The sequence below is a fragment of the Malus domestica genome, chromosome 02 (genome assembly GCF_042453785.1).
Source record: "Malus domestica chromosome 02, GDT2T_hap1".
Taxonomy (NCBI): domain Eukaryota; kingdom Viridiplantae; phylum Streptophyta; class Magnoliopsida; order Rosales; family Rosaceae; genus Malus; species Malus domestica.
In genome coordinates, this window is record NC_091662.1 from 17199557 (window position 1) to 17343735 (window position 144179).

Below are 144179 nucleotides of genomic sequence, written 5' to 3' on the forward strand. Positions count from 1 at the left end.
TAGGCGACGATGCTCTCTAATGGTGGTGAGGGAGTCCCTTTTATAGAATAAGGGCTCTCTTCTCAATATATAAGTGATGGGTTATGAGTGATGCTCGTGGTGAGGCGGTTGCTCAGCTGGCGGCGTTACTCTCTAATGAAGGTGAGGGAGTCTCTTTTATAAAATAAGGGCTTGCTCCTCAGTACATGAATAATTGGTGCTCTTTAATGAAAGTGAGGGAGTTCCTTTTATAAAATAAGGGCTCGCTCCTTAATACATAAATAATGGGCTAAGTCCCCCGAGTATTTTTCATGAGGCCAGTTAAGGCCCAATATATGGTACATAATGTAGTCCCCCAAGTCTTCGGTCAATAGAGTATGTTGGCTGGAGACTTCAAATTGAATCCATGTATGGGCTGAAGTGGCGGTTTGTTCGGAGGTGGTATTTGTATACCTTGCACTGAAGCTTTGTAGGTGAAGCTTTGCAAGTGAAGCTTTGAAGCTGGAGTTTTGTAAATGAAGCTTTTGAAGCTAGAGCTCTGTAAATGAAGCTTTTGAAGCTGATTGACATGAGTGATGCTCATGAATGTTTATGTTGATTGACATGAGTAATGCTCATGGATGTTGTCATGAGTGATGTTCATGAATGTTAACATGAGTGGTGCTCATGAATGTTGACATGAATGATGGTCATGAATGTTTATGTATGATTGTCATGAGCGATGCTCATGAATGTTTATGTATGAATGACATGAGTATTGCTCATGTATAATTTGGAGTACTGGGCGTACTTTTGATCACCTAGTTGGTGGTATGAAGTAGAGTACGGGTTGTACATTTCCTCACCTGGTTGGTGGCATGAATGGCTAGTTGCCAAATGATATTTTAGAGTACGGGTTGTACATTTCATCACCTGGTTGGTGGCATGAATGGCTAGTTGCCAAATGATATTAGAGTATGAGTTGTACATTTCATCACCTGGTTAGTGGTAATAGCTGCAGGTTGCCGAATAATTTTGGAGTACTGGGCGTACTTTTGATCACTTGGTTGGTGGTAATAGCGGCAGGTTGTCGAATAATTTTGGAGTACTAGGCGAACTTTTGGTCACCTGGTTGGTGATAATAGAGGCAGATTGCCGAATAATTTTGAAGTACTGGGCGTACTTTTGGTCACCTGGTTGATGCTATTTTGGGCTCATGGGCCTTCGCCCTCCACAACATGCCAACCGATTTATTTTGGGCTTTGCCCTTTTTTTTTATTTTTTATTTTTTATTTTTTTATTTTTACCCTTTGATGGGGTTTATACATATTACCCTCTGATGGGGTTTATACAGATATCTCCAAAAGATAAAAATAAATTACATCATAAAAACAATAAAAGCAAATCACATCATTCTTTGCTTTTGCTTTCTGCTTTGGTTTGCTTTTGTTTTGTTTCTTCTTTTCCATTTCCTGCATGTTCTTCTGTAAAACGTAACATGACAGCCTTGATACCACCCACTTTCTTTCTTGGACAGCCTGGTCGTGCCCATCACTCCTCATTTTTCTTTTTCTTTTCTACTTTTCTTTTGCTTTTGCTTTGTAGAGTGCAAATGGTACTCAAGTTCTCTGTTTCTTTTCCTGTAGCTTTACTGGTGGTCTTCCCACTCCTTGCTTTTTTACTTTTCAGCTAGAAAGCTGAGGACCCAAGACCATCTTTGCTTTCTCACTCTTATCCCAGGGATTGCCTCGCCACGGGATCAACGAACTGCTCGGCCCTGTCCTCCATCTCGCTCGCCTTCCCAGCCAGTTTGTGACCAGCCGAGTCCAGTTGGTCCGCGCCAGGTGGCTGCTTCCCAGTCGCGTATCTGTAGATCCTATGTCACCACCATCACCGAAGCCACACCAGACCCACCGGATGTTAAGAACCCCATTATTATGAGGGAAATGGCGATCACGGCCGGGATAAGAACTAGGCTGAATATGACCAGCAGGGGGTGGCTATGGTCAAAGCTATGACCGTGCCAGCTAGACCAACCCAGAGAGCACTAAAAGAGAACCACTGACGGTCACAGTGGTGGCTCGGCTTGGCAACTTGGTAAGAGGTGCTGATGCTGCATGCCTTGTTGACTGCCCTGGAAATTATGGAATTGTTGGTATGGGGTCATTGACTCCGAACTGCCTCCCCTGCTCCTTCTGAAACGTCTCGATTTATACGGTGCGCCTTCATGGTCTCGGTCAGGTTCGGGTGCGACCACGGCCGGATCCGGATCCTATGCCGCCCAACGATGACCCGGCTGCTGGAGCTGGCGGTGGTGGTGCTTCTGTTGAGATGCCTCTCCAGCTGCTCATCCAAGCTCTTAAGATCAATTCGATCTGCCCTCAAAAACCCATCTGAGAGGAGTAGGGTTTCGGCGAGGGTTTGGGGATTGGTCATGCTGCTGTTGTTGCTGAGTCATTTGCTTGTTGACGATGCAATTCCTAAAAGGCTCCCATAAACAAGACTAACCAACACAGTAGGATCCTCAGGCCTATGCGACTGCCAAAAAGCTCTCAAGGTCTCATAAACTGAAAAACTGATAGTTATACTGGGCCCAACACCCAAGAGGGTTGCTCCGAGTCCCTTATAATTCGCAATGTGTGCCAAATTCCTTCGTAATACATCACATTTGTCTGAGCTGCAAGGCGTGTCCTTACAAGCTTGTTTGGGAGAAAATTTAAAGCGTCGCAATTGAAAGAAGAAAGAAGAAAATGGTGCTGGACTCGGGTCTTTCTTTGTCTCCGCCATGCCGGTCTTGTTTTACGGCTGGTTGTTTCTAGCCAAGAGTTTGCACTTCGTGCACTCTTCTTCTAGTCCTCATTGGCTTTCTCAGGTCCCTCATGGCCTGGATCTCCAGGCAGCTGGCAAAGCGTTGAAAAAAGAAGGATTCCCTTTGAGGGATATTTCTGGGTTGAGAGATAGAGAGATAAAGAGAGTAATTAAAAAGAGAAGGTGATCTATAGAGAGAGAGGGAGTTTGAAATTTGAGGATTTCTTTTTGTTTTGATTTGTGTGCGATTGACTGAGAGAGGAGGTGGCTCCGTGGGTTTTCTGGGAAAGCTTTGGGTTTTTTGGGTTTTTGCAGATTCACGGTGGAGGTGAAAAATGTTGGAAGTATGCCCACAAAGCCACTCATTTGATGTAATAGCTTTTGGAATACTTATTGTATTAAACTATTATATGTATAATAAAGGGCAAAGCTTATTGTTAATCACTATTTATTGTATCATGTGTTTAAGCAATAAGGGAATCCAAGGAATGTATTTGATCTAAGAGATAAGTGATTTAAGTAAGTTAGATTAACGAGACCTTTCTCTTATGTTCATTCTTAAAACGTTCCTAGCCATAATATTGCCAATTGGGCATTGACAATCCGCTAAGGTTAGTATGTGTTATGTTAACTCAAGCGTGAGTATGACTAGTTTCAAGTCATTTAGTGTTGGATACTAAGACAAACACATAGGTGCTCGAAAGAGTAATCGAGTACATTGAACAACGATCAAAAGAGAGTTCGAACATACATGTCATGTAAGAACTCGTTAGTTGCAATATGCAAAGTAGTCCTTTGACCTGAGGCATCATAGATGTCTAATGGTTAGGTCTTTGATCTTTGATCATGTCACAGGCATTCCATCGAGAGTGTCCACGGCATTGTTGGGGTCAAGCTATCTAGTCATGTAGGCATATGAATGCACAACAAGGGATCTCTAACCTTCCATGGTGGAAGGAGAATACTCTAAGATATGATTCGGGAGTCTTTGGCCAAAACATACGAATATGACTTAGGAAGTATGTTCCAAATCATAGTCAATTAAATTATATCAAGAAGTATCACATTGGATAGTAAACATGAAACAAACTATCACTCAAACAATGTGATTAAGAGTATTGTATTAGAGAAGGACCGTATTGCATTGTAATTGTAACTGGATAGGTTCTCCAACCACTTCTACTTAGCTTGGGTAACCATGACATACTGCTAGGTGTCACTCATGGTTTGTGGAAGCCCTGAAGATTAGCAAACACTAATCTTCAACAAAGGGAGAATTGAAATGTTGTTTCAATTCACAATCGATCGTTAAGAGTAACAATTGCCCACTGCCTCGCTAATTGGAACCTAATGGATCGTACACCGAGTAAGGATGAAAGTGAAGAAATATAAATGAGATGGATAAGCAATTAAATGGTTTAATTGAGAATGGTCAAGATTAATTAATTAGGTAATTAATTTTACGAAAGGTTCGTATTGGGCTTTTAAGTTAGTTTTGGGGTTCAGGGTCCAAAAGGGTTTGGTCCACTAGGTCCATTATGTTTAAGTTGTATGACAACTAAAACAAATATGGGCAAATAGCCCAATCACTTAAGATGGCCGGCCATAGTGAGGGAAGTGGGAAGTTTTGCTTAATTGCAAGTTTGCCACTCACCTAAGAAAAGAGATATAAAAGCATCTTTATAGCTTTTACCTCATTAGGGTTTTCTTGAGACAAAGATGAGAAACACTTTCTCTATTTTTCTCTAAAGAGGAAATTGTAGAAATAGTCCCTTAACTTTAATCCAATTGGAGCAATGGTCCCTTAATTTTATTTCCATGACCATTGGTCCTTCAACTCGTAAAAATGTGTAGCTATGGTCATTTTCCTTAACACCGTCAATAATTCTGTTAAATTCAGTCATGTGCGTGGCACATGACACTGACTGTAAGGATAATTTAGGAAACAATTTTTTTCCCAGATAAAAGCATCCTCATCCCCAGGTTGCAGTCGATGCCCATCCCCAGGTTGAATTCAATACCCATCCCCAGGTTGAAGTTGATACCCATAGCTAATTTCAAGGATAGTTTAGTCGATGACGATGGAGTTGTCAGATGTCATGAGGTGGACCGGAGATCCTTCGAAATATTGTAAGGTTTTCCGGAAAACTTGAACCTTTTTATACTTTGTTATTCGATATGGGTGTTTTCAAGGAGAAGATGTACCTTTTATTAGCTGATTTCTGCATCTTTGTCATGCTTTCTTTTGAGATTCTTATGTCTACAAATTTTGTTGATATTATAGTGTTTGTGGTCCTACATTGGGGTCCCAATTTTGTCGGTTTGTCATCACTTTTTTTCGCATTTGTTTGGAACTTGTATTGTCTATGTTGCCATTGAGGCAGATGCTCATAATTACTAAGCCTATTTAGGCAGGTGTGCACATTTACTCTACTTGTTGCTTCTTGCCTTTACTCACTCAATCTTGTTTTTTATTTTTTATATTTTTTTTATGCAGCTAACCCTGAAAAGTGTACTCTTGCACTGAATCATGGTGGTTACTTGATGGATGGTGCTTATATTGGTGGCCAAGTGTGCTATTTGGACCATGTGACAGCTGATTATCTGTCATTGTTAAAGTTTAGAAAATTTGGGAAGTATGTAGGTTATGATGAGAATGATCTTTTCTCAGGGAAAGTTCAAATACACTACAGGGTGCCAGGGACATTTGAAGAGATTGTGGCTGACAGTACAATTGTCACCCTTATTGGTAAAATACCACCAAATAGGTTTGTTGAGATCTTCTATGTGGGTCCTGATGCAAGCAAGGAGTTTGGTAGTCAATTTTTTTTTGAGTGGCCTATCTTGGATGATGATGAGTTTAACTTGGATGGTTTTGGCGAGATTGGTATTAATCAAGAAACTGAGACTGACAAAGGTGAGCAAAATGAAGAAAATGATGACGACTTTGTTGATAGTGAGTACAAGTATAGTGAAGATGATGATAAATTGTATGAGATAAATGTTGAAGAAGGGCTAGAGAATTTTGAGGCAGAGCCGCTTTTTGAACATACTGGAAATATATCATCGGATGAAGCAAACTCTGAGGATTTTGACAGCCTTGATGAAGGTGAAGATAATATTGAAGAAATTGAGTTAAATAAGAGAGGAAGAAACGAAAGTCGAAGTTTAAAACATGGAAGAGGCAAGTGGACCTTAAAAATCCTCAATTTAGAATTGGCATGATGTTTGCCAACAAAAAAGAAGTTAAGGAGGCTATGGAGCATCATTCTATGAGGACTGGTAGAGCTATTAGATTAAAAAAAAATGACAAGACGAGACTGAGGGCTATATGTGAAGGGTCAGAAACTTGCCCATTTGTGATTTTAGCCACGAGGAAGAATCCAAGGTCTGATACCTTTGTTATAAAAACCCTGCAGTTAGAGCACCAATGTGGGAGGGTAGACAAAGTTTTATATGCAGATTCAAGGTGGCTTTCAGAGCACTATATAGACAGACTTAGAAAAAACCCAAATTGGGATGTCAATGACATCATGGCTGAGGTTAGAAGAGAGTTCAACTTGGTGGTTACTAGAAACCAAGTTTTCAGAGCTAAAAGGCTTGCTAGAGAAGTGATTGAAGGCAGTTATATGGAGCAATATGCACGATTATGGGACTGTGGAAGAGCTTAAGAAGGCCAACGAAGGTAGCACAATCAAGGTGAAGACTCAAATGGACGGTGATGATATTCTTTTTCAAAGGATTTATGGGTGTTTGGCAGGGTGCAAACAAGGCTTTTTGGAAGGTTGTAGGCCTGTCATAGGAGTTGACGGTTGTTTTATTAAAGGCCCTCATTCTGGACAGATTTTGACGACTATTGGGATTGACGGCAACAATGGTCTATTCCCTATAGCTTATGCAATTGTTGAGATAGAAAACAAAAACACTTGGGTTTGGTTTTTGGAGCTTTTGATTGCTGATTTGAAAATTGAGAATGGCCTAGCATGGGCTTTTGTAAGTGACAAGCAAAAGGGTTTGGAATTAGCAATAAAAAAATTGCTCCCAACTGCTGAGTGGTGGAAGGAAGAGATGGAAAAGATGAAAAATCTACATGAAAAAGCATGGGAATGGCTTAATGATAGGCTTGCTAATAATTGGAGTAGATCTCGCTTTAATACTCACTATAAGTGTGATGTTCTACTTAACAACTTATGTGAGAGTTTTAATTCTGCTATTGTTGTGGCAAGGAATAAGCCTATCTTGGGACTTCTAGATAACATCAACATGTATATCATGCTTAGGATGACCAATAGGAGAGCTGCTGGGAGGAATTGGAAGCATCCAGTTGGTCCAAGGATTTTCAAGATAATTGAGAAAAGCAAAGTGGAAAGTACTTATTGTATTCCTAAGATGGCTGGTGAGAATGAGTACCTAGTACAACACTTAAGTGGTAGACAATTTGTAGTGAAGTTAAAGGAGTCTACTTGCTCATGTAGGAGATGGGATTTATGTGGGATCCCATGCTCACATGCAATTGCTTGTATATTGGCTAGAGATGAGAGTGTTTACACCTATGTCTATGACTGCTACAAGAAGGAAGCTTACTTGAACTCCTATGATCCTATGATCCACCCCGTTCCTGGAATGGACTTGTGGGATAGGACAGATTTAACTCTATTGAAACCTCCAATATGCAAGAAGCAACCTGGCAGGCCAAAAAAGAAAGAGAATTGTGTCTGTAGATGAAGTTGAGCCACAAGCACACTATCCTCCACCACCAACTAATCTATTGGGTGAGCACAATGACACACCGCAACCTCAGAGACTTAGAAAATGGTTTGTAGAGATAGCTTGCGGTAAATGCGGAAAGTTGGGGCACAATAAAGTAGGATGTGGAAAATCACAACACACGAATGCAACAAATAAGAATCAGGTACATATTTATGCTTTAGTAAATCCTAAAAAACCAAACTAGCAAGTGAATTGCAGTTTAATTCATTCTTGGGTTAATACAGGAGATTCAACAAGTAAACACTCAAGCAACAACTCAAAATGCCCAAGCAAACTCTCAAACTTCAGGGACACAAATGTCTCAAGGGAACACCGAAACACGAGCTCCAATTAACTCTCAAGGAAAGAAAAAACAACATGTCAGTTCTCAAGCAGGGCAACAAGGAAAGGGAAAACAACATGTAAGTTTATCTTTGATTATTTTCTCATACATTATATGCCAATTGGATTTGATTTACTGAATCAATTCTTTGATTTAGGTGAGAAGGGGTGGATACAAAGGGATGGGGAACCAAGAAAGACCATGGAGGCTTTGAAATAGATAATAGTGCTGCTTGTTTTTTGATGTTCATGGACTAAGGAGGCCTCGATTAGTTGATGTTACCACTTGTTTTCTGATGGAGGATGTGAAGACCATGGTGGTTTTGAAATAGATGATGTTGATGCTTGTTTTTTGATGTGGATAGACCATGGAGGCCTGGAATAGATGATGTAATATGTATATTGGCTATAAATATATGCAACCCAAGTCTTTCTGGGTATGCAAAGTTGACGTGAAACAACCTTCTTGTCGAATATACAGAACCTGCAGTTCTTAAGTTTGTATACGGTACACAGAGCTTTTTGAGTCCAATGACAACGATCCTTTTTTTACCAATTGTCCACTACCTTCTACCATGTCGTCATAAGTTAACATCAATTATCATGATTAAGACTGGGTAATATTGGAGACAGCTATGGGTATCAACTTCAACCTGGGGATGAATATTGAATTCAACCTGGGGATGGGCATCGAATGCAACCTGGGCATGAGGATGCTTTTATCTGGGAAATAATTTGTTTCCTAAATTAGCCTTATAGTCAGTGTCATGTGCCACGCACATGACTAAATTTAACTGAGTTATTGATGGTGTTAAGAAAAAGGACCATAGCTACATATTTTGACGAGTTGAGGGACCAATGGTCATGGAAATAAAGTTGAGGGACCATTGCTCCAATTGGGTTAAAGTTGAGGGACTGTTTCTACAATTTCCTCTTCTCTAAAAGAGGCCGGCCACTTAGGGAAGAGATAGCTAGCAATCTTTTCTTCGCTAAGTCATCCATTTCATCTTCACACCTCATCCTTGATGTGGAGACTTAGAGACACCAAATCTTTGGTGTTTTTGGAGATCCTTTCCTCAAATCCTTAAGGAGCAAAGGAGCATCAAAAGGAAGAAAATCACAAGGAAGATCCAAGGAGCTAGGAGGTGACTTGAAGGCCCTCCACTTGGGTGAATCCCTTGTGTAAATAAGGATGAGCTTTAAGGGTAATGAATCTCTAAATCCTTCATTCTCTTTAATGTTGTTGAAGAGTCTCATGGTTCACCATTCACTAGGCTTTGAAAGTCATGGGTTTTAGAATTGTTTTTGAATGCATGCCTACTTTAATATGTTAATAGTTTGCCTATGTGTTCAAATATTCTCACGTGTTCTTAGTTAGGACAAAATTTTTCCTTCAAGTGGTATCAAGAGCCTAGGTCTAGTTTATGGTGAATCCTTTTGGGTTTTGTGTTTTTCATGGTTTGTGATTTAAATGTTGTAAATGTTACAAGCTTTGTTCTTGCTTTTGAATATAAATTTTGCTTGAAAATTTAGCATCTCAAATGTTGTAGATGTAGCTCATTTAAGCATGAATATTGGAACTAAAATTTGGTGCCATGTATGTGGGGAGATTCGGCCAAATCCAAATGGTGGATTTTTGGGTTCATGTTTGTCTTGCTAAAAGAGTTTTAAAATGACTTTTGGAATCCAATATTGTTTGACATAATGAGTTGCACTTTATACTTGAACGGTCGTATTATCTCTCATGGTAATATGATAGAAGGACTTTTTCACCTAGAGACAAGTAGTGGGATGCACTGTATTGAAAGCGGGAATACCTCAAAACCCAAATGGGCTAGAGAAGAAGTTAACCAAGAAAAGACGTGGCATCTTAAACTTGGACATGTGAACCTTGATAAGATTCGCAAGATGTCGAAAGACGGATATTTCCGCCCATTAGGTAATGACCAAATGGGTACTTGTGAATGTTGCTTAAAAGGGAAGATGACCAAATCTCCATTCACTAGGAAAGGAGAGCGTGCCACTGAAATTCTAGGGTTAATCCACACTGACGTATGTGGACCTATGTCTACTACGTCGAGAGGAAGCTTCTCCTACTATATCACATTCACCGACGATCACTCTCAGTTTGGCTATGTGTATCTTATGAAGTACAAGTCAGAATCATTTGAAAGGTTCAAAGAATTCAAGAATGAAGTTGAGAAGCAGACTGGGAAACATATAAAGATCCTAAGATCAGATCGAGGGGGAGAGTATCTAAGTAGCGAGTTCCTAGATTATCTCAAAGAGTGTGGAATAATATCACAATGGACTCCACCAGGAACTCCACAACTTAATGGAGTTTCTAAAAGGAGAAATCGAACCTTGATGAACATGGTTCGTTCTATGATGAGTTCCGCCGATCTACCAGTAACATTCTGGGGATACGCTCTATATATTGTAGCTTACTTGCTTAATAGAGTACCTTCTAAGTCAGTTTCACAGACGCCCTATGAGATATGGCATGGAAGAAAGCCAAGTCTTAATCACATTAAGATTTGGGGTTGTGAAGCATATGTCAAGAAGCTTGATGCTACTAAGCTTGAAGCGAGATTAGTTAGGTGCTATTTTGTGGGATATCCTAAAGAAACTATGGGATATGAGTTCGACCATCATGACGACCAAAAAGTCTTTGTCACCAGAACTGCTAAGTTTCTAGAGGACGAATTTGTTCTCAAAGGAACTATAAGTAAAACGATGGAAATTAGTGAGATTAATGATGAACCACAAACAAGCACTCGACAAGTGGACAACCCTGTTCCTGAACCCCTAGCTCCACGGAGATCTGAAAGGGTTAGCAAGCCACCTAAGAGGTATGGCTTAGATAATAACTTTGGGGAATTGCACCTTCTAAGTGACAATGACACAAAGGAGGACCCTAGGGACTACATTGAAGCAATGTCCGACATTGACTCAAAGAGATGGCAAAAGGCCATGAAATCTGAGATGGATTCCATGTATCAAAATCAGGTCTGGACTCTTGTAGACCCTCCAGAAGGTATAGTACCTGTTGGAAACAAATGGGTCTTCAAAAGGAAGCTAGGCGCTGATGGGAACGTGGAGACTTATAAGGCTAGACTAGTAGCCAAGGGTTATAGGCAACGAGAAGGGATTGACTATGAAGAAACCTTCTCTCCTGTAGCCATGATTAAGTCCATTCGGATTTTGCTTGCTATAGCTGCGTACCATGATTATGAGATATGACAAATGGACGTGAAGGCGGCCTTTCTGAACGGCTATCTAGAGGAAGAGCTCTATATGACTCAACCCGAAGGTTTCGTGTCCAAGTTTGAAATGACTAAGGTATGCAAGCTTCAGAGGTCCATTTATGGATTAAGCAAGCCTTCAGGAGCTGGAACATTCGTTTTGATACAGAAATCAAATCGTTTGGTTTTTCTCAAAACGAAGACGACAATTGTGTTTATCAAAAGGTTGTTGGGGATGCAGTTGTTTTTCTAGTGTTATATGTAGATGACATATTACTATTCGGGAATGACACTGCAGTACTTTCTTCTGTAAAAGTGTGGTTGTCCAAAACCTTCCACATGAAAGATTTAGGAGATGCATCTTATGTACTTGGGATAAAGCTCTATCGTGATAGATCCAGAAAATTAATTGGATTATCCCAATCTATGTACATAGATAAGGTGCTAAGTAGGTTCCAGATGGAACAATCTAAGAAAGGTCTTCTTCCTGTGAGACATGGAATTCACCTTTCTAAGTCCATTGGACTTAAGACTCCTGAAGAGATACGGCAGATGAGTGCTATTCCTTATGCTTCCACTATAGGAAGTCTCATGTATGCCATGATATGCACAAGGCCTGATATTGCATACGCTGTGAGCATTACTAATCGATATCAATCTAACCCAGGATCAGAACACTAGGCAGCTGTCAAGACGGTCATTAAGTACTTAAGAAGAACTAAGGACATGTTCCTCGTTTATGGAGGAGTAACAGAGTTGCGAGTGGAAGCCTATACAGACGCAGATTTCCAATCTGACGTTGATGATAGAAGTTCCAACTCCAGATATGTATTCACTCTAAATGGTGGGCCTGTTAGCTGGAAAAGTAAGAAACAAGATGTAATTATTGATTCCACGATGGAGGCAGAATATGTCGCTGCAGCTGAAGCCGGCAAAGAAGCGTTCTGGATGAAGAAGTTCATTACTGAACTTGGAGTGGTTCCAACCATTACATCACCAGTAACTTTGTACTGTGATAATAGTGAGGCGATAGCTCAAGCCAAGGAACCCAGGGCTCATCAAAAGAACAAGCATTTTGACAGGCGCTTTAATATCATTAGAAGATATGCTACCGAGGGGAAAGTCAACATCCTCAAGGTTGCCTCAGCCGATAACGTAGCAGATCCACTGACATAGCCAATGTCTCAAATCCAACTTGACCGCCATATGGAAAGGATGGGTATCAGATACATGGGAAGGTGGTTTTGAGTGCAAGTGGGAGATTGTTGGAAGTATGCCCACAAAGCCACTCATTTGATGTAATAGATTTTGGAATACTTATTGTATTAAACTATTATATGTTTAATAAAGGGCAAAGCTTATTGTTAATCACTATTTATTGTATCATGTGTTTAAGCAATAAGGGAATCCAAGGAATGTATTTGATATAAGAGATAAGTGATTTAAGTAAGTTAGATTAACGAGACCTTTCTCTTATGTTCATTCCTAAAACGTTCCTAGCCATAGGATTGCCAATTGGGCATTGACAATCCGCTAAGGTTAGTATATGTTATGTCAACTCAAGCGTGAGTATGACTAGTCTCAAGTCATTTAGTGTTGGACACTAAGACAAACACATAGGTGCTCGAAAGAGTAATCGAGTACACTGAACAACGATCAAAAGAGAGTTCGAACATACATGTCATGTACGAACTCGTTAGTTGCAATATGCAAACTAGTCCTTTGACCTGAGGCATCATAGATGTCTAATGGTTAGGTTCTTGATCTTTGATCATGTCAAAGGCATTCCATCGAGAGTGTCCACGGCATTGTTGGGGTCAAGCTATCTAGTCATGTAGGCATATGAATGCACAACAAGGGATCTCTAACCTTCCATGGTGGAAGGAGAATACTCTAAGATATGATTCGGGAGTCTTTGGCCAAAGCATACGAATATGACTTAGGAAGTATGTTCCAAATCATATTCAATTGAATTATATAAAGAAGTATCACATTGGATAGTAAACATGAAACACACTATCACTCAAACAATGTGATTAAGAGTATTGTATTAGAGAATGACCGTATTGCATTGTAATTGTAACTGGATAGGTTCTCTAACCACTTCTACTTAGCTTAGGTAGCCATGACATACTGCTAGGTGTCACTCATGGTTTGTGGAAGCCCTGAAGATTAGCAAACACTAATCTTCAACAAAGGGAGAATTGAAATATTGTTTCAATTCACAATCGATCGTTAAGAGTAACAATCGCCCACTGCCTCGCTAATTGGAACCTAATGGATCGTACACCGAGTAAGGATGAAAGTGAAGAAATATAAATGAGATGGATAAGCAATTAAATGGTTTAATTGAGAATGATCAAGATTAATTAATTAGGTAATTAATTTTATGAAAGGTTCGTATTGGGCTTTTAAGTTAGTTTTGGGGTTCGGGGTCCAAAAGGGTTTGGTCCACTAGGTCCATTATGTTTAAGTTGTATGACAACTAAAACAAATATGGGCAAATAGCCCAATCACTTAAGATGGCCGGCCATAGTGAGGGAAGTGGGAAGTTTTGCTGAATTGCAAGTTTGCCACTCACCTAAGAAAAGAGATATAAAAGCATTTTTCTAGCTTTTACCTCATTAGGATTTTCTTGAGACAAAGATGAGAAACACTTTCTCTCATTTTCTCTAAAAGAGGCCGGCCACTTAGGGAATAGATAGTGATAGGAGCATATTTATGCAACTTAGTTAGCTTGTTTCTTGGCATTTACTTAGTTTAATTCTAGTTATTTTAGTACTTTAAGCTATTTTCATGTGTTTGTAGGTTCAAATAACAAAGTTGGCAACAAAGTGCTATTTGGAGCATTTTGGAGCATTTTTGGGCCAAGGTTGGATAGTGCAAGCATGGAGACATGAGGATGTACGCTTTTGAAGATTAGAAGGCTAGAAATCAACATGTGTGCGTGCAAGTGTGTTGACCTACAACTACAAACATCCATCCACTACACCCATTACATCCACTCATTACCAAACACTCATCCACTACACCTATTACATCGACTCATTACCAAACATCCATCCACTATATCCATTACATCCACTCATTACCAAACATCCATCCACTACACCCATTACATCCACTCACTCATTACCAAACACTCATCCACTACACCCATTACATCCACTCATTACCAAACATCCACCCACTACACCCATTACATCCACTCATTACCACACCACTCACCCACTACACCCATTATATTCACTCATTACCACAACATACATCACTACCACCTTAATTAGATGGTGGTCCTCTCCCAAGCCTATAAATACATCCACCCTTCACCATAACAAGTGGAGAAAAAATCCATCCAAAGACACTACATTCACATCTTACAACTCCATACATTTAGTTAGATCATTCACTCCTATTTCAACACAACCTTCATCCAAACACATCCATTCATCTTCACATCCATTCCTCCATACAGACAAACCTTCAAACACTCACCAACACCTTATGCCGTAGCAAAGGAAGGGAAGGAAAGTGTTTTGACGTGCTTGCTGTCCAACTTGGATCGTTGGAGCGTTTATGTGTTTTCTTTCTTTTGTTTCTAATGTTTAAATTCATTTCCTTTCGTTTTATTGTAAATATGAGTGGCTAAACCCCTCTTGGCTAGGGGTGATTTCAAAGCCATGATTATGTGTGCAATATAATTTGATAAATTCCAGTTATGAACTCTTGAATCGTGAATGCAATTGGCTTAACTATTTGATTGATAACTTATTTGTATTTGTTAATTAAGGGTCGACACTTAATTGGCATGCATAAATCCGTTGCTAGAATGTAAGGAAGTTTCACATAATCGTTACAAACTTATATTCACATGTAGTGAAGGTCGCTTATAAACGATCGCGTTAAGTTCAATTCTAGCATGAGTGACATGATGTCATAGTTGTAAGTGCTTTGTCAATGCTTATGATTTTCATTAAACGTAATGATCTTTTATTGTATCTCTATTATGATGTCATGTAGGGAACTTTAGAAGAATGTTTTGGGTTGTCGAATGATGTCATCCAATCCAATAAAATAAGGAAAATCTGAGAGTTAACTAGTGATGTCACGGTTAATTTGAAGCATTGTCGTTCATAATTCAATGAAGTAGTAACTGGAAATCGAATTATTTGCATACATGTCATGTGTGGAGAAAAAGCCTCTAGCTATCCCATCCATCATCTTATTTCTCAAATTTGTTTTACAATCTGTCTAATTTTTCATACTTGTTTGTTTGTTTCAACTTCGTCCAAAACTCAATCCCCCTTTACTTTATTGTGTCTAATTAGTTAGAATCTGTTTTAATTTGTGTTTTTAAATGTTTTGATTCAAGTAAAAGTCAATTTTCGTCCAAAGTCATTCCTAGTGTCTAGTTTAAGTTTATTTAGTTGTTTTAAGCTGTTTTGAGTATTTTAAGTTTGCTTTGAGTCTTGTGAGTCTTGTTAAGTATTTTTAAGTTTAGTTTTATGTTTTTGAGTCAATTTAGAGGTTATTAGCAAGCCCTCCTAATCCTTGGTCCAGAACGATCCCTACTTATACTTATACTACAGTTGTCAAAAGATGGTTAAATTTGTGTGTTAAGATAAATTTCGCATCAGATAGCTAGCAATCTTTTCTTCTCTAAGTCATCCATTTCATCTTCACACCTCATCCTTGGTGTGGAGACTTAGAGACACCAAATCTTTGGTGTTTTTGGAGATCATTTCCTCACATCCTCAAGGAGCAAAGGAGCATCAAAAGGAAGAAAATCACAAGGAAGATCCAAGGAGCTAGGAGGTGACTTGAAGGCCCTCCACTTGGGTGAATCCCTTGTGTAAACAAGGATGAGCTTCAAGGGTAATGAATCTCTAAATCCTTCATTCTCTTTAATGTTGTTGAAGAGTCTCATGGTTCACTATTCACTAGGCTTTGAAAGTCATGGGTTTTAGAATTATTTTTGAATGCATGCCTACTTTAATATGTTAATAGTTTGCCTATGTGTTCAAATATTCTCACATGTTCTTAGCTAGGACAAATTTTTTCCTTCAAAAAAATGAACGAGAACCGACACAACTTTTAGTATCGATTCCCACAGACGGCGCCAAATGTTGATGGATAAAACCGAAGGTCTTAGAACAACGTAAATCCGGCCGTGAATCTGCATGAAATGTAAATAACACAAGATGTATCGTGGTTTGCTCTAGATGTAAATCTGAGAGTGAGAGCGTTGAGAGGGGGTGAGAGGCTTTGCTCTAGATAGGAGAGACTTAGGGTTTGTGAGGGTGAGGAGACCCTTTTATAGAATAAGGGCTCCTCCCCTAATTACATATTTACCTCTTACTTTATTACATAATTACATTTAAGTCCCCCGAGTATTTATACGATGTCTAAATACGGAGGCCCTAAGTATGGTATAAACACATTCGATGAAAAACGCCAGAAGAATGTCAGAGCTCTTCGGTATCCAACTCGGCACCGTCATGGTCACCGGATTCATCATCGCCACTATGTTCTGTAACCTCGACGACTCCCTGAAAGGCGTACAAGAACACCTTAGATTTGCAGTGGTCCTCTTCCCACGACAATGATGCTTGGATATGCAGTGGTCCTCTTCCCAACCTAATTGGGTTGCAATGAAGAAGACATAATGATCAGTAAGATAGAGCACATGGGTGAGACTGCAAAAGCAAGGAATAAAGAAAGCAGACCATAATTTCATCAAAAAGAGAAAAAGAGAGAAGGTTTTCTAAAAAAGAAAATCTGACTCCTATTAGTTAAAGTGGCGGTGAGTCATTCATAGTAACGTGGCCTGGGCCATTGGCACGAGTTTTGTTTCTTTTGATGCATTAGTGCAAAAGATCAACACAGAAGTCCTTGTTTTATAGGGTTCTGGATGGGTGGGGCTTGCTTTAGACAAAAAGTTGAAGGAACTCGTGGTCGAAACCACTGCAAATTAGATGAGGGGAAGCGCATGTTTTGCCCATTTTCTGAATAAGCCAGGGGAAAAGCGGAGATAAGATTCTTTCCTTATAATAATTCTATTATTATCTCTGGTATTGTCTGCCATTTGCCAAAAAATAAAAAAATAAAAAAATAAAAAAGGCAAAATGTCGGCAAGCCCAAAAAAGTGGGCTGGAATGTTATGTGGAGGGTGAAAGCCCATATGCCCAAAAGAGCCAGGCCCTATGGCTTCAAACTCTAACTTCCATCCCTCAATTTAAGGTTCATCCTCTATTATCACCAACCAGGTGATCAAAAGTACGTCCAGTACACCAAAATTATTCTGCAGCCTGCTGCTATTATCATCAACTAGGTGATCAAAAGTGCATCCAGTACTCCAAAATTATTCAGTAGCCTGTCGTTATTATCACCAACCAGGTGATCAAATGTACAACTCGTCCTCCAAAAAATCATACATGAGCATCACTCATGATAATCACCATCATACATGAGCATCACTCATATCAATCATACATAAACATTCATGAGCATCATGTCAATCATACATAAACATTCATGAGCATCACTCATGTCAACATTCATGAGCATCACTCATGTCAACATCCATGAGCATCACTCATGTCAACATCCATGAGCATCACTCATGTCAATCAGCTTCGAAAGCTTCATTTACAGAGCTCCAGCTTCGAAAGCTTCATTTACAAAAGCTCCAGCTTCGAAAACTTCATTTACAAAAGCTTCGACTTTAAAGCTTCATTTACAAAAGCTCCAGCTTCAAAGCTTCACTTTCAAAGCCTCACCTATAAAACTTCACTTTCAAAGCTTCACCTACAAAACTTTAGTGCATGGTATACAAAGACTGCCTCCAAACATTCGCCACTTCGGCCCATACATGAATTGAATTTGAAGTCTCCAGCCAACAGACTATTGACTGAAGACTTGATGGACTACATTATGTACCATATATTGGGCTTTTACAACTAGGCCTCATGAAAAATACTTGGGGGACTTAGCCCATTATTTATATACTGAGGAGCGAACCCTTATTCTATAAAAGGGACTCCCTCGCTTTCATTAAAGAGCACCCATTATTCATGTATTGAGGAGCGAATCCTTATTTTATAAAAATGACTCCGTTACCTTCATTAAAGAGTGACTCTTAGCCCATCACTTATGTGTTGAGGAGCGAACCCTTATTCTATAAAAGGGACTCCCTCACCTTCATTAGAGAGCATCGCCGCCAGCTGAGAAACCGCCTCGCCGCCAGCATCACTCCTAACTCATCACTTATGTATTGAGGAACGATCCTTTATTCTATAAAAGGGACTCCCTCACCATCATTAGAGAGCATCGCCGCCTGTTGAGCAACCGCATCGCCGCGAACATCGATTCTTAGCCCATCACTTATGTATTGAAGAGCGAACACTTATTCTATAAAAGGGACTCCCTCACCTTCATTAGAGAGCATCGCCGTCAGCTGAGCAACTACCTCGCCGCGAGCATCACTCATAACCCATCACTTATGTATTGAGCAGCGAGCCCTTATTCTATAAAAGGGACTCCTTCACCATCACTAGAGAGCATCGCCGCCTGCTGAGCAACCGCCTCGCCACGAGCATCAACTCTAACCCATCATTTATGTATTGAGGAGCGAGCCCTTATTCTATAAAAGGGACTCCCTCACCTTCAACGCCACAAGCCGAGCAGCCTCGGAACATGTGCTACTTCTAGTTGAGCATCATTTCACATTGAGCACCGCCTCATATCGAGTATCAGTTCTAGATGACATCTAGTTACTTCGGCCCACACATGGACTGAATTTCAAGTCTCCAGCCAAAAGACTCTATTGACTGAAGACTTGGGGGACTACTTTTTGTACCATATTTAGGGCCTCTGTATTTAGACCTCGTATAAATACTCGAGGGACTCAAATATAATTATATAATAAATGAAGGGGCAAATATGTAATAAGTGAGGAGCCCTTATTCTATAAAATGACTCCTCACTTTCCTCATTAAGGGAGGTCAATGTTTAGGCCATGGGAAGAGAGAAAACATCTCAGAGAGGGCAAACATAGAAAATAGGCTAGAGAGCACACTGCCTCTAGCCTTCTTGTATATTCATCATTCAAAGTGAAACAATATCAACATCAGTGTGGACGTAGCCCAAACATTGGGTGAACCACGATACATCTTGTGTTCTTTACTTTCTTGCAGATTCACGATCGGATTTATGTTGTTCCAAGACATATCCGGTTTTGTGCATCAACACTTTTTATTTTATTTATTGCGTCCAACGTTGACTAGAAAGAAAAAGAGAGAGAATAAGTGAAAAGAGAAGCGCATAAATTACTCTCAAAATATTTGTAGTTGCAACTTTAATCCATGTTTCATGGCCACTTAGTACTACGTAGGGTCTAGTGATATTCGTCTTTATTTGTAAGTGAGAGGTCTTAGGTTCCATTATCGTCAAATGCGAATTTAAATCACATTATTACTAGCTCATTGTGAGGCTAAGTCATTCCATCTCTTTTAATATAAATAATATCGTTGATTCAAAAAATCCATGCTTCGTGATCGGGAGGGCCGGTGGGTTGGACCATACTTGATTCTTCTGCAACGTCAATAATCACAATTCTCTATATTGTAAACAATAATTAAACATTATTTACGCAAAAAAGAAAATGACCAGTTTAATTATCTATCATATTACATTGCATAAATAGAAGATTTTCAATGTTTTTTTTGGGTCCTGCTACAATGGTTCGCATCACTCAGTAATAATTTTTTTTATGCAAGTTCTAACTATTACAAAGATCTATTGAATCTTTATATTTAAAATCTAATCATGATTTTTTGGACCACTTACTGATACACGTACCATGAAAGAAAAATCACTACTTCTTAGCCCAAATGGAATATGTGGAGCTTCAACATATTTTGTTGACAAACGATAGCGTTAGTGAATTAAGTTATTAATTATTAGGAAGGAAGAGAATCAATGAGGATCGAGTTTGCACCAGAGTTTGCAGGAGCCAATGTGTATATGAGCAAATTATAGGGTATTAGTTTACCTTTAGGAATAATTTTTGGTGAGTTGGTAAAAGTTAATAATCTTCTAAATGATGGCAATTGGCAAAGACATGGGTACGAAGGGCAATGCGCGGTTACTAATTTTTTTATTTTTTATTTTGACAAAATGGGCCGAGCACTTGAAACTTCTGAACGCTTGAATTTGGCCCACATAGCCCATCTCTCAATTTCTACAAAAACGAATTAAAACCAAAGAAAAAAATGCCCTTCTTTTATTTACTTTTCTTTTTGCTCGCTCCAAAACCAAAACCCTAAACCCCCTGAGAGCTCGAGCTCAAAGACTACAGACTCCCATGGCTGAAACCACAGAAAAGCCGCCCAAGGAAATTGAAAGCGAAGAAGAAGAGGACCAGACCTTCGAAACCCTCGGGCTTGATGGTCGCCTTATCCGTGCCCTAAACAAGAAGAAAATTCATAAGCCCACGCCCATTCAGCAAGTCGCTATCCCTCTCATCCTTGTAAGTTTTCTTTCCCCAAATTAGTTTGATTTTATTCTCTGTTTGGATTCCTAGAAAATTTCAGGAAATGGAAATTGAATTCGAGGTTGAAACCGTTGTTAATTTTACTGTTTTTGTTGTATTTGGAAATGTGTTTCAGCAAGGTAAGGATGTGGTTGCTAGGGCAAAGACTGGTTCTGGGAAAACATTTGCGTATCTGCTTCCGTTGCTTCAGAAGCTGTTTGCTTCTGAATCAAAGAAGAAACTTGCTCCCAGTGCAATCGTTCTCGTGCCTACTCGGGAACTCTCTCAGCAGGTTTGTGGATTTTGCTTAATTACCCGGTTCCAATTGATTATGCCCTTTTGTATTTCTCTGTGTGTTTGATTATTGAATGCCAATGTTTGTGGCTCATATGCAGGTTTATACAGAAGTTTCATCATTGATTGAATTCTGTAGAGTTCCATTGAAAGTTGTACAGTTGACAAGCAGCATGCCTGCTCCTGATTGGGTGTGTTCACCTTTTACCAATTATATGAAACGAACACGTGCGGGTGATTCTAAAACCATTTTGCTGACTCTCTACAATTGTTCTTGCAGAAGACGGCTTTAGCTGCACTACCTGAGATTCTGGTTACTACACCAGCTTGCATAAAGAAATGCTTGTCAGATGGTGTTCTTCAACCAGCTTCCATTGATGATTCACTAGAAATTCTCGTTCTCGATGAGGTGAGGGAACAGTTATTGTCACAGATGCACAAACATATTTGTCAGTTGTACTTTAGTGATGGAATTCATATTCATTGCTTGCTGCCCCAATAATTTTGTTCACCTTCAAAGACTATTTGCTCCTACACTGATTCTGTACCTGATAGCTTATGCCGTATGCGTTATTGACAAATATTGTATTAGTCCTTGTATAGAGTAGTAATTGTTACTTGAAAACTCTGCTGCATTGTTGTTTTACATGGTTTTAGAATTTATAGGTGCATTGAATTTATAATTTTAGCACTAATGTATGGCTGGTAGGTACTATTACGATATTCACTTTTTCCCATTGCCAAGTTTTGAAGATTGTTTACTTAGTATTATCCTATTGACCAATCACTAAACTGTGTTTTGTTTCAGGCAGATCTTCTGTTGTCATATGGTTATGAGGCAGATATAAAAGCATTTACACCTCACATCCCTAAGCGTTGTCAATGTCTTCTTATGTCTGCCACCGCAAGGTTTGTTATTTACAGAATATCTGCACCAATATTATTTTCAGAATCAGAAACTTAGGAGTTGATGTTAAGGATGATGAATTTGGTTCCATTATTATCTCTAGACGGATCAAAGGTGGATTTTACCATTTTTTCACCTGAGGTTTTTACTTTGCAATCTGCTATTCATACCTAGCACATTTTGACACTTGGCAGTGATGATGTTGAAAAACTGAAGAAGCTGATTCTGCATAACTCTTACATTTTGACTTTACCTGAAGTTGGAGATATCAAGGATGATGTCATCCCGAAAAATGTTCAGCAATTCTGGGTAAGACTCGTGATGCCTTTAACAGGAAATCACATGATCCCAACATTCTTTTGTTTCACCATCTTTGCCAAAAGTGCTTTATGATTCATAAGTTCATGATGCATTCAACATAGAAGTAATAGTTCAGTTAGCACAGTCAATCTGTATATTTTTTTCATACTATAAATTACTGAAACATGTAACTCTATAACCATTTAGATTTTTCAGGTATAAATACTACGCTTTGTTTTGCCCAAAACTGTTTATTTTTATTTTTAAGGCATGTCTACTTCAGTTTAGTTTGTCATCTTTCTTTTATGCTATCACCTATTAATAAGTTCTCTCTCTTTAGGTAACAGTGATCTTATGGGTTTTTGTGTGTTTTTCATTGCTTTGTGTATCTTTTATTTGTGGCAATTGAGTTCTTGTTGAAACCAGACCTTTATGTGTCTATGATCTTTCTTTTTTCCTTAGATATCGTGCAGTTTTCGTGACAAGTTACTGTACATACTGTCCCTCTTGAAGTTGGAGCTGGTTCAGAAAAAAGTTCTGATATTCACTAATACAATTGACATGGGGTTCAGATTAAAACTATTTCTGGAAAAGGTATTTAGATTTTTTTCAGATGCGTAATGTTTTTTTCTTTCTAAAACACAATCCTTCAGAGGGAGAGAGGGGTTGATTTATGCATTTATATAAGTCTAACTGCCTTTACACTGCATAATCATAACTTATCATCCATCTGCTTTTTTTACTTTGTTATTGTCCATTTTTGCAGTTTGGAATCAGATCAGCTGTTTTAAACTCAGAGTTGCCACAAAATTCTCGTCTGCACATTCTTGAGGTTTGCCAATATCCGAATCTATTTGTATTCCAGTCTGTTCATGTTTTGTGGTTTCCTATGTTATGGGTTAGAGTTATTTCTCAGGTCTACCGTTTGGAGAATTATGTTTTACGAAATCCTTACAACTGTAGTTTGTCAACAGGAATTCAATGCTGGGCTTTTTGATTATTTGATTGCGACTGATAACAGAAAATCACAAGAGAGTGAAGACAAGGCGGAGAGTAGTATTGAACTAAAAAAATCTAGAAGGCATGCTAAACATAAAGCTGACTCTGAGTTTGGAGTGGTGCGGGGAATTGACTTCAAAAATGTACACACGGTATGTCATTACTATTCTTGTTGGTGTGTTTTTGCAGGCTATCATTCTTTACATTAAACTTTGACCGGGGTAGTACTAGGATATCATGTATGCATCCTGGATTTGAACTTGACAGCATTGATTTGGTAAAATCAAATTCACATTTTAATTGCTGGTTTTTCATTCCCAAGAATATTTATGAATATCTGTTACTTTGAAAGTGTCTTCAAGTTACTATCTTGAAAGATTGTACAATGTCCCGATAACTGTACTACGTATCTATCACTTACTGGTTGCAAAGCTGACCATTTATTATTTGGAGGGAGAATCTGGAGGAAATATTAATCTTATGTTATCAAATAGTTATAGCTGAAAATTGGTGAAAATTCTGGATCAGCGAGTTTTTCTTCAGTTCATTCATTATTTTGATAGCTAGGAGTCCCATAGGGCTAAAATTTACGTTTGTAACTTAATTAAGAATGCCAAAGGTTCAAGATTCTTTCCACGATCACGTTGGCCACCTAGGCCATTTTCCTAGAATTCATTAAGTTGATAACCATTTCTTGTGCCTTGTCAGACTGAGGTGGGAAGATATAATTTATTTAACTCGTGCACCTAAATGTCACAATATATGTCAGTATATCCCTTTGGGTATTATATAAGAGTTACAGTTTTCTATTTAGTTATATATTGGCTTGCCATAGTGCTCCTTATTCATGTTGTTTGCACTTGTGATTTCTTCACTGCATACCCCTATTCGAAATGTCTCTTTTTCATGTTGTGATTGGAAAGAATGTCTTGGTAATTCAAGTCATGTTGGGCTTCTGCTGTTTCAGGAGCTGATGATTGTTCCTTGAGTTGCTAGTTTAGTTTTTTTTTATTTTTTTTATTTTATTTTTATTAAGGTGGACCAAGCTCACCTTTAATGAAAATTTGATTCCTTTTATATTAATGAAAGATTTCTTTGTTTTCTGTGTGTTAAAAATTATGTTATCAAATATCATGCTCAGTCAGCATTCTGTTTAACCATTCCAGCATTTTATTCTTTGATGCAGGTTGTAAATTTGGATATGCCTCTAAGTGCTGAAGGATATGTTCATCGAATCGGACGTACAGGAAGGGCATATAGTACTGGTGCTTCTATCTCCCTTGTGAGTTTGTTACTCAATGATCATTACATCATTAACACACCCCGCCCCACTCCATTTTCCCTTTTTAAATAAACCAAATAATCTGAATTTCACACCCTGAACCTTGTAGTAACCCCATGCATCCTCTGTGGAAGTTTTCAAGTTCCTTGAGACATGTCAAATATAACCATAGCTGGCTGTTCCAGTGAACCCAAAAGGCTTGTACTATTACTTTTGTTTGTTGTGCATGCGTGTGATGCAACCGCATATGTTCTAAAAAGATTTCTGTATAAATTTAGGTTTGTGTGTTTCATCTTGCCTAAGACAAGTGTATGTTTAATGCCTCCATAGAAGAGAGTCGATAATGATAATTATGATGATCTTATCTTGTGGAACATTTTCTCATTTTAATCTTTGTTTCTTGTAACAGGTGTCTCCAGATGAGATAACAATCTTTGAAGAAATAAAATCCTTTTTGGGGGATGATGAGAAAGACGATTCAAACTTAATTGCTCCATTTCCTTTACTGACCAAGAACGCAGTGGAGTCTTTACGATATAGAGCTGAGGTGATTGTTCTGATTCATTTATCTTTCATGGTTCCCCTTGTCTTTTCATTAAGGTTTCATTGGTCATCTCACTTTTTTTGCTTCCTGAGTTGAGACATTGTCGTCCTGCTAAGCATAAATTTCCAACTTTCAATCACCTTGTTTTGCATCATTCAAATTCCTAATCTGACACTGACCGGAGCAAGATCACTGATGATAAACACCGACTTTTATAGGATGTTGCAAAGAGTGTGACAAAGATTGCTGTCAGAGAATCGCGAGCTCAAGATTTGAGAAATGAAATTCTCAATTCTGAAAAGTGAGTATATACCATTATTGCTTTCTTTATCTGTGATTCGGTATGAGGCTGTGGCCGTTTAAACATTGGGTGTAACTACTTGTGTTTTTTTTTTAGTTCTCTGTTTTCCAGCCTTTGCTATCTCTTCACTAACCTCTCTAAGACGACTTGTGGTTTTTGTTTTCTAACGGTCTGCTTCTATATTTTTAGGTTGAAATCTCATTTTGAAGTTAATCCAAGAGACCTAGGTATTGTTTAGTTGGATGTATCAAGTGTCATTATGCTCCTTTCAGTACCATTTCAAGCTACAAGATTTAAGCATTACTAATTTTATTATTTGTGAGCAGATCTGTTGAAACATGACAAAGTTCTCAGCAAGAAGCCCCCCGCTCCTCACCTACGTGATGTGCCTGATTACCTGTTGGACGCAACTACTAAAGAAGCCAGCAAGACCGTTAAGCTTGCTAGAGCTGCAATGGGAAATCCCAACCCTGCTCGCCGTAATGGATATAAGAAAAAAACCAAAAAGAACAAGGACCCCCTCAAGACTTTCACTACGGAGGTACTTTAGCGTTTGTTTATACGTAAATTCTTTCATGATTTGAAGTCTTATCTGTTTCACTTGGACATATACAACAAAGCAACGAAGCCTCGTCCCAACCACTAATGGGCAGAGACAAGAATTGGTTGCTAATGTATTTTGTAATAATCTGATGCCAGGGACAAAAGAGAGCTCGTAGGGGCGGGTCGAAGGCAGAAGGAAAAGACGGCAATGACAACCATAGACAAAAGAAGAGAAGGGCGTAAGTTATCTTTTGATTTCATCCATATGTACCTGTCTAAACAGAGAAGCAAGCAACCAACTCCCTCAATTTTGTATCAAGCAACCAACCTCCTTTATTCAACTACCCATCTGCAGTGTACTTAAAGTGGGCTCAACTTCTTTGTCCAGTTATACAATCTTACCCACAAATTTTGTTTTTGGTTTAAAATTGATTGAACTGATGGTTACAAATCACAAATTGCTGAATTGATCACAATCAAATAACGTCAAATTGCTGAATTGATCACAATCACATAACGACGATGCGTGGATTGTTTTTCCTGCAATTAGGTAAAATGATTGATGTTTGGTTGCTGAAACTTAATTATTGACGATGTATTGATCTGATATCGACAAAAGAAAGATGATATAATGTTGAAAACGGATTATTTCAGCATCAAATGTCAAAGTCGTTGCAATGTTAATTCCAGCACATATGTAATTGGGTAAATTAATAGTATATTGTATTTAGGATATTAGAAGATCCTTTAACTATACAATTGTTTTACTTACCTCCTTGATTTACTATAAATAAAGGCCTAAAGTTTGAAAAATAATACATAATTCCTCAAACCTATTTTTCATTTCTCTCCTTTTGTCTTTGACGCACCTTCCCTTTCCCTCTCTAATTATTGGCCACAACACAAGTGATCTTTTTGCAATTGAAATTTGTGATTGCATAATTTCAGCCATTTTTATTTTTATTTTTGTTTTGTTTAACATGTGGTTCAACTTTTGTTGTCTACATTTAATTGATATTTAACAACAAAATTGTTTGGTACAAAGACAAGTCACAACTCACAAGGTAACCGACTCCGGTACGATTCCGATTTGCATTTACTCGGAGGACCACTCTTGAATGATACTCCAATTCCCTCTCGTGATATATATAGCAATCAATGGCTCTTTTAAGATTGAGTAGTTGTTCCTTCTCAATATACTTTATGATCGATTCACATAATTTTGTGTTCATAATCGAAACTATTTATATTATAATTTTTTATAGAAATTGTTATTAGCACTCCAAAAATCTCATTATACACTTCTCACAAATTTATTTCTCTTTCTAATTATAGAAAGTTTGGAGTGCTAATTGAAATTTTTGGAATGCTAATAATAATTCCTAATTTTATATAAAAATCAAATTTACACAAAAAAATAAAAATAAAATTAAGGTTATTTATTCAATCAATTTTAACAAACATGTAGACACAGAGGTGCACCGCCATCGAGGCCATCAGTGGCGATGGCCGCTCCGTGATTTTTGTAAACCCTAATAATGCCAAGATCATCCTCTCTCCGGATCATCTTTGTGAGGATTCTAAAAATTCTTTAATTGTGTCTGTTCATCGTACATCGTGTGGTCAGAGATTATTTTAAAATTTTTATTTGAAATTAAACACAAACAGTACCTGACGAAAACTGGCTGCACGATGTACGATGAACATGCACGATTAAACAATTCCCGAAATTCTTACATAGAGGATTTGGAGAAAATTCTCATCTCTACTAATTAATAAAACACTTATTGTCAACCAAAACCCTATGAAATTACTAGTTTAACCTTCTAATTAAAATATAACATGAATAAGAAATATGGGGCAGAAATGTAATTTCACACAACCAAATTTTGCTTTTTTTTTCTTTCAAAACCACATGTACATGTAATCATAACACATCTCTAATTAAAATAAAAAATAAAAAAAAAACTTCTCACTCCCACATTCTCTATCACTCTCTTCCTCTCTCCTTCTATTTCAAAAACAAAAATAAAAAATTTTCTCACGCACTTGTGCCCATATGCTAGTTCCTAATAATGTACGGAAGGTTGTAAGATTTTAGCTATGGGGTTATTTATACATATTCATACCTTGTGGTCCCCCAAATAAATATAAATAAGTTTTTTTGTCAAATAAATGTAAAAATAATTAAAAAAAACCACAAATTTTGGGGTCCAATATCAAAATGGAAGATGCATCCAGCCGACATTCGATTTTTTTTTATCTAAAAAAAAAGGCCCAAAGTTTAGAAAAAAATGTATTATAAATTAAAATATAATCTTTAAGTGTATATTGCCTATAGTCTTTTAAAGCTTTTTTTTTAGAAGACCATTTCTAACTATTGGATTAAAATCTAAAATTTAGGTTTTAAATTAACCCAATAATTTTTTAATGGTTGAAAATAGAATAAATTTTGCATTAGAATTTAAAATTGAGGCAAATTTAACCCATAATTTAGGTTAGAGTTAAAAAATTGGCCTACCAAAATTTAGGTTTTAAACTAACCCAATCATTCTCCAACGGTTGCAAGTGGCCCTCTACCCATAGTGGTGGAGAGGAGTGTTGCCTTGCACCACGGCGTGGGTTCGAACTCCGTCGGTTCCTTAATCTAACATCTAATCTAACAATTATATCGTTTAAAAAATAAAAAAAAAATCATTCTCCCATAATTAGGTCTAATTAAGTCTGGGTTAAAACATAAGGGCAATTTTAAAATTTTAAATACAGTAAATGCAACGGCTGATCAATGCCCAACTATATAGGAAAACACAAATATTCGAAAAAAAAAAAAAAAAAAATCATCTAGTAGGCTTTGATATTTACCTAGGGTCCCTCTGGTATTCAAACAACCAAAAGAGCAAATGTGAGAAACAATGGACGACAAAAAAATCAACAGCCCCATTTGAACACAAGGTGGAGTCCAAAATTACAAGCTAGCAAGTCAGCCCAACGGACAAATTGATGAACAATTGAAAGAATTATATACAAGTTAGATGAAATGGAAACCGGTTTAGCCTCAGTTTTGCAGCAAATGGAGAAACAACAATTCTTTGCAGGCATCAGGAATGCCAGGAAGACACCGGTGACTGCATCTTGAATCCCCGACTTTCTTGAATTTCTTCCATATATGGATGGATGACCATCAATTTTGTATTCGGACAAGCCATGTACAAGAATTTCACAAGAGTTTTTCATCTGCTTTATGACCTCTTCTATAATTCTATTATTTTCGGAGTAAGACGAGCTCAAAGTTTGGAGCGGTTGAGTTACTTCTTTACAACATCCACCAGAATTCCATTGACCTTCCATGTTCAATGAGACTTTTTTGTGTAAATGGGTTTTGAATTTTGAGGGGTTTTAGGTCAATTCACATGATTTTTTCGTTATATTTGAATTTTTTTATAATAAAAAGTGACATTTATAAAATTGGGTGTTAAATTTTGCTATTAATGACAAATACTCGTCAAATAAGTTGTATACAATCCAATCCAAAAACGAAAAAAGACATGTTACAAAAATTTGTTTACTGCATGACACTTGCTATTTTAGGAACAATTTGATAATAAATTGACACATTTTTAAGAAATGATTTTCACACTGTTATTTCTCCTTCCTTACGCATTCATCTTGATCTTTAACATTTGTATTTAATGGCGGAACCAGAAATTATTTGGTGGGTGGGCTAAGTTAAAATTATCACTATGAAATCAAATGCTTAATTTTTTTTTGTTACTTACATAAAGTTATATAACAAACCTGAAATTAATAATTTGAACTAAGAAATTTATAATTTTTTTTTCTAGGCTTCTAGCCTTTAAAATTTCAAATGAATAAAGTAAGTATAGAAGTTTTAATTTATTATTATTAAATTTTAGCATGGTTAAAGTGATGAGTTTATTTAACTCTTATTTTTTTGCCACTTAGTACTACGGTCTAGTTGTATTTCTCTTCATTTGTAAGTAAGAGGTCTTAGATTCGATTCTTGCCAAAAACGAATTTGAACCACATTATTGCTAGTTCATTGTAAAGCTAAGCTCACATCTTCTCTCTTAGTGTATAACCCACCTCTTCTCTCTTAGTGTATAACATCGTTTGTTAAAAAAAAAAAAAAAAAACCTCTTATTTTCCCTAAAAATAGATATAGGATTTAGACTTTTCATTTGATAGGTGGGTTGCGACAATTAAAAATCATAAAATAACCTAGATGATTAGTATTTGTAAGTTTAAAGATGCTTTCAAAAATTCTTGCCAACCAACTAAAGCCCTTCCTTCCCACGATCATCTCACCAAGCCAAAATGCTTTTGTGGGAGGCCGCCAAATACTGGACAACATCGTCATCGCCCACGAGGTATTCCATTTCCTCAAGCTCCGAAAGACCAAGAGGAAGTTCGAGCTTGGCATCAAACTGGACATGAACAAGGCCTACGATAGAGTTGAATGAGACTTTCTTGAAGCCAAATGGGGTTTAGATGATTGTGGGTGGGGCTTATTATGAGTTATGTCACGACTGTGGAGTTTTCGGTGTTACTGAATGGAAGTCAGGGTGATTGCTTTAGGCCGACTCATGGCCTTCTCTAGGGGGATCCAATCTCCCCATATTTATTCCTTATCATCAGCGAAGTCTTGTCCCGGTTATTCATGCATGCTTCTGAGACGGGTGTTATTGAAAGAATTAGGATTAACGCCCACGATCCTACATTATCTCACTTATTATTAATGGATGATACCCTGATTTTCTTGTTGACATCAAGGTGAAATTGTGAGAATGTGGATAGGCTGCTGAAGACCTATTGTCACGCCTCAGGGCAGGAGGTCAGCACCCAAAAACTGGTTGTGCATTTCAATGCTAATACACCCCCGTCTGTTTAGGATGAGCTATGTGGGATTTTGAACATGACAAGGGTGAAGGATCACCTACATTGGAATCCTAGCGGGGTGGGGTAAGACTAAGATGGTGACTCTGTCTTATATTAAGGATCGGGTATTGTCGAAAATTCAAGGGTGAAAGAACAAAGTTCTTTCACAGGCCAGTCGTGAGGTGTTGATTAAGGCAGTGGTTCAGGCGGTGCCAACTTACCCAATGAACGTTTTCTGTTTCCCGGATAGGCTTTGCAAAGATATTGACGGGGCAATCGCGAAATTCTGGTGGGCAAATTCTGATAAGGCACGGGGCATCCACTCGGTTAATTAGCGGGGCATGGGGATGCCCAAGTGTGATGGCGGTATAGGGTTTAAGAACTTTGGGGACTTCAACCTCACTTTTCTTGCCAAACAGAGTTGGTGTCTTATCCAGGAGCCTAATTCATTATGGGCTTGGGTCTTTAAAGATCGGTATTTCCCAAATTCCTCGTTCTTGGAGGCTAAAAAGGGAGGTTGAGCTTCATGGATCTGGTATAGTATTATGGAAGGACGAGATGTAATTATGAAGGGTTCTCAATGGTAGGCAAGTTTGACTATGGAAAGACCTCTAGGTCCTACGTATTGCGGTTGGTCAACCTATTCCCATTGGTAATGGCGCAGTGACTTTGGAGTCAATTATCAATCACGAGGCTTGTGCATGATAGTTGGATCCTATTTGTAATGTCATCTCGACGACATATAAAATGGCAATTGAGAGTTCTCATTTTGGTGATCCCGAAAGGCCTGACTGTCTGGTTTGGCAAAAAGAGAAAATGGGGAGATACACGGTCAAATCAGGTTATCAATGGATCCTTGGGCAAAGACCACCTCGTGTAGGTCTTATTGAATCAATTAACTCGAATGTTTGGAAGTTGATTTGGGGAATACAGGCGCCTCCCAAGATGTGAAACTTTATGTGGCGTAGAGTTCGTGGTGCTATTGCCACTTCCGGAACTTGTTTCGAAGAAGATGCTCCCCTTCCCTTACATGTCCAATCTGCAGCAAACATGACAAGTCAACTGAACACCTCCTTATTCTATGCCCATGGGTGGAAGCAGTTTGGTTTGGTGGCCCTCTTGGTTTTCGATTGGACTGGAATTTCATTTCATCGTTTGATGCTTGGCTTCTCGGGATGGGAAATGGGAAATATGGATCTAAATTGGAGAGGGCGAGGTCTCTCACACTGGTTGCATTCTCCTGCTGGTTCATTTGGAGATCCAGGTGCATGACACTCTTCGAACAACACCAACTGTCGCCCTTAAATACAATTACTGCCATCAGAATCGCGTTTGATTGCTTCTATTTGGCAATGCACTGCTTGCATTCGTCATCCAAATTTGGTTAAGGTCAATGTCAATGCCAGTTGGATGTCGGGGGATTCTCGGGGTTTTGCGGGCATTGTTATCCATGATGCCCACTGCAGATGCATCAAGGTGGCTCGGGTGGAAGTTATTGCTTCAAGTGCTCTTATGGTGGAATCCATGGCGATTTGGGAGGGGTGTGCCCTTGCTCGATGAAAGAACAAGCTCTAAATTGTTGTTGAATTTGATTTAAAGCGGGTGATATCCTATCTTAATGCTGGCTTGAATTGTACTCCTTGGGAAGTTCTCCCCATTCTAAGTCGTGTCTTGGCTTTGGGAAGTTCTTTCCAGGCTTGTACTTGGTCTTGGATCTTAAGATCAGCAAATGCTACGCGGACTTTGTTGCGCAGTTATGTGTGGGTCGAAAGACCTCCATCCTTGCTTGTGGGAATCCTTAACAAGGACAGTCTCTCATGCTCCCCGTAGGTTGTTTTGGTTCGAAAGCATTGGATTGACGTGTTTGCCGGTGCTCGACTACGTCTTGTAACCCTTACATCCCTCTTGCCTTCTCGTTGTTGGTTTCTGTCAGCCTTTGTGGCTCTCTCCTTGTAATTTGGCTTTTGCCCTGATTTTATGAAAGTCCAATTTCCTCAAAAAAAAAAATAAAAAATAAAAAAATAAAAAAAAAAAAAAGAAAAAAAGAAAAAAAAGAACTAAAACTTCTTCTATGCTTTGCCCATTGGAGCCTTGTATTTGACTCTACCAGTATTTGTATTTTTTTTTTTGAGAAGACTAGTGTTTGTATTGAATAAATAAAAAATAATTACAAAACATAAAATAAAATAAAGTATCGAAATTGTTTCTCTATTTTTCTTTTGTGTTGAGTTAGGCTCGAATGGTAGTATGCGTGGACTGCCCAACTAAAAAAGCTGCATGCTTTTACGATTTGGCCCTTCTTCTTTTAGGAACTTTAATTTTCAGTTAATATGATTTTATGATATTAGAATTATCTATACTACTTTTCTTTTCAAAAGGATTATTTTTTATTTTTTATAATTTTATTATTATTAACAGGAGGGAGATAATTCAAAATTATAATAATTATTTAGGAGAAAGAGGAATTTCGAATTCTGGAGGCATGGGTGGAAACTCACACTCATCCACTAGGATATTATACATACTAGTTATTAATCTCTTTGTCAACTGAAATTCTATGAAATTATAATTTTAATCATCTCCTCAAAACTGAAGAAAATTAAAAGTGCGGACAATTTAATAATTACATAATAACATGAATTTTACTATTTTTACGCCACTCTCACAATCATGTACACGTATCAAGTCTTATTTAAAAATAAAAAACAAGTAAATTTATTTAACCTCTATGAAGCACACCCGTAAGGGTACAATTTGCTAGTTTTAGTTAAAATTTTCTTAATTAGTAAGAGGTTAATGAATTTTTTGGCATACTAATGAACTTAAACCAAACAAAATTACATTTTTTTTGTTAGGGGCACCTCTCAAATATTTAATATTTCAGAACTATGTGAATTCATTTTTGTGGTTAGTAATAGTATGATGCCACTAATTCCTATGTTCTACAAACTTGGACAACTAATATTTTATTTTCTTTAATGGACAAGTCTTTCTTTTCTAATCTTTTCCTAAAAATTAAATAATACAAGTCTAAAAATTGCATTTTTTTAAGAGAATAACTTTGGGTGAGTTCATTGTTATTGTAACGTTTCAGTCACTAATGCATTGTCATATAATTTATACATAATGACACCTATCATCAACATAATAGAATTTTAACAAGAGACGAATTAAAAAAGTCTGAAAAATTAAAAATTTAAAAGGAAAACAAAACAACAAACCCTAAATCCAACTATTGCTTGTTGTATGGTTTATGTAATTATGTTGTGTTTTAGTGATAGAGTAACCCTTTACCCAAAAAGAAAAAAAAGAAAAAACACAAGAAACCGAGCCATCTATCCTCTCACGGTCTCAGCCACCCAACCCCGCCAACTGCCCCAGCCACCGGCGGCAATCCCTATCCTCTCCACAACTGGAAAGCTCCGAAGCGATGAATTCGAGGGATTAGGAACTGGGATTTCGTTATCGTTTTCTCTTTCCAACTCCGAGTTAGTTTCTCAGGGACACGGAATTCTTGGAGCTCCAAATGACAACACGAGAGCACATTCCGTAATCACACACACATAATGAGCCTTCAATTCCTCACCCAACCAACCCAAAAATGCTCCTACAAAACCCCCCACGTCCACGTCCACGCCCATGCCCATACCCACACCCACATCCCTCCTCCTCCATCCGCATCCACACCAATCAATTTCAAATTCACATCCCTCATCATCTACCTCCAATCTCTCTCTCCTCCCATAATTCCAAAACCAGAACCAGAACCAGAAGAAAGCCCAACATTACTAGTTGCACCCACTCCCGCATTTCTTCATCTGGGTCGCCGCCTTCTCCATCTGGGCCTTCTTCCTTCTCATCTGGGTCTTCTTCTTTCTCATCTGGGTTTTCTTCTAAGATGGCGGCAACTGTGGCGGTTGATCCGTACGTTCTCTGGACCTTCTTCGCCTCCCTCTTAGGTTTTCTGGCTCTCTCTGTTCTCCGTCGCCGGAATTCCGACCACGCCAAGAGCAATGCTCAGAAGAACAAGAGTAATACGACGATCGTTCAGGATAAAAGCATCAACAGCTCTGACGACGGAGAATTCCCCCCAATTCACGGCTCCGGCACCGATGTAATCGTCGTCGGCGCCGGCGTTGCTGGCGCTGCCCTCGCCCTTACCCTCGCCAAGGTAAAAGAAAACCAAATTAAGGTTTTGATTATATTTATTATTATTTTTTGGGCAATTATCAACTTGTGTGGTTGTTTGTGAATCTGGGTGACGTAGCGTGTCGGATTCAGAAAGCTTGTTTTTTTCCCTTTTTGTGTTGTGAATACTACTGTTAACTGACCGATTGAGAAGTCACGATCTTGGCATGCCATGCACTTAGAAAAGTTGAAGTTGATGACGCAACTGTTGTTTGTAACTTTGTACGCAAGTTTTTTTTTTTTTTTTTTTTTTGTTGTTGTTTGTTATTTTACTTTTATCAACTTTGCAAATAAATAAAAAGTCGACGGTTCATCATCAAGATTCAAGACTGACATGTAAATGTGCTCGATGTAGAAATGTAGAATGTTTTACTTATCTGTTGCTAATCCCAGGAGGGAAGACATGTTCATGTGATTGAAAGAGACTTGACGGAGCCAGATCGAATCGTCGGCGAGCTTCTCCAGCCAGGAGGGTACCTCAAATTGATGGAGTTGGGTCTTGAAGGTAATAAAAGTTGCTAATTCTTGGAGTGTCTGTTTTTTTGTTGTTCTTCTTCTTATTTAAGTTGGATTTTTGAATTTTAAATGTTGAATATGCTGCTTTTCTTAGTATTGGTTTCGGTTGCGAAATCTGACAATAACAGTAACATGTATGAGCATTGGTTTCAGATTGTGTGGAGGAAATCGATGCTCAGCGAGTGGTCGGTTATGTTCTTTTTAAGGATGGGAAGAACACTCGGCTGACCTATCCTCTGGAACAGTTCCACTCCGATGTGGCGGGGAGAAGTTTCCACAATGGCCGATTCATACAGAGGATGAGGCAAAAAGCTGCAAAGCTTCCCAAGTAAGTTTCTTGCCTCCTCATTTGAATGCTTATGCTGTCGTGCTTGAGTCCATGATGTTTGGTTTCATGTAAATTATCCGCATTTTTTCAGTGAATGTTCCGTTTTCCTAATGCAGCGATGCTTGACCCCCTTGCATCCTCTTGTGTCTTGTTTTCTTTTAAGTGTACAACTGGAGCAAGGTACTGTAACGTCCCTGCTTGAAGTAAATGGGACAATTAAGGGGGTTCGATATAAAACCAAGGATGGTCAAGAACTTCAAGCGCACGCTCCTCTTACGATTGTTTGTGATGGTTGCTTCTCAAATCTGCGCCGCACTCTTTGCAAGCCTCAGGTAAAGTTGCTTCTTCAAATCTCTAATACAACGATTACGTTGTTTGATTAGGATGCCGATACACTTGCAGAAAGCTTTAACTGGAACAGTCAGATTTCTGTTTGAACCCGCACTTCCTACATTGACAAAGATGGTATCGATCTACTTTTTTTTGCAGGTAGAAGTGCCCTCTTGTTTCGTAGGATTAATCTTGGAAAATTGCAAACTCCCATTTGCAAATCATGGGCATGTTATTCTAGCGGATCCCTCTCCGATCCTGTTTTATCAAATCAGCAGTACAGAGGTCCGCTGTTTGGTTGATGTGCCCGGCCAAAGGGTACCTCCCATTGCCAATGGTGCAATGGCTAACTACTTGAAGACTGCGGTGGCTCCACAGGTACCTTTCGGTTTCAAAATTAGGGGTCTTGAGTTCAAACATTGAAACATTTTGATTGATCCTATTGTTTCGACAGTAGTTTCTGTTCCTTTTTGGGCTGAGCCGGCTTCTTCTATTTTGAATTAACGAAGAAAATGTCTGTTTCAGGTTCCACCGGAACTTCATGATGCCTTTGTTGCTGCAATTGATAAGGGAAATATTAGAACAATGCCAAACAGAAGCATGCCAGCTAATCCTCAGCCAACTCCAGGAGCCCTTTTGCTGGGTGACGCTTTCAATATGCGCCATCCTTTAACCGGCGGAGGAATGACTGTGGCACTTTCTGATATTGTTGTACTCAAGGATCTTCTTAAGCCGCTGCGGAACCTACATGATGCAGCTTCGTTGTGCACATACCTAGAATCCTTTTATACCTTGCGCAAGGTAAGCTCTGTTGCTCATGGGTGCCGGTTTAATATCGATGTGCATAATCCTTTTATACTTTGCTAAATCGAACTGTTTCAATTCCGTTTCTTGTTTGGCTGCAAAACAATTGATTTCAAGGTTGCATTGCTTGTATTAGAGATGTTATTATCACATATTCATCCTACTGATATTTAGCGTTGTTTTCGCAGCCGGTTGCATCTACGATAAATACCTTGGCAGGTGCCCTATACAAAGTGTTCTCCACCTCCCCTGATGAAGCAAGGACGGAGATGCGCCAAGCTTGTTTTGACTACCTAAGCCTTGGAGGTGCCTGTTCAACCGGACCAGTGGCTTTGCTCTCTGGTCTAAATCCTTGTCCGTTGAATTTAGTTCTTCATTTTTTTGCTGTGGCGGTATACGGTGTTGGTCGTTTGCTACTACCATTTCCTTCACCGAGACGCGTGTGGATTGGAGCTAGATTACTTTTGGTGGGTTTTTCTTTTCCCCTTAACTTTTCCTAGATGATTATAGAATGCTGAATCATGTTTTTCTTCCTGGCCTAAAATGACAAATGACTCATTTGATATCGATGACTTCTAATCAAACAACGGAATTTCATTATGCGAACAAAATTGTACACAATGTGAAGCCATTTGGTTGGTTCTTACCAGTACCTTGGATCTCAAGGCAAAGCTTTCTAAATGAACTTCCGTATAAGCTAGATAGTAGATACCTAATTTTCCAACTGAGCAGATGCTACGGCCGTCATAGTAGTATACATGATTTCAATCAGTTTCTCTGGTTCTTAACAAAGAGCGTTTTCTTTTTGTCAGAGTGCATCGGGTATAATATTTCCCATCATCAAGGCTGAAGGAGTGAGACAGATGTTCTTTCCAGCTACCATTCCAGCTCATCATAGAGCTCCTCCTGCCGAGTAAGCTACAGAAAATGATGGGGGAGAGCAAGGCAGTGGCATGCTTCGGACTTGTTGCTGTCAAGAGTCGAGATAAACCAGTCGGTACCTGCAAATTCTTTCTTGTTAACGATAGATAAAGAGGAAATCCAATTGTATTTTCCCTAATGAATTGTATCATTATTTCCAAATATGTACATCTTATAGTGGTATGGCTAGAAAAAAGAAATGTAAAAGTATATGTGAGATGTTTGAATTGAAAACAATATGAAGAAATATACGTTACATATTTGTGTTACATTCTGTGCATTATTTATAGATGAACACTGGACTGAGAGACGATGGGAAGAGTTGTCGGTTCAGCTTACCTTTTTACTGCTACGTCTTCATTCGTTGATCACGGAAGCATTAACTTCATCAATGGCAGTGCTGAGTGTCAAATAAATGAATCTTGTAAGGCTTCCAACTATGATTAGTACTGTAGAATGGCACAACGAGGCTTGGTTTGGTTTCCAGTTGACCCTGCATGTTTTTATGACTTAATCCAACTCAATCCAGGAATCTTCGGAACCCGAGTTCTGTTCATCAATTCTCTCACATTAGCTGCTTCTTCCCATTGACCAGCAGCTGCATAAATACTGGCCAGAAGCACGTAAACTGTTGGATTATTTTGTTCAGTTTCAAGGAGAAACCCAGCAACTGTTCGTCCTAGCCTTAAATTTCCATGTGCTGCACAAGAACTGATTAGTGTCCACCAAATGTTTGGATGTGCTTCAATTTGCTTGCTGTTTATTACAGTTTCCGCCTCATCAAGATACCCAGCACGACCTAGAAGGTCAACTATACATGAAAAGTGATCAACTTCAGGTATAAAGCCATAATTACGAATCATGGAATTGAAAATTCGGGTACCATCAACAACTAGACCAGCATGGCTGCAAGCGGAAAGGACTGCCGTAAAGGTGGCCTGGTCTGGTTTGACTGCAGATGCGTCTTGCATTGCCTCAAAACAGCGCACAGCTTCATTTCCTTTCCCATGCTGTGCATAAGCAGCTATCAGGGAATTCCAAGAGACTGTATCCTTTTGAGTCATTGCATTGAAAACTCTTACGGACCAATGTATAACCCCGCATTTAGCGTACATGGTGATGAGGGCATTGCCTAAGCACATCTGATGCGAAAACCCAAATTTGAGAATGTAGCCATGAACTTGTTTTCCGTCTTTCAAGGCTGATGTGCTTGAACAAATGCTCAAAATAATACTCAAGGTACACACATCTGGCCTGTGTTCTGACATTAGTAGATTAGAAAATTGCTCTAGCCCTTCTTTTACCAATCCATTCAACAGGAATCCGGAAACAATAGCATTCCAGGAGATCAAATTTTTGGACTCGATATCTTCGAATACTGGATAGGCCAGATCAATCAGACCCAGCTTAGCATATGCAGATACCAATGCATTTGAAACGTAGATCTTAAGGATAAGCCCATTTTTGTGTGCAAGGGCTTGAGCCATTTGCACGATCTCAATCAACTCCGAGCTTGCTAACAAACTTCCAAAAGTAAACTCATCTGGTTTGACCCCTGCCCTCTGCATTTGCTGGTAGACCAAGATGGCTAATTTACTGTCATTCCCTTGAGCATAAGTTGAGATCATGGTGTTCCATGATATGAGATCCTTCTCCTCCAATGTCTGAAAAACCTGGTAAGCAGCATGCAAATCCCCACAACCAGAATACATGGTTATTGCTGCATTGCTCACAGAAGTAAAAGTTTCGAAACCCGACTTAACAGCTTGGGCAAGTACATGGTTGGCAACTCTTGCAGTTGAACATGAGGTCATGACACTTACAAAAGTCAGCTCGGTAGGCCTAAGACATGCCTCTTGCATCAATTTGAACATTTCCAAAGCTTCTTTATCTCTTCCGGCACTCACCAAACCATCTATCATCACATTAAAAGTAATCTGATCATATATTGCACCTTCCGCTTCTTCAAATAAATCAAATGCCTCCGAAACACTTCTGCAGTTAAAATACATAGTTATCAGAGCATTAACAACAGAACTTCTACCCAAAAACCCGGTTTTAAGCACTAAAGAATGCACCTGCCTCCCAAAACCTAAGAGCCCCAAACCACACAAACTCAAAACACTAGCAAAACCATAATTATCATGCATAACACCCATCCTATGCATTTCACAAAAAAAATCAATAGCAACCACATCAAACCCATTCTCCGCACACCCGGTAATCATCGCATTCCAAATCGCCACACTACCCTTTTGGGGCATTTTATCAAACACCTCACAGGCATAATCCACATGCCCCAATTTTGTACAAGCCGAAAACAGCGTGGTCCACGAATAAACATCTGGGTTTTCAATCCCGTCGAAGACCCATTTCACAGAAGTCAAGTCTTCGGCTTTCGCATAGAGCGAGAGCAGGGTGTTGGCTACGTGAGGGTAGGCTTTAAGGCCAGTCCGGATGGCGTGGGCATGGAGTTGGGTTCCGAAAGCAACGTCGCGGCAATTGGCGCAGGCGGTGACGGCAGATGAGAGCGTGTAGTGGTCCGGTCCTACGGACGGAGAGGAGTGGATTTGGGTGAAAAGCTGGAGGGCCTCTGAGTAACGGTGCGAGCGCGTGAGGTTGGCGAGCGTTTGGTTCAGTTTGAGGATCTGCTTAGTGGCGACTTGGGTAAGGGTTTTTGTGGGTTCTTTGTAGAAGTGGAACCTCATCGATCTCTTGAATTTTGGGTATTTTCAGCGACTGCATTTGTAGAATCTGATGGTTTTTGCAGGTCTTGGTTGAAGAAGAAGCTTCAACCGTTGGTTCCCGCCATTCCGGCGTACGTTTAAACGCCGTGTAAGCTTCCTTTCATTTTAAAAATTTTAAATTGTTTGATAGTATTCGTGTTTGTTTGTAAGTGATGGCCTTTTAAATTCGATTCTCGTCTAATTACGTAATTTTAATTTTATTTTGGGTCAAAGCCTTCTTACTTTTGTCTCTCACAATTGAAAATTGACCAATATCGTCGTCCACATTTGGCTCAACATATCAATGTCAACCATGTCGTCAATTTGTCAAACTTTCAGTTCGATCCCGGAACCAGCGTTCTTAAAAGCGGGATTAATCCAATATCGTGTATTAAGTCAGGAACACCATTGAGCGGCGTCAGACACACATCTGGGCGGGTTAGGCGGCCTCGGCGATGTGGAAAAAACAAAAAGCCCTGTCGTGATACTGGCGACTCACAAAGAAAGAAACTTCTCCGCGTCTCGTCGGCCTCCCTCTCGGTGTGCTAAAAGAGGAGTTGACGAGAATGGAAGATCTATGAGGGGGGAGAGAGAGAGAGAGAGAGAGAGAGAGAGAGAGAGGAGTTAGAGATTTGCAATTGTAGAGGTGGATGAGGGGACGGCTGCTAGTTAGCATTAGTTAGGGTTTTCTATACTCATATTTTTAGTATAAATAGACATTTATTTATGTGATAAATAATCAATTTATTTATATTCATCTAGGCCACCTAAGTCCTCATCTAGGAGCTTAGGCGTTAGGTTCCAACTCACCGTTCAAGTTTAGTGTCTTTTAAAATCTTGACCGGAACAATATATTCTTTTTTTGTTTATTCATATAATGTTCCTAATGTTCGCCGGACTTCTTGCTTTTGTCCCTCTTCACAATTGGAAATTCACCAATATTGTCCTCCACATTTGGCTTAACATATCCATATCATCCATGTCATTAATTTATCAAACTTTCAGTTATATACGGGGACAATTTGCCAAACTATACCAATCAACCACCAATGAACATAAGTCAAATTTTATAGTTAGATAACAACTCTTAATAATACCATTGTGATTAAGTTTGTTACCAATATCAGCACAAACCAAACATTAGGCATTCGATCAAAATTTTCATTCAACCCTATGTGTGCTTCCACTTGTAACGGCGAAAATTTCCTTTTAGACTTGATTTAAGGGTCAAATTAAAGGACATTTTACTCTTCTATATGCACACGCATTGGCGAAATTAGACATATTTTGAATGGAAAGTTCGATTTTAATCAAAATGGTTAATAAATTTAGGTCTCTTTTGAGATTGCTTCTGTAAAAAGCACTTAGTAGTGCATCCTAAAGAAGCACATAGCAGGTTATTCTATAACCCAAAAGTGCTTCTTAAATTTTTTGGCAAACTTAGTAAAAAATGATTTTTTTTAACAAATGATATTATTTACATTAGGAGAGTAAGGAAATTGATTAAGCCTCACAATGGACTATCAATAATGTGGTTCTACTTTTGGTGATAATTGAACCTAAAACACTTAGCAGTAAAGAAAAATTGATTTTTAATCGTAAAAAAAAAAAAAAAAAAAAAAGCACTTGTACCCCTAATGGAATAAATCCCAAAGATGTCTTTAACAACCAAGTCTTATTTTATTTTCAAATACAATGATATTAAGAGCAAGTCCAGCCTTGCATGTAGGCCGGGGGACAGGGGAGAAGAAAGGGCCCGAGGGCCTGTCAATCAGCTCCAGCCATGAAGAGCCCGAGCTCGTGGAGAAGGCCCGAGCAAGAGGCCTGTCAATTTGTGACAGCCTGGCAGCCCGAGCTCCCAGCCTTTTTTTTATTTTTTTCTGTCAGGCACGTGCACCCCACTCGCACGTGGAGGCGCGTCGCCCGACAACTTTTCAGAAAAGCAGTCCGCTTTTCAGAAGGTCTCAGTTACCGTTAGGAAGCCACGTGGCTTCCCACGGTCCGTTCGATCTCAACGACTCCTTCATTTGGACCGTTGGATCTCAACAGTAAAAAAAAAATATCTTATTTAATATCAAATGTTCGATCTGAAATCAACGGTCGATATTAATATGCTATAAATAAAGAAAAAATAGTTTTAAAATTAAGGAAAGTTACCGTTGTGACACGTGGCACAATCTGGAGTGTTGGAATTCAAAATTTTTTAAATCCAACGGCAGAGATTAATTATTTGAATAAAAATTAAAAAAAATGGAAAAAATCCGAAAAAATTGTAAAAAATCTGAAATTTTTTTGTAAAAAATTGTTTTTACTTTTCTATAAATACCACTTCTTCTCTATCTACCTTACACCACAATTTCATATTTTCTCAACTACTTTCAATCAAATTCATATCTTTCTCTCAAAGTTTCAATCCAATTTTTTTTCCACAAAATGACTACTGATGCAGGTACGAATTGGTCGCTTCTTGAAGATGTTGCGTTGTGCACTAGATGGGTTGAAGTTACTCATAATTCTCTTACGGGTAATGAGATGCAGTTGCGAGAAATGTGGAGTTTAATTCATACCAAATTTCTTGAGCAAATGAGTGGGAAAAGAACCAAAGAATCGATGTCCAGTCGTTGGAAAATACTTAGTCATTCCTTTAGTACGTGGAGAGATGCATTGACACAAGCTAGTAGTAATGTTCGAAGTGGGGCAAATTATGCGGATGAGGTAAGAATATATTATAATTATTTGTTTGTATTATTATTTTGTTACCTAATTTGATTATAATTATTTGTTTGTATTATTTATTTGTTACCTAATTTCATTATTATTATTATTTGTTTGCATTATTTATTTGTGACCTAATTTCATTATTATTATTTGTTTGTATTATTTATTTGTTACCTAATAATTTCATTATTATTATTTGTTTGTATTATTTATTTGTTACCTAATAATTTCATTATTATTATTTATTTGTATTATTTATTTGTTACCTAATTTCATTATTATATTTATTTGTTTGTATTATTTATTTGTGACCTAATTTTATTATTATTATTTGTTTGTATTATTTATTTGTGACCTAATTTTATTATTATTATTTGTTTGTATTATTTATTTGTGACCTAATTTCATTATTATTATTTGTTTGTATTATTTATTTGTTACCTAATGATTTCATTATTATTATTATTTGTTTGTATTATTTATTTGTTACCTAATAATTTCAATATTATTATTTGTAGCAACTTCAAGCACAAGCATGGTATGCTGCCAAAATCAAATCAAGAAACAAATCATTCACCCGGTGGGAATGTTGGAATATTGTTAAAGATTGTCCTAAATTCAAAGTTATGCATGTTGGTCCAGAAGTATGCATGAACATCATCCCTCTACACAGCACCTTTGTACACAGCACCCCTCCACACTCTACACCCGACATGGCTCCCATGTTGATGAAGAAGATGGAGAAGAAGTGCCTGAAACGCCCATTCCAGAACAAGCGTCGGGGTCGACCCGTTATCCAATTAGGCCTCAAGGTAAGAAGGCTTCAAAGAGGAAAGGGAGTGCTTCCAAGAATGATTATGGAAAGTACATGCAAGAACTTGCTCGTCAAGGTGAATTGACATTGGCGCGGGAATTGGTGAAATATGAGGCTGATAAGGCTAGAGATGAGGTAAAAGCTGTAGCTATTCAACAAGTATTTCAAGCTGAACAGAGGGAAAGAGAGCTACTTAGGCAAGAAAGGGAGTTGCTTAGAGAAAAAAGAATTGCACAACGAGATCGTGACATTATGAACACGCGTTTAGAAAGGATGTCTCCAACTTCTAAATATTTTTGGCAGTCGGAGAAAGCGGATGTGGTGCAAAGGAGGCGTGCAAGAGAAGCGAGATCAAGACAAGATGGCCCTAGCACAACAAGACAATATGATCCTAGCACCACAGATTGGTTAAGTGGTGAGGAATAGGGTACTTTTGTAATCGGAGCCCATAGTTTTCCAATCACTTTAGGTTGTAATTTATTATTTATGTTGTTTCCATGTAATCGGAATAGGGTACTTATGTAATTTATTATTTATGTTGTTTCCATTTTATTGAAGTTAGTACTTTATTAAAAGTGAGAGTACCATTTAATTTCGTAATATATTTATCCTAATAATAGAATCTTTATTCATCAAATTGTTCACGTATAATGAAATTATAAAACACACCAAATAAAACTAAAAAACTCACCAATTGGAATTACATAAACACACCAAATAAAATTACATAAACATACGAAATAATAAAAAACTCACTACAAAAAACACACCAAATAAAATTACATAAACATACCAAATAATTCACACCAAATAAAATTACATAAACATACGAAATAATAAAAAACTCACTACAAAAAACACATCAAATAAAATTACATAAACACACCAAATACAAACAAACATACTAAATAAACTTAAGTCTCTTCAGCTTGTTTCAATGCCCACTGGTGCTCTATCAAGTCAATTTGCCGATCGTTGTGCATAGATGACATTTGAAGTGCAGTATATCGTTGAATGACCCTTTCATTGTAACGTCCATCCCTTTCTAATGGCTCGTGTTGCACAGGTTCTTCGGTGGCATCATACACACAATATATCCGTGTTCTTGAATTGTTCATCGTGTCTGGCTTTGGCTCATATTCATCAACCGCATCATAATCGAACTCATCTTCCACAATCATGTTGTGAAGAATGATGCACGTCATCATGATGGATCGAAGTGACTCTACATCGAACATTCTGGCAGCACCCCTGACGATCGCCCAACGAGCTTGAAGGATACCAAAACAACGCTCCACATCCTTCCTGCACCCCTCTTGACAGCTTGCAAAGTGTTTTTCCTTTGCACTTCGCGGATGTGGCACTGTTTTGACAAATGTTTCCCACCGTGGGTAAATGCCGTCAGCTAGGTAGTATGCCCCGTCGTACCCACGCCTGTTGACGACATACGTGACTTTTGGTGCCTTTCCTTGCAGGACGTCGTTGAACACTGGGGATTGGGCAAGGACGTTGAGATCATTTTAAGCCCCCGGAACCCCGAAAAAGGCGTGCCATATCCATGTATCAAAAGATGCCACTGCCTCCAAAATGATAGATTTTGATCCTTTTCTGTCCCCATATGCGCCTTGCCATGCACTTGGACAGTTTTTCCACGTCCAGTGCATACAATCGATGCTTCCTACCATCCTAGGAAAACCTCGCATCTCGCCCCTCTTCAGAAGCCTTTGCAAGTCCATGTGAGTAGGTTTTCGGAGGTACTCTGCGGTGTACAAAGATTCGACTACTCCGCAAAACCTCATCAGGGCCTCAAGAATGGTTGATTTCCCCATCCTCGTTATCTCATCCACTTGGTCTGCAGATGCTCCATACGCAAGCATCCGTAATGCAGCATTGATTTTTTGCTCAGGCATGAGACCCATAACACCACAAGCATCCTTCTTTTGCACAAAGTAAGAATCATGGTTGCAAACATCAGTCATGATTCTGTTGAACAAATGTCGTTCCATTCTAAAACGACGTCTGAAGTACGTATCAGGAAATTCACTGTTATGGACAAAGTAATCGTCCAACAGCTCTTCACCCCGTCGTTGCCTGCTTCTATCAAGGTTTCTTGAACGGTTGAGCCTGTATATCTGAGCAACAGTCTGGATGACTCGACGGGAATGTGAGGCTCTGGCCATTCTTGTTTCGTCATCTCTCCTTCTACGCTCATCATCCTCTTCCATCTCATTTTCGGCTATTTGAAGGTTGAACATTCCTTCAGATTGGTTAAACAATTCTTCCTCTTGCTGATCGATTTCCCACATCATCCTTGATGAAGAAGAAGACATTGTAATGATGGATGGTGAAGAAGAAGCAGAAACTATGAATAATGAGATAAAGATGTTGAGAAAATTGGTGTGAGATTTGTGAGGATGGATGGTGGATTATATGGACGATTCAGAAAGGATTGGATTGTAGACAAGGCCACGTGGCATGCCGTCATTCGTTAAAAATCTGATCGAAATCTATCCTCAAAGATTCTGAAAAGATAATGACACGTGGCACGATCGTATTGGATAAAAATCTTATCGAAATCGATCCCCAATAATTATCTTTTCGGATAATGACACGTGGCGCAATTTTGAACGAGTTAAAATCTGATCGAAATCTATCATCAAAGATTCTTAAAAGATAACGACACGTGACACGATGACATTGGATAAAAATCTTATCGAAATTCATCACTAAATAATTGTTTTTTTATAAAATGACACATGGCGCAACGAGAACGATTTAAAAAATCTTATCCGAAATTACAAATAATTTTATTTTGTATTATTTAAACAAACAAAAAAAACTAATATTTTATTGCCTATTGCCAGGGGGAGGACTCCAAGGGTGGAGATGCAAATGACAATTATTGTTCATTAATGATAGTTACTATTCATTAAAGGCAGTTACTGTTCAAAATGGTGGATTCAATAGTGGATTGCCAGGGGGGAGGGCTCCATGGATGGAGTTGCTCTAAGGATGAGAAGTGAGGCAAAACAACATAGACCAACAATAATTTGGTATTTAACTTACTATTATATAAGATGAATTTAAAACTTTCTACTTACAAGCAGGACAAATATCACTAAACGTGGAACTTATATTTTGAAAAAGGGGGTGAGGTTGATATTTACCTTCTGCTCTACCTTACGAGAAAAACATAAATACAAGAAATGATCAAATTAGAACACGAAATTGACCTAATGTCAAACCGCACCGTTTAGGGCAAAAATGCTTCACGAAAACAGACATGGTGATAGGAGAGAGTTGAGTTGAGTTGAGCTGAGTTGGGTTGGGTTGCAGAACCGGATTAAAATGCAGAGATTGTATCAGCAAACCAAATCTCTCTGCACCAAACACCATCATCTCTCGCATTCCTTCAAACCAAACACCCCCTCCAACCTTTTCCACACCAATCACAAACCCACCAAGCAAACCCACAACCCCCATGCCTTCACCAAGACAAGATCCGGCCTCGGGCTGGCCCGCCTCGACACCGACCCGGATACATCCCCAGACGACCCGACCCACTGCGAGTTCTCCGCCGACGTCGAGAAGATTTACAGAATACTACGGAAATTCCACTCCAGGGTCCCGAAATTGGAGCTCGCTCTCCACCAATCCGGCGTCGTTTTGAGGTCAGGGTTAACGGAGCGGGTGCTGAACCGGTGTGGCGACGCCGGGAACCTCGGGTATAGGTTCTTCGTGTGGGCTGCGCAGCAGCCGAATTACCGACCCAGTTACGAGGTGTATAAGGCCATGATTAAAAGCTTGAGCAAAATGCGCCAATTCGGCGCCGTTTGGGCGCTGCTTGAAGAAATGAGGAGGGAGAACCCGCAGCTGATTACCCAGGAAGTTTTTGTGGTTCTGATGCGGCGGTTCGCCGCGGCGAGGATGGTGAAGAAAGCAGTTGAGGTGCTCGACGAAATGCCTAAGTATGGGTGCGAACCCGATGAGTATGTTTTCGGGTGTTTGTTGGATGCCCTGTGTAAAAATGGTAGTGTTAAAGATGCAGCTTCATTGTTTGAGGATATGCGTGTGAGGTTTACTCCGAGTATTAAGCATTTTACGTCGTTGTTGTATGGTTGGTGTCGAGAAGGGAAGCTCATGGAGGCGAAATTCGTGTTGGTGCAGATGAGGGAAGCCGGTTTTGAGCCTGACATTGTGGTGTATAACACATTGCTGAGCGGGTACTCTCAGGCTGGGAAGATGGTTGATGCCAATGAGCTCTTGAAGGAGATGAGGAGGAAGGGTTGTGATCCCAATGCAGCTTCGTACACGACTGTGATTCAGGTGCTTTGCAGTCGAGAAAAGATGGAGGAGGCAATGAGGGTGTTTGTGGAGATGCAGAGGAGTGGTTGTGAGGCTGATGTTGTGACTTACACTACTTTGATTAGTGGGTTTTGTAAGTGGGGAAAGATTGAGAGGAGTTACGAGATTTTGGATGGTATGATACAGAAAGGGTTTTCGCCGAATCAGATGACTTACATGTATATTATGTTGGCTCATGAGAAGAAGGAAGAGCTGGAGGAGTGTGTGGAATTGATGGAGGAGATGAGAAAGATCGGTTGTAGTCCTGATCTTGGTATTTACAACACAGTGATCCGGTTGGCGTGCAAATTGGGGGAGGTGAAAGAAGGTGTTCGACTTTGGAACGAAATGGAAGCAGCTGGGTTTAGTCCTGGGCTTGACACCTTTGTCATTATGATTCATGGGTTTCTTGGGCAAGGCTGTTTGATTGATGCTTGTGATTATTTTAAAGAAATGGTCGGCAGAGGTCTTCTGTCCGGCCCACAATATGGTACCTTGAAGGAGCTGATGAATGCTTTGTTGAGAGACGAAAAGCTAGAAATGGCAAAAGATGTTTGGAGTTGCATTGTGACCAAAGGATGCGATCTCAATGTGTTTGCATGGACAATTTGGATTCATGCGCTGTTTTCAAGGGGGCATGTGAAGGAGGCTTGTTCGTACTGTTTGGACATGATGGAGGCGGATGTAATGCCACAGCCAGATACTTTCGCGAAGCTCATGCGCGGTTTAAGGAAACTATATAACCGACAGATAGCAGCTGAGATCACAGAGAAGGTGAGGAAGATGGCTGCAGATAGACAAATCACTTTCAAGATGTATAAAAGGCGAGGAGAGCGGGACTTGAAGGAAAAGGTAAAGGAGAAAAATGATGGGAGGAAACGGAGGGCCCGCAGAAGAAGTTGGCCTAGTAAATCTAAATCTTTGTAGTTTGAACGAGAAGGTGTGAAGTATATGGATCCAGTGATCGCTCCCAAATCACAGAGATCGATCGGCCATCATTAACATGAGAAATGGCAGCCATTTCTTCACCCATTTCTTTTCGGCTCCAACTGTACCAATGTCTATCTCATCACGGAATGGGATACAACTGGTTACATCTAAGATTTTCTCATTGTACGAGCTTAATTCTGCCACATTTGGGCGTCTCTCGGAACAAAATATTTGGTGCATGAAAATATCGAGGCTGATTTGATTCAAACTTTATACTAAACGAAAGGTACTTTTTATTCCATTAGCAAGACATGTTACGCAAGGTAAGGCGCTTGCTCAAGGGCTTAATTTGGTTGACCTCTCAACCATCCTTCTTGGTCTATGAAAGAAGCCGGATTTGTGAAATATGCCACTTCTTCATCTGATAGCTTCTTCTCCCATGGGACACGACCCGACAAATTGGCTCCAGGTCCTTGACAATTTGCCTCCGAGAATGCAACCGAATCCCTGTTCAATATCGTAAAAGGAAAACACTGAGACAATTAAATTGTAATCTGACATATCGGTTTTTAGTTGAAGTGATTAAGAGCGTTCATCTCTGCACCCGAGATCCTGTATTGAAACAGAAACGGAGATAGACTTACACAGGAGCAGGCGGCCATGGGGACCAACCCTCAGGGGTGATGATATTTTCCATGAAGGTGGAGGCAAACAATACTCTCGAATAAGGTCTCCACGGTCTTCCTAAAAATGTAGTACCTGTTCCGTTTACATAGCAATCTTTGAGCACAAAACCAGTTGTTTCGTTTGGGGCTTTACGGCCTTGTGCTGTAATAAAACCAGTAATCCCTATTCGATCGGTTATCGAAAATATCTGGCATTTCTGCAAACAAATGTGTCATGTAATCGAGTGTAAATACATGAACATTGTGCTAAAGATGAGTAGAGCTAGGCTCAGTCATGTAGAAATGTAAGTCACGATGAACCGTTTCATGTGGGATCGTGTAGATGACCGAGCCTAGCGCATCTCTGGCTAAAATAATGAGAGAGAGAGAGAGAGAGAGAGGATTTTCAACCTCATAAATTGACTGGCCATTGCCCCAAATGAAGTCTATAGCCCCTTCAATAAAGCAATCGTAAAAATAGTGACGGCCACCATCATCAGTCAATGTATCTTGCAAGCTTATAAAACTGCAGTGGTGAAAACTTGCTTTGTCTGCAGAGATTAAGATTGCAGGCGCCCAAGTAGTTTTGCCTCCATTCGGATCCGGCAAGATAAGATGGTCATATGAATTCTGTTAATTAGAACCAGAATTGCAAACTTAAAATGCTTAACCCTGAATTTATCTTAGCGTGTGTTGTGTGTGTGTGTGTGTGTGTGTGTGTGTGTATATAACATTCAATCTTAGATGCTTAACCTTGAATATTATACTTCGCGCCACAAAATTATCTGCAAACAACTTGAATGTAGGACTGTCAATGACACTGCCAGCATCTCCGTATTCGATTGTAGCGGGAAATTTAGGGTCTCCTTCAAGAACGATGTATGGTTTCTCCTTTGGAATCATAACTTTTTCCCTACATATAAGAATTTCATATCCATAGTTAGTTTTGATTTTAATGTGTAGCTTGAAAATAAATTAAAAAGAACACTACTTACGTATACACATCAGGGTTAAGGAGGATACGAATCCACAGAGAGTTATTTGGTGGTACAGAATCGATGGCTTGTTGCACTGTGGTAAAATTTCCTCGACCACTCTTATCGACTATGATGGTACTTGAAACATCGTTTTCCAAAGCGTTTTTCGTTGCTTTGTACCGTCCCCCCAATGTTGAACCGAAGAAAAGGAGGAGGGAAAATATTGTTGATATAAGAGACTCCATACCAGAACACTGCAAGACAATTAAGTTTAGGAACAATGAGAGGCTAAGACAGTTTTCTTAGGATAAGAAGAAGAAACTCTTTTGATATGTGTTTGGCTGACAGCTTTGGTTAACTGAGTACAATGAATCTGCAATTCTTAATTTGGAAAAATATTTATCATTGAGAGGGAAAGATAACAACATTTTATTATTAATTTTGCTGTAATATTTTACTGGCCCGAGCCTAAAAATTAAAGGGCGTTTAGCAGCAATTATTCGTTTTTGGACAATAGTTGCACTGTGTTTCCACTTAATTGCTCTATTGATCAAATTTATCTATGGAAAGTTTATACTGCTCTTCATTGATCTTTTTATTGGTCAACATGTCTTTTTTTTGATGAAAATGTGACACCTTAACAACATTGAACGACAGTAGCATATCGATTTTCAAATTCATTCTTTCAGTTGCTTCATCTCGACTAATTTAATTTAGAGAGGTGAAGAACATCTGAGAGACCATGAAGTAGTTAGCTAAACTTTCGATTACTCCACCTCAGAGTGAACCAGCTGTTGAGCCTTATACCATTGGAAAGATATGGAAGTTAGCTTTCAGAGGAATTTTACGCTTCGTGATTCCGAGTTTCCTAGACGATGTTATGAGGATTTTCGTACAAGACGTCCGTCAGCCAAGTCTATGCGGAAGTTACAAAGTCTGTTGGGTTTTTCAAGTCATAATTCAGTCGAAGCCCAAAGCCCAAGGTAGAAATCCTATTTCGAATGGGTTTGAAGTAATTATTTGGGAAGTTTACTTGCCACATCATTCAATTATGTTAGGACTTGTCTACCATATGAGGAGGGCTTTTGGGAACGGCTTTTGGGGATTCTCTGCAACATTTTGGAGAAGAAGAGCAGCAGCCGCCAACCATATTTCCTAAGTTTTAAATGTTCTTAAATTTTTTAATTATGTTTTCTTATTCTATGAGTAACTAAACTCTGGTCCTAGGGTTAGGATGATACCCTAGCATGAGTGTTTATGGTTCTTAATGTTATTCATTGGATTTCTAGCTTCTTTTAGATGAATGCTTAATCACTGTTTGAATTGTTACTTTTTGTTTGAGTTCTTTGATTGATCACCTTAGGACTTTGCATTTAGTAAGATTAGAAGATGAATTTGAGGCTAAACTAGCAATATAATTCAATTAGCTTCTTGTGGTTAAGTGTGGTGAAATACATTATTGCTTGACAAAAAATAATGGTTTGCTTGATTTCCTTGTTTTCTAGAGCGTAAAGAGTCCTACTTGTTAAATTTATGCCTTAACCAGGATAGACTGCATGTTAGGATATACGACATCTGCCTGAACTAGGAGAGAATCATTCACTTAAGGAAAATGATGGTTTGACGTGCCTGACAAGGACTTAGATACGGGAATTATCATCTAAAGAATCGAAAGATCCGTTGAATGCATTGAAACCTAAACTAGATTGCTTGTGGTTGATTCCGAATCCCTAGATTTTCATCACTTGCTTTAAAACACAACGTTTTCTTCTCTTTAATTTTAGTTTTAATTTAAGGTTCTGGTTTAGTTCATTTATAAAATCATCACAACAAATTCTTCATATCTTTGATTGAATTATTAATTAAGATTGAGTCTAGTTGTTGTTTGGGTTTGTGTGTCTTTAATATAATTAGATTTGGTTTAGTTTATCAAATTGGAGATTGAATTAGAATCCTCATGGGAACGATACTTGGACTTGCAAAATGCTATATTATGACTATCTTGTGCACTTGCAAGTTTACACCACATACTGTTGGATAAGACATTTCCAACACCTTCTTAACATGGTGTCAGAATTACTGTTGATTATAACCGACATAAACTGTTAATGTTGCTTACAACTGACAAAGATTTTAATCTTTTTTAAATAGTGGTATCTTGGTCTTGAGTTAGCCACTTTCGAATCATTTTCTGGCCAAATTACAGCGAATTAGCCGTCGAGAAAGGTACCATTCTCTTCGTCTAGTTGAGAAGCATGATTTTTGTTTTTGAATCACTCGATTTTATTGAGTATTGAAGAAGTTATGAATGTTTAAAGTTTACCCAGTTTCTGGCGAGTTTTCCAGTTTTCCCACGAACTAGTCACTTTTCAGGCTATTTTCCGGCCATCTTCGGCAACCATTGGGTTTCCAAATAGGTATAATTTTATTCTACACTTTTTTATCTTCATTTTGATATATTATGGATCGAATTTGGTTAAGAAACGATTGAGTTATGAAGCTTTAAAAATTGCCCAAACTTCCGGCCAAGAGCTTCAAGACACTTGACAGAGTTTTTAATGGATGAACCAAAATAATGGATAGTGGACAATCTCAAGGACCATTTCTATTGATTTTCAATTTCAGGGACCAAAGTGATGTGTTACGCAAATCTCATGGACCATTTTGGCTAAAAAGCCTAACTGACATAAACTATCTATGTCGCTTATAATTGACATAAGCTGTTAATGTCGCTTACAACCGACAAAGATATTAATCTTTTTTAAATAGTGGTGTCATATAAAAAGAAAACCGTGTCGCTTGTAACCGACATAAAGTTAGTGTCGGTTAAAAGAAGACTAGTGTCGGTTGTAGCTGACATAAATTTTAATTTTTTTAAATATTTTGAAACCTGGTGTCGGTTCTAGGCGACATATTGGTGTCCTTTATATACCCTCCCCGTATTTTCTTCTTCCTCTCTCCCATCTTTCTTTATTTGTTCTTCCAATTTATATACCCTCCCCCGTGTTTTCTTCTTCCTCTTTCTCATCTTTCTTATTTGTTCTTCCAACTTCATTAATTCCTTCTTCTTCATAGTAAGCTTTTCTTGCTTCTAGTATTTTTATTTTCTCCTCTTATGTTTAATTTTTATTTACAATTTAATTTTGTAGGAATTTTATTTGAGCCGGTTGAGTACATAAAGAATTGATCGACGATGGAATTCTTCCATAATTTAGGTTTCTATCACTAAATTCCTTAATTTTTAAATTGTATAATACACATGTTTATTTATTTAAAAATTCTAATTTAAGTATTTAGTTAAATTTCTACGATTTATGTTAAATTAATAAATATTTAGTCAAATTAATTAATTTTATCACTTGAATTGTTATGAGAAAATGCAAATAAATAATATTTATGTTAAATTAAGAATATTAAATATAACATAAACTGATAATATTTAGTAATATAGGAATATATTATGTTAAATTAATTTTTTTTTTTTACTCTAATTGTTATGAGGATATACAAAACTTGAATTTAACAAACAATCAAGATTAGATGAGCATAATTTTGATAATTTTTTGTTGTTATTTTGATTTTTTTTTTACTATAATAGGTGTTAGAAATTAAAAGATTGCAATCGTGATAGAGTTCAAGGGTTGAAAGATAGAAATTGAAAATTCTAATAGTTATGCCTACATGATAAGGATTGAAATATTGTAGGGATCTTAGTGTCAACGTAATATTTTGCCCTCGTAAAGTGGTAAAACATGGACAATAGTTGGTTGACGATACCTTGAAATTTGGAAGCGTATCCAGCTGGAATTAATTTGTTTTTGGATCAAGCGGTTGCAAATGGTGTTGGTCCCAATAACTTTAGATGTTCTTGCAAAAGATGTTGTAATCGATATACTTTTGTTAGGAACACTATTGTTGAACATCTCGTATTGTATGATATGGATAAAGATTATAAAAACGCTTGGTGGTGACATCATTGTGAGCCCAACATTGGAGAGCAAAATGTGGCAATTGGAGAAGAAGAAATTGGAGATGAGGTGACTAGTATGCATGATTTTCTTAATGATGTATTTGTCCAACCATTAACAGAAGAAGGTGTTGGGCTGTAATACCCTGAAAAGTTTAAATATATGAATATATGGAGAAAATCGAAAATAAGTCTATTTATGGTTATGAAAATTTAATTGAAGAATTTTAAAATTTTGTTACCGGAAATTATTATAATTTACTTATTTGTATTATTGAGATTTTATATTATTTCCTAAGAATTTATATTAATTTATTTGAATTTAGTTTTAAATTAAACTAGTTACAAAGTTTGAAGTTTGGAAATTTATTTCCTAAAAATCCAAAGACCTTTTGAGGTCACAATTTATATGTTTGAATAGAACTCGATCTCACGAACGCGTAGGAGCAAACCGTTCGTGAAACGGAGTTATAATGAAGAAGTTATTAACAATCGAAGTCGAGGGTAAAAATAGACATTTTCTCATTAATTTGGAAGGCTGAAAATCTGGAGCAATGGGAGTGCCACATGTGTGGCTGTAATGAAGAGGGAAAGAGAGAAAGGAAATAAGGGGATTGAGATTTGGCCAATCAGGAAGAGGGAGGAGGGGAGAGGAGAAAAGAAAAGAAAAGGGAAAACATGTTGACTCGTGAAAGCCATCGAACTCGACCCGTTCCGCTACTTTCCCGACAACTTTCCATCGATTTTCCGGTGATCCAAACCTCGCCACCACCCTCAAATCAATCAGAGTGGTTTGAGGGTGGTGGTAGTCGACGTAGCTTTCACAATCGTTGGAATTTCACCGTGGCACCCTCTGGAACCCACGGGTTCCGTTCATCAAAATCCGTGGCTAAAACTCAGTGAAACTAAGTTGGAAATGGAAGAAGGGGAGAACTTAGTTTCACTGAGTTTTAGCCACGGGTTTTGATGAACAGAACCCGTGAGTTCCAAAGGGTGCCACGATGAAATTCCAACGATTGTGAAAGCTACGTCGACTACCACCACCCTCAAACCACTCATCATCCCTAGTGAGGGGCTCTATATGGGGCTAGCAAAGTGGTGGATATAGCCCATTTTAGAGCTCTGAGGAATCTTTGGGGCTTTATAAAAGAATCTCTCCCAATGAGGGGCTATCTTTGGGGCTCTATATGGGCTATATATATTTATTTATGTAGTAATTTGATTAAGCAATGATTTTTTTTTAAATTTTTTAATTTTTTTTTTAATTTTTTTTGTGTTAGTTTTTCTTAAGTTGATTTTTTGACGTGCTATCTTAATTTTTTTTTATGAACTCTTCAACCTAAAAAGTTCAAATTGTGACAAAGTTAGATTTCATCACTTATGAATCGTTCATTGGATTAGATTCTCTTATGTCAATCTTATCCGTTAAACGAATCAAACCCCCACTTCGCCCTTTGAAATAATTTGATTTTCACGTATAATACAATAATTTACCTAGCACCAATTGGTAAATTAGTATCATACAAAAAATTATTTGAAAATTTCACCCATCAATGTACATGAACATTAATTAGCCAAATTGCAAGAAAAATAAGTAAGAAAAAAGAATTAAAAAAAATAATAAAAGGAGAGTATAAGTGTATTCGCAAGTAAAGAGAGAGTGATAGAATTTTGCTCACTTGGGTTGCTACTTTTTTGTGGGACCCATTGCTTTTTGGGGCTAGATGTAGCCCGATTTTATGCTACCTTAGAAAGGAAGTTGTTAGCCCTGGTGGTGGATCTAGTTCTGTTTTCCGGCTCATTGGGGATGAAACTTCTCACTAAGACTGGAAATGTGGTAGCCTTATGGAGGATAAAGCCCCCACTAAGGATGCTCAAACCACCTTGGAGCCGGTAGAGCACCGGAAATGTTAGATCGAAACCACCCATTTTTAGGGTTTTCCGGCGGATTGAGGGATTTTCAGAGGGTTTCCCGGCCGAATTGGACTTCAACCCAGGTATAAAAGTTGTTCCCCTTGACTTGTTCTATATTTTTGTAAAATTTGAGGATTTTTAGAAATAGTGAAATTTTCCGACGAGTTGTGGCGGCCGCCGCCATCTACGGTGGCGCATGCTCGGCGATCCGACATCACATTTTTATGCGAATCTCATTATTCCAATTATGTATTTGGTATTGAATTGACGTGCTTTGAGCATTAACGCAAATGTTGGATATTTTGGATAAATTGAATATTTTGGGAAGTGGTTTGAAATTAAATTGGGAACTACGGAAGGCTTGATCTCGCTCAAGGATACGTAGGCAGTCTAACAGGGTTATACTGCAACCTTAAATAATCGAGAATTAATCTTTTGTTGAGAAGTTGTTTTAATAAAAGAAATTTGGGGCTTTAATTGATAATTTAATTTTATGTTTTGATAATTAAAATATGGATATAGTTTTGTGAGGAATTAAGGAATTGAAGTAAAGAATTGTGATTAATGGTAGTAACTTTAAAAAGAGTTTAAATTGGGCCTATCATTGAAATTATTTCCCAAAAATAAGTATTTCGGGGGAGGGGCGTTACATGGGCTGTTTACTGAACCCCATATTAGGGAAGGGCATCCAAAAGAGTACTCGAGTTAGTAAAAGAATGTTGCTTGAAGGGGATTGTTTACCTGAATCCTATCATAAGGCAAAAAAACTTATAAATGAATTGGGTCTGACGTATGTGAAGATTGATGCATGCCCCAATGATTGCATGATCTATTGGAAAGACACTTCGGAGTTGACTGTGTGCTCGGTTTATGGTAAATCAAGATATGAAATTACCAACACAGAGGATAACTCGAGGAAAAAAATCGCAGCTAAGGTTATGTGGTATTTTCCCTTAAAAGCACGATTGCAACGGTTTTTTTATGTCGAAGCATATGATTGAACAAATGAGGTGGCACGCAATTGAATGTCCTAAGGATGAGTTTATGAGGCATTTGGATAATTTATATCCAGAGTTTGCGTCAGAAATTCGAAATGTCTGATTAAGTTGGCCAGTGATGGATTTAATGCTTTTGGGAAAATAAGGCATGAGCATAGCACATGACTTGTGGTGTTTTCTGTTTACAATTTGCCGTTCTGGATGTGTATGAAGCAAACGAATTTGTTGTTGTCTCTGTTAATACTAGGACCACGCAGTCCTGGTAAAGAGATTGATGTTTACATCTTCCATTGATTGATGAGTTGAATGAGTTGTGGGAGCTGGGCACTCCCACTTATGATACGTATTCCAACCAACATTTTACGATGAAGGCTACCATTTTATGAACCATAAGTGATTTTTTGGCTTATGGAACGTTGTCAAGATGAAGTACACATGGCTATAAAGCCTGTCCATATTGCATGCATGATATATAATCTATTTACTTGCTGGCGAGTCGTAAGATTTTTTATTTGGGGCATCGACGCTTTCTTGCAGATAATCATAGGTTTCGAAGGCAAACCACAACTTTTAATGGTCGGCGAGAGCATTGTAGTGCACCAAGGCAGTTGAATGGTTTACAATGTCTTGAAGAACTTTCTACATTGAGATTTATTTTTGGAAAACCAAACAAAGATGCTTCAGTTGGGTAATGCAAAAGAAGAACTTCGAGTAGTAGAAATTGTGATAGTCAGTCGAAGAAGAAATCTATTTTTTATGAACTACCTTATTGGAGACATCTATTGATTAGACACAATCTTGATGTTATGCATATTGAGAAGAATATATGTGACAATATGGTGGGAACATTGCTAGATATAGAAAAGTCTAAAGATGGATTGGCTGCAAGTACAAATCTTGAAGTCTTAAACATAAGACATAGTCAACACCTACGTAAAGAAGGAAATAGAACATTTCGACCTCCAACATCGTTCACATTGAAAAGAGAAGAAAAAACTTCATTTGTTTACTATTCGGGTCCCCGATGGATATTCATCAAATTTGTCGCGATGTGTGCATGTGAATGAACGAAAAATACGTGGATTGAAAAGTCACGATTGCCATGTTTTAATGCAGCAGTTACTCCCGCTTGCAATACGTCTGGTTTTGCCTAAAGCTGTTACTATAGTATTATTAGAGTTGAGTGAAATTTTCAGACAAATGTGTAGTAAAAATGAGTCTGAGGAAGGATTCAAGCAATTGAATTCAAGAATTGCCTTGACAATACGTCAGCTTGAAAAGATTCCTGCAATTTTTTTATAGAATGGTGCACCTCCCAGTTCACTTGGCAGATGAAGTAGCTCTTACATGGCTTGTTTAATATAGATAGATGTATCCAATTGAACGGTGATTAATAAATTATAAATTTTTTACAATTGTAGTCATAACTTTAATTAATAATATACTAATTTGTGTTTCGTTTTACAATTGTAGGTATTTGCAAACATTGAAGCACTATGTTCGTAATAAGGATCGTCCTGAAGGTTCTATTGCCAAAGCATATTTGGTGGATGAGTGCTTGTCTTTCTATTCCATGTATCTTAGAGATGTCGAGTCTCGTCACACATGTAGAGGCCGAAATGAAGATGGTATTGGACGTGGAGTATCTGATGGGTTATCAATTTTTGACTCCAAAGGATGTTATATTGGTTCACGAGAAAATGTGGAGCTCGATCTAAATGTTCTTGATGGATTTTCCTCGGATGTTCCAATTGGAAGGTTTTTTGGAATGCTCGCAGGTGCTGCATTTGATGTGGACTTTATGAGGGCTTTCGGATCACAAGAAGGATCCCAAGAAGGATCTGGGGCACATTCAGGCTCTGGTTCTATTGAGTAGTTTATTTGGTTTGCTTTCTTGTTGGATATTTATGACACTTTGGCCAACGTTTTTAGTTTCTATCTCTTTTTTTTTTTGGTATGTTATATTTGTAATGTCAGATTTAGTGTTTGTTATGATGGATGAGTTTTTGTATGTTTATGTGTAATGTCGGATATAAAATGTTTGTTATGGTGGATAATTGTTAGTGATTGGTAATATTGTTATTGTTAATAGTTTTTATTAATGTTTGTTTTGGCCTATACAAGAAATATCATGGGAATTGTTTTCATATAATTTTGTTTAATTATTATTAATTAAAAACTGAGACAGACTTTTAAATTTTATTATTATTAATATATGTGGTGTCGCTTTTGGGCGACGATATATGTAATATTTTATTTTTTGAGATGTTAGGTAATATCGGTTAGAACCAACAAGAGGTTGGTTATTTTATTTCTGGAATTGTAACGTGATGTCGGTTAGGACCGCCACCTTGTTAGTAATTAATGTTGCTTGTATCTGACGTGATATTTGATGTGGCTTTTAACTGACGCTACTATCCTTTTTTATTTTATATTGCTTTCCTTCTTGGTGGTAGATTAAGGGGACTAACCAATATCAAAAGCATTTTCACGACGCTAGCAGTGGTGTCGGGTTCTCCTATCCGATATTGCATGATTTGAGGTCGGATTTTTGCCAAAAATCTGAAAAATCCGATAGAAATTATGTTTTCTTGTCGGTTTTTGGACCGCCAGTTATAGCCACTTTTGTAGTAGTGAAAATCATAGAAATGTGGGTATCGTTGGAGTGTCGTTGGGGTGTCATCAAATTGTTGTTGTGGTTGTGTTGGTTCAAAAACATAAAAGGGTGAGTATATATCGCTGGAGTGTCATTGTGGCGTCATTGGATTGTTGTTATGGTTGTGTTGGCTCAAAATCATAAAAGGAGAGTGTCATTGGAGTGTTGTTGTGGTATCATTAGATTAGTGTTGTTCCAATGGTGCTTTAAAATCCACAAAAATTTTGTTTTAATCAAGCTGAAATATAAGTCCCTTTTTTATTAAATGGGGCTCTTTTGAAAATCGATTTTTTATTGTTTATAATCGTTGTAGTCCAATTGTGGTGTTCTTATTGAGTGGTGGTTCAACACTGAAAAATGAGCATCGTTGTTACGGTGCCGCTGTGTTTTTGCTCTCTTTCTGATTAATAAAGGGTAATTTAGACATGCAAACTTGATAAAATAAAATAAAAACAATTTTTTTTTAAAGTGAGATGAAAAATGCAACCATTATCTAAAAAGGAATTATTGGTGCTAAAAACCCAAAATAAAAACACAACTAAGCCTAAACAAAACATCTTACCGAATATATATATATATATATATATATATATATATATATATATATATATATATATATATATAAAGACAGAGAGAGAGAGAGAGAGTAGGTGTTGCACTTTTTTTTTAAGTTAAGCGATGCCGTTAGCTATCTAGTTAGGGGAAGGAGAATGAGAATCGAACTTGCATCAAAGTGCATAAATATAATTATTTTTTACCATTACGATAAGGTGTCATATAAAGAAAACCAACCATGCTACATATAGTGGCTTTATAAATTGATTTCAAACTTTGAAAATTTGGTATTTATCCAAACATTTGTTTGTTTAAGACAACAAAGCATAAAGGGATAACCTTTTCCCTTCCCCTCAATTTCCTTCCCTTCAGATGAAATGAATGGATGAACAAAGGGCGCAGCTGTGGATAGAACGAGAGCACTTGAATGACACAAGTCAACCGTCACGGTGGTGTCCTGTGTCAATAACACAAAGATATGTGGAAAAAAGCTTACACATGTTTATATTATTGGTGTTGAACGAACTTGACGGTGAATATATGTCATGCAAGTCCTCGGATAAGAGAGCTTTGAATGTTGAATATAGAGGACACAATACATTTAAATAAAAAAAAAACTAATGAAACCATTGTTTAAATTAAGTTTGCAATCTAGTTGGAAATATGAAGGGTAACAAGATTAAAAGCGAAAGTTTAAGTTATATGGCTAGAATGGAGGACACTTATGTTTTGACACACATTTTGTAAGGCTTATTATCGGTTAAGGATCTAAACCCTATATGGGTTGCACGAGTGTCATGTTTTTGTTGATATATATATATTCGTATATCAGTTTCATGTGGACCACGGCACACAATCATGTGACCTCTGCTTGGAAAATTTTACTTTTGGCACATTTGGTGTTCTAGGTCATGGGGATCGAAGGGAAGGGAGCTTGATTATCTTAAAGGCCTACGCACTGTGCGAGTAGCTTATGGCGTTTGGCACACTGCAGCAGTAATAGAAGTAAAGAAGCAAGTTCTTACCATATCGAATGAAACTAGAAGGGAGAGGAGCCTGGGAGGAGAATCCAATGAAATCTCATGGCGAGGGTGGGATATATGGTCTTTAGTATATTAGTTTATATCCTCAAATCTATTAAATCTCTCAAAATCCACAATTTAATAAAATCCCACAAAGTCTATAACTTTTTTAAGGGTAAAAGACTGTTTACTACCCTCATGTTTCATGGTTTTCAACATTTAGTACATTAAGTTTTTTTCGTCTCAGAGTCATACCTAAAGTGTAAATTTTGGGACAGTCTCATACATCCGTTAGTCAAACTGTTAAATTTGCCGTTAATTGTGACATGGCGCCCATGTGGACAATGACTGGGCGCCACGTGTCAGCCACGTTTTTTTTTCCTTTCTTCTTTTCTTCTTCTTCTTCTTCTTCTTCTTCTTCTTCCACCCGACTGCAACATTTTTTTTTTCCTTCCTCCTTCTCCTTCATTCCCCTTCTTCTCCTTCTTCCTTCTCTCCCTCCGAATCTGGGGAAGTTTTTTTTTTCTTCCTCCTTCTTCCTTCCTCTTCTTCTTCTTCTTCTTCTTCTTCTTCTTCCTCCTCCGAATCTGCCCAGATTCGGTTTTTTTTTTTTTTTTTTTTTGAGGAAGAAGGAAGAAGGAAAAAAAGAAAGGAAAAAAAGAAAAGAAAAAAAGAAAAGAAAAAAAGTTGCAGTCGGAGGAAGAAGAAGAAGAAAGAAGAAAAAAAAAAAGCCGAATCTGGGCAGATTTGGAGGAAGAAGAAGAAGAAGAGGAAGGAAGAAGGAGGAAGGAGGAAGGAGGAAGAAGAAGAAGAAAAAAAAAACTTCCCCAGATTCGGAGGAAGAAGAAGAAGAAGAAGAAGAAGGAGAAGGAGAAGAAGGGGAAGGAAGAAGGAAGAAGGAAGAAGGCGGAAGAAGAAGAAAGAAGGAAAAAAAAAACGAATCTGGGCAGATTCGGAGGAAGAAGAAGAAGAAGAAGAAGAAGAAGAAGAAGAAGAAGGAATAAGGAGGAAGGAGAAGGAAGCAGGAAAAAAAAAATTCCCCAGATTCGGAGGAAGAAAAAGGAGAAGGAGAAGGAGAAGGAGAAGGAAGAAGAAAGAAGAAGGAGAAGAAGGGGAAGGAAGAAGGAGGAAGGAAGAAGGGGAAGGAGGAAGAAAAAAAAAGTTTGCAGTCGGGTGGAAGAAGAAGAAGAAGAAGAAAGAAGAAAGAAGAAGAAGAAAGAAAAAAAAAATCCCCAGATTCGGAGGAAGAAAAAAGAGAAGGAGAAGGAGAAGGAAGAAGAAGGAAGAAGGAGAAGAAGGGGAAGGAAGAAGGAGGAAGGAAGAAGGAGAAGGAGGAAGAAAAAAAAAGTTTGCAGTCGGGTGGAAGAAGAAGAAGAAGAAGAAGAAAGAGAAAAAAAAAATTCCCCAGATTCGGAGGAAGAAAAAGGAGAAGGAGAAGGAGAAGGAGAAGAAGGGGAAGGGAGAAGGAGGAAGAAAAAAAAAAGTTTGCAGTCGGGTGAAAGAAGAAGAAGAAGAAGAAAGAAAAAAGAAGAAGAAGAAGAAAGAAGAAATAAGAAGAAGAAGAAAAAAAAAACCGTGTCACAAAAAAAAAATGTGGCTGACACGTGGCGCCATGTTATTGTCCACATGGGCGCCACGTCACAATTAACGGCAAATTTAACAGTTTGACTAACGGATGTATGAGACTGTCCCAAAATTTACACTTTAGGTATGACTCTGAGACGAAAAAAACTTGATGTACTAAATGTTGAAAACCATGAAACATGAGGGTAGTAAACAGTCTTTTACCCCTTTTTTAATAACGCCAGATTTTGCATGGAATTGCTTAAAATCCTAGTTAACTTTTTCAAAAGGCCTACATGTGGATTTGGATCGATAGACTCTAAAATGTATTTAAAATTGTAGTTGACTACACCAAAATTTTCATTTTTAATTTGATAGTTATAATCCATGTCATTTACATGTGATCCAATATCCTAGTGGATATGGTGTTGAATTTTCATCATGCATCCTAAATTCGAAACTCTCACCTCGCTAAATTATTGGAACAGTTTGAACCCAATCCCCTTAATATATTTTTTTAAATAATAATTATAATAGTCAATGTCATCTAATGTTTTAAAGTCTCCACATCACTTTTAAACAAGACTCGTAGATTTTATAAAATCTAATGACTAAAAATGAGCATAAAAATATTTGTCTCTTGATTCTAACTCATGTGTGCACGAAAGTTTGGTCTTTTTGCTTGTTCTTGATACATCAGTTTGGTATCGATATATAGTGTTTGATATAAATTGCTTTTGATGTGCTTTTAAAATAATTAGCTATTAAGTTAAGCAGTTAAGCATTTGGCCAATTTTATTTTTAACAATGATGTGGTCGAAAAAAACAGTATCAACCATGTTTAGTAATTGAGTAAACTGCTGATTTGCCCCCTGAACTATCACCCAACTTTCGATTTGCCCCCTGAACTTTTTAATTGGAAAATTAAGGACTTAAACTAATTTTTTTGGCCAATTTGCCCCCTGCTATTAATTTTTCATTCATTCCATCCAAATTTCTGTTAAATTGAAGCATATGCACAACATGTGTGGGTAGTTCGGTCACTTCATTCTTTAAAATAATTGAAAACCTTAGATTTCTAAAATATAAACCTATGCAAATATGTGTGATTCTATAGCTTTTCTATCTGAAGATCTAGTGAAATGACGCTTTTATCCACAAATGAGAGTTACGTAGTTTGCACATGATAAGAGTTAACGTTAATTTGGATGAAATTTATGAAAAACTAACGGTAGGGGGGAAATCGGCCAAAAAAATTAGTTAAAGTCCTTAATTTTCTAATTAAAAAGTTCAGGGGGCAAATCGAAAGTTGGGTGATAGTTCAGGGGGCAAATCGGCAGTTTACTCTTAGTAATTTTACTATTTTTATCACAATGTTTAGTAAATTTTGACATAAAATTCTAATAGATGTAACAACTAAAATGGACATAACGTTTATGTACTAAATAATATATTTTAAAAAACAGTGACTTGATTTTATACATGATATATTTTAAAAAACAATGACTTGAAGGGCAGGCGACAAGGTGGTGGTGGCAATGACAACGATTTTGAAGGTGTTGGTAGCGATGATGACAACAATGATGGTGGCAAATGCTGTGATTGCAAGGATGCAGGTGGTGGCATTGGTTTTGGGGATGGTCGTGGCAATGATGGTGACTCCAAGAGAGTTGTTGGCAGCATTGGTTGTAGGGGTCATGGTGGTGGTAGCGATAGTAAAGACAACGATGAAGGCAGTGTTGGTAGTGTAAGGTGGTGGTATTGTTTTATTTTGTTACACAATGGGGGGTGTGTATGAAACACAAGAAATGGGCAAAATAGGTCATTTAAAAGCTAACCACAGTACACTAGTAGAAAAAAATATTAGTGTGACAAAACTTTAAGTGACGCAACACATTTCGTCGCATAATGGGACATTGTGTGACAAAACGAGGGCTTTGTCGCGCAAAAAAGTGTTGACAAAAACAATTTATTAAAAACCTTATGCGATGAAAGGATAAAGCGCGCAAAAGGCCTTTGCACGACAACACCAATGGTTCGTCGCACAAAGGCTGAGAAAAAAATGTGGGTAAGGGGATATTTGATGCTAACATCTCGCGTGAGAACAATTCTCGCGAAAACTTTGCACGACGCGATTTTCGTTGTGCAAAGTGATTCTAAAATAGTCAGTGACCCATTTAAATGAAGTATTTACTGCAAGGTTTGCGCGATGAAGAATTAGTCTTACAAAGTTTTGAGCGACAAATTCTTCGTCGCGCAAGGTGAGTCGGTCAACATTTTAAGGCAAAGTATTTACGGTGGACTTTACATGACTAAATCTTCGTTGCGCAAAGGTCTCACGGGTTCTTTAAAATCATAGATTCACTCTCCTTTACCTCACATACTTTTTCTCAAAATCCTAAAAATTCCCCTTGTATCTTCTTCACAAACCCATCATATCCCAATTCTTGTTTTATTTTTTGTACACCTGATTCTGCTGCTCCTTTAACTAAGGGATGTGAGGGAGCATGATCTCAGAAAGGTAATACTAAATTTTATGTGGATATAGTAGTTTTATTTACTTTTTCTTGAAAAAGAAATTATTGGATGAATTACTTAGTTTGATGAAATTTGTGTTTTTCTTGTAGACAAACAAAAAAAAAAAAAAAAAACCCAAGAGAAAGTCGATGCATGCCCGAATGGTGATTGATGCTCTTCACGTGTTGTAGTAGCAAGTTGGAGCCCATGTCACTACTTGCTTACCTTATCCATCCGGGGGTAGGCAGCAAACCTAAATTACAACCGCAGATATAAAATACCAAAATTTCCGCTCCCAAAATACATTCCTTGGAGAGACTTTGGGCTCAAATTTTGGGATTTTTTTTTTGTTTGTTTGTTTCCCACTCCCCCATTGGAGACAGCCTTATAAAGAATTGTGAGCTCATGACGTAGAGGCAGCTTGTTAATACTAATATTGTCTGACATGATGATGGAGGGCTGGATAATGATAAGGAGATTAAAATTTTAAATTAAATTTTAAAACCAAATGAAGTGGTTGTTGATGATTAGATTATTACTTCAGTATTGATTAGCGTGTCTATTTCCCATTAGTGACGCATAATTTGGTTTGCAAATTTGTATAAAATTTGGTTTAGCTAGCATTATCCTGGAGGCCTAGATATGTACTGATACAGCGTTGCAAAACTCATGTGCTGTTCATAGAACCTTCATAACAGAGATTTGTAGCTGAATTCCAGTGATAGTGATGAAGATGGCAGCAGATATATACCTGTATAAACCAATCAATGAGAGACACCCTTTTATTGTGGGATTCCTCAATTAGTAAAGTTATTTAAGGGATATTTATGAGGTTAGCAAACCGTCTATATTTCAATTCATTATGCATCTTGTTTGCAGGTCATGCATTCAAGCTTAGTTCCCCGACTCAAATTTTCAATCAAAGACCAAATGTAATACCCCGTATTTAAAAAAAATGGTTATATATATATATATATATATATATATATATATACACACACACACATATATGGGTGTATGTTGGGTAATTATTTTTACGTAATTATTTTTACGTAATGATTTTATTTGATTTATTTTTATGCGAGAACCTATTTTCGGTATGTAAAATAGTTTCAATGTAAAATCCTTTTTCCTACAAATTATTTAAAAAAAAACTAGCTATTTCATGTTCATATGTAATTAGAGATATTTTTAGTTTGAATTGGAGAAGGGAGATTAAATGAGTTTGGTTTGATTTTCCTCACAAGAGGCCGAGAGTTTGAGGTTGGACTAAGTGAGTAATTTTGTCTTGATATTTTCTCTCAAAGATGAGGTGGAGAGTTTGTAACATTAGGAGTTAATGATTTGGTAAGTTTGTATTCATTAGGAATCTAAGAGTTAAATGTTTGGTGATGATTCATCCCTCCAAAGTTTGAAGAGGTGGGATTCATATTCCTTAGAGATGAACGTGGCCTTAGATGTTTGTATACACCTTGCATAATATTGATTAACTTCACACATGTCTATTTGCCATTTGAACACATATTAGAGCTAAGGTTTTGCTTAACATTTGTTGTTTGTTTATTGGACCACATTTCATTGTTCATGATGAGAACAACACTTGGAGATTTGGTATTGGAACACATATCATGGAACTACATTTGGAGACTTGCTATTGGAACACATGTGCCATGAATCATGAACAAAAGAAGCAAAACAAGGTCAATCTATATGTATAGAGCTTCAAAGAGAGGGAATTCAAGGGAGGAACACAAACACTCATTATATAAAGGAGGAGGAGAGAGCATGGAAAAGAGGGAGAAAAGGGGAGCAACAATTGTCCTTCTCATATCATTGTTTTTTTTCGTCTTTTGTCAAGGCTTCTTAGCCATTGTCATGTATTCATAAATTCTCATTACCAAGTGAAATACAAATACAAACACAACCCTAGTGGACGTAGCCAAATTGGTGAACCACTTAAATTTTGTGTTGTTTAAGCATTTATATTTTGGAGGTCATTGCCATAAGAACACTCCCACCAAACCATCAAAAATATCCATTTATTTTCCCTTGAGAATGATGTACAAAAGTGTGAGACAAATCCCAGAAAATACATGAGACCTTATCCAACAATTCTCTCCATCAAACTACTATCATTTTCATCTATCAAAAGAAAGATATCCAAAACTAGAAATTCGTCCAGCCTATTTAACAGATCAAAACACCATCATCCATGTATTATATTATAATACTTCCTTCATGAGAGTTGTTCATCTGTCTCTCTACCATGATATATCAAAATGTCAGAAACATCCAACGGTGTGATCGTCCAATATGTCTGAAATACCAACTCATGTCTCTAATCCCGCAGAAAACTGGACAGCCATGTTATAAGCACCAAAACCCCATTTTTTGTAACTCGAATCAAAACACTTCCTTCACAAAAGTTGTTCCTTATCATCTCCTCTATAACATATCCAAAAACCACGACAATCGAATCTATGTGCTGACTTATATCCCAGTTCAAACAGCTGATAGTTTCAGCTATATTAAAGAAGAAGTAGGAGTGGTGGGCTAAAATAAAAATAAAAGATGATGTTTGGAAAGAGAAAAGCTAGAGACATAATTTCATGCCTTGTGGCCTTTGAGACATATATTTCACTCTAACAATTATTTTCTCTAACATGGATGTGTATTCTTTTATTTAATAAAAACAGGTTGCCCGACCAAGATGGACGAGACGATGAACAAATATATATGGAGTGGTCCACAAGCAACATTTTATATGATGAATTATAGATTATTATTTTGTTAATATTATGATTATATTACCCTTGTTACTAATCAATTTGATTTATGTTGAAGTTGCAGGCTCGTTAGATAAAGTGTGAGTATTGATATCTATGTGAACATGACATATACATATGCATTGCAAAGCAAGAAAAATAGTTGTGTTGTGTCAAGTGCGCACTTGTGTAAAGTATTTAAGTTGTGAGGATATTAAAGGGCTAAAGTTTGCCTTGAATATAAAATAATGAACCGTGTATATGTCAAGCGTAGGGTGCAGGGCTTGAGTATACAATTGGTTGATCATAAAATAATGAAATCTTGTATATGTCAAATGTAGGGTGCAGGGTTTGAGTATACATTTGGGCATCGAGGGAAGTGCTTGTTTAATAAAGTGGAAACTGAGAGTTTAATTATAAAAATTGGGTTAAGGGATGAACGGGAGTTAACTCATATTCTAACGTACTCGGAGCCAAGTGGTATAAGCATGGTATAGGACGTGCAGGCTTGGGTGCCTTAGGTATGTGATGACGGGATTAGAAGGGAGGGAGTACATTCATACATCTTATTGCATACATTTTATGTATTTTCAAGAGCTACTCATTTCAATTATTATTTTAGTTGGTATTTTTGTTATGAGTTAATTTTGTATACTAATATTTGTTACAATTTAATTATTATTTTGTTAGTAGTTTTTGTTGTGAATTAATTTGTGCACTATAGTTATTTCGCCGCATATTCAAATAATTTTTATGTAAGATTTTGTTGATGAATGGTGTAATTGTTATAATTTTATTTTATTTTCCACCATATCTTGGTTGTAGAATTTATTTCTATAGCTAAGATATGACTCATACCCTAACTCGTAGATAGACTTTATTCGCGGGTCGGGGCATGACACCAAAGTAACATTACCGGGATGTGTACTTTATTCAATTCACAAAAAAATTACATCAAAAAAAAGAAGATTTGATTATTGATGAGTGGCCTTTATATACGTTTTAGTTTACTGCTCAAAGGATTATAAAGATCTTATTTTGGTTGTTTTTCCAACCATCCATCTTGGTCTATGAAAGAAGCTAGATTTGTTATGTATGCTACTTCCTCTTGTGATAGCTTCCTCCCATGGGACACGATGCGACATATCCGCTCAAGGTCCTTCGCAGTTCGCCTCCGAGAATGTGATTGAATCCTTGTTCAATTATGTCCAAAATAAAGGAATTAAAGTAAATGTGATTGGATCCCTGTTAGTTATGTCAAAAGTAAAAATGTGCTTGAATAAAAGAATGTGATTGAATCCCTGTTCAATTATCTCTAAAAATATGAAAAAAAAAACTTACGGAGAAGGAATTTGCCATTCAGACCAACCCTCCGGACGAACAATATTTTCCATGTACGTGGAGGCAAACAATACTCTTGAATAAGGTCTCCAAGCTCTTCCTAAGATTGTAGGGCCTGTTCCATTTACATAGCAATGTTTAAATACATAATATGTAGTTTCCTTTAAGTCATCATGCCCCTACGCTGTAATATAATCAGGTCCCCCTATTATGTCTGATAATGATTTTATCTGGCATTTTTGCAAAACAGTTTGAGATAGGAAAATACAAAAGTAATATACTTGTGTTATAGGCTTTTCAAAGTTCGAAAAAGATAAAAATTTCTAGGAAATTCTGTGACAGCCCGTCCCTAATTTTAAGAATTTTTAAAGTTTTCATAAAGGATTTTACAAAAATGCCCTTTGAAGGTACGTGCATTATTCGAGGTTAATCACCATGTCGTGCCATCTAAGATTTGTTTTTTTGACATATCCCCGTAGTACTCGTCGTTACGGACGCGTGGGCGCAGACGGTTTGTGATTTGGAGTTATATCGAAGAAGTTATTAAAGTTTGAAGTTGGGATTTTAAGGAATTATAATTTTAGTAAAATATAGAAATTCTTTTATGAAAATGGACGGCCCAGATTTAATGATAAATGAAATGGATGGTTGGGATGAGAAAAATGAAAGTTTTGTGTGGGTGTGTGCGTGGGAAGGAGAAGAAAACATAAAGGAAGGAAGAGACTGGGCAGAAATGCCCAATCGGAGAAGAAGAAGATGAGAGCGAATCAGAGGAAGAGAGAGGAAGAAACTGACCAACCATGGGAAGGAAAGGAGGGAAAGGAGGGAGAGTGGTGCACGGGGGAACAGGAGGAATGGGTCACCCTTGACCTGCGCGACCCAAGCTTCCAAATCGGCGGGTTTTCGCCGTTTTCGTCCAATTTTCCGACGAATTGAATCAAGGTACCACTCCCAATCAACACCTAGGCCTTCCCTCTTTACGTTTCACCCTAAGAATCTGTTGACCCTAGAAATTACAAAGCCTACGTGGCGCGCAGGCCGAATATATTCTAAGCTAACTACGTCCTTCGGTGATTGCGGGGCGTGCCAACTCGTCGGCCGAGGCTCGGCCGAGGAGTAAATTTGATGATGCTGCGTTGGGTCGCGCTACTGACTTCTGCGTCTTGCGATTGCGGCCGAGAAAGGAACGCGTCTCGGCCTCTTGGGTTCTCGAGCCTGAAGACAAGGCTGCTATTTCTTACAAAGTTCACGAACCGAATTCGGCTTGCAATGTGCCGAATGTAATAACTGTAACACCTCACCTCGCCGAGAAGGCTAACGAGATGACCTCGACCAACAAGGATTCGAAAACCCTTCTCGACCGAGACTTGGATAGGCAATCGACCGTTCTCGCCGCAGTGCTGTTGATGCCAACGGAAGATACTGCGAGACCGACCGACTCTACGGTGACAGAGCTATCTATGCCGACTTAAGATATCACCGGTTGCTTCCACAGTGCTGTTGATGCCAACGGAAGATGTGTCAGCGAAAAAGGAAAAGAAAAAGATCTCAAGTTGTGAGAGTTTGCGCAGGGCAATTTTTGTGTTGATTTGCAGGGCCTTCCTGATGCACAGCGTCCCCTATTTATAGTACTGAACCTTGAGTCCCAGTTTAAATCCTACTCGGACTAGGTTTCCCTCTCCGGATCACCTCGACCAGTCCTACATCTACTAGGACTATGAACCTAGTCCTTAGCTAAGCTGGATTAGTTTCCTGGATATCCGATCTCGTCGAGACTCCCCATTGCACTAGGATTCGTCCTAACCGCCCTAGGTTTGGACGCCCACATGTTGACCGATCCATGGTCCTTCTGCCGCCCGGCCTCCTGGACCGAGAGTGATCCTACCCTTGGCCCAAGCTATTATTTTGGGCCCAAACATTGCCCCCTCGCTTCTGAGGTCTTCGGCCTGAAACCTTCGGCCGAGTTTCGGCCTTGAAGAAGCGAATCTACCACTCAGGATCCTAATACCCGAGTTCCAAGGCGCATTTATTGAGCACGATCGCACGATCTTGATCCTGCTAACCCACTCGCCACGTGGCGCCCTCTAACATGACCAATCCCCCATAATGACGTCTAAGGCGTGCGGCAGCCTGAACCGCCTTGCCATTATGACCACCATCTCAATCCGCGAGCCATTACCTCAGTCCGTGAGCCCACTTGTCATCGTGCGGGCGTCGAACCGTCTTTCGTCATTAATTTCCCGGTCACACGCAATCATGCGCCCCCAAAACCCTAAAACCTTCGGTCTTCTCAACCGCGTTCCCCAAAGGTTCATTATGATCAGTAACTCCTTCGGTCGATTTTGCCCTTTGTTTTGAATTTCGAACGATTGCTCTTCCCCCATAACTCTATAAATACCGAAAATCCCTCATTTGTATTTTTACGCTCTCAAACTTCCTGAAATCCTCTGCCATTGATTTCTAGTGCATTTCTCCTATTCCAAGTCTTCGTCTTTAAATCCCCAACCCAGACAACCCTTCTACTCCGTGCTTCTTTCTCACAATGGCATCCTTCATCTCCAAGCTTTCCGGGGAATGTGACCAACATCAGAAGATTATTGATCGGAGCTCTATCAAGACCATCCGGTTTGAAAACGACATGAGCACCCAGTACCAAATCCTGGGTCCTCTCTTCAAGGCTACAATACCGCCGACTATCATCGGCCTTCTGCAGGAGCACTGCCTAACACCCTTGCTTCAAGGGTTTGAATGGCCGCGATGGGATGCGGCTAAACCCCAGGGTTCCTGGCCTTCGACGACCACATCCTGGGCAGCCTGGGTCGTTCGAATGGAACGACTCTTCGGCGAGCAGTGGAAGGCCCTTGGCATCTACGACGCCATCCTTCTTTCGTCTATGGAAATCGTCCCCGACAAGGAGCTTCTCCAAGCCGCTCTGTGCTTCTGGTGCTCGGCCACCAACACAATGGTCCTTCCTCTGGGTCCCATTGGTCCCACCATCCTGGATATCACTGCCATTCTGGGGACTTCGGCGACAGGGATCCCCGTCGACGCGACCCTCTATGGGCATAGGTCGAATATCGACCTGAAAACGCTCTTCGATCGTCGGGCCTTCGAGACCTTGAACCGTGACGGTCACATCCCGTCGAAGGAAGATATTCAGAAGCTCCACAAGAACTTCTGTAATTACAACACCCTTTATCTTCACTTCGCCGGTCGAGGAGAAGAGGATCTACGAGAAGGAGAGCATGAAGCCTTCCTCTTCTACTGGTACAACAAATACATTTGTTGTACCAAGTCAAACAAGTGCTTGGTCGAGAACATGCCGGTAGCCGAAGCCCTGGCTAGTGGCCACGTCTTGGCACTGAGTTCCAACATTCTCGCCCAACTTTTCCGCTGCCTGGCCGAGGCGACCCTCCACAAGGTCGACCCACACCAGAATGGTCCTCTCTAGGTCTTCCAACTCTGGCTGCAGGTATACTTCGCCTCCCTTCGGCCGGCCATAGCTGAATTCTCACCAACAGAGGCGCTTGGACCCCAGCTGGCCTCTCGACCGACACCTCCCCATCAAGCCGAAGAGGTATTTCGGTACCTCTTCGCTCTCGACGACTTCTCCAACGACGAGTTCCTCATATGTCGTCGTCGGGACTATCCTTCTTCCATCAGGCTGCCTACCTCCCTATGGAGCGCGGAGGAGGACGCCGATCTTCGTCAGACCTGGGGATCATTTGTGCTTGCTCGCGACCTCCCTCTCGGCTGTGATGGGAAACGGTCAGGTTGGGAAGTATATCATCCGAACTTCCTTGCCCGACAGCTCGGCTACCTTCAGGGCTGCCCTATCCCCCTTCTCTCCTCCCGAACGGTCCTAAGCCGTGGACGCGAGCTTCGTTCCTCTGAGAAGGAGTGTAGAACCGTCGTGAGGGAGTTCCAAGAGCGCTGCCAAAAATTCCGCCTTCGACCAGCCACCCCGGAAACCCATTGCACCGACACCTTTGGTGAGTGGTGGGAGAAATACACCCAGGAATTCCTTGGTACGCCGGTCGAAGATGTGCTTAGCAGACTCTTCGGTGACCGGCCTAAGAAGGCCTCGGCCCCCCATCCTCAAGGTATCTGTTCCATCTTTTTTCCTTTCCATCAACCTTGCATATTGATTTGCCTTGCTGAATTGTCTTTATCTTTTTAGGTAGCCGGCCTTTGAGAAAGACGGAGGCAGTTGCCGCTGCCACGGCCGGGAAAAAATCGGTCGTGGCACTAAAGGACAAACCCGCTGGTAGGGCCGCACTGGACAAACCCGCTGGTAGGGCCGTGCTGATCAAACGGCCTCGCCAAGAGGTCGAGCCGGCTGTCGAGCCTTCCCCGCCTGCCAAGCGGGTCAAACAAATGGTGAAGAAAGGTGCACGGGAGATCCACGTTATCTCCAGTCACACGACGACTCCCAGTGCTTCCCTTTCTCCCGCCGCCGGCCATTCTGTGGTCGAGAAACAGCCGGCTTCGGCCGCAGAGACGGCCCCAGCGCGACCTGCCTCTGTGGCCGGTGAATCAGTCGTCCCTCCCTCTGTCGAGAAGGCACCTGTCTCACAACAGGCGGCTTCTACGACGGAAGGAACCTCTCCCAAGAATCCAAAGCCCCCGGTCTTCGTGTTGGAAGAGAGTGAGGGGAGCGACGAGGTCCCGCTGGCGCATCGTCCTCATACTCGTCGACAACCTCCTCCAGTACCAGAGATGGCGGTCCAAACCGGCCCTTCTTCGGCTAATCGTGGCAAGCGCACGGTCGAAGAACCGACCCCGGTGGCCGAACCTCTCGTTCCTTCTCAGGACCAGGGCGTCCCTGCCACCTCTGAAGCAGCTACGCCAGTCGGCCCATCGGCAGCCGACCGTGGCAAACGGCTGCTCGAGGAACCCGAGGCCACGGCGGAATCGCCGGTCCATCCTCAAGACCAAGGCTTCCACATTCCTCCACAGGAAGTCACCTCGGCTTTTGTAAGTACCTTCAATTGTTTCATCCTGATTGCTTTTCTGCTTTAGAATTCTAAACAAGGAAAATACTAAATGTCAGGTGCCTGTACATTCTTTTCACCGTCAATTCTATGCGCCGAAGGGCGTTATCTATATTTCCTGGCCGCCTCAGTGGCCATCAAACGTAGATAACCTCCATCGGCAGCGTGAAGTGAGAAGCAATTTGAGACACTGGGCTCGGCTATTGAGTTCTTTAGGTTCGAGCAACGATCCTGGAGACATGGCCGAGGTCTCCTCTCGGCAAGTTAAAAACGAAACTTTCTTGCTACTCCTGTCATGACTTCCTTCAAACTCAACCCAATTTGTATGTGCAGGCTTCGTGGGAGGTTGAATTCAAAGCCCTCCTCTCCAGTACTACTGCAGAGTCTGGTCCTTCGGCCGCTACGGCCGAAGCTGCCGATCCAAGCGCCCTAACCCAGTTGCGAGAAGTCCTGTCGCTCTCGTCATCGCAAGTACTTGAGCGCAACGGTCTTGATCTGCTCGGCGTGTGTCTGAACGACCTTGGAGCCGACGGTCGCCTGAGCGAAGATGCCATTGTTCGGGCATCGTCTGCCTTGGAGCGCGTTCGGGAGACATTTAGTATCTTCCAGACTGCTCTGAAGGTCGAACAGGACCTGCAAGCCGCCACGGCCGTTCAAGACACCCTCCGTCCAAAGATTGACGATCTACGGGCAAAAGGAGAAGCATTAGCCGAGCTCGACCGTCAGATGGCCGAACTAGCAAAACGCCGGTCGGCCATTGCTTCTGATCTTGCGAGGGACTTCGAGTCAGGCGGGAAGGATCACCTAACTGAGTATGCGGCGGCCAAAAAACGGGTCGAGCGGCTGAAGCTGGACAAAAAGAATCGGCAAGCCGAAGTCCTCATGGCCGACGTGCGGTGGTTGGAGTTGAAGGCTCTGCTCAGCACTCTTCTTCCCTCTTCCCCTTAGATGTATCTGAATGTAAACCAACCGACCTACCTATTTTGTATATACTTATCAATTTTAATGGACTGGTTTACTATTCCTGCATTTCCCATGTGACCGGATAATATTTCTTAAAAAACTTCCCATTAATCGGTAATCGGTGGACCGCACCGGTTCGGTCTTTAAGATGATACGCCCCTTTTCCGTATACTTTATGCACAATAAACGGCCCTTCCCAATTCGGCGACCACTTGCCGAACCTAGGATCTTTTAATCCAATGGGCAACACCGTTTGCCACACCAATTCACCCTCGCCGAACGTTTTCTGTCGCACCTTCTGATTATAGGCTCGCTCGGCAATCTGTTTTTGTGCCACTAGTAAGTTATAAGCGTCAAGTCGTGCCTCTTCCAAATCTTCCAGTCCCTGTCTCATGGACTGATTATATTCGGCGCTAAACAAACTACTTTGTTCAATTAATCGCAACGAATTTATGCTCAACTCGACTGGTAGCACCGCATCGTGTCCGTAGGTTAATGCGTATGGGGTCGTTACAGTTGCCGATCGGGGCGACGTTCGGTATGCCCATAATGCCTCGTTCAACTTCAAATGCCACATGCCAGGCCTTTCTTTTATTATTTTTTCGAGGATACCGATCAACACTTTATTACTTGCCTCGGCCTGCCCATTCGCCTGTGGATAATACGGTGTGGACTGTTCCAGCCGAATTTTCAAATTGGCCGTGTATTCCTTAAACCTTTCGGCTGTGAAGATTGTTCCATTGTCGGTTATGATCGTTTCTGGCACACCGAACCGGGTCACAATGTGTTCTTCCACGAAATCGCAAACTTCTTTAGATGTTAACTCGGCATATGATTTTGCTTCGACCCACTTAGTAAAGTAATCAGTTGCGACTATTATCCAGGCATGCTTAGCAGCTCCAGAAGTCGGCGTGATTTTGCCGATTACGTCCATGGCCCATCCTCTAAACGGCCACGGCTTAATGACCGAATGTAGCGATTCGGCCGAGACCCTTTGTATAGGTCCATGGATTTGGCACTGTACGCATCCTCGTGTAAACTCGATACAATCTTTCAGTATTCTTGGCCAAAAATAACCGTGTCGTCGGAGTAGCTATCGCATTTTCCGTCCAGACTGGTGAGCTCCGCATACCCCTTCATGAACCTCTGCGATCGCTCGAGCACTCTCTTGGGGGCCGAGGCATAGCAATAACAAACCATCTTCGCCTTTTCGGTACAACTCGTTCTGGTACGTGACATAGTTCGTGGCGTGAGCCCGTGTCCTGCGACTATGTTTCCCGTTAGGATTGTCAAGGTACTGCATAATGGGCTTTCTCCAATCATCTGGTACTGCCTCGACCCACTTAGTAAAGTAATCAGTTGCGACTATTATCCAGGCATGCTTAGCAGCTCCAGAAGTCGGCGTGATTTTGCTGATTACGTCCATGGCCCATCCTCTAAACGGCCACGGCTTAATGACCGAATGTAGCGATTCGGCCGGGACCCTTTGTATAGGTCCATGGATTTGGCACTGTACGCATCCTCGTGCAAACTCGATACAATCTTTCAGTATTCTTGGCCAAAAATAACCGTGTCGTCGGAGTAGCCATCGCATTTTCCGTCCAGACTGGTGAGCTCCGCATACCCCTTCATGAACCTCTGCGATCGCTCGAGCACTCTCTTGGGGGCCGAGGCATAGCAATAACAAACCATCTTCGCCTTTTCGGTACAACTCGTTCTGGTACGTGACATAGTTCGTGGCGTGAGCCCGTGTCCTGCGACTATGTTTCCCGTTAGGATTGTCAAGGTACTGCATAATGGGCTTTCTCCAATCATCTGGTACTGCCTCGGCCGCGCAAATTTCTATAGAGTCTTGCCGATCTAACAACGAAGGCAGGGACATGACCCTGGTGCGTATCACATTGTCTCGACGGAGGATTTGCTGATCAACCAAGGCCGGGTATAATTGTCGTAATATTGGTACCTCCCGGCCTAGCTTGCCCCCCAGGAGTTGTGCACCGGAGGCGATTTGAGCTAACTCGTCTGCGTCGGTATTATGAACCCGAGAAACATGCTCGAATGTAATACCGTCAAAGGACTCGGCCAAATAGCTGGCGACCATGTGGTAAGGCGCCAGAGTACAACTCATGCAGCGAAAAGACACATTAAATTGGTTAATCACTAGTTCAGAATCCCCGAGGACGAGGACACGAGTGGCATGTAGGTCAAGAAGGAGGCCAAGACCAATGACAAGAGCCTTATATTCAGCCTGATTATTGGTGCAGTCGAAATCCAATCTGAGCGAAAAATACCAACGATCGTTGTGAGGAGATTGAATGACGATGCCTGCGCCAGCCGAGGACGAAGTACTGGAACCATCGAAATACATCGTCCAATAGTTGTCGCGAGTCACCACTATGCCGATTTCGACGTCAGCACTCCCAAAACCGTAAGGCGAAGGGTGCTGGGCAAGGAAATCGGCCAACGCCTGTCCCTTCACAGCTTTTTGCGGCACGTATTGCAAACTGAACTCGGACAACGCCATCGTCCATTTCCCAATTCGGCCCTTCACAATTGGCCGGGTAAGCATGTACCGGATAACGTCGGTCTGGGCAATGACTTGGGTGACCGACGGGAGCATGTAGTGCCGAAGCTTGGATGCAGCGAAGAACACGGCGAGACAGAGCTTCTCAACGGCGGAATAATTAATCTCCGGATGACTCAGATTACGGCTGAGGTAAAAGATAGCCTGTTCCCGTCCGGCATCGTTGTCTTGCGCGAGGAGGCAACCGATAGACTCCTCGGCCGCCGAAATGTATAGCTTGAGAGGCTTACCGCGCTGAGGAGGGACCAAGACAGGTGGATTTGTGAGAGAAACCTTGATCTGTGTAAACGCCGCCTGATGCTCCTTATTCCACACGAACTTATCTGAGTCCTTGAGTTTCAAAAGTGTGGAAAACGCTTTCATCTTACCTGCCGAATTAGCAATAAATCGGCGTAAAAAATTGATCTGGCCGAGTAAGGATTGTAATTGTTTCTTCGTTGTTGGGGGTGGAGCAGTGATGATGGCGCGAGCCTTATTCTCATCGACTTCAATCCCACGATGATGTACGAGAAAACCAAGAAAATTCCCGGCCGATACACCGAAGGCACACTTGGCAGGATTCATCTTGAGGTTGTACTGACGCATGCGGAGGAAAGCCTGTCGGAGATCGTCCAGATGTGTCTGTCGACGTTTAGATTTGACGACAACATCGTCGATATAAACTTCGACGATGGTGCCAATTAAATCATGGAAGATGGTGTTCATCGCCCGTTGGTACGTGGCGCCGGCATTCTTGAGGCCGAATGGCATGACAACCCATTCGTAAGTGCCGAGTGCCCCCGGGCAACGGAAAGCAGTTTTGTGCACATCGGCTTCGGCAATAAATATTTGGTTGTATCCGGCATGTCCATCCATAAAGGATAAGATCGCATGATTCGCCGCGGCATCGATTAACAGATCTGAAATCGGCATGGTATACTCATCTTTGGGCGTTGCCAGATTCAGATTTCGAAAATCGGTGCAGATGCGCAGTGCACCGCTTTTCTTTAATACAGGAACAATATTCGCCAACCACTCGACATATCGAGCTGTCCGAATGAACCCGGCTTTCAAAAGCCGAACTAGTTCGTCCTTGACACTGAGTTGTACTTCGGTCGAGAATCGACGAGGTGGCTGACGGAAAGGCTTGAATCCGGGTTTAATACGTAATTCATGCTCGACTAAAGCACGATCTAAGCCGGGCATTTCATGATAACTCCAAGCGAAACAATCTTTGAATTCCGTAAGCAAGGCCCGCACCTCGTCCTTCATTTGTTGAGGAAGCAACGCACTAATAAACAAAAGCCGTGGGTCATCGGCCGTCCCAACATTAATCTCTTCCAAAGGGTCCTTAACAAGGGGCCGATGATCTTCGAGTTCGGCCGGGGCGGCTCGAATTTTATCAAAGGATAATGCAGGCCCATTATCTCCCTCAGCAAGGAACTCGATGAGGTTGACGCCTGAATTTGGTTGTTTAGATATCGTATACCAATGGGCCAGCAGTCGTTCCATAGTAGATGAAACCGCGGCCCTGCGTGCTTCCCGATCGGTGTCAAACATCGGCTTCGGGGAGAAAGTTAGCTAATCTGAGTCTTGCCGAATCCTGCTGGACAGTCTCGGCACCAACCTCGATAGCTTTCTGAACGGAAATCCGAGTCGGCAGTCCCTCTTCATTGAAGCCTTGCAACGTAATATAGCCGACGTGATCGTCATAATACCGTGCTTGAATCATGTTGGCTTCGAAGGGCTGGCTATCGGCCGGATGAACAGTGACCGATTTGCCGTCCCAAAAGACAAGCACTTGGTACAATGAGGAAGGAATACAACTGGTTTGATGAATCCAATCTCGGCTGAGCAGTGCATTATACTCGGTTTTGGAATCAACCACGAAAAAGGCGGTCATATGGGTGCGACCGGCAATATTCACAGTTAACGGAAGCACACCTTTGGTGTGGGACTTATCGCCGACGAAACTACTCATTGTGATCCCTGACGGAATAAGCTCGTCATTTGAACGGCGTAAGGCCTTCATGATGTTCAGGGGCATGATATTGACAGTAGCTCCACAATCGACAAAAACTTTAGAAACCGGATATCCCTCGATGTGTGCCGTTACATACAATGGCTTTAAATGGTGAAGCTTGGCCGATGATAAACGAGGGAACAATTCAGCCAAAGCGGCCTTTAGACTATCATCTTTTGTTGTTGACTCGCCTTCAGCAATCGATACAAAATCAACATGGCCAGGTTCCTCGACAACCACATCTCCATCGAGGAAATTTGGTTGAGCCGTGCTTGATTGAAAATCGGCAGGTAACACATGGACCATACTAATTTCCATATTATCCAGGACTGACGGGCCCATCTGGTCGAAACCCTCCTCGTTCGGTTGGTCAGCGACTACGGACTCAGTTGTCGTCAGAGTCGGACAACGAGATTCTTCCGTCCCTTCAATAATGTCACTCGGCGGAGCTGCTTCGGCCACTTGTTGGTTCTGCGTGACCGCCTCAGGTAAGGTCGAGATTGACAATGAACTTGGGGTCAAGACCTGAACCTGCTCCTGGTAGTGTAGCCGAGCATCCCTAGTGTCGAGATAAGCATCCAGACGGGCAATACGGGCGATTTCATCGGTTGTAAGGCCGAAGAGAGAAACCGCCGAAAATACTTCAAAGTGATACCGTAAATACTGAAGGTCCTCCAGCGAGAAAGGAAGGTCAGCGACATCGATATCGGTATACGGGTCAACTTCAAATCCAAAGACACGAGCTTCTCGTATGTGCTGGAACCTTGCTTTCAATCCTGGATCTGAGGTCTTCTGGATGATCCGCTCAGCATCCGGACAAGTCAAGACAAGATCAATGGTGTCCTGACATGCCTTCGGCAAACCATACAAATCGTTGGCCGAATGTTTCTTATGAAATTCTCGCATATACTCCAAAGACTCCCCAAGGAACGGGGGGTGCAAATTCCGTCGAATTTTGACCAAAGGCTCTTGTATAGCTAGCGGGGATAATTTGCTTTCGGCCTCTTGCCTGAAATGTTCAACACGTGCCTTCATTTCCCCTGGTCGAATGAGAAGTTTGATCCGCTTATCAGCTTCTTCAAACATGGTCTCGACGTCTTGATCGACCAGCCGTTTCCCCTGAGCCAACTCTGTCATAATTGGTGGAGGTGGTCGCTCCTCATTAGTGGCAACTGTATCCTTCGGTCGCCACTTAGGGGCCGAAGTTTCTTGGGCTGCTTGTCGGTGAGCCATGCAATCTATCCGTTGATGCCGGCGTTTCTGAGATTTGGACAACGCAGTGTAAACACCCTTCGAAGAATGGTATGTATACCAACGTTGATCTCTAGGCTCGGGAGGCTTGAAGGTCTTTTGACTCCGTGATGATCCTGAACTGCTAGAATTACGCTTATAGTAATCATCGTCATAAAATGAAGCATCAAAATCAAGGCGCCGCCTGACCGGGGGTGTATCTTCCATCCGTACTTTAGGACCGAGCCTCTCAAAAACCCCGTGATGGTGGCCTTCATTGGCTACCTTTTGCCGAGTTGCGGCCACAGGCTCTGAAGAAGGCTTCTCATCTGATTCACTGTCGACCTTCGCTCTACATTTCCTGCACAAAATCGCCGTCCCACTATCTTCATCAGTACTATAATCCATCATAGATTTGACAATAGCGGGCCCCGTTAAAGCCGTAGGTGGTTTATTTGAACGAAAATCGGCCATGAACCGTGGCCGAACATTCTGATTCCACGGGCGTTGTGTCTCAACCACTTTAGCCTTGCCTTTCCCTTTGTCCTTGGGTAGGTACGCGTCGACCATGTTTACTGTTGCCGTGGGGAATGGATCAGTATCCACACTCATCTTTTTTTCGGGGAATTTCAGTTTGCCATTATCAATCCAGTTTTGAACGTTGTCGCGAAATACGACACAATTGTTTGTCGTATGTTTGCTTGAATTGTGGTATTTGCAATACACCTTCCCTTTAAGCTCTTCGGCCTTAGGAATGTTGTGACCAGGCCGAAGCTTGATAATTCTTGCGGATAACAGTTGGTCGAAGATTGCGTCAGCCTTGGTAATATCAAAAGTGTAGACCTTTGATGGTTTCAACACTCCTTCAGCGGCCGAGCGACTTTTGACTTCTCTAGAATCAACCTGAGTTAATGCCTTACAAACGTATGGCTTATCTATCACTATCTCGGCCGCATCCACACTGACGCATTCATCCTCGGTTGACGCATAGCTGACAGTAGGATTTTTGTACAACGTCCCCCGAGATGGCGTTTTCGAAACCTTCTCCTCACGGAGCAAGTAGTCGTACTGTTCAACATGCTGGGCTAATTCATACATGTCCCGAAAGTTTGCCCCCAGGAATTTCTTTTTGTATTCGACGTCGAGGCCGTTCAAAGCAAGCCTGACAAATTCGACTTCGGGTAAGGGCACTCGGCACCAATTCCGGGCCGATTTGAACCTAGTGAGATAGTCCATTGGTGATTCATCAGATGCCTGAGCCATCCTTGCTAATGAAGAAACTGACATCTCCATCCCTGGTCGATAAAACTACTCATGGAACTTCTCGACCAACTCTTCCCAGTTCTGGACGGAATTGGGGGGTAGATTAATGTACCAAGCAAATGCCGAGCCGGTCAATGAGAAGTTGAATAGCCGTAACTTATGAAAGTCGCTATTGACATCTCCGCATTGCGCAGTGAAACGAGCCACGTGCTCCAACGAAGATAAAGACGATTCACCGGCAAAAAGACTAAAATCTGGGATCTTGAAACCCTTCGGGTACCCAAACGATTCCACGTAAGCTGGGTACGGATGAATAAACTTAGGAAACTTCGGCCCTTTCTTCATGGCCGAGTCAATCATCCGCTGAACTTCGGTCATATCAACAGGTGTTGCTTCGACCCTTTGGTCGGTCCCGTCTGACCTACTATTCGACCCTCCTCCTTTCTCCAAGTTAATTGGTTTGAGCAGGGCAGGAATAGGCCCGGCCGGTACAATCGGTGCCGGGTTGTTTTCTGGTAAACAAGGTTGGCGAAGATCGAAAGGCCTGCTGCCACCAACTTGACTAACCAGCATTTCGAGCAGCTTGGTTTGCCGATCATTGGCACTGAGTATCGCGTCATGCAGCTTGTCAATGCCTCGACTGAACGTCTGCTCGACTGATCGAGACTGCTCGTCCAGTCGCTTTCGGAGAAACGACCTCGTTGGTGGGTCTGATCCTTCACCACCATCCTCGTCACATTCCTCTATTATCCCTTCATTGAGAACGCATGTGTTTCTGTTAGGGATCTCTAAACCACGGAGTTGACCGCCGAGATTAACTTCTCTCTCTCGGCGAGTTGCGCTCGTGGACTCAGGTGTACCAACGCTAAGGGGATTCTGCGCCTGTGGCACACTCTGTCCTATGCTCTGACTCGGTAAATCGGCTGTCGACTTTCCCATAGCTGTTTTCTTTTTTACCGATCGTGTTTCAATTGGCATGAACTTCGTAGTTTAGCACTGGGTCCCACCGGGCGTGCCAAAATGTTGACCTTAGAAATTACAAAGCCTACGTGGCGCGCAGGCCGAATATATTCTAAGCTAACTACGTCCTTCGGTGATTGCGAGGCGTGCCAACTCGTCGGCCGAGGCTCGGCCGAGGAGTAAATTTGATGATGCTGCGTTGGGTCGCGCTACTGACTTCTGCGTCTTGCGATTGCGGCCGAGAAAGGAACGCGTCTCGGCCTCTTGGGTTCTCGAGCGTGAAGACAAGGCTGCTATTTCTTACAAAGTTCACGAACCGAATTCGGCTTGCAATGTGCCGAATGTAATAACTCTAACACCTCACCTCGCCGAGAAAGCTAATGAGATGACCTCGACCAACAAGGATTCGAAAACCCTTCTCGACCGAGACTTGGATAGGCAATCGACCGTTCTCGCCGCAGTGCTGTTGATGCCAACGGAAGATACTGCGAGACCGACCGACTCTACGGTGACAGAGCTATCTATGCCGACTTAAGATATCACCGGTTGCTTCCACAGTGCTGTTGATGCCAACGGAAGATGTGTCAGCGAAAAAGGAAAAGAAAAAGATCTCAAGTTGTGAGAGTTTGCGCAGGGCAATTTTTGTGTTGATTTGCAGGGCCTTCCTGATGCACAGCGTCCCCTATTTATAGTACTGAACCTTGAGTCCGAGTTTAAATCCTACTCGGACTAGGTTTCCCTCTCCGGATCACCTCGACCAGTCCTACATCTACTAGGACTATGAACCTAGTCCTTAGCTAAGCTGGATTAGTTTCCTGGATATCCGATCTCGTCGAGACTCCCCATTGCACTAGGATTCGTCCTAACCGCCCTAGGTTTGGACGCCCACGTGTTGACCGATCCATGGTCCTTCTGCCGCCCGGCCTCCTGGACCGAGAGTGATCCTACCCTCGGCCCAAGCTATTATTTTGGGCCCAAACAGAATCATTGAATTTCGTTGTGATTTCGCGAAGAACACCCATACGGGTGCCACGACCCTTTTGTTTAAATTCTCCAAATTTTGAAATGTTTTCTTTCAATTACTAACACCATTAGCATTCCTTTAGGACCTAAAACAAAGCCGAAGAGGTAATCGAGGCGTTGGAACAAGTTTGAAGGTCGAATTGGAAACACCCAATTCTAGGGTTCTTCACGGTTTTGGTGAAATTGAAGCACTTCCAGGCCAAATTGGCCTTGGCCTCAGGTATGAAAGTTGTTCTACTCATTGAGATCTTCAAATCTGCAAATTTTGGTAATTTTTGGAAATAGTTGAATTTTCCGGCGAGCCGGGGCGGCCAACCGCCACCCGCGGCAGCCCGCGCGGCGGCGCGTGGCCAATGGCCCGCCAATGTCATTATTAGCTTGTGATTAAGGTTCTAGGTTCTGTTTTGATAATTGATGGACGTAAATTGAATAATTGAACCTAAGTTGGTTAAGATTCGTGGTTAGGTGAAAATGTGAATTGACGATCCGACCGTTGGATCGTCACCAAACTTTGATACGTTGTAATACGTAATATTTGAAGATTATTGGAACTTACGGATTGAGAATCCGATTTACGGATCTTCCGGAATTGAAGTTGTAAGTTCATAAAATAGAATGTTAACCGTCACTTAGTTTTGGAAATTGACGGAGATCCGACCGTTGGATGGTAATGAAATTTTAGGATGTTGTCCTAGAGGTATATTGTGGACCTTTGGAAGTTACGGATTTGAAATCTGAGTTGCAGATCATTCAGATCGAATTACGTAGTGACGCGTCTTATATAAGTTATGTATTCTATCGGCAGGATTTCTGAGGTTGGGTTTGATTATTGTTCTAGGCGCTAATCTTCATGACGCCTTGATGTGTGGTGCTAGGGAGTTGTTGGGCGAACTCCAGGTGAGTGGGCAGTATTTCTGTTAATACCTATATCCTATTGATATTTTTCCCAGAAATTGAGTTTGAATGAAAATACGTTTTTAAATGCCATGCATGCATAATATGTGATATGTGAATTGATAATTGATGCATATATATGTGAATTGGCGCGGAGGACGCACATGTGAGTCTTATTATTATTCAGATGAGTTGTTTTATATGAATTGCATTGAAAGCTCATAACCTGCACCCTAGGTGTTAGTGCTTATTTTATTCACCACACCGCACGCTCGCCTTGGATCCAAGTAGGTGGATGTCGTACAGACCATGTGAGGGTTCCGACATGCTAGTCGTATAGATCACTAGGCGTGATTCCGACTAGTGGGTGATCTTAGTTATGCGCGCTGATGAAATGATGAGAGAAGCACTAGAGCGTATTTTTACACCTTTCATCGTATAGACTACCTTACGTAGTTCCGAGTGATGTGCAGAGTAGGGCCGTATAGGTCACTGTGGTGACTCCGGCTTAGTGAGATATTGAGCTATTGAATTAATCGTATAGGACCAACTGCAGGGTCTTCGATTGATTCCTTATTTCACCTGATTTATATTTGATTTATGGCATGGCATGTTTTTCTTGAAAAATGTTAAAGATTTGGGATTCAAGTTTTGAGATTTCATATGGTTTTATATATATATATATTTTTTTTTTTTTTTTTCTGAAAAGTGTTAAAGGTTTGAGATTTGAGATTTTTGCTTATATATATGTTTATATATATGCTATTTTCTGGGAAAGTATACAGGTTTTACGGTGAGGGGTTAGAAATGTTTTAAATGAAAAGTTTTCGAAAAACTTTGTTTTACTGACCCACTCAATTTTGTTTTGCGCCCCTCCAGGTTCAAGTTAGCAGAGCTTTGGTGGCCACGAGGAATCCAACGGTGTTCTGACAGAATTCACAAAAGTAGGACTCACCCTCGGGTGTGTTATCTTAGTAATTGGAATTTTTTTTTAAAGCTTCCGAACTGTGTAAATGGTTACGTCACTCTCACGTGACGGCCAGCACGCCCTCCTTCGGGACGGGGTGTGTCAAATTCTACTACAGAAGGACGAACAATTTTATGAACGGTTAGACGCACATAATATATTTTTGATCTAACAGTTCAAAAAATTGGTCATATGTGGAGAGGTGTTCGTATAGCATACAATCTCAATTTTCATTATTGCTAAAGGAGTATGAGAAAAGCTAAGAATTTTCATAGCCTCGTAAATTGACTGGCCATTGCCCCAAGTAGAGTCCATAGCGCATTTGATAAAGCAATCATCAAGATAGTGACGACCCCTACCATCATGCATTGTGTCTTGCAAACTAGTGAAAGAACAATGATGAAAATTTGCTTTTTCTCCGGTAATTGAAGCTACAGGTGCTCAAGTAGTTTTCTTTCTCTTAGGATCTAGTTTGATATGACGATCATATGTATTTTGCATGTGTTAGAACCAAAACTTTCTAAGGATATGCAAAAATGATAATGGCTTCAAGCCTTCAACACAAACCAAAACACACTTAGAATATAACAAAAAAGTGTACGCAAAACAGAAGTTTCTTTTCCAAAAATATGTATGTAAAAATTACGTGTGATTTAAGTGATGAAAGATTATATTTGTATCTTACGTTCATGATCAGGAAAACAAAGCTTTCTAGATTTAGAAAGAAAAGAAAATTGAAATAAGCTTTCTAGTTATCTCACTCAATTGTTTGTAAGATAAAATGGCTACTAGCTTTATCTTTACGTTTCATCAACTTAAGTGCTAGGAATTCAAACAATAAAATGCAAGGGCTAGAAAATAATTATATACTTAATTATGCTTGATGTATAACCTTGAACATTATATTTTGTGCCACAAAATTATCTGCTTGCAACTTAAATGTATGACTGTTAACGACATCGCCAACATCTCCATATTCGATCACGGTAACATATTAGGGTCTTCTTCAAGAATAATGTAAGGTTTATCTTGAGGAATCACAATTTTTTCATGAATGAGAAATATCATAATCAGAGTTTGGATGTAATTGTATATCTTGAGCATAAAATGTTAAAAAACCTAGTGGATACTTACACGTAGATGCCATGGTTGAGGAGGATACGAATCCACAATGAGTTATTTGATGGTATAGAATCGACGACTTGTTTCACTGTAGTATAGTTTCCTTGACCTCCCTTATCGACTGTGATGGTACTTGAAATTTCGTCATTTAAATTATATTTCATTGCATTGTTATAGCTCGATCGCATCCATATGGATTACACTCACAAAGAATGAGAGCAAATATTGTTGGCATCAGATACTCCACATTGAAACAATGAGAACCTAAAACACTAGTTTTCTTGGCATAATAAGAGGAAATTCATCTTATATAGAAAGATAAAGAAGTTCGAGTATTCATGTGTCATGTGTCAACAATGTTTAGGTTGAAAAGCATTATTAACTTAGCACGTTAATCCACTAAGTTTGATTTTGGAAAAATACAACCGCTCACCCACAAAATCTTCAACAAGTTAATGAAACTTTTTTCTGCTTTGGAAAAATATAACCGCTCACCCTCAAAAACTGTCGTAAGAACTCATGAAGGACAAACTAAAAGCTTCCCCATAATTGTTGGGTTACATCAAGGCTCATCCTTAAGTCCTTACCTTTTTTCATTGGTAACAGATGAGTTAACTGGACATATTCAAGATGATATTCCTTGGTGTATGCTTTTCACAGACGATATAATGTTGATAAATGAAACTCAAGAAGGGGTAAATACGAAGCTTAATATTTGGAGAGAAGTGTTAGAATCTAAAGGTATTCACCTAAGCTGATCAAAGACAAAATATATGGAGTGCAAGTTCAGTGCAAATGGAGGCCAAAATGAGTTAGGCGTGAAGATCGGAGATCAGGAAGTACCAAAGAGCGACCACTTTTGCTACCTAGGATCTATTTTACAAAAGAACGGAGAATTAGATGGAGACCTCAATCATAGAATACAAGTTGGATGGATGAAGTGAAAGAGTGCATTTGGCGTGTTGTGTGACCGTCGTATGCCACTAAAGCTCAAGGGAAAATTTTATAGGACGACAATAAGATCGGTGATGCTGTATGGCACAGAATGTTGGGCGGTGAAGCATCAACACGTACATAAAATGGGTGTAGCGGAGATGAGGATGCTTCGTTGGATGTGTGGGCACACAAGAAAAGATAAGATTAGGAATGAGGATATTCGAGGTAAAGTAGGAGTAGCCGAAATTGAAGGAAAGATGAGAGAAAATCAGTTACGGTGGTTTGGACATGTGCAAAGAAGGCCTACTGACGTTCCGGTTAGAAAATGCGACTACGGGATAGAGGTCCAGGGCCGAATGGGTAGAGGAAGACCTAGGAAAACTTTGGAAGAGATTCTAAGAAAAGACTTAGAGTACTTGGATCTAACGGAGGACATGACACAGAACCGAGCACAATGGCGTTCTAGGATTCATATAGCCGACCCCACTTAGTGGGAAAAGACTTTGTTGTTATTGTGGATGTGTGCATGTTAGTTAATGTGACATGTTACTGCATCAAAATTGCACAATTAAGCTTTGGTTTTTTGGTGTATATGACCCAAAATTCAAAGCAGAAAAAGCCTCTAACACTATTTAGCCATAAAATCTGTTGAAATTGAGGATCTAGGCTGAAATTGCGTGCTTTAGAGAATGCATCACATTTATCAAAATTAGTATATTATAGACTTTGATGGAAATCTGACCAAATTAAATGGATCATTTTTGTACTTCAGTCATAATTTGATGTAAAAACTACAATTTTGACTTATAAATCAATTATCAAACATAACCTTTTTTCCAATCTCTTAATTTAATATAAACTAGCTTTCCTACATGCGCTCCCGCATGTGTAAAAAATATTTTTAATAAGAATGCGTGGTGCTCGATATACCAAAGCACTTCTACCTAAAATCTGGAGTGGCGCAAAACATAAAGTGTGAATGGGCAAAAACAAAGCTTTTCAAAATCATTTCATTTCTCAAAAGTTCTAACCTCTCGCCGTAAAACCTGTATAATTTCCCAGAAAATAATAATAATAATAATAAGCTGTATCAGAAATCATACTCAAGATGAAAATCTATAGAAGTATACCATGCCAAAGTATCTCAATGCAATGCTATAAGTAATCCAGGCAAAATATATCAATGTCAAATTTCACATCAGCAAAATCTCTCTAACTCAATCTGCACGGCTAAATATATAGCTCATAACCAATCTCAATCATATCAAATTAAATCATGCACACGAGTCGGAGCCACCTAAAGTGGTATGTATGACAAGACTATGTGTAAAATAAATATGCTCTAATGCTACGATCACGTGAAGGCTGTAAGAATAATTACGGGTCACCTATGAGTCGGAACCAACTAAAGTGGTCAGTACAACAAGACTATGCCCTAACTCTGGGCGGGAGCACTAACACCGGGGTGCAGGTTTATGAGCTCTCAATACATCACATCATATCTCACATAATTGAAGCAATCTCCTATTTTTAATTTATGAACTTACCTGGTACTGACCTGTGTGTTCGCAGCACCAATCATCAATATATGCAACTACTAATACATAATAAAATAGACAGATACTTTGCATGGCATTTCAAAATGTATAATCATTCAAATTCATTTTCTGGGAAAAAATCTCAAGTATATAGGTATATACAGAAAACCAAAAGCCCACTCACTGATATGTCGAAGGGTCGTAGCACCCGAGCCTCGATTGATGGTGCTCGTCCGCAGGATATGTCTCACCTATATGCGAAATAATTGAATAAATGTTATTTAAAGCACATACACAAAACTAGGAAATAACTTCTCATACATTGCTCAAATGGGGTATTTGAATATATCACCATGATCCACTCAACCTCAAGAACATCCCCATATTTTTAGAAAAAAATTTCGTGACCCCACACGCCCTCAAGCGTCGGCCAAGGCACCGCCAGACGAGCGGCTCACGAGCAGGCACGTGCCTGGCACACCAAACGGATTCCCTAACGGCATTAGGGAATATTCCGTAAAAAATCAGAATATGTCGTTAAAGTTACCTGACAACGTTAGAATATTCCGTCAACTTTGACTCATTCTTCCTTGGTTCGCTGGAGTCCGGTGCTGGCCCCTCTGCGATCGCCGGAAACTGGGAAAGTTTAAAACTTCAATATCTCGCTCATTTTTCCACCAAAACTCATGAAATTTGTACCAAAATGAAGCTTAGGACTAGAAGAACATAACCTTACCACTTTCAAGCCTTGAAATCCACGGGATTTCGCCGGAGAAACCTCGATATTCCGGCCAAACTTGAAACTTGTCAAACTCAACTTCCCAACGTCCAAAACACTTCATTTTTCTTCTCCGAGCTTCACGAAGACGTCCTAAAGCTTCCTAGCAGCTTAAAATCTCCTAAAAACTTTGAAATCACGAGTGCATGAACAATAACCCAAAACTGGGTTCTCGGGAAAATGAGGTCTTCATGATCTAAAAATGGTATAAATGTGTTCCTGAGCTCACAAGGAACACGAATGTGACTTCAAAAACCTCGATCCATGAAGAAATTGCTTGGTTTGAGGTTTGTCCATACGTATTGTACGGAAAATGGAGAAAAACCGAAAGGGAGGAGAGAGAGATAAGGTCAACGGGATTGGGTGTGTGTGTGGGTGTGTGGTCCAGCTTGTCACCAACCAAAACTAGGAAAAATTTTAGTTCTAGTTGGGTCCAAAAATTTAGGAAAGAAAATAATTGGTCCTCAACACAACTTAAACCACACAACACCACAAACGTTTAAGGGTAAATTAGACATTTCATTTCACATCATCAAAGAAAATCTTTCAGGACGGGCTGTGACAATTCTCATAAGTTTTGAGCTACGAAAATATTAGAATTTCGCCATAGAAAGTGTTTCAAATAATAAAATAATTTTCGTTTACAATTTAACATATAAAATTAAATAAGAAAGAAAATAAATAGGGCTTACTGACGAAATATTATGACATTGTCGCTCAAAGTTAAAAAAAAAAATTAAAATCTTTATAAATTTAAAATATAAATTAATAAAAAAAATAAAAGGTTTTCAAAAAATAAAATAGGAAATGATTGTTTATGCAATTTAAAATATAAAATCAAACAAAAAGAAAATAAATAGGACTTAGGCGACAGAATATTGGGATGTCATCGCACAAAGGTTTTGAAAAAAAAAGGTAATGATTATCATTTATAATTTAAAATAAAAAATGAAATAAAAAGAAAATAAATAGTATTTTCTTATACAATATACAATATAAAATGAAATAAAAAAGAAAATAAATAGGATTTCGTCGCACAAGGTTTCTTCAAAAAAAGAAAAAAGAAAATATATTTTTACAATTTAAGAAATACAAAATAAATAGGGTCTAGGTGATAAAGTATATTTTGCCGCACAAAGTACTTTTTCTTAGAAATAAGAAAAGGAAAAAAATATTTTTACTATTCAAATATAAAAAATAAATAAAAATAAAAAAGGTTTACGCGGTGAAATGTTGGTATTTCACTGAGCAAAGGTTTTTTTTTTTAAATATAGATATATATATATATATATATATATATATATATTGATTTTCTTATACAATTCAAAATATAAAATGAAACAAAAAAGAAAATAAAAATAAGGTTTAAGTGACAAAAAATTGGGAATTTGTCGAGCAAAACCATGTTATTAAGTGAAAAGCTAAAATTAAGACAACGTTAACCAACGGTTAACAATTTCTAGTTTGGATAATTTGTTGCTCTATATTATGTTAGGCGTCTACCGAACATAGATATGTCAAATAGATTCAACCGTGCTATGTTACGCCAATGTTGATAAGATGATATTATTGGTGCTCAAGCTTGGCCAAGCTCATAAAACATATAACCAAACTCAGCTCCTTGGTAAATCGAACTTGAGCTTTTGCTTGGCATGGTTGGGCTTGTTTTCTAAACTAGCTCAAGATTATGTTTAACTCGACTTAATGAAAATTGAAAGTTAATAAAATAAATAATATTACAAAACATGCATTACAAAAAGACACAAGCATTTCATGAGATTTATGAGCCCAACATACAGAAGGTCCTGTGCGTGGAACGTTCATGTTTTTACAATCGTGAGAGATGAAACAATCATAACGAGCCCAACTTCCTTTCCTATGTGGTTTCTCTTGGCCCAAATAATAGGCCAACTACCGTCTTCCTCACCAGAGCTCACTTCTGCAGATCAAACTCAAAGCACGCCGTTTTTTCCAATCGAAGAAGAAGCAGCGGCTGGAAATTGCACAGGGTTCAAATGCTGAGAACCATCTCTCTCTCGCGGAATCCTCTGAGGTCCTTCTCCCAAATCCTAACCCCTCTCACTTCAACTTCCACGCCAAACCCAACCCCATCACCGCCTTCGATTCCGACTTCCCACTCCTTCGGCTCCTCCTCCTCCTCCTCGTCGAAGCAAGACAAGGAGGAAAAAACCGAGGCCGTTTCGGTTTTCAACAGAGATCCAACAGTCCCTCCCAAGCTCTTCGTCGTCCAGCCCCGCCTCCGCCCCGATACCTTCTTGCAGGCCAAGCTCAACGAAGCTCTCTGCCTCGCCAATTCGCTTGAAGAACAGCGAGATGGGTATTTCGATATCGATTTTTTCGATAAGGAAATTCCTCCCCATGTTGTTGTTCAAAACCCCATTGTTCGACGCCAAACCCGCGCAGGTCTGTCCTTATTTTTAATTTTATTTTTTCAATGTATGATGTAAATGGTAAACCCCATTTGATTAAATTTTGGATTTTGCAGATACATATTTTGGAAAAGGGACTTTGGATGTTGTGAAATGCCATCTGAACGCTGTGGAGCAAAAGGTAAGAGCTTTCTTTTTGTTTTGTTTCGTTTTTCTGATCAGTTTTGATCACATTTGTATTTGTGGAATGTTTGAGAAGTTATTTATTGCCTCCCGTAGTTTAGATTAATTTAGTGTAGACTATCGCTCTAACTTTGTGTAGTCTTAACAGGGTGAAGTAGATGCTGTATTTATAAATACAATTCTGTCTGGGATTCAGCAGAGGAATTTGGAGGCAAGTGAATTGTGCATATTCAGTTTTTCTTCGTGCCCAAGAAAAATTGGATCTTATTTGTCCCACACCAAAGTGTATATGATGAAAATTGAAAAATGGTATTAACTTTAGTAATGCTGTTTTGAATGGCAGAAAATTTTGGGAAAGGCGGTGTTGGACCGCGTGGGTCTTATAATAGAGATATTCAATGCTCATGCCTGCACAAAGGAGGGAAAGCTACAGGTATTGGTGCTATCTTTGGTTAAGGAGTTAGTATTTTAGTGAAGGTGAAGAGCTTTGAAGGAGCTATGGCACTTTTTTTATTTTATTTTACAGGCTGAATTAGCGGCTCTAATGTATAAGAAAACAAGACTTGTACGACTGCGTGGCAAAGCTGGACGCTCTACTTTTGGAATGGATGGAGAAGCTGAAGTTGTTAGTGCCCGAGGGTAATGTTTTGTCTAAATTTGAAAAAATTAAGTAGACCAAAGAATTTATTTACTTAGTTGTTCGGTCCATACGTAGAGAAGATTTTGACTAGATAGGTCTTGATTGCAGGAGAGGAAGTGGGGGACGTGGTTTCATTAGTGGTGCAGGAGAAACTGAACTTCAGCTTCAACGACGAAGGTTCATTCCTTGACTCTAATATGTTCTGTTTCTTTATTTCTGAATGCTCTAGTTTTACGGAAGTTTCACTGCAAGTGGCTATTTCTTTGAGCTTATGAAGAAAAAGCACTAGCTTTTCATAACTGCATAGGTTTGACAAGTTACTCCTACTAAAATTTGTGTTATGTGATATTTCAGCCAATTCATTATCAAACGGTCTTTTGCCTATATCAACCACTAGATTCCAACTAATACAATTTTCTTTCTTTTTACTTGTTCCTTTTTCTTTTTTTTTTTTCTTTTTGACTTGTTTCATTTCGGTATCTCTTTTCTTTTCTAGATTAAAGCTCAAAGTTTTGTCGCTACTCTTCTTTTCTTATATATAAATAAGAGTGCTATTGATCTAGGTGTGGAGTCTAGATGACTATTATTGCATATGTGCTTCCACCTAACTGGACTATAATCTCAGAATTTCAGAAAGGAGAAATAGTCTGTTATCGCAAATTCAAGATGTTCGTCGTACTCGAGCTGTGCAACGCGCTGGTCGCAAGAATCATGGAGGATCTTATGGTCAAGGTTTACCTACTGTTGCTGTTGTTGGGTATACAAATGCTGTATGTGGTCTAACCAACTGTATTTGTTTCTTGTTCAATTTGCACCAATTATCTAAACATTTAATTCTCACTTCTTGTGATAGGGGAAATCTACATTAGTTAGTGCCATCTCAAACAGTGATCTATACAGTGATTCTCGGTAATATATTCCACTCACACAACATGTTATTCATGTATAACCATATGTATTTTAAGCCTTGATGTTGGGTTTTAAAATCTTGACAAAGATGTGGTCTGTTTGCAGATTGTTTGCTACAGTTGATCCAAAATTGAGAAGTGTTGTTCTTCCTTCAGGGTAACCGGCAATGATAACTTTACTTCTTGTTCGTTGTATTTTGGAATTTTGATAATGTATTGTTTCTTGGATGATTTTCTAGAACAATTTTTGCGCTTATTCTGAGTATCTAATCTTCAGGAAGAAAGTGCTCGTGAGTGACACGGTCGGATTTATATCAGATTTGCCAGTGCAGGTATATAGAAGCATGTCCAAACTACTTTACTTATTTTGTGTCTTATCACTAATGCTGTTCATTGCTCATAGAAACTACTTTTGTAGCTAGTGGAAGCATTTCATGCAACTTTAGAAGAAGTTGTGGAAGCTGATCTGCTTGTGGTACGATTAATTACTTGCCTTTCATTTTGGGTTTTTCCCCATGTACGTTTGAAATAAATTTTATGATACATATTAATACGATGTGATCAACTTCCCGCTAATGATATGTTTCTGAGCTTCTGTGTGGTATTGTACATCATCAGATATGATATGAAATAGAGATAAAACACAGCAGCAGAGAGATTAACATTTCGGGTTTGGGCTAATTAATACTGTCACATCTAATAAATGTTTATGTATCCTTTCAGCATGTGTTGGATTGTACGGCACCTAATCTTGATGAGCATCGATCAACTGTATTACAAGTTCTTGAACAAATTGGCGTATCCAAGGAAAAGCTTGAAAACATGATAGAAGTTTGGAATAAGGTATTGTTGGTCTCTCCACTTGTAAACTTACCAAAATGGAACTAAAAGTAAAAAAAAAAAAAAAAAAAAAAAAAAAAAACGCTGATGCATTCATCTGTATCCTTTGGAATTCCTCAGATTGACCATGAGGAGGACGGTGCAGATTTTAATGAGTGTCTTGTTGACGGTGAAGATGGTGAGACTAGCAAATTCTCAGGAGAAGAAGATATGGAATGTGAGTTCTCAGGATCAGAAAATGATCTGTCATCAGAGAATCTTGAAGCTGTGGATGACCAAGAAGGTGATTACTCTGATGGTTGGTTGGCATCAGAAGATGTCGAAGATCCTTGGGGGCGAGGTGGGTCATGTTCAGCCTTGAAAACTACGGATGACCAACAAAGTGAATATCCTAAGGACTGGGGAACAGAAAAGCAAGTGCAATCACCAGTTCAGTCCGGTCCACATGTAAGAACATCTGCCTTAATGGGAGTTGGCTTGCAAGAGTTGATGGAGCTCATTGATGAGAAGCTGAAGAAGCTCCCAAAGGAAAATGTTGTGGAAAGGGGTACATTTGATCGGAAATGGAGGCCCCCTCGTACAGAGGAGGCCGCCATAGCAGTTGAACAATAATAAATGTTAAGGTACTCTTTCCCTCATTGATGCTATCTTCGAGCAAAGCCATGGGGTATATATAGCTGACGGGTATTCGACAACTATAGAGGAATTTCCCATGAACCAAAAGCAATATTGGACCTGATGGGAGAATAAAATGAGAAGATTCTAAGTTTCAGAAGGTTTTGCAAGCATCTTGATTTAACCAAAATTTCACATGTATATATTTGTTTGATCATGTTTATTTCTTCTGTTTTCTTGGGACAGTTAGACTCTTGACATACTACGTCCCTTGGGTGATTTTCTATGGCGCTATAGGATTTTTAACTGATAGAATCTTAGTCAAAAAATACAATGACTAAGATCTATTGGTTAAAAATCTTATACTTCGAAGCACCATGAACTATTCTGTCTTGTGGATGCTTTCTGTGCAAAAAAGTTCATACCTACTTTTTAACTAATGTGCTTTTCTTACTGAAAAATTGTTGAGATTACTTTAGATAGGGTTTTCTTCAACTCACTGCAATCCCGGTTCAACTAATGCATAGTTTAGACAAATTTAGTATAAATTATTTACCGTCATTAAAAAAAAATTGCAACAGTTTACAGTCATTTTTTGTCCCAAACATTAACAATGCGTATATGATTTTTTTATTATGGAAATGACCATCTGATTTTTGTTTCAATAAATTACAGGGTGGTACATGTGGGAGTAATGTATTTTAATTTAAGAACGGGATCCTGGATGTACCATCAATTAGATGTAACAATTTGCACCAATCCGTTCACCAAACCAATTCACCCGCTAAAATCAATAATTTGGTTGTTCTTAACGGTTCGGGTTGATAATGGTTGGGTTAGGATCCACCCGCGACACGTTATATATCCGTTAACAAAGGTGATTTTGTAATTTCGTCAAAATGAAAACCCCGATCCCTCCTTCGACTTACCTTCAACGACTACATGATCCCTCACCTCCCTCCACGACCCTCTCAGTTCGTTGTTTTTGAATGCGAAGCTCATCGTGCCCATCACTCACTAACATCTTTGCTAGTTGAACGTTTTAAATAAATTGACAAATTGTTTTTAATTGGTGAAATGGTTAATCCGTTAATAGAACATGTCACTTTGCGTGCAATCATTATACTCATAAGCTTAACAGAATGAATTTAGAGCTTAACATATTGAACTTAGATGAACAGTTAAAAGGATCAGTTTGTGGTCAATCCAGTGAAAACCAACTAAACCCAATATTTTAACCAATGATATTAATCAAAATTTTAACCACTTATTAATCAAACAGAGAAACAATATTTGCACATACTCTGTGATTGTTTTACAAAGAGAATTGCGTAGGCCTCATAATGTTCGGCCATTGGTCATCAATGGCATGCGACCATTTGAACCAATAAACAAATAAACTTCTCTAATAAATAACCAATATTATTTCACTAGAAAAAAAATTACAGAAAATAAACCCAATAAATATCCAACAAAATGTTCCAAACTGAAATTAAACCTCATACTAAACAAAAATTTAAAAATAAATCCTACAATAAAGCCGAGCAAAGGTCTAGACGTTATGTCCTCCCTTGACCATGGCAATACCTTCTTCTTCAATGACATACTTTTTCCAAAAGGAGTGCTTTTGCCAAATAGTGTGCATTTCTTCAATCGGAACACCTTTTGTTTCTGGCAAAAGCGTGTAAATGAAAACATTCATGATCACAACCCAGAACGCAAAGAAGAAGAACAACCCGAACTTCAAGTGGCAAAGCATTGTGGTGAAAACTTGAGCTATGGCGAAGGTGAAGATCATGTTGGTAGCGACATTGATGGATTGAGCAGCTGACCTTACTTCAAGGGGGAAGATTTCACTTGGCACCAACCATCCTAGAGGTCCCCAAGACCAAGCAAATCCAGCAACATATATACAGATGCAGGCCACCAAGCCATCAGCAAACCCCTTAGACAATACACCAGGGTTGCCACTAATCCCAAATTTAAGAGCAATTACAATTCCAATAATCACCTATTAATGCCAGAAAAAGAATAGAACACAGCTAAATTATTTTGTATGTGGAAAAGAAAAAATATGAACAACATAGAGAAAAGGAACTAACCTGAGTGATGAACATTTGAGCACCACCCTCAATGAAAAGGGCCCTCCTTCCAACCTTATCGACAGTGAAAATTGAAACAAGGGTGGCTAGGGCATTAACAGCGTTGGTAATCACAGTGGACATGAGAGAAGCGCTACCTCCAAATCCCATTGTTTTGAACAAGACGGGGGCATAAAATGTGATCACATTCATTCCGGTGAGTTGCTGAAAGGCAGGAATTGCAAGTGCAAAGACAAGCTGAGGTCTGTATTTCTTGGTCAACAAGGTTCTCCAGGGGTTTTTTACCAACTTGGATGCACCACTGGCCGCAACTAGGTCATCAAACTCCTCGTCAACATTGTCAACGCCTCTGATTCTGAGGAGCTGAGTTTTGGCTTCCTCATTCTTACCACGCTCAACCAAAGAGTTTGGAGTTTCCGGTAAAACTAATGCGCCGATCATGATCATAATTGCAGGGACTGCAGCACCGCCCAAACTCAAACGCCATCCCCAACCTCCTTTGATCTCAGAAAAGAAATAGTTTATGACACCCGCAGCAAGTATTCCAATAGTGATTGACAATTGGAACATCATGTTTAAAGCACCACGGTATTTGTATGGGGCTACCTCAGAGACATAGATCGGCACAGACTGCACACAAAAATTGAAACAGTTAAATAAAACTTAAGATAAAATTAAGTAACATTAAAAAAAACATTGAATTTAGACCACATTAAGGAACTCGATCATACTAAACTTAGAAAGAAAAAAATTAAAGCATAATTCATAATGTACCTGATTGGCACATCCAATGCCAAAACCGAGGAGTATTCGACCGACAACAAGCATCCAAAGGTATTGAGCGCCGGCATTGAGGAGTGCACCAATCAAGAAGAGAACTCCACCCAAAAACATTGTACGTCTCCTACCAAACTTTCTGGTTATAGTTGATGCACAAACACATGAAACCAGAGCAGCTACATACAGTGACGATGTGAAGAGCGTCAGCATCTGGCTGTCAAACTTGCAGTACTGATTGTCGGAAGGCTTGACCGAGGATTCTTTGCTATAAACCGCTGGAAAAAACTTTTTCAGGAATGAATCCATCGATGTCACACCACCTGCATAATAATCAATGTCAGATACTTTAATTAATTTATACGAACACAAAATCAAAACTATATGTGAACAAGTTTGAGTGTGGATATATAGGTACAGTCGGCTACTTTTCCAATTGAACAATTCAGGGCCTGCAGTTCTGAACTTTTTTAAACTATCTGTGATTTCGGTTGATTGTGTTTAATTTGTTTAAAAAGTTTTTCTCGTATAGTGCATTGTTGGTATCTTTTATGATTGAAGCTGAAGAAAAAATATATTCCGATATGATAATTCAAAACGTTGATAACAGGACGCTAAACGTTGCTGCATAAACTTAAAACCAACAGCTCATATTATATAACAATGGCGTGATATATAATCTGGAAGTTTAAGGATTCATAAACATAAAACATGTTATATATGTACCTGAGACTCCAAGATCGTAGCCAAAAATCAAACCACCGGTAGCTGCCACCATACATGTGAGAAGAACCCTACCAGTGAGTTTGCCGGGGTATTCTTTTCCACCTTTCGTTGTCGTAGCTATACCGTCTCCAGCCATTTTAGCCTGCTTACCCTTTACTATCTACTCAAAACTGACTTAAAAAGCAAAAGCTAACCGGAAATAACGAAAACAAGAAGAGAAAACTCAGAGATATACAACAACGTGAAAGAATGGTGGATGAGAGGTAATATTTATAACCCTCCGCAGACTTACAAAACCCTAAGTTGTTAAATTAGATAAGGAGAATAAAGATAAAAGGATTTGATTAGAGTTTGAGTTTGAGTTTAATTGATCTCTGTATCTGTAGCCAATATAACTTCTTTGAAGGTTTTGCTACTTAAAAATTTGAAATTGTAACTGGGTAGGACTTTCAGTTTGACTCTTCTTCTTTGTATCTAATTTAACTACTTAAGCTGGTTGAGGATTTATTTATTTATTTATTTTTAAATTGACAAAGGTCAAAATTTTGGTCTTATCCACATGCTAAATTTATATACATGAGCGGATTAAGCTGTAGTTAAAATAAATTTGACAGAATGATAGGATAAAGGATATTGAATCCAAATAAAATAAATTTAATCCAAAATGGATAAAACATTTATTAGGTAAATTGTTTCACTAACAAGAAAAATTCAAAGACCAACTATTAGTATTTGGATTAGGAGCAATATAGTTTAAGTGATGATGTAATTAATTGGCACATTTTTATGGGCGTTTTGTTTTTAATAGGCATTTTTTTATTTTAATTATTGTGTAGCCTGATTTCTCTTGTGTTTTTTAATGGAAAATATATAAAATATTTTTGCCACAACAAATTAACATGCACGATAATAATGGGCCAACAGGTAAATTATTATCGATTTCACGATAAATATTTATCATCCTCATGCCTATATTAGTGAGACTTCCTTTAACAAACTCACCCCTGAAATTCGAGCAAAAAAAAACTCATCACTGAAACTAAAAAATCAACAATCTTGTACATCTGTAATAAAAAATATAAATATATTTATTATCGACAAACGTATAGTGGAGTTATATATATATTAGTAATCTTGGAAACAAAGTTGCTAATATTTATTCTAAAGTTTGTAATGTTTAGAATCAGAGTAATCTCAAACATTTCAAAAATGTTGTAGTATTAATTATAGCACATGTTTGATTGTGTAAAATTATTAGTAAATTGTATTTAGGATACACGAAGATGTCATCCATTTATGAGTGTGTTACTTGTAGGGCAAATTTTTTTATCCAATTCACTATAAATAAAGGCAAAGATGATGGAAGCAAGTACCACAAAAATTCCTCAACCTTTTTTCTCTGCCCGCCACACCCTCTCTCTCCCTTCTGTAAAATAGGTTACAACAAATAATTAATAAAATAGTTTACAACAGAAAATTAATATTTTTACAAGTTTTTAAATATTCTCACACTTTTTCTCACATGCAACTTATTGTTCTTTCTATTTAATGCATATGCACCTGGTGCTTATGAAAATAGTAACAGAAAGTAATAATATTTATGGAGACTCTAGTGTGGGTTCGATCCCCACCATCTATTTTTCTCTAATATTTAACAAATTAAACTATCGTTTTAAAAAAAAAAAAAAAAATTCTTTGTTAATATGTTCGGAGTACACTTTAAAATTTCTCAATTTCATAATCCATAAGCTTGATCTAATATCACAACAAAGATGATGATTTACATTATAAGTCAAACTCAAACATAATTATTACAGTGGAATTTTTTCTATGTTCCATTTCAGGATCATTTTCTGATAAATTATTAACCGGTTATAGAATGAACGTTTATGCTCAAATTAGCTTACAAATTTAAATTATATATATGCGTGTAAACTATAAAATCTTGATTGCCAGGGATTAGGGAAAAGAAATTTGAAAGCATTGATCAAGTTTAATCGATCAATTTGACATGATTAAACTAAGTACATATCTCTTGTTGATTATTCTATTTGCCTAACATGGGGAGAATCATTATTTTCGTAAGCAATGAATTTGTTTATGGTAGGGGATTCTCTCCGGATCCACTTTGTGGGGATTTACATCCTAACCGTTCATCGTACATCGTGCGGTCAGTTTTCTTCAATTACTATTTGTATTTAATTCTAAATAAAAAAATCAAATAATTTATGACCGCATGATACACGATGAATGGCTAAGATATGAAGATCCCTAGGATCCCCACAATTTGGATCCGCATGGGATCAAAATCCTTAGTTTATGACCAAATAAATTGAACACCCTCATGTGTTCGATCACTGGAGCTTCTTTGTCCCATGTACGCCACCAAACAAATAAAGTTGCTCATCGCATGGTAAGAGTAGCTGTCGTTAACAATGGTGTTTGTAGTAGATTCGAGGAACCTCTTGATACTATTTGAGATTTTAGGGGAGTCTTCTCTCTAATGTATTGGATTAGCCTCTGGATTTTGAACGAAAATTTGTTGTTTTTGATAATAAAAAAATAAAAATAAATAAATAAATAAATAAAACACAAGTACACCAACCAGAAATGGTAGCATCTGGTTAGTACTAAAAATGGGAGCATTACAATAGTAGCTATAGACCACTTATTTGGTAGTGTTTGTATGTTGTTTTGTTGATTCAGTGAAGAGCTTGAAGAAAAATAAGATGATTTTCTTTTTGGACTTTTTGAGATAGTAGCTTCTAAGAATAGCCTTTTGCACCAATCTAGCTTGTTCTTATGTATTGATCCATCCAAGTTAAGCTTTGTCTTGTAGCCCCATTTGACATTAATGATAGGCTTATCAGATGGTCTATCAACTAGCTTCTATGTGTGATTCTTCTCAATCATTTGTATGTCATACTGCATAGCTTTTTTCCAAGAGTCATCTTGTGCTGCTTCTTCATAGTTCTCAGGTTCCACAATGCACACATTTCACTAAGCTAGCACATCACTCAAACTCCTCCACTTCAATGGAGTGTGATCATAGGTATGAGAGATCCTTGATTTGGTTTGTGAGATAGAACCAGTAACAAATGGAATAGAGCCACTTTGTTGACATGTCTGTGGTGTAGTCAACAATGTGTCTAGAGATTATGTAGTTTCTAAGATTCTTCAACTTATGTACCTCTTTCTCTTTCAATTTCACCAATCATTGGAACATTGACATTTTTTTTCATTCTCATGATTCCAATCCAAGTAATAATTTATGGTGTATCTCTTGATTGAATAATCTTCTTAGTGACTGGATTCTATAATCTGTAGTCTCTCACTTGTGTCATAGCCTACAACTATGCATTTGTAGCTATTGCTTTCAAGTATGTGTCAAGTTTGACGGAACATTAACATAGCACAAAGAACCAAAGATTTTGAGATGGCTAATTTTTGGTTTTCTTCCACTACAAGCTTCAAAAGAAGTCATCTTGTCAAGTGCCTTAGTGAGACACCTATTGAGAAGATATACTATTGTGTTTATAGCTTTTGCCCAAAACTGGTATGGCAAATTTTTCCAATGCAGCATTGGCTTTGCCATTTCCACAACAATTTTGTTTTTCCTTTCAACAACACCATTTTGCTTTGGTGTATATCTTATTGTCAATTTCCTTTGAATTCCTATTTCATTGTAGAACCTTATAAAATCAGTTGACATGAACTGTCTAGCTCTATCACTTCTGAGGCACTTCACTTTGTAGCTACATTGCAATTTTGTCATTGCTTTGAAATTCTTGAAGCACTCAAAGACATTTGACTTGTGTCTCGTGAAATAGACATGTCATTCTTGGGTCGTCATCTTCACATCAAGATGTATTTATTCTCATAATTTGATTCAATTTGCATTGGTCCACAGATGTCTGTGTGAACCAATTTTAGAGGGAACTTAGCTCTCTATGTGGATTCAGCTGGGAATGTGTTTCTGTGTTGCTTACCAAGCATGCACCCTTCACACACCCTTTTAGTCCTCCAATTGTAGCAATCCATGAACTATTTCTTGCTTCTGAAGCAATCTGAGACTTGTATCATTTAAGTGAACTAATTATCTGTGCCAAGTTTAAAAGCAATGCGTTATACTAGCTCTCAATACCATTTGCATTACAGGCATCATTTTTAGAGGAAAGCATATATTTCCACTCATTTTTACTCTAACCACAATATTATCTATTAGCACCCATAAAAGCGTTCACTACATTTCCTCCAAACAACAAATAGTAGCCATGCTTCATCATCTGACCAACAATGAGTAGATTTTCTTCTAATCTAGGAACAAACATCACTTCTTGAATGTGTTTTTTTTGAGGAGTTTGGTTTCAATCAGTAGAGTGCCTCTTCTAGCAACTTTTACAATATCTCCAGTTCCCATTTTCACCTTGGAAGTGAGATTTCTCTTCACATTGATCAACAAACTTCATCTTTTGTCATATGGTTGCTACACCCAATGTCAATGTACCAGTAGATGTTCACTTTTATCTCAATCATAGCATTGCAGACATAGAAAAGTGTTCCAGTATTCTCAAGTTGATTGGCGTGGTTCAACTTCTGTATTCCTTTTTTTCCAATTGCAATCTCTAGGCATATGACCAAACTTCCCATAATTTATGCATTTGGGTTTTCATTCAAACCACATTTTCCATAATGCAAACTTAGTTTTGTCTTGAGTATCAGTTTGCTTGTAAACAAAGTTAGACTTATTATCCCACTTATTTCCCTTGTTCTTCTAGTTCTTCTGAATTGTTTGATTTCTAGAAGGCCCACTGGATTTGAGATGCTTGTAAGTTACATTTAGTCTAAAATATGTCTTTTCAATGGAGTTCTTAGCATGCCCATCAAACTTTTGCTTAAACCCCTTCAAAGAAACTACAAACTTGCAATTTTACACTTCTAACTTGTTTGTCTCCTTTGAATTCTTATTGCAAAATATCCCAAGATCCCTTCAAGGTGTTTTCATTGGAAATTCTAGGTAAGATCTAGTTTGAGACCGTGTGCACGGAAAATTCATAGAATATGATGATTCATTGATTTTTCACACGAAGTGTATGAGCAAATGATACCTTTAAAAAGTGAGAGCATTCTCTACCTTACATCAACAGCAAACAAACCCAACCATCCAAATAAGTCACCCTATGAGATGCTTACTCATGGCATGAGCTATACTTACTAAGACAAAATCTAAGTGATGCACATGGACTATGATCCAATGACTCACATTGCATCATCTAGAATTTAATTAAAAACAAACTTCAACTCCAAATGATCTGCAAGTAGGTTTATATGTCAACATTGTTCTCGGTTTTTGAACATCATTTTTGTATCCCATTTTCTTTTGGGATCCATTAGTTTCATGGTTTTGAAGCATTTGTAAGTTTTGCAAACATAAGATCACAAAAAACTATTCACATTTGTTGACATATACATATATATAATGTGGTTAAGTCAAGCATGGTTTTGAAATGTTGTCATTTACCCCAAAGTATACCAGTCTTCTTCCGGTCTTGTGGTAATTTTCCTTACCATTGATCCTAAAGGTTTCACGTTCAAAGGCTGGTATCGTAGAAAAGGAGTGAATTTTGGTTCACCCAAAATGTTGACCAGGGTGGTTAGAATGACCGGAAAGCCTTCAAAGTGAGATCAGAGCTATATAGGTATTCCAGATTGGACTTATACAGGTCATGGTAGTCTGGGATGACTTCATTAGCTTGAAGCCCATTAAAGAATATTACTTGTCTCCCAAGTAAGAAAGTCTAATTCAAGTCAAATTAGGATTACTTAGAGATTAAGCAACGTAATCATAATCCTAATAGGGTTGAATATCTTATCGTAACTTCCCTCTTATATAGTCTATCGCTTGACTTGGAATTGCTCTATCTCAAGATTTCTATAAATACCCTAATTTATCTTTGTGTGTATTTAATTATCCAAAAAGTATCTTATGATCCAATACTCTTTACCAAGGATTGTCTCATATTCTCTCATACACGTCTCATATTCTCTCATACACGTCGTTCGTATACGCATAGACATGGAGAAGCATTTTTCTACACGTATCGTAATAGGCTAGTCGTCAAGGATTTGATTCTCTAATCTTGGGAATATGTAGGCAGTATAATCTGAATTCCTTTACACCCCATTAATCCCATCCTCCTACGCATGAGTTTATTGACAATTGGGACTAAATTTAAATTACGCCTTCATCCGTGAATGCTACACCTAAGTCAAAATTCTTCATTTCATAATTATATTAAATTAAAATATCGCTCAAATTATAATGTAAACAAATCCATATGTAGAATAAAAGGTCAAAAGTGTCCTTAACCATTTGCAGGCACGGAAACATGATCCCCGCCGACACACGATGCCAATGCCGCGTGCCGTACAGCCATACAAAATTTAGATACATTCCCACTCACTTCCCACTCTCTCTCTCTCTCCCTCTCTCTCTCTCCAGCTAAAAGCAAAACAATTTTGTTTTCCGAAAGAAAAAGAATCCGCAGATCTAAGATCCAAAGCCATTGCCGCTGATCAAATCCCCAGTGTGCTGCTCTCGTTCGTCGATCTGAATCTGAGGTACCTCCAAAACCCAATTCAATTTCTCCATTATTTGTAAAATACGACCTTCTGTTTGTTTCGCGGGAAAATTTGACAAGAACCTAAACGAATTCGAGCTTCGATTCACGTTCATAATAGTGGACATGGATCTAATCTACAATGTTTAATTAATGTTGTCTTTATGCAGTAATTTTCGGATTCGTTTCCTTTTAAAGAAGCAGCATTCATGTCGAGGAGGGCGGTGGGATCCACGCGCCGCAATGGGAGCTTTCCGTTTTCCGGAGCCTTCAATTCTAAATCGAAGTCGTCGCCTTTGTTATCCATTGGCCTTGTAGTCGTGGTAACTTTTTTTATTTTTATTTTTATTTTTTATCGATTCGATTTTTCGATTTCCTTGTATGCGAATTCATTGTAATTAAGTTTCTGTTCAGTGGGTAGCTCCTACATTGTTCAGAAAATCATGTTTAAATTATGATGAAGAATGCGAATGATTACGATTTTCGCTTTGTAATTTTGTTTTTTTGTTGGGTTTTGGTTGAATTTTCAGGGAGCCATTCTTCTTATCGGCTATGTTTACAAGGGTTCAGGTTTGTGTTATATTGAATGTATTAAGTTATTAACTACCCCATTTACATTTAATGATGTGAATTTGTTCATTTTGATCTGCTAGCTCTGCAATCAGTATATAGAGGTCGTTGATTCTCGGAATTTAATTGCTTCTATTTTAAGATTTTGATACTTACATATGAATGTGCTGATTGAAATGTTTGTTCTTAAAATTCAGGTGTCCGCGGGGGTGCCAACATAGTTAGTAGGATTGAAGGTGAGTTTGGGACCTTTTCTGCTTGTCTTTTCACGTTGTGTTGTACATTTTATCACTTCTGACGTTGGACTTTATTTGTTGGCGTGAAATGCGCTTCTTTTGTTTGATGATTTTTGTATTTTTTTACAAGTGTTTGGCAATTACCTCTCACATACTTGTAATAATAGCATTTTGCCATTTGCTTCTATAATCAGGTGACTTATCATGCACGCTAGAAGTTCATAGAGCAATACCTTTCCTAAAGAAAGCGTATAGTGGCAGCATGCACAAAGTTTTGCATATTGGCCCGGATACTTGTTCAGTTGTATCCGCATTGTTGAAAGATGAGGAAATAGAAGCATGGGGTGTGGAACCATATGAGATAGAGGATGCTGATAGGACTTGCAGGAGTCTTGTGCACAAAGGCATTGTGAGGGTGGCCGATATAAAGTTCCCTCTACCTTATAAAGCAAAGTCTTTTTCTCTTGTGATTGTGTCAGATGCTTTAGATTACCTTTCTCCAAAATATCTGAACAGGACTCTTCCAGAATTGGCAAGGGTGTCTTCTGATGGTCTTGTTATTTTTGCAGGTACTTACCTTTATAGTTCATATTGCCTGTTCTGTGTTAACGTTATAAAAGCTTAATATAGTTTGGTAGTAGGAATTTATGTTCATAACTGATTAGATTTTCACGTAATAAATTTCATTTCAGTCAAAAGATTCACATTCATTTGGTCCCATCTAGTATTCCTGTTTTGGTTGGTGCATCGACTCACAACGAATTTAGAGATATTTAGCAGTTGTACTCTTGGAGACACATGAACACCCCCAGTCAACATATTAACTTTTCTACATCCCTTGTCTTTAGATTCTAGTAAAGATACTGGATCAGAAATACACTGACACCAAAGTGTTTCTGACCATAATGATTTACTGTTGACTCAATGTTCTTTAACTTTTTTACTTTTATATTCCCGTAGACACTAATAAACATTTGTTGATCTTTTACTTTTGGTAATAATAATTTCTAGTTTCATTGCCATTTACTTTCATGTTTAGGTTTCCCTGGACAACAGAAAGCAAAGGTTTCTGAGCTATCCAAATTCGGACGTCCAGTAAGTGATCATATGCTGCCTGTATAATGTCACCATGCTACTTTATAACTGTTGGACTAGTATTCTATAGGATGTTGTCACTCACCGTTTGTATTGGATGGTCATTACTCATTATGTGCTTGAGTTTAAAATTTTACACATGATCCTATCGAAGCGCATGGTTATTTTTTGGTAAATGAAGCGGATAGATGAAGCAGTGACCTGATCCTACTTTCTAACTTGAAATAATTAAAGGAGATGTTGGAGAGAGAGCATTCATGATCACTTTGGGTTTTGAGTTATTACAACGAGCTTTAATAATTGTTCCACGTACATAAGTTGTGTTCTGTTTTGGGTTGTTTAGTGGTGACATTTTATTGCCCGATTGACCTTATGACCAATATATCTTTGTTTTTCTTTTAGGCCAAAATGCGGAGCTCCTCTTGGTGGATACGCTATTTTGTCCAGACCAGCTTAGAAGAAAACGAAGCTGCCACCAAGAAGTTCGAGCAGGCCACATCAAAGGAATCGTACCAGCCAAGCTGCCAAGTGTTTCACCTTAACTCATACCACTAATACATATCATAGCATCATTTATTCGTAAGTTTTGGTATGCAACATTGGCGGATAAAGGGAAAATTTGTTTTTGCTGTCGTATAAAAACAACCCCTGTACTGGGTTAATTTTTATTTTTTATTTTTATAAGACACGTCGTTAAGGACATCAACTTTTGTTGTGAAGGATACAGTCACTATTGATTGACATAGTTGACTGAACGCATAGGGTGATTGATTTCCGTACCGTGCTTTATTTCGTTCTCCAAATCTTTCAGCTCCACCTTTCCACCAGCAATTTTGTTCTATAGCTGTATAAGAAAGTGACTGTAATGACAAATACAATGTGGTGGTAGCGAATAAAATCTGGCTTGTTACACGGAAATCAGGACCAAGAATCATCCTCTATTGATACGCTAAGTCGCTTTGTAAGAAAATTCAATGGCATCGTGTTTGCAGAAGCCGGAACTTCACCTTCTGGAGCAAGAGAACTGGAGTTCACACATTGTCACCAATAATCCCCACAAGAGCAATGTCCGTCCTTAAAGCAATGAAACCTGTGGGCATCTCTCACAGTGATTTCTCTCCCAGCAATGGCAGAGATAAACTTGATTGCATTGTGGCAGTCCCCACAAATCCTCAGGTTCTTCACCACAAGCAAAGGCTCTCCCTCTCTCGTCGAGAGCAACCCAAATGCAACCGCTAGCTTTTCACTGTGATGCCCTAACCTAATCTCCCTCTCTCCTTGCACCGATTCATCGTCCTTTACCAAGGTCCATCTTAAATCAGGCACATACCCCGCTTGCTTCATCTTCCTCGACATCTCCCCCAAGTATTCATGAATTTCTTTGATCATCGGGTGGGAAATCTCTTCAGCCACAAAAACGTGTACCCTCTTATTCACCTCGATCCAACTACAACCTGGTTTCTTCTTCACTCCTCTATCTCGCATATGCTTTCTAACTGTTGATACCTCTTCCCATTTGCCTGCTCTAGCAAACATATTAGACAGCACCACGTATGGAGCAGCATTTAGAGGTTCCAGCTGAAGAAGCTGATTGGATGCCTTTACTGCTAGTTCAATATTTCCATGCGTTCTACAGGCACCAAGTAATGTAGCCCAGCCAATGGAGCCAGGGCAGAATGGCATCGTCTCGATGAGTCTCTCAGCTTCACCCAGTTTGCCTGCTCGACCTAAAAGATCAATCATGCATGAATAGTGTTCTGCTTCTGGTTCAATCCCAAACTTCTCCTTCATCATATCGAAATACTTCTGACCCTCCTCTACTTTTCCAGTGTGAGCACAAGCAGAAAGGACAGAGATAAAGGTTACTCGTGTAGGAACAATATCCATCTGAAGCATATGTTCAAAAAGCCATAGCGATTCTATTCCAATCCCATGCTGTGCATAACCTGCAATCATTGAATTTAAAGAGACAGTGTTATGCTCTGGCATTCTATCAAATAACCTTCTTGCATCATGAAGATTTCCGCATTTCGAGTACATTGCAACAAGAGCATTATTCACCGAAATTTTATTTGAAGGGATATCAGATTTAATTTCTAAGGCATGAATCTGCTTTCCCTGAGAGGGGGATGACAAATTAGAGCATGCACTGATCACACAGACGAAGCTGCAATCATCAGGGCTGTGACCAACACGTTGCATTTTCCGGAAACAATGAAGAGCGTCTTCAGAGAACTCAGCATTTTGAGAATACCCAGAAACCATCGTGTTCCAAAGAACCAAATCTGGAAGAGGGATCTCTTGAAACACTTTCCTACATTCTGCCATGCCACCAGCACACTTCGAATATAAATCAATTAAGCCACTCCCAACATGGGAATTCTGGTGGAAACCAGTTTTGATCAACTTAGCATGAAACTGAAGTCCACCCAACAAGTCTTCCACACACGTAAATGCAGTCAAAACACTTGCCAATGTAAACATGTCGACATCGAAGCCCCTCCTTACCATTTCCTGAAACAACCCCAGCGCTTTCAACCCTTGGCGGTGCTGGCCGTACGCCACAATCATCGAATTCCAAGACACTTCATCTCTCACCTCTCCCGTCACCAAGAACACCCGTTTTGCCTCCTCCAGAAACCCATTTTTACTATAGTAAGTTACAAGCGAATTGTTCACCGAAACATATGAATCAAAGCCACCCGACACCACCACACAATGCAATTGCCTAAGCAAACTGACATCATCACCACAACCCGTGATCACAGCAGAGATGGTAAACCCATCCATGTCGAGACCCATTCTTCTCATCCCAGCGAACAAGCTCAACGCCGGCTCAGTCTCCCCCCTATCGGCATAAGCAGAAATGAGAGTGTTATAAGAGACCAAGTCCGGTATAGGAATTTTATCAAACAGTTGGTGTGCAATGTGGGTGTGCGACTCTTTAGCGTATGCATTAATGATAGCGTTGAAGGAGAAGACATTGGGGTCCTGGGTGTGGTTGAAGGCGCTGCGAGCGGCGGAGAGACGGCCGCATTTGGAGTAAAGGAGGATGAAGTGGTTGGAAAGGTAAGTGGAAGGAGGAAGGAGGGACTTGATGTAGAGTGCGTGGAGGGCTTTGCCTGTAAAGAGGTCTCTGTCGGCAATGCATGTTTTCAGAAGGTGGCGAAAGCTTTGCAAATTACAAGAGAATTGGTTCATCTAACATGTCAATTCCAAAAGCGTAGAGTTAGGACGATTGTATTCAGTTCCATGCAACAACTCATGCTATTTTAACGAAAAGTCACGGCACTGTTCACTTAATGATAAATCACATTTTTATACTAAAAAATCAATTTTGATACTATTTACTTTATTCTTTATTGTGTCATTATCGTTAAAATTTAAAATTTTCAAGTCTTTTTCATTAGTTTTCCTTTCAAAATATTCATAAAATGAATCGACTTGCAAGGAAACGACCAAAGTGATTAGCACACCTTGTCTCAGAAGACTTTAGGCCATATTCAACTGGACCGGCTATAGGGTCATAGGCTAAATGATAGTTTTTATTTATTTATTTTTTTTTTTATTTACACAAAACTCATATTCGATGGAGGTCTGAGCCAAAAAATCTTAGGACCCACAGGGCCAAAATCTAACCATATGGCCAGCAGGTTGGCTATCCTTAGCCAGCCCGTTCAATTGGGCCGAGCTGTATTTTTTTATTTTTTTTATTTTTAAGAAGAAATTTTAAAAAAATTAAAAATTCTAATTTTTTTTTCCTGTAAATACCTAAGACATTCTTACACCATTTCTCACATCATTTTCACCATTCCATACTATCTTATCTCATTTTAGTCAATTCTTCAAATTCTATTCACCTCAGAAACTCTTTTCATACACACCCCTCTCTTACCTCTTCCAATAATCATTCCTTTAACTTTTTCAATAATTTTCAAGTAGCATTCAAAATATGTCAGGAAACCTTATTTTAATATAGTTGTTTAATTCAATTAACCAATAAAGCCAAAGAACAAACTTAAAATAATAAATTATTGAGGAGGCTAAAAAATAGCCTCATTCGGTTGGATATGGTATATAAATATGGTCTGACTTACAAAATAATTTCTTGTAGGGCTATAATCTGAACAAGGGCTAAACATAGCCCTTTCGGTTAGAGATGGTCTTAATGATGAGAGAATGAGAGGAGTTCCTTCTTCGGGTTGTAATCATTTGAAAAGAAGTTGTCACATACTAGCGTAAAGTCTATAATAGTCCTGACTACTTGGTAATCCAGTTTTATATCCATTCGATTGAATAATATTTCGTCAATTCAATCATGACCATTCATTTTTTGCACAATTGAGTAGTCTGGATTATTGAAGAAAAATTGCACATACTAATCCTAACCGTTTGTTATTCAGGTATACAAAAATATATAGTGGGATGGGTTTACATCTAATTGAATCGGTTGGTAGGGTCGTAACTACATTGTAACCCACTCTTTAATTAAATCATGAGAATTGGTTGTAGACAAGGTATTAAATATCTATGATATCAGAAATATCGGTAGTCCAAAAACACATAAATTTCAATGGAAATATCGGGATATTATCGATATTGATAAAAATTGAATAAATACCACGGAAATTGTAAGAAAAACTTGGAAATTTTTATTGAAAATTTGCAGGATATTTATTTAGTCAATTATCTATTAGTTTATCACAAAAAATTGGAAGGAAATGCATTGCATGATAGATATAACTGATTTAAGTTGATTATATAGCGAGTTGGCAAACATTGTGAGTGTAGAAAATATGTAGTAATTAATAAAAGAAGTTTTAACACACCATAATCATTTATATATAATGAATTAGTACAATATTTTACACTTTATACATTGCATGGTAAGATACATGAGTGACTTAGCAAGGTCTAAAATATCGATGATATCGGAAATATCGGTAGTCCAAAAAAATATCGGTTGTCCAAAAACATGGAAAGTTCGATGGAAATATTAGGATATTATGGATATTTTAGACCATGGTTGCAGATACACAGCCCTTTAAGAGGAGGGATCTCTATTTTTTCGAAAAAAAAATAGGGATTAGTCGTGGGACTCACTCCACATCAAATTTCAACTATTTGAACCGTCTATTTTGTAAGTCTCGATTCAGAGATCATGATTGCAAAAATTCAATTCAATCCAAAACCATTTCCTTATTTATTCATCATGATAAATTTCAATGTTTCTTGAAACATAATATTTGTCAATTTCTTTAAATTCAATTAGATACCTCAAATATTCCCAAATTGGCTAATATTTTGCAAGGATGATGTATGAGGTTCAACTTAAAAAATAGACGGTTCAGATTGATGAAGTTCGATGTAGTGTGAGACCCACAACTAGGAGGCATCATTTCATGAATTTAGGTGGTCTCAGGACTACCCAAAAGTCCGAAGAAGGGCCTATGAGGACCTCAGAGGACTACACAACGGTCTGGGTAGGTGGTGGAAGAGAGAAAATCACCATTGTTGTGCCTATGTTCTATGCAAAAACTTTGAACCAAGAAAAAATATCTAATTTCAAACAAAGAGGAACACATAGAAGATCACCAATGACTCTGTTGTTCTTGGACATTGGCTCTAACAAGAAAGAAAGACTTTCTCTCTCCATTTCACACATGACTAGGGATAGGCAACGGTTATGGAGGGCTGGTGACCGCAATTATTTACCCATAACCGTTTAAGCTCTTACTGCATAACCGTTTACACATTGGGTAATTACCTAAACGGTTATATCCATACTCATAACCATTTATAAATGGTTAACTATACTCATAACTGCGTATCAATTTAATTGTAACCATTTACCCGTTTATCCGTTTTTTAACCCCTTTACCCCTTTTTACCTATTTACCCTCTTTTTTACCTATCTATATTTTATAACAACTTGAAAATTAAAAAAGAAAAATTTGTCATAATTTTCTTTCTCTAACAGTTAAACGCCGTTATAGGTACACTTAGCATGCATTTTCGTATTTTAATCTTTACCAGTAATTGAAATAATAGTTTGCAGACAATATTTTGTATTGTTATCAATGAAGGTAATTTATAGTAACACAAATGATTCCAACAAATTTTTGGCATTGGGGTTAAGCCCCATGCATCATAAAAATGAAGATATCATGAAATGACCAAAGCACTACCATCTGTAAGTAATTATCATAGAAACTTCATAATACAAACATAAAACGAATGCACAGTGTTGTATAGAAAATAGGGAGCCTTATTTATAGAGACACAAATATATATTCACACAACTCCACACCTTTTAAAACATTACAAAGAGGGACAAAAAAATCCAATAACAAAAAACCAAGCCCAATCCAGAAAGAAACGGATTGACTAAAATTACGGCCCATACCATTAGACTATAACCATTAATAAACAACCACGTTAACCACTACACGACAAAAATCATAAAAACTAACCAGTTCCTTCCCCTTTTCCCTTATTAAATACTCGCGTTCCTCTTCCCCAAACCTATCATTTCAAATTCCCTCTCATGCAAAAGATACTTCCCTAGACAAAAAACCCTAAAATCTCCATAGTTTCCTACACTTTCAGCCGGATTTTCAATAAGTGATTCACAAAGTTCAGACGGATTTCCAAAAAGATTAGTGTTTCAAAGGTTTTACTATTACTCAAAATCATCCTTTTGCATGATTATAATTCAAACTCTGTCATAAACGAATGCATTATCAAAGTTTTGGATGCATTGTCAAGTGTTTTTGCAAAAGAAAACTGTAAAAAAACGCATGCATTATCAAGTGTTTTTTGCACTTGATTTTACAAAAAATTTAGTGTTCAAGTTCGTGAAATTTTTTTTTTTAGTGTTTTAGATGTTTCAGTTTTGGCTTTTTAGTTTATATGTATACTGATTCTTAAACATCTGAAAAAGAAAATGAATATGCTTCTAAATTTTGTGAGTAAAAAAAGTAACCGTCTAGCTTCGATGCTACACTTTGAATTGATGTTGCTTTTTGTAAATTAATTCTAGTTCTACTTTCTGTTTGTAAATTGATTCTTAAACATCTGAAAAAGAAAATGAATATGCCTCTAAATTTTGTGAGTAAAAACATTAACCATCTAGCTTCGATGTTGCACTTTGTAAATTAATTCTTGTTCTACTTTCTGTTTGTAAATTAATTCTTAAACATCTGAAAAGGAAAATGAGTATGCGTCTAAATTTTGAACCATCTAGCTTCGATGTTGCACTTTGAATTGATGCTACACTTTGAATTGATGCTACAACACTTTGAATTGATGCTACACTTTGTAAATTAATTCTAGTTCTACTTTCTATTTTGTAAATTGGTTCTGCACAATTATGCATCTACATTGTGTGTTAATCGCCAATTCTACATCTACCTTGTTTGCTAAGTGATACTGCATCTACTTGTTTGCTAAGTGATGCTGCATATAGCTCGTGTGCTAAGCATCTGCCCTTTGCATCTAGTTTGTCATTTTTATGATTTCTTATCATTTGATAATTTATTATACTCATGAACATTTCATTTTTTATTTATTAAGATGACGAGAAAAGTAAAATATTTTGCAAAAAAAAAAAATCATCTCTAAAATCTCATGTCGTAAAGCATCGGGCAACATACGAGAACTATGCTCAAATAAGACTGAATCTTTTGGCATTGGCAGAACTAATACAAGAGCTCAAACCAAAACTTGAAGAAAAACCAGAAGTCTTGGCATTCATATATAAGTCACCTTTTGGCAGACTGGTGAAAGGTTACCTAAAAGGTGAATTACAAATGTAGAAATCAGACTGGGATGTCATATATATAGTGAACTAGTATGACACTGAAAAGAGAATGTTCAAATTCAAAAATGGATATTGCAAAGTAAATGTTGATGGTGTCCAACGCATATTTGGGATCCTAAATCGAGGCAGAGAAGCCCCTCAGTCAATAAGAGACTCAAGAATCCCAAGGTCAAAAGAAAACAGATTTGTTGATAAATACTTCTTGGAAATGACAAGAATTGGTAGAAGAGAAATTGCACACACAATTCAAGTTGCATTTGATACTAGGATAACAGAAGGGGATCAAGATGCAGCTTGCCTTATAATTCTATATTTGCTCAACACAAATCTACTTAGGAACTCAGCGAGGAAACTCCCTTAGAGTTTGGCTAAGAATTGCAATTTCATCGATAACATAAATCAATACAATTGGGCCAAGGAAACAACAAGATACTTGATGGAATAAATCGATAGAACACAGAAGAGAAAAAGAGACAAACAACCAACCATCAGCGGTGTTGCACTTTTACTGGTAAGCAAACAAAAACTAATAAAAAAAAATCAGTTTTTGCCTTATTTTACAAAAATATACAAATCTCTAACTTTTATTTTGTTTACAGTCCACAATCATCAACCCAATAGAATGTTAAATGGATAAATGTTTTGTTTGACGAAACATTGTTCTTTATTAATGAATGATTAGATTATTGTAATCTAATTAATTATCTCTATAGTAGAGATGATATGGTAGTGTTAACTGTTTAGAAAATAACGATGCTTAAAACCCAAAAGGTTGCAAGGTAGTGACTAATCCCAACTGAGTTGTGATACCTCTAAAACATAAAATACGAGTTGGTCATAGATGGATGCTTTGGATCGTTAGATCCGGATCCAACACCTTCTTATTAAAATTGTATAGAGGCGAAATGTTCAAATCTTTATTCTTTTGGAAAGAAGAAAGAATCAAAAAGTTGTTGAGGTTAATTCACTTAGATTTTAGTGACATTTGTCCACAACATAATACTACTCATGTTATATGACATTCACCGAAGATCCCTATCGGTTGGACTATCATTTATTTTGAATAAACACAAGTCCGAATACTTTGCAAAAGGTTTCAAAGAATTTAAGAAATGTAAGTTGATGAGTAAGACGTCTAAAGTATTTGCCTCCTTAGATTTGATCCAAGGAAAGATAACACTTTAGAACAGTTTCCTTGAAAAATATCAAGGAAAGAAGCATTAAAAGATAATGGATTTCTCCATTAGGAGAAGAACGAACTTGAATAAGATTTAGTTCGTTGGATGTTATCAATTACCCATATATAGGATATATGCTTCTAAGACAATATGATTGTCAATTAGAAGATCTTTCAAAATTTTCATGACTCCATAAGATGTAGTTGGAAAGAAAGACAAATCTTAATCATGTTAAGATTTGGGGTTGTGTGCTAATAAGCAATATTTGTTTGAGAATTATCTTGTGGATATCCTTAAATTAACATTTGGATATCACTTCTATAAACCAACTAACAAATGTTGTTTGTTGGGTAGTTCATTGTAATCCTACACTAGGATTTGCCTAAGATAGCGCAAATGAACAAGAGATAGAACTCAAAGAATGGGTTCTTTGAGAGACAAGATGATAATCAACAAATATAACAATCTAGTTCCTACACCACAAGCTCCAAGGTAGTCGAGAAGGATTTATAAACCGTCTCAGTTGAATGGTTTGAACTTTATGACTATGTCATAGAGTTGCACCTCTTAATTCGAAAGAAATAAGAATGAAAATCCTTATGACTACATTGAGTGTATATACGATATATACTCAAGGAAATGGTAAAGTACCATTTGACCCGAAATAATGAAACCTCCATAGCTAATTGGTAGCTTAAGGTGACTACAATTAAAGAGATTGGTTGACTTGGAAGAAACCATCTTTAACGTAGTCTTGGTTTCAATTAATTCGAAGATTGCTAGCTACAACTAAATGGTGATTCAATGTTTGGACATAATATGGGTTTCCGAAACCATTATTAAGATAGTCTTGATAATATATGTCTAAAACTATGAATCACAAGACATGTAAGTTGTAGAGATCCATCCATCATGGATCTTAGCAAGCTAGTGGGAGCTATAAGCATCTTATGAGAGAAAGATCAAATCGTTTGATTTCTCATAAAGATGTGAATGAATCTTTTGTTTACTAGGTTTACAAAAGATTAGTGGGAGTTAATCATATTCCTAAATTTAAATATATATATATATATATATATACACACACACACATATATGATATATTAATTTTGGAAATGAAAAGAATACTTCTTCGTTAAAGTTATGACTTTAAACATTTTATAACGATAGAATGTATATGGGAGATATAGTCTAAATACATGGGATAGAAATCTATAATGATATATTTCAAGATATAATTCGATTATATCAATCCCTAATAATAGACAAGAGATGCTAGGAAGTTTCTCATATGATGATAAACTTCAATTAGAAGGACGACTCTAGTGAGACTAGCAAGTTGCCCTTCTCAAAGGGAACGTACACTTTGACTCCCAAAGAAATAATGCGTAAATAGAATCCTTTATGCATACGCAGAAAGGTGATTTATGTATTTCATATTGTATGAAAACATTGATATGAGTTGTACCTAGAAAGGTATAAGACGATATCAGTGCAAGCCCAGGATCAGAACCACGACAACTATCAAGTGACTCCTTAAGTATTTGAGAAATACTAAAGGATAAATTCCTCAAAGAATGAGGAAGAATTAGAGTAACGTAAAGGAAGCGTAAATGTATTAGATTATGAATCTAATCCATCATTGGATGTTTCTTCATTATGAATGAAGAGATAATCAGCTATCTCTTTATTATGACTAAAGAGATATTTGGATGGAAACATTAAAAGTAATGACTTTAGTGTGTTCCATTATGAATGCAAATATATTGCCATATAGAAGCTTACAAACAATGTTGTTTGGATGGGAAAGTTATTCATGAACTCTCTATTCGGTTCCAACCAGAAAGTGTCTCTAGTGTACCGACACTACGACACTAATGGGGCGATAGTTCAAGCCAGGGAATCAAGGTCTCATCAAGATCCGAACTCAAATGAGAGACTGAACCACATGATTGAGAATCATGTATAATGGTGACGTCGTTATTCTCAAGGTTGCTTCTATGGATAACATATAGATATCCATTGTCTAGGCCTACTACTCAGCCATTTTTGAAATGACTAAAGAAGAGGTATCATCACTGATGACCAAGCTGATTGGCTCTAGTGCAAGTGGGAGATTGTTGGAAATGTGCCCTAAAACCAATCATGTGATGATATTTTACGGACATTTCACATGTTAAACTAATCTAGTTTAATATCAAGGGCAAAGATTATTGTTTTAAGCCGTCTCATATAAATGTTATATGCTTAAACGATAAGTCCAAGGAATATGTAATTAGGAGAATGTAATTTAAACAAGTTAGATTTATGAGACCATTCTCTTTCGTATACATATCCTAAACGTTCATGATCATAGGATTGCCAATTGGGCATTGACAGTCCGTTAAGATCAGTATGTGCTATGTCTTCTCTTAGTGAGAGTGACTGGTCTCGAGTCATTGGTGTGACTGACACCAAGATAAGTACGTAGGTGCTCAATAAGGAATGAGTTCACTGAACACGATCAACGAAGAGTTCTCATACTCATGTCACATAAGAACTCATGGTTGGGATAATGCAAAGTAGTCCTTTGACCTGAGGCATCATAGTTGTTTTGTGGTTAGGTCCTTGATCTTTGATTATGTCAAAGTCACTCCATTCGCGGGTGTCCACGGCATAGTTGGGGTTAAGCCACTTAGCCATGGAGGCAAGTGAATACGCAACAAGGGATCTCTAACCTTCAAACCGTTTGAGGGAGAATACTCTATGATATGATTAAGAATCTCTGGCCAGAGTATAAATGAGATTTAGGAAGTCGTTCCAAATCACATTCAAAGTAATCATATAAGTAAAATGAATCACATTGGATAGTAGACATGAATAAACTATCAAACCAAACAATGTGGTCAAGAGTATTGTATTAGAGAAAGACTGTATTGCATTGTAATCCTAAACTGAATAGGTTCTCCACCTCTTCTGATTAGCTTGGGTAACCATGACATACTGCTAGGTGTCACTCATGGTTTGTGGAAGCCCTAGACGTGTATAATCACTAAAGGGAGAATTGAAAGTAAGTTTCAATTCACAATCGATTTGAAAGAGTTCTAATCACCCATTGCCTCGCTAAAAGGAACCTAATGGATCGTACACCGTGTAAGGTAGAGATTGAAGAAACAAAGGAGATGAGTAAGAATAATTAAATGGTTTAATTATTTATTTATGGCAAGGATTAATTAATATGTTAATTAATCAAACGAATAAAGTTCGTTAAAAGACCACGGGTTAGTTTTGGGCCTTAAGGCCCAATGGGCTTCGAACGTCAAGCCCATTAACTTAAGTTGTATGACAACTTAATTCACAAAGGCCCAAAAAGCCCAATAGAACCCTATGGCCGGCCATTTAGAGGAAGGGTAGTGAACTTGCTTTAATTACAAGTTTGCCACTCCAATGAATAAAGGTATAAATATGACTTTATAACCAAAATTCATTTAGGGGTTTCTTTTAGAGAATTGGAGAGAACATATCTCTCTCTTTTCTCTCTAAGAGGTTGGCCCCCTTGGAGGGATTAGCTAGTAATCTTTCTCCTCCAAGGTCACTCATCTCTTCTTCACATCTTACCTTGGTGTGGAGACTTAGAGGTTCTCAATTTTGGGAACTTGGAGAACCATTTCATCCATCCAAATCCATAGATCTAAGATGCAAGGAATGAAGGCCCTCTCTTTGGGTGATTAGCCTTTGCTTATGCAAAGAGGAATCTACAAAGGTATAATTTCTCAACTAACAAATGTTGTTTTAAGTTGAGTCAAGGTTCACCAATCTACTAGGCTTTGAATTTCATGGTTAATGTTTTGTTTTTAAGTGCATACAAGCATGATTCCGCCTTTTAATTGTTAATTGCATGCTATAGATGTTGCTTAAATGAACATGTTTTTCACAAAATCTCCTTCACAAGAGTGATGAGCTCGTGTGTTTTAGTATATCTAGCCTCGTGGAGCATCTCGAAGACCTTCTCATATTGCTCTTGAATGATCTCATTCTTCATCGCTATCTTGTTGTTATGAGCCTCCAGCTCATCGACTTTAGCCTGAAGAGCAAACTTCTTTTGTTCATTCTTTCGTTGCTTCGCACTAGGTGCAAGATGGGTGTCATTCTGTGTGTTGTGGCTTCCTTCGTTCCCCATGTTGGAAAAGGATGCCTAGTCAAACAAGAGTGTATGAATGGTGGAAACCAGCTTAACAAAGCAGAAGAGAGTAGGAATAAGTGTCGTTCCCACAGACGGCGCTAAATGTTGATGCACAAAATCAATGAGGACTTTGGTATAACAGAAAGTGTTAAGTTTGTGACCTTCGCTAGATTGCTCCAGCCACTAGTGTGGATAAGTATGTAAATGGATAGAGACAGGGAAGCAAACACAAGATGTACATGGTTCACCCAGATTGGCTACATTCATAGAGTAAAGGAGTTCTCATTAATTGTGAAGGGTTTACACAAGTACATAGGTTCAAGCTCTCCTTTAGTGAGTACTAGTGAATGATTTAGTACAAATGACATTAGGAAATATTGTGGAAGAATGATCTCTATTTATAGAAGAGAGTTTCTAGTTTCATTCTGACATTGACACGTGTCGCGCTATGATTGGCTTATGATGTCAACACGTGTCGCACTGTGATTGGCTTCTGATGTCGACACGTGTCGCGCTGTGATTGGCCTCCTGGTTGGAGGGAAACTCTTATGGGTCCTTGACGGTATAACGTTGACCGGTGCTCAGTAGTTTTGGGATTGGTCAAGTATGGTACAAACACAATGCATTTCACAAATAGCATAACTTCAAGATAACAAATAGACAATGAAACATAGATTAATAAGAGCTCATAGAACAATTGTGATGTGTCAAGGTATGAGAATGAGATTGGAGAAAGTCATCTTTAAATCAAAACCTCAACCAATTAGGCTCAAAACAAATATTTTGACAGCTAGACAATTTTTTTAATAATCCATTAGGTTTAAGAGACATCACTTTCAAGATAGATTGAGCAAGAAACAAAACACAAAATTGCATGCATTGAAATGCTAGGATCAACAGAGACCTTAGGAAGGCATATAAGAGAGGATATCCCAAGTCATATGATATAAAGGATGCAAGATATATTTGAAGCATCTCAGAATATTTTTGATAATTTTATGACTAGAGATGATGAAACGATGAACATGACATTGCATGAGATAATGAAATTTCTCCATTTTTTGGTTGAATATTTGAGTAAGCAACTCATTTTATTTTTGAAGATAATGAAGCTTATAGAATTGCTTCTCTTTTGAGGTGCCATGAGAAAAATAACAATAGAGAAACAGGTGGTGTTTTGCACTGGAATTGATATTTAAGCTCGATTTATGGAGCAAGTAGTGCCACTACAACCCAATCAAGACCGAAGTAAACCTAGCCCAAAAATCAAAAGCTTTCGTTAAATGAAATGATGATTTTTCATAGGCTAACAACCGCATTAAGGGAGAACCTTGCATCAATAATTGAGAAGTGAGCATACCTTTGCTTTTCACAGCTTCCGGCAATCACAGAAATATTCAGCTCACCATAAATCATTGATAGTGATAGATTGCATAAAAACTCATTCACAGAACATGGAGATTTCGGGTAATTTTGAGCTGTGATACTAAGCATGAGACATGATAGCATGCTCTTCCAGGTTGCACATTTCACACAAATTGAACTTAGAGAAGAATAACAGTGATAGTTTCCCTTTAGATCTCGGTTCAGGGACATCTTCATTCCAAATAGAGCACAAACCACATCTAGGGCCAACCAATGCATAACATTTTTCCTCTGATCTTGGAACAATCAACATGATCTTCCCATTTTTATCAACAACTTTACAACCAGTTTTAGAGAAACATACTTCATTAGCAACAACATCACAAAGCTAACTAATGCTGAGTAGACTGGTTGATAGCCCAGACACATAATAGACACCTTCAAGATGAAGGAGGCTAAGAATCTTGAGGTTTTGGAAAAAAGGAAATGGTTTCCACACTCATTTTCTCTTTCTGAACTTGTCTTGTTTTTCTCCTTATTTTTCTTTCATTTATTTAATTCAAAGCGTTGTATCCACTTGCGAATTTGTATTAAATGAGGTAGGGCTAGTTACAAGAGGTAGAATTATGTCCAAATTGTTGAGGAGCTTTAATAGAGTGCTTGTGTATCAAAGTTTAAAAGGGGGAATTCTTGTGACTTCATGAATTTTTAGGTCATGAGAGAATATGATGTGCGTGACTCGTGGACTAAGTTGAAGAGTTATTATGTGGATGAGATAATACGGTGTTTTTAAACCATTTTTGTTTGGGGTGAGTTTGGAAAATTGAACTTTGAAAAAAATAAATCGAACACTGAACTGAAGCAAAAAAACTAAACTGAAAAAAACATACCGAATTAAAAAAAAAAGAACCGAACTGAAATTAGTTGATTCAGCTTCGGTTTCATTGGTTAAAAAATCGAGCCAAATCGAGTCTAAACCCACTTAAAACGATGTCATTTTATGAGTCAAATTAACGCTAACTAATGCTATCAAGTATGTTGCTCTCACTCACACTTCATCATTCGCCCTCCAAACTCAAACCCTCATGTGAGTCCTCTCGAGTCTCTCGATGTACGCTTGCTCACTCTCTCACTCTACACCTCAAGCCTCCATGATAGATACCAAATCTAAGAAGGATTCAACCTTAACCAAAGCTTGCAAGATACATAAATGGTGATGGAAGAAGGAAGAAGGATAACTCTATTTATTTGTAAAATTATATTTGATTCATTTCTAACGTTGGAATAGAGATAAGAGCTTTATATATTAGCTCATTAAACAAGTGTGACTTGCCACATGGCACAAAAAGGACAATAGACTAAAACAAAATTCCATAAAGAAATGCAAATTGCACTTAAACCCCAAACAATTACAAATTGACCCCCAATTGGTTACTTGTGATCAAGACAATCACAAGAACATAACAATACCTCCCTCTTCAAAATTAATCATGTCCTCAAGGTTCACACTGCAAAATCTAGAAATCAAACCTTGAAATCATCATAATCCTTCCAAGTAGCATCATTAGCCTTTTTAGCATGCCAATTGTACCAAAAGTTGTACACCAGCAACATTCATTTTTTTTTTTTTTGGGTAAATAATGCGAGATAAAATGGCTTTTAGAACATCATGAATCAGTCCATCTTCTGTAACCATAGGCAAATCCACATGTGGAACAACACTGAAGCCAACCTACTTCTTAAGAAAACTTACACGGAACACTGGATGGATCTTAGAACCTTCTGGGAGCATAAGTTTATAGGCCACAGTGCCAATTTTATCCAAACACACAGAAGGACCATAAAATCTAGGTTGCAGTTTTTGTTAATTATGGCTAGCTAAAGACTGCAATTGATAAGGCATCAGCTTTTAGTACACATTGTCACCTATTTCAAAATGTCTATCAGTCATTTTCTTATCAGCTTGTCCTTTTTAGATTTTGTGCCAACTCCAAAATGCTTTTGAGAGCAGTTAGCTATCCATCCCTTTCAATGAGAGTCATGTTCCATAGAAGCCACCCTAGTAATGCCCAACTCATATAGAGCAATGTGAGAATGTGATAACCATATACTAACTCAAATGGAATGTACTTTAAAGAAGTGTGGTAAGCAGTGTTAAAACACCATTCAACCCATGGTAACCACTACACTCATTTCCTTGGTTGTTCACCTCCAAAACATCTCAGGTAGGTTTCAAGGCATGTATTCATGACCTTAGTTTACCCATTACTCTAGGGATGACAAACAAAGCTCGTACATAACTGAGAGCCTTGAATTTTGAAAATTTCTATCCAAAAAGTACTTATAAACATTGGATATCTGCCATTGACAATTGAGCTTGGCATTCCATGAAGTTTAAATACATTTTCAATGAATGAGTGGGCAACAGTGGCACATTATATGGATGTGAGAAAGGAATAATGGGTGCATGCTTAGACAACCTATCAACAACCAACCACCATAATGAATGATCTCTATTTGTGATTAGGCAAACCCACTTTAAAATCCATAATAATGTCTGGCCATACCTTTTGTGGAATTGGCAATGATTGTAGTAATCCAAGACGGGCAATTGTTTCAAATTTGTTATGTTGGTACACATTATGTTCAACTACAAAACTTCTAATGTCATTTTTCATTCCTTGCCAAATAAAACCCATTTTATCTTCTAATAATTCTTAACCACTTGACGGCTTACAATTGGAGTGTTGTGATGCTCTTCCATGATTGTAAACCTTCATTGAGGAGAACTCAAAACTACCATCATCTTGTAACACTTGAAGCTATTGTCAATAAAATATTTGTCAAGTGCAGGATAGAGGGTGCCTTTGTGAACTTCATCTGTTACTTCAGTGGTTTTTGCGGTGATCTAATCACCATACTCATTACACTTTCTAAGCTTATCCAGCACCCTAAGTATGGATATGGATTGTGTTTGTACCATACTTGACCAATCCCGAAACTACTGAGAACCGGTCAACGTTATACCGTCAAGGACCCAGAAGAGTTCCCCTCCAACCAGGAGGCCAATTACAGCACGACATGTGTCGATATCAGAAGCCAATCATAGCGCGACACGTGTCAACATCAGAAGCCAATCACAACACGACACGTGTCAATGTCAGAATGAAACTAGAAACTCTCTTCTATAAATAGAGATCATTCTCTCACAATATTTCCGAATGTCATTTGTACTAAATCATTCACTAGTACTCACTAAAGGAGAGCTTGAACCTATGTACTTGTGTAAACCCTTCACAATTAATGAGAACTCCTCTACTCCGTGGACGTAGCCAATCTGGGTGAACCACGTACATCTTGTGTTTGCTTCCCTATCTTTATCCATTTACATACTTATCCACACTAATGACCGGAGCAATCTAGCGAAGGTCACAAACTTAACACTTTCTGTTGTACCAAAGTCTTCACCGATTTTGTGCATCAATATTTGGCGCCGTCTGTGGGAACAACACTTATTCCCACTCTCTTTAGCTTTGTCAAGCTGGTTTCCACCATTCGTACACTCTCTTTTGACCAGGCATCCCTCTCCAATATGGGGAGCGAAGGAAGCCACAACACACAGAATGACACCCCGTTTGCACCTAGTGCGAAGCAACGAAAGAAGGAAGGAAAGAGGGTTGCTCTTCAAGCTAATGTTGATGAGCTAGAAGCTCAAAACAACAAGATAACAATGAAGAATGAGGTCCTCCAAGAGCAATATGAGAAGCTCTTTGAGACGCTCCACGAAACTATGCGTACTCAAACACGCGAGCTTGTTACCTCTGTGGACATCAATCATCATCTGGGTGCCCCCCAACACGGAGGGTCACCTTCCTTCGACATGGGTATCCCTGATGAGGAGCGAGCTAATCATCAAAACATTGATCAATATGAGATTTCTTTCAACCCAGCTGCTTCGACTCGAAGCAGGAGAAGTGGAGGAAGACACCTCCTTGCAGAAGGGTTGGAAGGATCGAAAGTCGTTTATCGTGACTGCCGAGACTTCCTAAAGCAATGTTGAGAGAATCCTCTCCACATATGCTCGAAGATCAATGACCCAAGGGTTTCTGAAAGACTCGGTCCCCTCACACGACCCAGGCCAGCTGCCAATCTAGGGAAGGAACAACATATCCTAGAGGAACATGAAGGTACAGGGGACTCTGAGGTATTCCGATAGACTCGCCCTAGAAGTCAGTACAGCGAGTCCAAGGAAAAATCACACGCCCTAGCTCAAACTTTCCTACTTCAAAGAGGCGATGGAGACTTACGAAAGAAAATCCCAGTGGTACATGACTCCACTCAAGACCCCCTTGTCCTACAACTCCTTGAGGAAGTAAACAAGTTGAAGGCCGAACGTCAGGCCGAGATACCTGACTGGAACCAACCCAGGCCTGGCCTTCTCACAAGGAGGATCCTCGACACCCCCTTCAAGCGAAGACAAAACAAAAGCTTGGTTTACAACTCTATACTGGAAGGGAGGACCCAATTGAACACCTTAACCTCTTTGAGTCCACCATGGCATATCAGATCCACACTAACGAAGAGGGATGTCTTCTCTTCCCCTCCACCCTCTCTGGTGGAGCTCTAAACTGGTATTGCCGTCTTCCACCTGAGACAGTAGACTCATTTGAGGAACTGAGGAAACTGTTTGTTTCTCAACATATCTTCCAGACCGACCGCTTGCATTCTGCAGATGACTTGTACACTATTTTCCAGAAGCAGGACGAGTCACTACGAGAGTATGCTGGTCGTTTCAGCCATGAGTATTCTCGCTGCGCTGAGGCAAATGACAAGACCGCCCTCAAGGCCTTCACGGCAGGCCTACGTGATTGTTTTTTCAAGTACATGATCAATGCCAACACTTGGAAGACTTACTCTGAGGTGATGGCACAGGCTTACAACCATTCATCCGCCAAGGCAAAGACATATCAAGGGAAACCCCCCACAACCACCCCTTATAAGCAAGTAGGGAGTGAAAGCCAGATCCAACCAAATGAGAAGACCTCGACCTTCCAAACGGCAGTGGTGCCTCCCCTTGCCTTACTTAATACTTTGCCAAGTCAATAGACATATCAATCTCAGGGCAAAAGGAAAGATTTTCATCCTCACCAGTCTCATTTTAGTAAAAGGAGTAAGGGACACTACCGTGATAACCAAGGGTATCGCCATGATAATCCCCGACCCCAGGCAGTCAACATAGTGGGTTAAGCATGTGTCAGGACAACCCCTACCCCGAGGTATGAGGCATACACACCTTTCAACACCACATGCGTGGCCATTTACCCTAGTATAGCACACTTGATACCAAAGCCAAAACCGATGCACCCAGATTACAAGCCCACGAAGAACATGAGCACGTTTTGCTGATACCACGAGCATAACGGCCATGACGGCGAGAAGTGTATCACCCTTCGTGATCATATTGAAGCTTTGGCACATGAAGGAAAAATTGATCAATTCCTCCTTCACCCTCCAAAGAGTAACCGTAACCAACGCCAGGTAAATGTGATATATTCCATAAGTGGTGGCACACCCATATCTAAATCTTACAACAGGGCCATGAAAAATAGTGAACGAGCTTTAAGGTCTGGCCACCAAGTGTTTCACGTGGAAAACATCAGGGGAGGTAAGTATCAAAAGCCTAACTGGGATCCAATATGTTTCTACCTTAAGGAAGAAAGAGGTATCATCTACCCTCACAACGACCCACTGATAGTGGAAGCTCACATAACCAACTTTGAAGTGCGACGAATCCTGGTAGACATGGGGGCTTCGGTTAATATCATGTTTGCTGAAGCTTTCAGGGCACTTAATATAGCTGAACACTTGCTCGACCGCTCGATTTCCCTTTTGATAAGCTTCTCCGGTGATATCGTGCAACCTTTGGGAAGCATACACTTACCTTTCACCATTGGTATAGGCCCTTACACAGCTACCATTACCACTAACTTCCTGGTGGTTGATTGCCTAACGGTATACAATGTCATCTTCGGACGCACAGGCATCAATGATCTCAAGGCCATGGTATCCACACATATGTTGTTGATGAAATTTCCAACCCTTTATGGCAATGGTTACATTAGAGGAGATCAACTTAGTGCACGATCATGTTACAACACTTCGGTCAAGCAACAACACCTGCTTGTGCCCAAGGAAACCCTTTCTATACATGATCAAGTCATAAAGACTAGCCAAAACGAAGCCAACTTAGATCTTTACGGTGGTAACAGTCAGCCCAATGATCCTCAAGATGACTCTTTTACCCAGCAAGCACAACCCGCTGAAGAGTTGGAAAAGGTCTCTATCTCAAAGATTATCCGGATTGTATGGTGAAGATTGGTACCACCTTGTCACCACCCATTCAGTTGGCATTGATCTTTTTTTTACAAGAGAACAATGAGGTCTTCGCCTGGTCATACGAGGACATGCCAGACATCTCTCCCGATATAATCTGTCATCGCTTAAGTATTGACCCCAAGACCAAGCCAGTGAGACAGAAACAAAGATCTTATGACGCTGAACGGTACGAGGCAATGAAGGCATAAGTTGAAAAACTCAAAGGCATAGGCTTCGTCCGCGAAGTCAATTATCCAACGTGGGTAGCAAATGTTGTCTTTGTTAAGAAGAATCCGACCAAGGAAAATCTCCTGCTCCAAAAGGTCTTGTGGAAAATGTGTGTCGATTACACCGACCTAAACAAAGGATGCCCGAAGGATAACTTTCCTCTTCCTCTTATAGACAGACTTATAGACTTTACGGCAGGGTGTGAACTCCTGAGCTTCATGGATGCTTACTCAGGATACAACCAAATCCTCATGAACCCTCCGGACCAAGAACACATAACCTTCACTACTAACAGGGGACTATATTGCTATAAAGTCATGCCATTTGGCCTAAAGAATGCAGGAGCGACTTATCAGTGACTGGTCAATTCAATGTTCGCCGAACAGATTAGGAAGAGCATGGAAGTTTACATTGATGATATGTTAGTCAAGAGCAAACATGATGACCAACACATCACCAACCTATCTAAAACTTTCACCATTCTGAAGAGGTATCGAATGAGGTTAAACCCCAACAAATATGCCTTCGGCGTAGGCTTTGGCAAATTCGTAGGCTTCATGATAAGCCAACGAGGCATTGAGGCTAATCCCGAGAAGATCAAAGCAATCATAGACATAAAGCAACTGGTAACTTCAAAAGACATCCAGAGCCTTACTGGAAAGGTGGCAGCCTTAACTAGGTTCATTTCTAAGGCCACCGACAGATGTGCTCATTTCTTCAAAGCACTTAAGGGAAGTAAAAAGTACATTACATGGACTGATGAATGTGCTGAGGCATTCAAGAACTTCAAAGACTACATGAGTAAAGCCCATTTGCTCTCTAAACCTGAGGTTGGTGACACTCTCATTATCTATCTGTCAGTATCGGCTTCAGCAGTAAGTTCCGTTCTCATTAGAAAAGATGGTAATGTCGAACGGCCTGTCTACTATGCTAGCAAGGCCTTACAAGATACGGAGACATGATACTCCAACATTGAGAAATTGGCTCTAGCATTGGTCATGTTTGCTTGAAAACTTCGCCCTTACTTCCAAGCATATTCCATCATTGTGCTTACCAATCATCCTCTTCGACAGATACTTCAAAGTCCTAACACTTCTGGGCGAATGATCAAATGGACGATAACATTGGGTGAGTTTGACATCTCCTACCAACCAAAGCCAGCTGAGAAAGCCCAAGCAGTGGCAAACTTCATCGCCGACTTCACATATCCTGTTGACATTGTTTCTACGCCTAAAGAAGTGGTTTCATTACCCTCATAAGCTTAGAAAATAGAACCAACAGCCCCAGCATGGAGTCTATATGTTGATGGCTCGTCCAACCAACAGGGTTGTGGAGCAGGACTAGTCCTTACGACCCCTGACAAAGTGGCGATGAAGTATGCTCTTTGTTTCAAATTCAAGGTGTCGAACAATGAGGCCGAATATGAAGCCCTCCTAGCAGGCTTACGTTTGGCTAAACGCCTTGGGGGTAAACGAATTGATATCTTCAGTGACTCCCAATTGGTGGTTAACCAGGTCACCAACAACTTTGACGCTAAGGATAGCTCCATGGCAGCATATCTGGCACAAACACAATTGTTGCTTAAGCACTTCCACTACCAGATCACCCAAATTCCTCGAGCGGCAAACAGTCATGCAGATGCTTTGGCTCGCCTCGCCTCAGCGATGGAAGACAAGATTGGGAGAAAAATTCAAATTGAATTGTTGGCAGTACCAAGCATCATGGCTGCGGAAGTGTGCAACTTACAACAAGTAGATAGTTGGATTACCCCGATTTATAGATTCCTTGCTCATGGCACCTTTCCAAATGACAAAGTACAAGCTAAGCAGATTTGATACAAAGCTACCCGTTATTTGATCATTAATGACCAACTCTATAAGCGGGGTTTTAACCTACCATACCTAAGATGCCTTACGCCCGTAGAGGTGGAAATTGTCATTCGGGAAATACATGAAGGAGTCTGCGGAGATCATGCTGGATCTCGATCCCTAGCACACAAGGCTTTTCGCCAAGGATATTACTGGCCAACACTTCACCAAGATGCCATCAGAATATCCTGCTCATGTGATAAGTGTCAACGCTACGCAACTATTCCTCACTCCCCTCTCGAGCCGCTCACTTCTATGATCAGCCTTTGGCTCTTCGCCCAATAAGAACTTGATTTGATCGACCCAATGCTTGTAGGGAAGGGCAAGGTTCGCTATGCAATCGTTACAGTTGACTACTTCACAAAGTGGGTCGAAGTAGAACCCTTATCAACCATTACTGAGGCAAAAATAGAAAACTTCGTATGGAAGAACATCCTTTGTAGATTCGGTACTCCCAATACGATAGTCACTGACAACAGGCGACAGTTCGACAACAATAAGTTCAGGATGTTCTGCTCTAAGTTCAACATCAACTTATGTTTTGCCTCCCCAACTCATCCCCAGTCTAATGGACAAGTTGAAGCCATCAACAAAATAATCAAGCGAACTTTGAAAACCAGCTTGGACAAGGCTAAAGATTGTTAGCCAGAATTTGTACCCCAAGTTATTTGGTCATACTGCACTTCGTATCGGACATCAACAGGAGAAACCCCATTCTCACTTGCCTTTGGTACAAAGGCAGTTGTCCTAGTTGAGCTTGAGCAAGCAACGTTCCGAATCCAGAACTACGTGCAAAACGAAAATGACAAACAACTTACCCTCAACATAGATCTAGTCGAGGAACATAGAAACCAAGCTCACTTGAGGAATGTCGCCTACAAGTAGCGTATCTCCAACTACTATGACTCAAGGGTCAAACCTCGTTCTTTCAAAGTGGGGGACTGGGTATTGAAGAAAAGATTACTCTGCGACAGAGTCTTGAGTGAAGGAACACTTAGTCCAAACTAGGATGGACCGTTTGAAGTTGTTGGCATCAGTCGCCTGGCTCTTACAAGCTTAGAAGCTCCGATGGCAAGACCTTTGGCCATCCATGGAATGCTGATCATTTGAAGTACTATTACAAGTAAACTCACATTGTACAAGTGTTAAGCTTCAGCCGTTCGGCATCCTATGTAACGAAGACTATTTGGCATGAATTCAATAAAGAGGTGATTTAGATAACTCGATCCTAATCCTCTTACATTCCTAGCAATGAAACACTCGGGTTCAAAGCTTCAACACGAATGCTTCCAACATGAAACAAAGTTTAAGTATATGTCAACAATACTATACAAATAAACGAACAGCTTCACAGTATATTCGTTCAATCATACATTCCAACACATTCATACATAAGCCAACTGTGCTTTGAAAAGGTTCAACATATTTGGTGTCATTCGACACTTGCTACAATGTGCCTAGACACCTTGCCCTTATTCTCACCAACCAGGTGATGAAATGTGAAGAAGAAACTCATCTTCATGCCACCAACCAGGTGATGAAATGTACAACCCGTACTCTAATCTCATTTGGCAACTTGCCATTCATGCCACCAACCAGGTGATGAAATTACAACCCGTACTCTCCTTCATGCCACCAACCAGGTGATGAAATGTATAACCCGTACTCTAATATCATTTGGTAACTTGCCACTCATGCCACCAACCAGGTGAAGAAGGAACTCATCTTTATGCCACCAACCAGGTGATGAAATGTACAACCTATACTCCCCTTCATGCCACCAACCAGGTGATGAAATGTACAACTCGTACTCTAATATCATTTGGCAACTTGCCATTCATGCCACCAACCAGGGGAAGAAGGAACTCATCATCGTGCCACCAACCAGATGATGAAATGTGATGAAAGGTTATGAAGTAACTCACATTCGTACCACCAACCAAGTGATGAAAGCAACTCACCATTCATTCCACTTACCAGAAGACGAGTGGTACAACTTGTACATGTGAACTCCTAGCAATCACAAATAATAAAAAACCCTTAAGCTTGACAGCTCAACTAGGAGAGCACTTATGCCCAACAAGATTTATAGTCACCAACAAAGTCTTATTGCAAGCCAACAACAACTTCAGTGCATGGCATACGAAGATCAAGTTATTCAGCCCTTTTGTCAACAACTTCAGTTCAACCACAATTCTCAAAAGTTTCACACACTATTGATCAAGACAGTGTGAAGCAAAACCAATTTATGGTGCCAACAAGAGCTTCATCAATGGAGGGCAACCACAATTCTCAAAAGCTTCACACACTCTTGATCAAGACAGTGTAAAGCAAAACCAATTTATGGTGCCAATAAGATATTCATCAACAGAGGGCAACCACAATTCTCAAAAGCTTCACACACTCTTGATCAAGACAGTGTGAAGCAAAACCAATTTATGGTGCCAACAAGAACTTCATCAATGGATGGCAACCACAATTCTCAAAAGCTTCACACACTTTTGATCAAGACAATGTGAAGCAAAACCAATTTATGGTGCCAACAAGAGCTTCATCAACAGAGGGCAACCACAATTCTCAAAAGCTTCACACACTGTTGATCAAGACAATGTGAAGCAAAACCAATTTATGGTGCCAACAAGAACTTCATCAATGGAGGGCAACCATAATTCTCAAAAACTTCACACACTCTTGACAGTGTGAAGCAAAACCAATTTATGGTGCCAACAAGAGCTTCATCAAAGGAGTTCAACCATAATTCTTAAAAGCTTCACACACTCTTGATCAAGACAGTGTGAAGCAAAACCAATTTATGGTGCCAATAAGAGCTTCATCAATGAAAGGCAACCATAATTCTCAAAAGCTTCAGTGCAGGGTTGATCAAGACAGTGTGAAGCAAAACCAATTTATGGTGCCAACAAAAGCTTCATCAAAGAAGTTCAACCACAATTCTCAAAAGCTTCACACACTCTTGATCAAGACAGTGTGAAGCAAAACCAATTTATGGTGCCAACAAAAGCTTCATCAATGGAGGGCAACTACAATTCTCAGACTTTCGAAGCAAATTCAATTTATATGGTTCATCTAAACCTTTGATTACTACAGGGTGTGGCTTGCATCACAATCTCTTGCCCAACAGTGTGGAAGCAAAATTTGTATATGTTGACTCTCCCACATTTTCAAATTTCTAGTTTTCCAAAAAAAAAAAAAAAAAAGGAAATTCAACAAAGCTTCATCTATGGAGGACAACTACAAATTAAAGCTTTATCAATGGAGGACAACTACAAATTCTCAAAAGCTTCACACTATCTTGATCAAGATAGTGTGAAGCAAAATCAATTCATGGTACCCAACAAAAGCTTAAACTCCAAAGCTTCACCAACAAAAGCTTCAACTCCAAAGCTTTACCTACAATGCTTCAACTCCAAAGCTTCACCTGCAAAAGCTTGACCCACAAAATCTTGACCTACAAAAGCTTCACCCACAAAAGCTTCACCTACAAAAGGTTCACCCACAAAAGCTTCACCCACAAAAGCTTCACCCACAAAAGCTTGACCCACAAAAGCTTCACCTACAGAACCTTGACCCACAAAAGCTTGACCCACAAAAGCTTCACCTACAAAAGCTTGACCCATAAAAGCTTCACCTACAAAAGCTTGACCCACAAAAGCTTGACCCACAAAACTTCACCCACAAAAGCTTCACCTACAAAACTTCAACACAAAAGCTTCACCTACAAAAGCTTCACACTATCTTGATCAAGATAGTGTGAAGCAAAATCAATTCATGGTGCCCAACAAAGCTTGACCCACAAAAGCTTCACCTACAAAAGCTTGACCCACAAAAGTTTGACCCACAAAAGCTTCACTTACAAAACTTCAACACAAAAGCTTCACCTACAAAAGCTTCACACTATCTTGATCAAGATAGTGTGAAGCAAAATCAATTCGTGGTACCCAACAAAGCTTCCACCTCAAAACTTCACCTACAAAGCTTCAACACCAAAGCTTAAAATATATATATATATATATATATATATATATATATATATATATATATATTCGGAAATCAAAAAATTCAAAAATTTGAAAATTCGAAAATTCAAAAATTTGAAAAAAAAAAATTCGAAAAAAAAAATTCTAAAAAAAGAAAATTGCCTAGGCCTTCTCTTTTTTAGGCCTAACAACTTTCATAACAAATATATATGAAGGATGAGTTTTGGACTACTACTTAGAAAGGAAATGCCTCATTCGTCAACTCCCTCGACCGGAGACTTGGGGGACTCCTACCATATGCTACTGCACCTTGATACTCAGAAGTCTCACGACCACTCAGTGACTTGGATTTTTCAAGTCTCCAACTGAGAAGTTTTCCTCACTCGGGAAATTAAGGGAGCACTACCTCAACCTACATGCTTCATTCACAAAGCTTCAACATACAAGCTTCAACAAAAGGAAAAATTCAAAGAACTTAGTGAAAAAGGCCTTGGTGTATTTAACACAATACGTTGAAATGAAGCAAAACTTTTTTATTGATATCTCCAATAAGTTACAAATATGTACATACACATGAATCAAAATAAACAAACAAGAGGGAGCCTTCACAAAGGTTGTTCAGGAGAAGCAGTCGGCAGAGCCCCAGAAAAAGGAGGCACCAGATGGTGATTATTTGGAGCCTCATAGGCAGAACCCTAGAAGGAGGAGGCACCAAAGGTTAATAATTTGGAGTTTCATTACGCGGTACAGCCCCAGAAGACGAAGGCAATAAATGCCTTTGGAACAAACCCACAAACCTCTGTTGATCAAGTAAAATTTGACCATCAGATTCCTACAGCTGGTCGAGCTTCCTCTTCATGTTTGTAACATAGTCATGTGCGAGCCTGTGCAACTGTTTATTCTCATGCTTGAGCCATCTGATCTCCTGTTTGAGACTTATCACTTTAGCCACCAATGATTCAACTTGGCGGGTTCAAGCAAATAGGCGTTGGGCCATATTAGACACAGAACCTGCACACTAAACAACGAGAGCCAGATTTCCTTGGATAAAGCTTGTCTGCAATCTTCACATGCAACATCAGCTTTCCAGATACCACAGACCACTTTTTTAGAGCGCTCTGACAAAGTTAAAACATGTGAAGCTTGCAGCTCCCACTACATTGCTATGACCAAGAAGGGTAAAGGAATAGCATTACTACTTGTTGTTAGGGAGACTCCTATATATGTCGACAACCATCCTCCACGGATAGGCAGACCTGCAAAAATGCTCAACCCTTCCTTATATCTGAGAGGGCACTCCCAACGAAGCCTCTCAAAATACTCAGCTTTCTTCCCCCCTAATAATACCTGTGCAAACCAGCCACACCAGAGCAAGAGTATCTCATATCATTAGGGTCAAAAGCAAGAGTATCCCATATCATGCTTTTTCCCTGTCTTTTCCTTTACCATTGTTCTTACCTGCAAGACAAGGAGAAAAAGAGAATCAGTTAGCACTTGGAATCAAGCTTCCAGTCAGGAACTGACAGCTTGGAACCCCTTGCCTGATTACTTACCTGGCATTACTCTCGAGTACTCATCTTCAACATCTTATGCTTCCAGAAAAGATACCACATCTGCCTGAGGAATGGATAAGGCAAGTGAGAATGATACAAGGAAACATGTGGAGATAAGCGCAATGGAACACGTGCCGATTCATCTATTACTTAGTCAACGGCAAAAGTATCCCATATCATCAATGTTGAACGCACTCTTGATTTGATGGACTTGTTTTGACCCTCAAATTCTTGAGTCGGCTTTATACTCTAGAGGAAACCAGAAAACCCTCCAGCCCAGTTCAAGAATAAGCATGTGGAAAGTTACTTCTTCAAAAGAAAAAGTATCTCATATCATATCTTCACCATTTGCTTCTCCTTATCCTTGTTGCTGTTTACGACATAAGGAGAAGGAGAACAATCAACCGGAAGCCGAAGTCGAACCTCCGATCCAGGTTGCTTGCTTGGAAGCCTGATTACTTACCTTGTCTGTTATCTCTTTCGGCAAATCTCCTAGCTCGGCGACTTGGGGGACTCCTACTATAGGGTTTTGTATCGCATTTGACCAAGCCCGAAACTACAAGTAAGCTTCAAGTGAAATTGATACATTACCTTGTGCATCTTCATTGGTTAAATATACCACCCCTGGATGGAGGAAAAATACTTCCAAAGAAGATGCCACAGCTACGTATGAGACAGATAAGGCAAGTGAAAATGATACCACACTTTGGTACTTAGAAGTTTCGTGATTACTCAATGGCTTGGATCTTGCAAGTCCCCAACCGAGGAGCTTCCCTCACTCGGGAACTTAGGGGAGCATTGTTTGTACCATACTTGACCAATCCCGAAACGACTGAGCACCGGTCAACGTTATACCGTCAAGGACCCAGAAGAGTTTTCCTCCAACCAGGAGGCCAATCACAGCACGACACATGTCGATATCAGAAGCCAATCATAGCGCGACACGTGTCAACATCAGAAGCCAATCACAACACGACACATGTGAATGTCAGAATGAAACTAGAAACTCTCTTCTATAAATAGAGATCATTCTCTCACAATATTTTCGAATGTCATTTGTACTAAATCATTCACTAGTACTCACTAAATGAGAGCTTGAACCTATGTACTTGTGTAAACCCTTCACAATTAATGAGAACTCCTCTACTCCATGGACGTACCCAATCTGGGTGAACCACGTACATCTTGTGTTTGCTTCCCTGTCTCTATCCATTTACATACTTATCCACAATAATGACCGGAGCAATCTAGCAAAGGTCACAAACTTAACACTTTCTGTTGTACCAAAGTCTTCACCGATTTTGTGCATCAACATATTGTCTCAATGGATTCTAGATAAAGAGTGCGCTACTATATTCTTAACACCACTTTTGTATTGGATTTTATAATCAAAACCCAACAGTTTGAAAACTCATTTTTGCTGGAAGGGTGTATTAGCTCTTTGCCCCAAGTAGTATTTGAGGCTATTATGGTCAATTTTAATCACAAAATGCTTACCTTGGAGACAGTTCTACCTTTTTTTTACTGCATGTATTGTTGCAATGAGTTCCTCTTATAAATGGAAAAAGCTTGGTTCATAGGACACAAAAGCTTGACTAGAGAATGCAATAGGCTTACTATTTTGCTATAAAACTGCACCAATACCATTGCTAGAAGCATCACACTATTTCAAAAGTATGAAAGAAATATGGTAATGAGAAAACCTAAGAGGATACCATTATACTTTTCAATTTTTCAAAAGCAGCAGTGGCTTCCAATATCCAACAGAACCCATCATTCTTGGTAAGATTGTAGAAGGGTTGGAAAATTTTACCGTACCTTGGTATAAACTTCCTGTAAGTCCAAAGAAACCCCTTAACTTTATGACATTTCTTTTTATAGGCCACTCCTAAATTGCCTAAAGTTTGGATGGTTTATAGCAACACCATCCTTGGATACAATGTGCCCCAAGCATTCTACACTATTATGACTAAATGGACACTTAAACTTCTTAAGATAGAGTTGATTCTGTTGTAGGATTGAGATACCATCAAAGCAAACAAGGACAAATCTTCTGAGATAGGGCTTAAACAAGTCATTCATCAAATTTTGGAAGGTTGCAGGAGCAATAAAAAGCCTAAAAGGCATTACTAAGAACTCACAGGGCCCCTCATGAGTTCTAAAAGTTGTTTTGCCTATGTCTTTTTACTTCATAAGAATTTGATGTAACCAAACCTTAAGTTTAGCTTAGAGAAGTAAATTGCACCATAGCGTTCATCCAACAAATCATCCATCAAAGGAATGTGGTATTTGTCCTTGGTAGCGAGAGCATTGTATTTGAGGGTTTAGCTCCATTTTTATTTATCTCCATTTTTTGTAAATGCCCATAGTGATAAGGCCTTATATTTAAGGGTTTAGCTCTAGACACTAAAAGGAATATGATGGTCATGAGCTTTAGAAGGGTGGTGGCTTAGAGGGGGGAAAAATTTCAAATCTCCTAGTAAGTATTACAATTCTTATAATTGCTGTGAATTGAGGTCACATGTCTCAAATTTTTTATCTTCTCTTGAGTACAAAAATAGATTGGAGTTATAGATTTTCTTGTCAAGATGTTGTAGAGAGATTTCTTGAACAAGTGGGACTTTTGGAGGATTGTTGGACAACTTAAAATGTTGATTCCCTTTGTGAATGTCATAGTGAGTAGCTGGAAATCCCAGAGCACTAGACACATTGATGATAACCATTGAACACCTAAGACAATATCACAACCATTTAAGGGTAATGAATATAGATCAACATATCAAATGTACCCACCCATATTTAAACCTATAGATTTGTAGTAACCAGAGCTTTTCACCTTTCTCCCAATATGCTATCATGACCTCAAAGGGCTATGTAGCTTGAGCTTGTTGCCCACATTGCTTCAATAACTTGGTGTTAATGAAATTATGAGTGCTACATGAGTCTAAAAGAATTGTAACAAGTTAAACTTGCAATATACCTTCCACTTTCATAGTTTAAACTGTTTGCCTTGTAGAGGTGCCATAAAAAGCACACTCATGAAGCTTTGTATAATGTAACTCAAGTTGATAATTAGATAATTCGTCACAAGTGTAATCAACATCTACTATAGCTAACATCAATAGTTATTTGAGACCACACTTATGACCCTTAGTCCATTTATCAGTACAAAACTGCATTCCCCCTTCTATCTTTTTTTTTTCTTCTAGATTTCTTAAGGAGATAATTTCTTGATAGGCAAGTTACTAGCCCTAGGTACGGTGAAGGAGGTAGGAGTGGTACTAATAGATGGATGCTTAGTAGCTGGAAATGGTCTAGGTGGAGGTGTTTTTAGCTTAGTGTGTTTGGCATCAAGTTGCACAGCAATGCCAATTGCCTTATGCATAGTGACATGTTTTAACAATTTAACTTCAAATTTCAACTCTCTTCTCAACCCTCATAGGAAACAGCTCTTGAGTAAACTAAGACCTGAATCACTAGTGCGGCGCAATTGAGTGATAAAATCCTTAATAGTACTTTTCTGGCAATTTAAAAAGAGATTCGACAATGTCTTCAAATTCCAATGCCCCAAACTCCCTGCACAAATCCTTGGTGAAATCATCCTAATATGGAGTTGAACAGACACAATCCATCTAGCGAAATCATTGTAAAACCTTCCCTTCTAAATGGAATGAGGCACTTAACACATGCTTAGAGTTATGAGTGTTATAGAATGTGAAGAACTGCTCGGCCAGCAAAGGGGTCATCACCTTCGTTGAATCGAGGAATTTCAAATTTGGCTCTTACTCTTTATGATAATTAAAATTGGAAGTTTTATATTTGGAACCCTACAATTGGATTTTTCAACAACCTACTTGAATCAGATTTTTGGGTCAGAAATACATGATGATCTGTATAACTGTGGTTTTGGGATTTGTTTGCAACTGATGACTACAAGGTTTTGTATGTGTGCCTGTTCTTGGTACGATGAAACAAAGACAGAACCTACCTTGATATGCTCAAACAAAACCATTTTTTGAAAGAGAATTCAAGCAAATCCAAATAAAGAATAGGAAACCGAAGCTGCAAGTGTGCTACCAATTTGAAGAAAAAGAAATATTGTACTAATAAATATTAAGGAAAAATCAATGGTTATGATTAAGAACATAAATAACAAGAGCAGACAAGAATATTTGCATCATGAGATCTTATCAAGTCTTTTGATCGTTAAAATCAAGTAAAGTTCCATCAAACTTATTAATGACGGATTTTACTTGCTTAAGACTATATTAGCCATTGCGAACGATATTGTTGTCAAGTATCCTTTTAACCCATTGATCAAGCCTTACCAACAAATCCGCAAGATGGTACCCCACAACTCTACCTATTTCCATATAGACAAGAAATAAATATTCATTAGCCAGAAACTTAAGAACTTAGTACATGGTTCACTTCATATTCTCTCATGACCCAAAATTCAACGCGATTGTTCTTAACACCCTTTATACACAATTACCCTCTTGAAAGAGGCTTGAGGCAGGGGAAATAGGCAGTATTATTGGCTTCGTTCTCATAAGTAGGAAATGAATTTTCATGGTATTTCTCTGCCAAATTGGAAGCAATGATATAGTTGTCCAGGTTCCAATGAAGTGCCTCATTTGACAAAACACCTGCAACATCAAGTTCTTTATTAGGGTTGGCTTGAATTCTCTTCCAAGAACTAGCTTTGTTGAGAACATCAAGGTAGGTTCCGTCTTTGTTTTGTCATACCAATAAACGGTGCATACAACAAGCTTGTAGTCTTCAGTTACAGACAAAATCACTGTAAAGTTCATCAATTCTTTCCTACCCAAAATCCAGTTTAAGGAGCTTCTTGAAAAGTCCATTTGTAGGGTTCAAGATATAAAACTTCCAATGTTCATAATAAAGAGAAGGGGCTGGATAAATCAAGCCATTGTAAGAGCTGATTAGGAAGATGGACTCGTTTGGTTGCTTGAATGGGCATATGGACTTTTTGACAATGCCTTAAACCATGGTGTCTTCACTTCTAGAGATTTGAATCTGAACACACTGGTGTAGAAAATGACTCTAGGATTGAGGGCACAACACATTCTAAAAGCACATTTATGCTTTTGGTTGAATTATGTGAAGGATTTAAATGTACGGATGCGAGAGCAAGTTTATAGAAAATATGAAATGAATTGCACTTTTAGCATCCCAAATGACATAGTTACACATGTAGCAATGGTTCCTCAACTAAAAATTCATGATCATTGGTCATTTAACTCATCAAAATGTGTTATGGTCATTTTCATCAACTTCTTATAATTTTGTGAAAATGAGTCATATCGAAAGGACCATTGTTACAATTAGATTAAAGTTGAGGGACCATTACTCCAATTGGATTAAAGTTAAGGGACTATTTCTTCAATTAGGCTAAAGTTGAGGGACCATTGCTATAATTTTTCTCATTTGATTTTTCATATTTGTCCCTTGATTCAGCCTCACGTGCGTGGCACATGACTCGTTTTGATAGAAGTTTTAACGGAGTTGACGAAAAGAACTATGGATGCACGTTTTGATGAGTTAAAGAACCAATGTTTATGGATTTTTAGTTAAGGGACCATTACTCCAATTAGGTTAAAGTTGAGTGACCATTGCTATAATTTCCTCTTTCATTTTTAAGATCTCTGTTTCTACTCTTCGTAGATATTTGTAGCCTTCTTTGGTTTAGCTAACTCATAGCGCAGGAATATAAAATGTTTCTTAAGAGCAAGGTCATGCACTATGAGTTAGCTAAACTCATTGATCATGTTTTTTGGTCTACTTCCCCAGCTGTTCTTCAAATGCCTTTACATGTGCTTAACTCTGATGTGTCTGTGAAAGTGGCACCTTCTTATGATCCTTCAACTGCAGTGTTTATATCTAGTGGAGAAGGAATACATGCATGATACCATTGTGAGCAAGTTTAAGGATGAAGGTTTTGAAAAAGTTGTTGTCAATGATTCCGAAGAAGGTCCAAAAGAAGCGGATCCAATGAAACGGAAACCCTGCAGCATTAACTATCTGTTGGATATATATCAACAATCAATGACAAATTTTATATATAGAAATAAATTTGAATGTATTAGTAAACAATAAATGCAACTTAATATTTTGGCAGAGTATGAGCAAAATGAAATTATCTTAAACATGTACGAACAATGATCAAGGCTTGCGTACCGCAATGTTCTTCAAACAAGATTTTTGTCCCTACTTTGTGTTTTTAGTTCTATAGGCGTTTGCTTCACCAGAATTCAACTTTCTAAGTTGAGATTCCAGCACCGAAAAACTAGTCTAGCAAATATCTTTGTGGTTCTTTTGGTATGCTTTGAATGGAAAGGTAGATGATTTTTAGTGGCTTGAATGATATGCAGATACATGTATTTATAGTGATCAT

At 38.9% G+C, this 144179-nt stretch overlaps 10 protein-coding genes and 1 long non-coding RNA gene across 11 annotated transcripts; 7 read left to right on the top strand and 4 right to left on the bottom strand.

The window, feature by feature from the left end:
- Window positions 1–6405: 6405 nt before the first annotated feature.
- On the top strand, window positions 6406–8072 carry LOC139191325 (uncharacterized). Its single transcript, XM_070812005.1, has 3 exons — window positions 6406–7479; window positions 7761–7937; window positions 8016–8072. The coding sequence occupies exons 1-3, from the start codon at window positions 6406–6408 to the stop codon at window positions 8070–8072; spliced, it is 1308 nt and encodes a 435-aa protein (XP_070668106.1).
- Window positions 8073–20381: 12309 nt separating this feature from the next.
- On the top strand, window positions 20382–26213 carry LOC103418380 (DEAD-box ATP-dependent RNA helicase 16). The gene is made up of 15 exons (XM_008356510.4): window positions 20382–20631; window positions 20771–20926; window positions 21030–21119; window positions 21209–21337; window positions 21737–21837; window positions 22030–22144; window positions 22598–22729; window positions 22902–22967; window positions 23110–23286; window positions 24321–24416; window positions 24826–24963; window positions 25179–25261; window positions 25451–25488; window positions 25588–25802; window positions 25961–26213. Exons 1-15 carry the CDS (start codon window positions 20467–20469, stop codon window positions 26045–26047), a joined length of 1788 nt encoding a protein of 595 aa, XP_008354732.3. The 5' UTR covers window positions 20382–20466; the 3' UTR covers window positions 26048–26213.
- A 7293-nt stretch (window positions 26214–33506) lies between these two features.
- On the top strand, window positions 33507–38056 carry LOC103404994 (squalene epoxidase 3-like). Its single transcript, XM_029092559.2, has 8 exons — window positions 33507–34871; window positions 35282–35393; window positions 35558–35732; window positions 35896–36064; window positions 36222–36440; window positions 36588–36863; window positions 37055–37333; window positions 37679–38056. The coding sequence occupies exons 1-8, from the start codon at window positions 34302–34304 to the stop codon at window positions 37781–37783; spliced, it is 1905 nt and encodes a 634-aa protein (XP_028948392.1). The 5' UTR covers window positions 33507–34301; the 3' UTR covers window positions 37784–38056.
- LOC103404987 (pentatricopeptide repeat-containing protein At3g49740) lies at window positions 37983–40741 on the bottom strand. The gene has a single exon (XM_008343952.4). The coding sequence runs from the start codon at window positions 40493–40495 to the stop codon at window positions 38291–38293; it is 2205 nt and encodes a 734-aa protein (XP_008342174.2). The 5' UTR covers window positions 40496–40741; the 3' UTR covers window positions 37983–38290.
- Window positions 40742–47273: 6532 nt separating this feature from the next.
- On the top strand, window positions 47274–49620 carry LOC103426854 (putative pentatricopeptide repeat-containing protein At5g65820). Its single transcript, XM_008364933.4, has one exon. The coding sequence runs from the start codon at window positions 47394–47396 to the stop codon at window positions 49314–49316; it is 1923 nt and encodes a 640-aa protein (XP_008363155.2). The 5' UTR covers window positions 47274–47393; the 3' UTR covers window positions 49317–49620.
- Window positions 49550–51325, bottom strand: LOC103426855 (probable pectinesterase 29). The gene is made up of 5 exons (XM_008364934.4): window positions 50980–51325; window positions 50738–50897; window positions 50396–50614; window positions 49964–50202; window positions 49550–49826 (listed from the first exon to the last, which is right to left on the bottom strand). Exons 1-5 carry the CDS (start codon window positions 51204–51206, stop codon window positions 49664–49666), a joined length of 1008 nt encoding a protein of 335 aa, XP_008363156.2. The 5' UTR covers window positions 51207–51325; the 3' UTR covers window positions 49550–49663.
- Window positions 51326–70967: 19642 nt separating this feature from the next.
- On the top strand, window positions 70968–87116 carry LOC139193389 (uncharacterized). The gene is made up of 4 exons (XR_011577693.1): window positions 70968–71201; window positions 85362–85498; window positions 86117–86175; window positions 87052–87116. It is a non-coding gene; the product is annotated as an uncharacterized lncRNA (long non-coding RNA).
- A 6311-nt stretch (window positions 87117–93427) lies between these two features.
- On the top strand, window positions 93428–97529 carry LOC103405002 (GTP-binding protein At3g49725, chloroplastic). The gene is made up of 13 exons (XM_008343975.4): window positions 93428–93937; window positions 94020–94084; window positions 94235–94297; window positions 94430–94519; window positions 94613–94725; window positions 94835–94903; window positions 95352–95496; window positions 95580–95635; window positions 95741–95791; window positions 95912–95966; window positions 96053–96109; window positions 96358–96477; window positions 96595–97529. The coding sequence occupies exons 1-13, from the start codon at window positions 93529–93531 to the stop codon at window positions 97084–97086; spliced, it is 1785 nt and encodes a 594-aa protein (XP_008342197.2). The 5' UTR covers window positions 93428–93528; the 3' UTR covers window positions 97087–97529.
- Window positions 97530–98336: 807 nt separating this feature from the next.
- On the bottom strand, window positions 98337–101129 carry LOC103405137 (sugar transport protein 1-like). Its single transcript, XM_008344104.4, has 4 exons — window positions 100695–101129; window positions 99966–100291; window positions 99192–99821; window positions 98337–99100 (listed from the first exon to the last, which is right to left on the bottom strand). The coding sequence occupies exons 1-4, from the start codon at window positions 100828–100830 to the stop codon at window positions 98642–98644; spliced, it is 1551 nt and encodes a 516-aa protein (XP_008342326.2). The 5' UTR covers window positions 100831–101129; the 3' UTR covers window positions 98337–98641.
- A 5889-nt stretch (window positions 101130–107018) lies between these two features.
- Window positions 107019–109990, top strand: LOC103405011 (probable pectin methylesterase CGR2). Its single transcript, XM_008343987.4, has 7 exons — window positions 107019–107315; window positions 107485–107637; window positions 107845–107884; window positions 108082–108120; window positions 108315–108689; window positions 109160–109215; window positions 109618–109990. Exons 2-7 carry the CDS (start codon window positions 107524–107526, stop codon window positions 109768–109770), a joined length of 777 nt encoding a protein of 258 aa, XP_008342209.2. The 5' UTR covers window positions 107019–107315; window positions 107485–107523; the 3' UTR covers window positions 109771–109990.
- Window positions 109983–112516, bottom strand: LOC103405020 (pentatricopeptide repeat-containing protein At3g49710). The gene has a single exon (XM_008343998.4). The coding sequence runs from the start codon at window positions 112414–112416 to the stop codon at window positions 110257–110259; it is 2160 nt and encodes a 719-aa protein (XP_008342220.2). The 5' UTR covers window positions 112417–112516; the 3' UTR covers window positions 109983–110256.
- Window positions 112517–144179: the final 31663 nt, after the last annotated feature.

Excerpts from the sequence above, each read along its gene's own strand:
- LOC103426855 (XM_008364934.4), bottom strand. The coding sequence starts at position 51,206 with ATGGAGTCTCTTATATCAACAATATTTTCCCTCCTCCTTTTCTTCGGT. Across the intron at positions 50,898-50,979 it reads CTTAACCCTGATGTGTATAC|GGAAAAAGTTATGATTCCAA; the intron begins GTAAGTAGTGTT and ends TCTTATATGTAG. Across the intron at positions 50,203-50,395 it reads ATGGCCAGTCAATTTATGAG|AAATGCCAGATATTTTCGAT; the intron begins GTTGAAAATCCT and ends ATTTGTTTGCAG.
- LOC103405002 (XM_008343975.4), top strand. The coding sequence starts at position 93,529 with ATGCTGAGAACCATCTCTCTCTCGCGGAATCCTCTGAGGTCCTTCTCC. Across the intron at positions 94,298-94,429 it reads TTCAGCAGAGGAATTTGGAG|AAAATTTTGGGAAAGGCGGT; the intron begins GCAAGTGAATTG and ends TTTGAATGGCAG. Across the intron at positions 94,726-94,834 it reads GAAGTTGTTAGTGCCCGAGG|GAGAGGAAGTGGGGGACGTG; the intron begins GTAATGTTTTGT and ends TCTTGATTGCAG.
- LOC103405011 (XM_008343987.4), top strand. The coding sequence starts at position 107,524 with ATGTCGAGGAGGGCGGTGGGATCCACGCGCCGCAATGGGAGCTTTCCG. Across the intron at positions 108,121-108,314 it reads CATAGTTAGTAGGATTGAAG|GTGACTTATCATGCACGCTA; the intron begins GTGAGTTTGGGA and ends TTCTATAATCAG. Across the intron at positions 109,216-109,617 it reads TATCCAAATTCGGACGTCCA|GCCAAAATGCGGAGCTCCTC; the intron begins GTAAGTGATCAT and ends TTTTTCTTTTAG.
- LOC103405020 (XM_008343998.4), bottom strand. The coding sequence starts at position 112,416 with ATGAACCAATTCTCTTGTAATTTGCAAAGCTTTCGCCACCTTCTGAAA.
- LOC139191325 (XM_070812005.1), top strand. The coding sequence starts at position 6,406 with ATGCACGATTATGGGACTGTGGAAGAGCTTAAGAAGGCCAACGAAGGT. Across the intron at positions 7,480-7,760 it reads CAAAAAAGAAAGAGAATTGT|GAGATTCAACAAGTAAACAC; the intron begins GTCTGTAGATGA and ends GGGTTAATACAG. Across the intron at positions 7,938-8,015 it reads AAGGAAAGGGAAAACAACAT|GTGAGAAGGGGTGGATACAA; the intron begins GTAAGTTTATCT and ends TCTTTGATTTAG.
- LOC103418380 (XM_008356510.4), top strand. The coding sequence starts at position 20,467 with ATGGCTGAAACCACAGAAAAGCCGCCCAAGGAAATTGAAAGCGAAGAA. Across the intron at positions 22,730-22,901 it reads TAAAACTATTTCTGGAAAAG|TTTGGAATCAGATCAGCTGT; the intron begins GTATTTAGATTT and ends CCATTTTTGCAG. Across the intron at positions 25,489-25,587 it reads AGTTAATCCAAGAGACCTAG|ATCTGTTGAAACATGACAAA; the intron begins GTATTGTTTAGT and ends ATTTGTGAGCAG.
- LOC103404994 (XM_029092559.2), top strand. The coding sequence starts at position 34,302 with ATGCTCCTACAAAACCCCCCACGTCCACGTCCACGCCCATGCCCATAC. Across the intron at positions 36,441-36,587 it reads AGACTGCGGTGGCTCCACAG|GTTCCACCGGAACTTCATGA; the intron begins GTACCTTTCGGT and ends TGTCTGTTTCAG. Across the intron at positions 36,864-37,054 it reads CCTTTTATACCTTGCGCAAG|CCGGTTGCATCTACGATAAA; the intron begins GTAAGCTCTGTT and ends TTGTTTTCGCAG.
- LOC103404987 (XM_008343952.4), bottom strand. The coding sequence starts at position 40,495 with ATGAGGTTCCACTTCTACAAAGAACCCACAAAAACCCTTACCCAAGTC.
- LOC103426854 (XM_008364933.4), top strand. The coding sequence starts at position 47,394 with ATGCAGAGATTGTATCAGCAAACCAAATCTCTCTGCACCAAACACCAT.
- LOC103405137 (XM_008344104.4), bottom strand. The coding sequence starts at position 100,830 with ATGGCTGGAGACGGTATAGCTACGACAACGAAAGGTGGAAAAGAATAC. Across the intron at positions 99,822-99,965 it reads GCATTGGATGTGCCAATCAG|TCTGTGCCGATCTATGTCTC; the intron begins GTACATTATGAA and ends TTTTGTGTGCAG. Across the intron at positions 99,101-99,191 it reads CTCAAATGTTCATCACTCAG|GTGATTATTGGAATTGTAAT; the intron begins GTTAGTTCCTTT and ends TGGCATTAATAG.